This window comes from Pinus tabuliformis, chromosome 1_2 (genome assembly GCF_031772625.1).
Source record: "Pinus tabuliformis cultivar Carrire ecotype Pingquan chromosome 1_2, CPIR1, whole genome shotgun sequence".
Taxonomy (NCBI): Eukaryota; Viridiplantae; Streptophyta; class Pinopsida; order Pinales; family Pinaceae; genus Pinus; species Pinus tabuliformis.
This window is the reverse complement of record NC_142298.1, coordinates 120572362-120716540: the sequence shown is the minus strand read 5'-3', so window position 1 is coordinate 120716540 and position 144179 is coordinate 120572362.

Below are 144179 nucleotides of genomic sequence, written 5' to 3'. Positions count from 1 at the left end.
TTTTCTTTCATACTCCAGCTCCCACTCAGTCTGCAATTATCCGCATTTTGGGATTCTCCTCAGCCAAACTTCCCTCCACCTACCTTCGTGCTCCCCTGATTGCCTCGGATCTTAAGCACTCTTCGTGGAAAATCCTTCTAGAGAACCTGGAAGCTCGACTATCCTCCTAGACTCATAGATCTCTCAATATGGCAAGCAGGCTTGTTCTAATAAAAGTTGTTCTTTAAGCCATGCCGTTATACCTATTCTCCATTTTAGTTGCCCCCAAATGGGTTCTCAAAGAACTCATCCTCCTTCAAAGATCTTTTCTCTGGGGCAGTAATGGCAATAAGCGAAAGTGGGCTCTGGTCAAATGGGATATTGCCTGCCTACCAAAGAAAGGAGGCGGAATAGGTCTAAGGGACCCCTCTCATAGCAATAAAGTTATGGGAGCTTGAATTTGGTGGCAATGGCTAGCTGAGCCATATACTCCATGGGTTTCTCTTTGGACAACGAAATATTCCAGGAATTGTCCAATAGAGGAATGGATAAGACTATCAGAGGTCACCCTGGGATCAATTATGTGGAACTCGGCCCAACAACACAAGACCCTCTTTCAGCAGCACAACTTCTGGGAGGTGAAAAATGGTAGCACAACAAGATTTTGGGGAGACTCATGGCAGCAGTTACCTAAACTAAAAGATCAAATCTCGCCTCATCCTCATTTGGTGGAGGAAATGCAATCACAAGATGTAGTCAAAAACTTCTCGAGAAATTCTTTGAACCATGATTACAGGGAATGGTTAGAAGCGGATCAAATTTTAAGGCATCAACAAGCCCATATTCAACAAACCCTGGACACAAAATTAACAAAAAGAAGAATTCAATACTCTAAGGATAAAGATATTCTAAGGTGGGGTTATGAAGAAAAAGGCTCTTTTTCTATAAGAGAGGCCTACAACATCATAATCAAAGAGCATATGCTGATAGATACTCTTTGGAACAAAGTATGGGACCCATCATTATGGCCGAAAATCTCCACATTTCTTTGGATCCTATGTCGTAACAAAATTTTAACATGGGATAACATAAGGAAAAGACGCTTTCAAGGCCCTTCCATATGTCTGAACTGCAAACAAGAGGAGGAAGCTACAAAGCATCGCATGCACTCCTGTCCGCTGGCACGAATGCTCTGGGAGAAAGCCAATTTTCACTGTCAAAAGGAAGGAAGAATCAATGGAGACATTATTGCTACTATCTGCAACTGGACCCATAACCCTTACCAAAGTAAAACCTTAAATTTCCTTTGCAAGTTTATTCCAGGATTCATCATGTGTGCCATTTGGAAAGAATGAAACAACAGAATATTCAAGGACCATCACCGACAGCTGGAAGACATATGGAACATAATCTATCAAAACATTGAAGAAACCATCTCTCTCAAAACCTGGTACAAGGAGGATTTCCCATCAAACCCCCAAGAACAATCTATATGGGCTAACTGGAATTTTAAATGGAAGCTCGGTCAATTGCACAAAGAAACAAAATTGCCAAGAAGCCAATCTCCTCAGAAATGGCTATCTCCTCCCATCCATATATACAAGCTAAATTTTGACGGAGCTTCAAAAGGGAACCCAGGGAAATCTAGCTTTGGAGGGCTATTCAGAAATCACAAGGGAGATCCTCTATTAACCTTCCTAGGTTCTAAAGGATGGGACACCAACAACTCAGCAGAACTGGAGGGTCTCTGGCAAGGGTTACAAATAGCTCAAGGCAGAGGTTTCTTTCCTCTAATAGTAGAGAGTGATTCCCAAATTATAATCAATATGGTTACAAGAATCCTTCAGGTTTCCCCCTCATGCAAAGTTTGTAACAGTTGGAGACTAGCCAACAGACTTCACTATATTGAAAGCTGGCTTTCAACCAACAGAGCATTCACCCTGTTGCACACTCGCAGGGAAGGAAACAAAGTAGCGGACTTTCTAGCTAATATAGGAGTGGAATACGGATTACAAATTCATGTTGGACCAATTTCTATCCTAGCCATTGATTCTCAACTCCTGGAGCTCGACAATCTCATATAGAGAGACAAGCATCAGGAGGAAGGGAAGCCCACAGATGCGGGTGTTACTGCGGTCATAAATGGCTTTGACGCCAATTGTTACTACCGTGTACTGCATGCTGCAGAGCAGCGGGGCTCCCTAGACCTTCACCTCAGGTAAAATCGATGATCAGTAGTTCGACGGCAACGGTGGTGTCTGCGCAATCTGGTTTACCTGGTTCGAAGCATGGTGAGGATGGTTATATTCATTACCACCCGGCTCTTCCCTTTCATGGTGTGTTTCAATTACTCTGGTTCTGCGTTCTGGTTCGCGAATTCTCCTGGAAGCAAGAGAGTCCTCCTTCTCAAAGGTGCGCCTTGCAGGTTTCAAGCACATCTCAGGGGTAAGCAGCTCACTCATCCATCTCTGGCTCACGCATTTTGCTTTTCAATTGCGCTCTCTGCTGTTTCTGTGGTTTTCATCGCCCTTCTCTTGCTATTCAACATGGTTCACAAGGGGGCAGGAAGAGACCCAGAGGTAATCTTGGTGATGGCTCTCGACTTTCTCCCAGTAGCAGTAATAACCCTAATCACTCACCTTCTAATCTCCCTCCACCTCAGGCGAATGTGCAGCCCTCTAGCTCTGTTCGTCGGCCTCTCCCAAACAATGCCTTTCAAACTGCCCATTTTAAATTCCAGAGTAACCTCAATCGACCTCTGATCTTTGCCCACATCACCTTAATTATCTCTGAGGAAGAAAGCCAAATCCATCCTTTGGCATGCATTGCTCTGGAACCCTCTCAGAGCAGTGAGCAGTATCTGTCCTTGGACAGCTTGGAGAAAGCTATGGTGGAACAGACAGGCCATATTGATAGCCCGAGAATTACTCTGCCCCATGTCGATATTCTCCCTGCTGAGGGGGATGAAGCTCTGAATAATTCCAATCACCCAATTTTAATCCTTGAGGACGATAAGGTCGGCGATGAAGTTCTGGGGGTGGCTAGTGACCATCCAGCAGATGAGAAGACCTCTGGCGGGGGCAAGGAAGACTAAGGCCATGCGACACTGTTCGGTTTCTTTTTGCTTTTTGTCTGTCAAGCAGATGACTTTTTTCAAGTTTCCTTGATAAAACACATGGCTTATCTCCGTCAGCTTGAAGTTTTTGCTCAGTTCCAAGGCAGAAGCAATGTTTTATAGGCAGACTTGCAATGGCTTCTCGCTTCTATGCTCTCGTGCACAATCTCTCTCATCTTCTGGTTCTTATCTGACATGTTTTTCTGTTATGAAGTTTTTTGTAGCACCTATGCTCAGAATCCTTACATTCTGAGGTGAACTTGTTGTGTATAGAGGCCTCATGACACTTCTGAGGTCTCGCTTACATGCAAAAATATTTTTATTTTAAGTTAATAGATAATAGTCTTTGCCGAGAGAAAAAAAAATAATTGAGCTACTTGGATTAGTTTTCTTACTCCCAAATCTAGATTTCTGGAACTCCTTTGTGGCAAAGAACAATACATTTGTGCTATTTTTTAGAGCATTCCAGTGAGCTTCAATCAAGTTGGTTCCACTTGCATTAGGTCAAAAAATCATTCTATTTAATAACAAAAACTACACCATTTCATTTTCACTTGATTAAGTTAGGCATTTTATAGATTTACTAGCTCACTAGTTCTCGAATTTCTAGATTTTAGACTAGTAATTTTCCGCTATTTTTTTAGCATGGGCTAATTGTCTTTAAATTTCTTAGAATAAGTTGCAATTGTCATTTCTGATCTCTTAGACTTCATACTAGTTTCAAAACACTCTTGTATTTATTTCAAGCACTTCCATTCATGCACCTAGCCATTAGATGGCAACGGTTCTCTTTTCTTCCATTTAATAAATCTTTCCCATGTATAGATGAATTTGTGTATAGATGCAGAAAATAATGTTTGTTGTTGCAAGAACTTCTACATTGCAGGGAGACCTCATCTCATTTTCTTCATCCAAGCCTTATCCACCCATGTCGTCAAAATTCACTAAGATCTCCATCTGAATTCTTGTTTTATAAACAAAAATTTCCATTTCCATTGAGAAAGTCCAAACATATGGAAGCCCTTCCTTGAGTTCTAGATAGTGTCCACCACATCCATGCCTTATTTTCCCATTATCCACCTTTCCCAAGATTCAGTCCACCTTCCAAATAACTTCCTAAGCTTTCGGCCTAATCCTGTAGTAAAACAGGAGATCCTGTAGACATCCTGTAGTTTTCCTGTAGGAAATCTTGTAGTAGCCTGTTGACGGTGCTGGTCCTGCCAACATATCAAGGGGATCTCCCTGGTAAGAAGTCCCAATTAGACCTCAAACCATTTGGTGTAGGATTCCTAACAGTGTGTCATAAGGTAATGCCTTGACTGTGATGTTGCACATAGGCAAGTAAGATAACTCTATCAATATCAAGGGTATGACTGATGCAGAGAGTCAAGGAATGTGTACGAGAGGTTCCAACACATTGAAGGGAGAGGAAGGTGAAGGTGAGTTCCAGGTTGAAAGGGAATAGTCCCAACTTATCTAGGAACACACCACACAAAGGAAATTCACAACTTCTGGCGGAGTAGTCCACTCGGATGCAGCAGTCAAAACAACAAGGTAAGATAACATGAATTGTACTCACAGATCAATCCGAGACAAGTGTGACGGTTAATATAGAAAGGTTCATGAGAAAGGTCTATCTGATGTACGACAGAGCAGTCGACATGGATGGTGATAGCATTAACAACATATGCAACATATTAACAAAAAGATTTATATAATTGCATACAAATTAGTTCATATACAAGTACATAAGTTAAACAACATATATCATTAAGGGAACTGGAACAATCCAACTACAATAACAACATATGAATGAAAATGTGTTTTCTCTTATTATTAAAGAAGTGTAAGTCACAATCATAAAATACACCATGTAAACCTGCTAGCCCTAACAGTGGAACCTTACAAGCCAGGGCGCATTACAATACTATCCAAGTCTTCTTCAAGATAGTCTTAGTAGAAGATTGGTTGAACAAAAGCCCTTAAAATGAGTTATGAGGGACTATTTATAGCAAAGGATGAGGTGACCATTGACATTCCCCTTTGTTACAGTTCAACTACCCTCATGACTCTTCACCTACTCTATGATTGTTACATACAACCATTGAAACTTGACTTACACTTGACATGACTCAACATTACCATGCACATGTACTCATGTGAGACAACATGGCTTGGGCAAGCCTTGCAAGACATCACTGAAACTCGGTCCGCTGTGATGAGACCAACTCTTTGACATGCTTGTCATGGTGAAGGTGGTGAGATGATGCCAAGCTTCTTCATCCATGATGGTGTGCATGCACATCATGGTGACATCTTGCTGAAGCGAACTCTTACCTCCATTACAGATGGTGGATTGGTTCAGCCGCTTCATCGAAACCATCTGCTAACATGCACATGGTCTTCTTGGGTATTGTTGAACCGAAAAAAAACTGATGCATAGTGTCTATGTTGATCTTCAAGTGTGTGCTGGTGGTCGTGCGCATCAACTTGTCGAAGTACATGTTTAGCCCCAGTTGGACTTGCTTATTTTCTTCGCCTTGGTTTGTGTGTTGAATGGGTTGGATTGCATGCATCCACTCAATGACATGCATGTTGTTGAATCCCTTCCATGTGATCCACAACACTGCTCACCATGTATGCTTTGTGTCAGCTGCTGGGATGGATCCTTAACTTGTATGGGTGCAGTTTCATCCGTGAGTGCATGTTGCGCCCACTTTTGTTCCTGTTCCTACTGCAACTCATTCATTTGTCTATGCAGCTTCATCTTCTTCCTGATTTGTTGCTTTAGCACATGCAACTCCTTCTTTGTTCCATATTCTGCTTTGCACAATCTTTATGTCACGCCGTCACTTCATAGCCTGAGTCTACAAAGTTTCTTTCATTATCAGTGGATTTGCTTGATCTTGCAACTTTGCTTCGCCTGTATGTTCCCAATAACCCTCCTCTTGCATTCGTTGCATTTGGTGTGTTGTCTTCAACTGTTGTTCATGATTTTTCTCGTTGTGTGTTGCTTCTTGATGTCCTTGTCCACGAACAACTTGATGTCTTCATGAGTAGGCAAGCTCATAGACACTTGATCGACTACATCCCCAAGAATGCTTTAAAGAGTGTCTTTGTCTCCGCTCTCCTAGAATCCATTGCACCTGTACTGCAGAGAGCAAGATGAACACTTGTGATACCTGGAGACATGGAAACACTCATAGAAAGCAATATGTCAGTCAAAAACCAAAATGAACATGAGAACTGTCTTGCAACATACCTAGGTGAATGATCATTAAGGTTGCACAATTTCGGCCAAGAGGTTGGGAGACCGGATGCCAAGACTGCACAAGGCATAGTCGAGGCTATTGAGAGACTGATTGACAACTAGAACTGCAGAATGCATAGTCCATTCTGGCTGCTGACTGCTGCGATTGCACATTGCGCAATTCCACCTGAGAAGGACTGTTGGCCCAGGGATAGATTTGTGCAATTTCTTGAGCCAAGAAGCCACTGTCCTCTACAAATGCACAAAACAGTCCTAGAGACCAATGTTAGGTAGGGATGGGAAAATATGGAGAGGAAGGTGAGCCTTCCTTTCCCATATTGCACAATGCAGCCTTGGTGAAAGCAGATCCCGGTCCAAGGTTGGCCCTACTCACCGATGGGCAACTGAAAGAAAGTAAGTCAGTGAATGCCTGGCAACACTAAGTGATAGAAGAAGTGATCAATAGTGTATGAAAAAAATGAATGAAATATTTAGAAAACAGTTCAATCATGCATGTGGGTGAGGCAGTTCGTCGGTTGGGTGAACGTCCATGCAAAACAGTTTCATGCATGTGACAACAGTGAGATAGCAACGAAAATTGAAATAGAGATAGGACAAGCTAGTATACATGTAAATGACAACAAGAGTTCAAATAAATCAAGAAAACAATGCTCCCACAAGAGAAAAAACAAAAAGCGATAGAAATGCAGCACAAGGCATGGGAAGCAAGCTTACCCCAAAAAAAATTAGTTGAATGTGCCGACTACTCTTAGATGTGATGTGGGATGTCAGAGCTACAAGGTTGATGTGAGGAAGGACCTCTGCAGTGTCTGGTTGATGAGTTTTGATAACATCGATGTTGTGACGCGCATGCCACAAATCTACGGGAAGCGACACTTGGAGGGAGGTTTCTGAATTGTTCCTTGCATGTAACCTCCAATTACTAAACATAGGTCCCTAAAACAAGGGATGTCTTTGCATGCTACCTTGGGAGAAACAACCCATGCATGCAAGTCTATTTTTCTCAGTCTCCGAGGGAACCGTGAACTCAGCTTCACATGAAAGAGACTGCTTGACTACTGGAGAAAAATACAAATTTCTGGCTGGGAGCTAGGCTGGCTACCTAGGAAATTTGCACAATTTATGGGCTGCGCTGCTGACTGTTGCCCAGATTTGTGCAAATCCTAGGCTGAATAGCCTGCTTCTAGGAAAATTTGTGCAAATCCTGCTGGGAGGGTTGGCTAAAAGGATTACACAATCATGGAGACCAGCAGACTGTCAGAGAGGATTGCGGAATTCCTGGAGGGAAGGATGGTTTCCCTCTAGAAATGCGTAATTTTCAAGGGGAAGTTGCTCAGCCTGTAGTTGTACCAAGTCCAGGTAATCATCTTGTGAGGGGAATAGATCAATTATGATCGATAGACTGCCCTTGTGTGATTAAAACACTAAATCTTGAGTAGTTAACGAAACAAAACAAAATGTTTTGTAAGGATGGTATGAGACGCTCAAAAACAGGCTATGGAAAAATTTTGGAGGGTAGTTGTAGTCGCTACAACACTTTGCGACACACTGGTAGAAATCTAGCTCTCTAAATGGACCTTGTTCGTCAAAACGAGTTTAACACCTCCAGAATTATTGTTCAATTCTTAGCTCATATTGGCTTCACACTAGCTTGATGTAAGATGTATCATCTACCAAACTGACACACATTCCAAGCCAAGCCAACAAATTTGTTTCGATTGGGGTTGAGGGGTATATAGGTTCACAATTAGTATAGTCATAAGAGTCTTAGTTTCATCTCTGTTGTTGCTCCACTACTAGCAGGCCTGGATAGTACCCCGGTGGAGTCACATAGGAAGATAAGCATGGCTCCACTGCCAATGAGCCTGGTCACTACCCTGGCGGAGTTACTTCCATCACCTCCCTACACAGGAAGCCTTTCTCTTCTTTCGCCTTACTCATTTTTCATTTTCAATTTTTTGACTTTTCATTTTTTTTTAATTCATTTTTCATTTTCACTGTGCATTCCACTTATTCATTTCAGATGCCGAAGTGGGATCTTGACTTATTGAGAGCAGAGGAGGTTGTTCCTGGAGAGAAGTAGTTTATTATATCTCTGACATGCCTGTTAAGGTTTTCCCCCTTACCTTACTCTACTTTATTGATCTGAAAGGGGTTAACCCAAAAACAATCGACTAGAGAAGGTGACACTGGTTAGTGTGTGAGTGTTGTGTTTACACCAAGGTTCACTTCGAGGAGTATGTATTTTCCTTTGACATATCATCGACTAAGAGTAACAGGTTCATCCTACAGAGGCAAGATGACAGATAACCAAGTAGCGATAGCTGTACAAACCCTCTTGTACTTTACCCAGCTCATTTCTTGAGTCATACATGGTTTCATGTGAACAAACCTATGAACGAAACAAACGAACAAACTAAAACCAAAGCCAAGAAAAATAAGAAGAAAAAATGAGAAAAAATCAAGCAAAAAAACAAGCAAGCAAAGAAACAAGCAAACAAAGCATGAAAGAAAACAAGCATGCAAGAAAACAACTGAAAGAAAACACTACTCCTACACTAACCGTGCATGGTCGTCATCACGTGAAGTGATACTTCCAATGTAGCCACCAACACATTGGTAGACCCATGTGGACGAAGGCTTGGTCCGCAAGTAACCCAGTTGTGAAAACCAGCATAGAAGAAAGATATAACAGTGAAGATAGCCACACTTTGTGTTTCAAAGTGCGCACGAGACATAAGTGAGTGCATGTGTATGACGGATAGTCCGTGGAATTATCATGGTGCTGTGTGACACTACATGAAACTTTGAAGCAAAAGCACACTCTTGACTGAGACATGCAAGCAAATGAAAGAAGAAAGATAACTTGCATCGCGGATGAGTGCTTGCAATGTAAGACTCCCCAAATGCATGAGAAATGGGATCGTGCAATTCAAGTGGAGGAAGTGTGATCTGTGTGTGAGATGGATCTTCAATGCATACAGACGAGTGATGAAGAACCTTGGGTGATGAATAGTTTCATGATCGGAAGTGAGACTGACCCCAAGAGAGCGAGGTCCTCACATAACCATCAGCTTGGGCTGAAGTGCCTTGACAGTCTTGGGTGTCTCAACTTCATCATCAAGTAGATCATCATAAACCAGTGGCTTTGAAATATCAACTGCGATGGATTCATGATCGTGATAAAAAATGAAATAAAATGGATCAAAACCGCCACGATCAGAAAAATCAATGAATTCTTTGGCATCCTCATGATCAGATGAATTAAATAGAGGGGTAGATGAAAAGCGAATGAACTCATCCTCTGTATTTCTGGAAAAGACAGATGAAGGATCAAGTGGATCTTCAATGAATAACTTATCCTCTCCATTTTCAAATGATGGACTAGAATCCGGTGAGTCATGTGAGTGATCAACAATGTGTGCATCCGTGGATGAAGACACACATGCAAAATCTTTGATGGCAAGTTCACCAAACAAGCTAGGAAAGAACGGAGGGGGCTCAGACGGAATGGAGTCATCCTTTGCCGAGTATTGATGTTCAAGCTCCCACTCATACTCTTCATGATTGACATCGCATATTGGTTTTGCAACACCAACTCCGTCAAAGGGTTGTTCCTCATTCACAACAAGTGAAGTGTTCGGAATGGACGAACACAAGACAACATAATCCAGAGGAACACCTGAGTGCAAAGGTGTAGGTCAAAGAAAAGAATGCATATGGGAACTCGAAGGACTCACAACGAACTCTCTGGGAAAATTGAGCATAGTGATATTGGGAGGGTGTTAAGGATGATCAAATGTGTGAACATGATCCTTAGCATCACTAGACGATGGTGGAACTGTTGAATGAGAGGCAACTACACAGTCTGTTAAGATAGTGCGTGCTCCCACATGGGATTGTGTAGTTCCATCAATGAAGAAGCTTGAGTGAGGCTTGACATCAAGCTTCCTCTTGGGATGGGAATATTTCTTAGGACAGTACTCGAACTAGTCGTAGAGATAATAAAACTTCATCTGGCTCCTCGAAGCTTGAAACTGTAAGTCACGGAAGTGCTGCCAAAAATCAATAACAAATTCATGTGGAGCACTTTGTTGCTGTAACAGTTTCTGGTCAAGATGGTCTGGATCAAAATGATAGAATGTGTCTTCAATAAGATCACATAAGTGCTCACACGAGTGGACGGTGTCAGCCAGTAGGCTGAGCACCCAACAAAATGGAGATTCACGAAGTGTGTATGTGAGCAGCAACCCGGCACGTTCGTCAGTAAACTCATCTTCCTCATAAATAATGGAAAGAAGGTTATGTAAGTGCTCAGGCTAGGCCACTTTGCCTTCACCCTCATATGTGTGAGTGCGCAAGAGATTTAAAAGCTTCCCCAAGATGGAGACATTTTCACGATTCAAGAAATACCTCGGGGGAAGAAGAATGTAAGAAACCATGAAAGATATGAAAAGGTTCAAAACTAGATGAGAGGACACTGCTTGTTAGTAGGTCCTCCTTCTAGCGCTAGAAATTTTTACGGTGTCGGACCCGCCAACAAGTCAAGGGGATCTCCCTGGTAATATGTCCCAATTAGACCTCAGACATTTTAGTGTAGGAGTCCCAATAGTGGGTCATAAGGTACTTCCTTGACCACGATGTCACACAGAGGCAAGTAGGATAACTATGTCCGTAGCAAGGGTGTGACTAATGTAGAGAGTCAAGGAATGTGTACGAGAGGTTCCAACACTTCGAAGGGAGAGGAAGGTGAAGGTGAGTTCCAGGTTTAAAGGGATCAATCCCAACTCGGTTAGGAACATACCACACAAAGGACATGCACACCTTCCGGCTAAGCAGTCCACTCAGATTTGACAGTCACAACAACAAGGTAGGATAACACGAACAACACTCATGGATCATTCCAAGATGAGTGTGATAGTTGATATAGAAAGGTTCATGAGAAAGATCTGTTTGATGTTTGGCAGAGCGGTCGACACAGACGGTGACAATATTAACAACATATGAAACACATTAACAACAAGATTCATATAATTTCATACAAATCAGTTCATATACAAGTATGTAAGTTAAGCAACATATATCATTAAGAAAATTGGAACAATCCAACTACAATAACAACATATGCATGAAAATGTGTTGGCTCTTATTATTAAAGAAGTGTAAGTCACAATCATAAAATACACCATGTAAGCCTACTAGACCCAACAGTGGAACATTACAGCCACATCCGCATGCTCCTCCAAAGAGATGTACTAGCTCCGTGCAATGGAGAAGCCAAGGCACATTACAATACTATCCAAGTCTTCTTCAAGATAGTCTTACTAGATGCTTGGCTGACCAAAAGACCTTACAATGAGTTATGAGGTACTATTTATAGCAAAGGGTGGGGTGACCCTTGACATATCCCTTTGTGACAGTTCAACTACCTTCATGACTCTTCACCTACTCTATGATTATTACATCCAACCATTGCCACTTGACCTACACTTTACATGACTCAACATTACAATTCACATGTACTCATGTGAGACAACATGGCTTAAGCAAGCCTTGCAAGACATCCCTAGCAATTGGTCTATTGTGATGGGACCAACTCTTTGACATGCTTGCGATGGTGAAGTTGGTGAGATAATGCCAAGCTTGGTTGTTTGTGATGGTGTGCATGCACCTCATGTTCACATCTTGCTGAAGTGAACTCTTACCTCTGTTGCGACTGGTGCATTGGTTCGGCCCCTTCATCCAACTCATCTGCTAACGTGCGTATGGTCTTCTTGGGTACGGTTGAATTGGAAACACACTAATGCATAGTGCCCACACTGGTCTTCAAGTGTGTGCTGGTGGTCATGCACATCAACTTGTTAAAGTACATGTTCAACCACAATTGGACTTGCTTCTTGTCTTCTCACCATGTCTGCTCTGTGTCAGTTGTTGGGATGGATTCTTAACTTGTACGAGCACAATTTCATCTGTGAGTGCATGTTGCACCAACTGTTGTTCCTGTTCCTGCTACAACTCATTCTCCTGCCTATGCAGCTTCATGTTCTTCCTGATTTTCTGCTTCAGCACATGCAACTCCTTCATGTCATCACTTCATATCCTCAGTCTATAAAGTTGCTTTCAGTTTCAGTGGATCTACTTGATCTTGCAATATTTCTTTTCCTGATGTTGTCAACAACCCTCCTCTTGCATTCGTTGCATTTGTTGTGTTGTCTTCAACTGCTGTTCATGACGCTGCTCATTGTGATGTTGCTACTTGATGTCCTTGTCCACGAACAACTTGATGTCTTCGTGAGTATGCAAGCTCATAGACACTTGATCAACTAAATCCCCAAGCGTGCTCTGAACGGTGTCTTCATCTTTGCTGTCCTAGAATCCATTGTACCTGTACTTGCTAAGACGCATATGAACACTTGCGATACCTGGAGACATGGAAACACTAATAACAAGCAATATGACAATTGAAAACCAAATTGAACATGAGAAATGACTTGCAACATACATGGGTTAATGATCATGAAGGTTGCGTAATTTCGACTGAGAAGTCGGGAGACCAACTGCCAAGACTGCACAAGGCACAGTCTGGGCTGCTAAGAGACCGACTGACTACTGGAGCTGCACAATTTATAGTCCAGTCTAGCTGCTGACTGCTACGATTACGCATTTCACAATTCCAGTTGGGAAGGACTGTTGACTGAGGGACATATTTGCACAATTTCTTGAGGAAAGCAACCATTGTCCTCTAGAAATGCGCAAAATAGTCCTGGAGGCCATTGCTGGCTCAGAATGTGCAAAATAGTCCTAGAGGCTAGTGTTGGGCAGGAATGCATAAATTTGGAGAGGAAGGTGAGCCTTCCTTTGGGAGATTGCGCAATGCAGCCTAGGTGAGAGCAGAAGTAATCAATAATGTATACAAAACATGAATGAAAGATTCAACAAACAAATCAATAATGCATGTGGGTGAGGGAGTTTGTCGGATGGGCAAACGTCTGTGCAAATTAGTTTCATGCATGCGACAGTAGTGAAATAGCAAGGTAAATTGAAACTGAGCTATGACAAGCTAGTATACATGTAAATGACAACAAGCATTCAAATAAATCCAGAAAATAGTACTCCCACAAGCGAAAACACAAAAAGCGACAGAAATGCAGCACAAGGCATGGGAAACGAGCTTACCCCAAAACAACTGAGTAGAATGTGCCGACTTCTCCTAAATGTGATGTGGGATGTTCTAGCTACAAGGTTGATGTGACGGATGAGTTCTGCAGTGTGCGGTTGAAGTGTTTTGATAACATCGAGGTTTTGATGTTCATGCCACAAATATAGGGAAAGCGACACTTAGAGGGAGATTTTTGAATTGTTCCTTGCATGTAACCTCCAAATTCTAAACATAGATCCCTGAAACAGGGGATTCCTTTTCATGATGCCTTGGGAGAAACAACCCATGCATGCAAGTTTGTTTTTTTTAGTCCCAGAGGGAACTAATCAACTCAGCTGCACATGCAAGAGACTGCTTGACTGCTAGAGAAAAATGCACATTTTTGCCTAGGAGTTGGAATAAGTTCCCACAAGATTTGCATAATTTCTGGGCTGAGCAGCTGACTCTTGCCGAGATTTGCGCAAATATTGGGCTGAATAGCCTTCTGGTGGGAAAATTTGTGTAAATCCTGCTGGGAGGGTTGGCTGGTAGGATTGCGTAATCCTGGCGACCAGTAGGCTATCAGAGAGGACAAGACAATTATTGTAGGAAAGGCTGGTTGCCCTCTAGAAACACGCAATTTTCAAGGGGAAGCTGGTCAGCATGCAGCTGGACCAAGTTCGGGTAAGCAGCTTGTGAGGGGAATGGATCCACTATGATTCACAAGCTGCCCTTGTGTGAGGAAAACACTGAAGCTTGAGTACTTGACGAAGCAATACAAAGTGTTATGTCAGGTTGGTAGGGGAGGCTCCAAAACAGGCCAAGGAAAAATTTTGGAGGGCGGTTGTAGCCGCTACACCACAACCTATTTTGAGCCCGAATTGAGAAAAATCATCACTGAAGCTAGGATTAAGCCCATACTTGACCTCCATGCCATCAAGACCATTGTAACTGTCTTCCTCCATAGCTGTCTCCCCTGCCAAAGAACAAGGAAAGATTAGCATTTGCATTTACAAAACAAGAAGATGAAAATAAAAGAGTTCTTTTTTATTCACACATGCACATAGTAGTTAATACTCCCTAGATCAGACTCCATGCTCAGTTAGTTTAAATCATCACATGTGATAAATAGGGTTAAGCTAGGTTTCTTTTCCATTTAGTTCATGATCTTGATGCAATTAGAATAGGTTTCTTCCTTGTACTTTATTTCCTGCAATGGGTTAAGGTTTCCATTTTGAGCATTTCATTTTCTGCAATTAGTTTAGGATTTGATTTCAGTAGATCCACTCAATTACATCATGAAAGCAAAGGAAGGACACATTCTTTGTTGCACATATAGTTTCGGTACCTCTTAAGTTTGTACGAATCCCGGGTTGATAATTAAAGTCAGTAGCCTTGGGAGTTGCAACATTCTTGTTGCAATACTGAGGCTCATCACAAGTATTTGGAAGTCAAAATTTAGAGAAGAAGTTAACATCAGGATACTCTATCAAGCAATTGGAGGAAATCAAGCAACAACTCTTGAGGATGATGTTTTGATTTAGATCAACTCGTTACTTTGAAGGCCAGAAGTATCGAATAGTTAGAAGGTGAAAGGTTGTTTGAATACTGTGCTTCATTAGAGGGCTATGATTTGGATTGACATGATATAGTTAGATCATCTCATGGGTATCATAATTAAACTATGCTACATATTGCATCATTTGTTAGAATCATGAGACATGTTCATGTTGTTCACAAGGATGTTAGCATCATAGTTTTTGCATTTACCTATGTAAATGAAGTATTGCAATCATTTAAGGTTGATGGAGAGAGACACATTTATTCACTTGAACATAAATTCCAGCATAAAATAGTAAGTACCAAAAATATTCAACAACATGGTGATCAACCACATAAATGAAACTTAAATTAAAGACTAGCCTTTTAAAGCATAATTTTCAAATCTTGTGAAAGGTAACAAGGTAACATTTTATTTGTTTATTTGTAGTAAACTACCGGAAATAGAATATATAAGCATTAATAATAAGTCCCACTCACATTGTATTATATTCAAATCTATCATATCCCATTAAAACCTCCTATATCTCATGATATCCAATTTTGTATAGTCTATAAGGTTGAATAATTCACTTGTTTTGTCAACTTTTTTACTTAGTATTGATCATTTTTTTACATTAGAAAGCCAGTCCATCCATCCTTTCATATAATAAATATTGTCATTTATGTATGCATGTGTTACATGAGAAACAAGGTTACAAGAGCTAGACTTCTAAGGTAAACATCGATATTTTTATCGTTTTTGTGTGTTTCTTCTTATAACAAGTTAAAATGTGTTAATTGCTCAATTTGACTTTTTCTATAGCTTCCACAATATTTTTTAGTGAAATAATAGGTTGTTTAACTTCAAGTAGTGGCTTAGAAAAACTAGAAGATGTGGAATGTAACAAAAACATTGCGTAAGGATATCCACCCATTTAGCATAGTAAAGGAGAACTTGTGTCACTCTAACAACTTGGTCAATGTCTTGGTGAATGGGGTGAGATAGTGGCATAATACACAAAATATTTCAGTGATAGAGAATACTAGATAATTGTTCAAGTTTGCTAAGAAATGGGACAAGAAAGATAACTCATTCCCAAAGAAAGAAGGATACATTCTGGAGTAAATATGTTGATCAATTTTTTTATTTTCCTTCATTTGAATGAGGACACAACAAGATCTCAATGTGGGGGACATGTTGGGTTGTCGATTTGCCATCATTTTATCATTATTTACAGTCATCTTTTTAACTATTTGTGTCATTCCCTCCTCCATTGATTACATGATTTTCTTCAATTTCAGGCAAAGGCATCACGATCATTTCCAATGCTAAAAGTGGTTAATTATCATATATTTCCTTTATTTTTAATGAACTGATAAGAATTATGCTTGGTTTTACTAATGACAATTTGTTAGCTTGACTTCAATAGCTTACTGTAAGTTTCATTAGTCATCTCTGTGCTCGAGTTATTAAAACCACTCTAGAAGGAAATCAAGCACATGGGCTTTATTTCTAAGAACCCCAATATGGAATTTTCTTGTTCAAATATCACCCAGCTCACATGTGTGAACCTCCAAAATTTCATGATAGGAAATAAGCAACAATTTTCACTAGTCAACTTCAGATGCGTTTTCTAAGCAAATGGAAAAGACTTTTGAAAATGAGAACATGATTTCTTTTTGTATAATGAGCCTATTTAAGCTCTACACAGATGGTGTCCTCCAAATCCAAACCATTGAAGACATTTGTTTGGTTCTTTGAACCCTATTTTTCTAAATTGCATGAATGAATGCTTTGTCAATGTGTCATTCAACACCAAGTAAGCAAAGAGATTTGAATGAGACTTTCTTTACCAAATTCATGGCACGAAGATAATTTTAAATATATATAGGCTCATCTTTGATCCAAATATCAATCAATTTTTATATTTTTTATTCTCTGACTGATCTATTAATATCTCAAGACTAGAATTCAAGAAACAAAAATTTGAGTTCGTTGTTGTTTCAAAGCTCTATAAAATATTCTAATCTCTTTTATGAGAGGGGACATATATGTTATGTAACTTTGAACAAGTTATGTACACACAGTTTCCTGTTTAATATCATATCTTGTCTTTTGTTGTCATTGCATTTTAATGAATAGATTGTAATAGTCGTAGTAATGTTTGTTTTCTTTTACATACCCTGTTTTCTTTTACTTTTTTTTCTTTCACATTCAAATCCTTAAGAAGTATTTATTTTGATTCACTGTGTTTCTTCCTTTACATGATAGATCAATCACTTAAATTATATGTAAAAAGACCAAAAACATTTTGATTCTAGGGTTATACATTTGCATTTATTTCCAGCTCTTTGATTTCATATTCATTTCTAGTCTTGTAGTCATAATATAAGGTTTAATAGCACATCGTTTTATTCACATAACTACTTACATAATATAAACTTGCATCTTTGGTTTTTCATATAAGAATTCTAAATCATTGGTCACATGCCTTCTGAAGATTTTCAATTCATATTACATAAGACAAATTTATTTCCTATATAGATAATTTCTATTGTTTCCTTGAATACCCATTACTACTTTCATAAGTAATATTTTTTTTTCTTTTATGAAAATAGATTACTGCCTTCTAACATAAGTTGTGTTTACTTTGATGAGAATAAAAGTCGTCTTGCATTACTCCTCTCTTAGTATAACTTCCTTTACTTCTATTAGATTAAAATTTCTCTTTCTTTGATTCTATAATTGTCTATGCTTTGAATATGTAGAATACATTTTATATTGCTTTTAAAGAAAATTTTCTTACTTCACTAAAATGAGAATTTCATAGGAATTTAATATGTGTGCTTTTCCCAATAGAGTTTCATTGAAGAATACACTCATGTTTGCATCTCACGACATTTTAGATTACGATTTCAATTCATAACACTTTCACTTTGTCCATTTTATATGCTTTCATAGAATCATTTTCATTTACCTTCATAGTTTAAAAATTTATTTCTCATTCATATATTAAAACAATTCTATAATTGAAGAGAAATATGCTAGCACATATAGTGAAGTGTACTTTGCAAGTTTACTTATGCAGATTGACAATTTAATGTAAAGTAATTTGAAGCACAATTAAATTACCCAAGAGGAAGGACCCTGCATTTGTCTTCACCACCAAAAAGTGAAATACTTCCATGATTTAAGTAGTATAAAAAAGTAAAAATTAATCTAAACTTCCATCTCATCCTTTCCAAAAAAATATACTCTTCTTTTCTTTATATATATTATTTCTTTTTTTTTTATAAATAAAACAAATCATATATATACATATGATATGTAATGAAGTACATAAAACAAAATAAAATACTTTGATTTATATAATTATATTAATTATCATGTTGATTTGATTGTTGAATTTTTAAATATATTACTTGTATGTTCAAGATTAAATAAAAAAAATATTCTTCATTATTACAGTTTAATTAAAAATTGTGATTTAATTTATTAAATTACTTGCATTTTATAAATGAAGTACATAAAAAAATACAATAATTTGATTTATATAATTATGTTAATTATCAAATTATGTTAATTATCATGTTTATTAGATTGTAGGCTTTTTAATGTACTACTTGTATGTTGACGATTAAATAAAAAAAATATTCTTCATTATCAATGTTTAATTAAAGATTATGATTTAATTTATCAAGTTGCTTACATTTTCTGAATGAAGTACATAAAACAAAATACAATAATTTGATTTATATGATTATGTTAATTGTCATGTTTATTAGATTGTAGAGTTTTTAAACATATTACTAGTATGTTGAAGATTAAAGAAATAAAAAATTTATTCTTTATTATCACCTTTTAATTAAATATTGTCATTTAATTTATTAAGTTACGTTCATTTTATGAATGGGGATTTGTGATTATTTATATTATTGAAAAGTATTTTAACCGCTTAACTAACTTCAAACTCTAAAATTTGAATTCTTTCTAATTATAACAACTTTCTTTCTTATGGAAATTCAAGAACCATTTAATTTATATAATTAAACTAACAAATGAAAATATCTTCATAAATCCTCTTTTATATTCTTAAAATATCTTGTAAAAATTTCATAAATATTACATAAAAATATAGATTTCAGGTTTATGGACAAGCCATTAACAGATCCCAATGTCATTCCTAATAAAAGCATGTATACTCTTTGAAATTATGTGATGTTTTCATTAATAACTATTATGATGAATTACTAGCGAGATACGTACATGCAAAATAATAAAAAATCAAGATAAAAATAAAAGAGTTATTTTTTATTCACACATGCACATAGTAGTTAATACTCCCTAGATCAGACTCCATGCTCAGTTAGTTTAAATCATCACATGTGATAAATAGGGTTAAGCTAGGTTTCTTTTACATTTAGTTCATGATCTTGATGCAATTAGAATAGGTTTCTTCCTTGTACTTTATTTCCTGCAATAGGTTAAGGTTTCCATTTCGAGCATTTCATTTTCTGCAATTAGTTTAGGATTTGATTTCAGTAGATCTACTCAATTACATCATGAAAGCAAAGGAAGGACACATTGTTTGTTGCACATATAATTCTGGTACCTCTTAAGTTTGTATGAATCCCGGGTTGATAATTAAAGTCAGTAGCCTTGGGAGTTGCAACATTCTTGTTGCAATACTGAGGCTCATCACAAGTATTTGGAAGTCAAAATTTAGAGAAGAAGTTAACATCAGAATACTATATCAAGAAATTGGAGGAAATCAAGCAACAACTCTTGAGGATGAAGTTTTGATTTAGATCAACTCGTTACTTTGAAGGCTAGAAGTATCGAATAGTTAGAAGGTGAAAGGCTATTTGAATACTGTGCTTCATTAGAGGGCTATGATTTGGATTGGCATGATATAGTTAGATCATCTCATAGGTATCATAATTAAACTATACTACATATTGCATCATTTGTTAGAATCATGAAACATGTTCATGTTGTTCACAAGGATGTTACCATCATAGTTTTTGCATTTACCTATGTAAATTAAGTATTGCAATCATTTAAGGTTCATGGAGAGAGACACATTTATTCACTTGCACATAAATTCCAGCATCAAATAGTAAGTACCAAAAATATTCAACAACATTGTGATCAACCACATAAAGGAAACTTAAATTAAAGACTAGCTTTTTAAAGCATAATTTTCAAATCTTGTGAAAGGTAACAAGGTAACATTTTATTTGTTATTTGTAGTAAACTACTGGAAATAGAATATATAAGCATTAATAATACGTCCCACTCACATTGTATTATATTCAAATCTATCATATCCCATTAAAACCTCCTATATCTCATGATATCCCATTTTGTATAGTCTATAAGGTTGAATAATTCACTTGTTTTGTCAACTTTTTTACTTAGTCTTGATCATTTTTGTACATTAGAAAGCCATTCCATCCATCCTTTCATATAATAAATATTGTCATTTATGTATGCATGTGTTACATGAGAAACCAGGTTACAAGAGCTAGACTTCTAAGGTAAACATCCATATTTTTATCATTTTTGTGTGTTTCTTCTTATAACAAGTTAAAATGTGTTAATTGCTCAATTTGACTTTTTCTATAGCTTCCACCATATTTTTTAGTGAAATCATAGGTTGTTTAACTTCAAGTAGTGGCTTAGAAAAACTAGAAGATGGGGAATGTAACAAAAACATTGGGTAAGGATATCCACCCATTTAGCATAGTAAAGGACCACTTGTGTCACTCTAACAACTTAGTCAATGTCTTGGTGAACGGGGTGAGATAGTGGCATAATACACAAAATATTTCAGTGATAGAGCATACTAGATAATTGTTCAAGTTTGCTAAGAAATGGGACAAGAAGGATAACTCATTCCCAAAGAAAGAAGGATAAATTTTAGAGTAAATATGTTGATCAATTATTTTATTTTCCTTCATTTGAATGAGGAGACAACATGACCTCAATGTGAGGGACATGTTGGGTTGTTGATTTTCCATCATTTTATCATTATTTACAGTCATCTTTTTAACTATTTGTGTCATTCCCTCATCCATTGATTACCTGATTTTCTTCAATTTTAGGCAAAGGCATCACGATCATTTCCAATGCTGAAAGTGGTTAATTATCATATATTTCTTTTATTTTTAATGAACTGATAAGAATTATGCTTGGTTTTACTAATGACAATTTGTTAGCTTGACTTCAATAGCTTACTGTAAGTTTCATTAGCCATCTCTATGCTCGAGTTATTAAAACCACTCTAGAAGGAAATCAAGCACATGGGTTTTATTTCTAAGAACCCCAATATGGAATTTTCTTGTTCAAATATCACCCAGCTCACATGTGTGAACCTCCAAAATTTCATCAAAGGAAATAAGCAACAATTTTCACTAGTCAACTTCAGATGCGTTTTCTAAGCAAATGGAAAAGACTTTTGAAAATGAGAACATGATTTCTTTTTGTATAATGAGCCTATTTAAGCTCTACACAAATGGTGTCCTCCAAATACAAACCATTGAAGACATTTGTTTGGTTCTTTGAACCCTATTTTTCTAAATTGCATGAATGAATTCTTTGTCAATGTGTCATTCAACACCAAGTAAGAAAAGAGATTTGAATGAGACTTTCTTTACCAAATTCATGTCACGAAGATAATTTTAAATAGATATAGGCTCATCTTTGATCCAAATATCAATCAATTTTTATATTTTTTATTCTCTGACTGATCTATTAATATCTCAAGACTAGAATTCAAGAAACAAAAATTTGAGTTCGTTGTTGTTTCAAAGCTCTATAAAATATTGTAATCTCTTTTATGAGAGGGGACATATATGTTATGTAACTTTGAACAAATTATGTACACATAGTTTCCCGTTTAATATCATATCTTGTCTTTTGTTGTCATTGCATTTTGATGAATAGATTGTAATAGTCGTAGTAATGTTTGTTTTCTTTTACATACCCTGTTTTCTTTTACTTCGTTTTCTTTCACATTCAAATCCTTAAGAAGTATTTATTTTGATTCACTGTGTTTCTTCTTTTACATGATAGATCAAGCACTTAAATTATATGTAAAAAGACCAAAAACATTTTGATTCTAGGGTTATACATTCGCATTTATTTCCAGCTCTTTGATTTCATATTCATTTCTAGTCTTGTAGTCATAATATAAGGTTTATGAACACATTGTTTTATTCACATAACTACTTACATAATATAAAATTGCATCTTTGGTTTTTCATATAAGAATTCTAAATCAATGGTCACATGCCTTCTGAAGATTTTCAATTCATATTACATAAGACAAATTTATTTCCTTTATAGATAATTTCTATTGTTTCCTTGAATACCCATTACTACTTTCATAGGTAATATTTTTTTTTCTTTTATGAAAATAGATTACTGAATTCTAACTTAAATTGTGTTTACTTTGATGAGAATAAAAATCGTCTTGCATTACTCCTCTCTTAGTATAACTTCCTTTACTTCTATTAGATTAAAATTTCTCTTTCTTTGATTGTATAGTTGTCTATGCTTTGAATATATAGAATACATTTTATATTGCTTTTAAAGAAAATTGTCTTACTTCACTAAAATGAGAATTTCATAGGAATTTAATATGTGTGCTTTTCCCAAGAGAGTTTCATTGAAGAATACACTCATGTTTGCATCTCACGACATTTTAGATTAGGATTTCAATTCATAACACTTTCACTTGGTCCATTTTATATGCTTTCATAGAATCATTTTTATTTACATTGATAGATTAAAAATTTATTTCCCATTCATATATTAAAACAATTCTATAATTGAAGAGAAATATGCTAGCACATATAGTGAAGTGTACTTTGCAAGACAATTTAATGTAAAGTAATTTGAAGCACAATTAAATTACCCAAGAAAAAGGACACTGCATTTGTCTTCACCACCAAAAAGTGAAATACTTCCCTGATTTATGTAGTATAAAAAAGTAAAAATTAATCTAAACTTCCATCTCCTCCTTTCCAAAAAAATATACTCTTCTTTTCTTTATATATATTATTTATTTTTTTATAAATAAAACAAATCATATATACATATGATATGTAATGAAGTACGTAAAACAAAATACAATACTTTGATTTATATAATTATATTTGATTGTTGAGTTTTTAAATATATTACTTGTATGTTCAAGATTAAATAAAAAAAATATTCTTCATTATTACCGTTTAATTAAAAATTGTGATTTAATTTATTAAATTACTTGCATTTTATAAATAAAGTACATAAAACAAAATACAATACTTTGATTTATATAATTATGTTAATTATCATGTTTATTAGATTGTAGGCTTTTTAATGTATTACTTGTATGTTGACGATTAAATAAAAAAAATATTCTTCATTATCAATGTTTAAAAATATTCTTCATTATCAATGTTTAGTTAAATATTATGATTTAATTGATCAAGTTGCTTACATTTTTTGAATGAAGTACATAAAACGAAATACAATAATTTGATTTATATGATTATGTTAATTGTCATGTTTATTAGATTGTAGAGTTTTTAAACATATCACTGGTATGTTTGAAGATTAAAGAAATAAAAAATTTATTTTTTATTATCACTTTTTAATCAAATATTGTGATTTAATTTATTAAGTTACGTTCATTTTATGAATGGGGATTTGTGATTGTTTATATTTTTGAAAAGTATTTTAACCATCTAACTAACTTCTAACTTTAAAATTTGAATTTTTTTTAATTATAATAACTTTCTTTCTTATAGAAATTCAAGAACCATTTAATTTATATAATTAAACTAACAAATGAAAATATCTTCATAAATCCTTTTTTATATTCTTAAAATATCTTGTAAAAATTTCATAAATATTACATAAAAATATAGATTTCAGGTTTATGGACAAGCCATTAACAGATCCCAATGTCATTCCTAATAAAAGCATGTATACTCTTTGAAATTATGTGATGTTTTCATTAATAACTATTATGACGAATTACTAGCGAGATACGTACATTCAAAATCCCATGGCTAAATTTGCTCAGTGTAAAGGCTGTGCATTTTATATCTGAAAATACCATGGTTAAATTTGCTCGGTCATTTTGTACAAAAAAATATTTATATTTAGAGAGCAACACAATTATAGCATTGCTCTATTTTATCAAAGTGGAATGACTTATAATGATGGTGAGTGAGTGATGGAGATGGAATACCAAACACTAAGCAATGCTTTAATCTTGATGAAGCGAGCGAATAACATTTTTGGGAAAGTTCATCGGACGGCATTTCTGCAATTTTTGCTTCCCCTGAAATCGAAGTAGATGGAAGAAAGTGAAAACAGATAGAACACCAGCCATTCAAAAAGCATACAATCAATGAAACTGACAACATAAAATTAAAAATTAGCCGAATGACTTCCGCTAATTGGCAGCAGGTAGCGATGCAAATTTGACTCTCATGGCACTTATAAATTCCAGCAGTTTGAGCGGATCCGCCATAACTTTTTTCACAACATCGGCCTCACAGAATCGATCCATCCATGCGCTTAACAGCGGCATCTTCTCCAACTGAATCAGTACCCTTCTCCGCGTCTATTATAATATGGCATTTATATTATAATTTTAAATCTTTCAATTCTTTTATAATAATAAAGTTTTCAAAATTATAAGTAAAATAATATTTTTTTTTTTAATTTGATAAAATTTTAATATATATAGAAACGGTTAGATTATATTAATTTAGTTTGGATTATGGGTCAAAACCTTCACATATAGAGGTAGTTCTTCTATAGTTGACGATTAATACTAATTACCAAGCAATCTATGTCCACGTGATCTTTTACATCCAAAAATTCTTACATAATTTATTTTCTATATTAGCAAATAGACGTAACATTCAAAGCATAACTAAATTGTTTAACCACATGCTTCCATTTCTTGTTGTTCACCAGATGCTTGCATAGTCACCGCTGCATCTACATAGAAAGGACTTCCATAGGCAGGGCCTTGAGGCTACTGAGATGTTTATATTCAGAGGTGCTTGCAAGGAGGGGGCCTGAGAGGCAATAACCTTCTTTTAAAACTCCAACGATCGTTGTTTACACTATGACTTCAATACCATCCACCTTAAGATGCAATTTTTTAGCTTTCTTTGCCAGGCTCTCCATCATGAGTTGATGACACTCTATTACTTTTCCCAAATCATTCATTTCTTATTTGAGCAGCGTGAAGTGAGAACTCGTTTCTAGAGTAATATCTTCCCCATGTTTCGACACGATGGCCAGGATTGCATCCAACATCGACATCAAATGAGTCTTGCTGCCATTACCACTGGTGTCTTGACTCGAAGGGCCATGATATGAGCAAGAGTGACTTTAACAAGTAACATTGTGTATTTCAAAGATGAAACCCATCTTTTAAAATGTTGAGTGCCTTCTTCCATCACACTTACTTCCATTGCTTCAAATTTAATGCCTCTGTCGAGCGTCTCCATCATCAATCCACTATATCTCTGCACAAGATCCTTGATCCAACTTCTAGTTATGATAGTACTGGAGTGGGTTAATACTAATGGGGTTTTGGATTGCCTATCCATCATAGTCAATTTAATGTTTCTTTGCCCTAACCTCCATATGTCAATTGGCATGACATTGCTTGTCCTACTTCCCCTCTTACCAGACTCTTCCCAATTAGAATTCTTGCTCAACACTTGATCCATCTATCGTATTAATAATACGGGATTAGTGCCTTCCATTATTGTGTTGACGATCTAGGTGATGCACTTGGGTAGGCTTTTAATAAGCCTTACATTTTTAATGAACGACGCTTTCATATTGATGGAATATGGATGATGGAAGTAACATTATGTTCTTGGGCAAGGACTCCTTCTGCTAGTGCTCCTTTATTGGCCTGCTCATCGACTATTGAATTTTTTTCTCTTTTTATACGATAAAAGGTGATAGAATCATTTTTTTGGACCTGCAACCATAATGTTGCAATTAGTGGAGCCCGATCATCGTGTGAGATCTTTTGGGTTGATGAAATCTTTGTATTGTTATCGTAGAGTCTCCAAAAACAAGATCTGTCACATCCCTTTTGTCATAGCTATCCTCGGCCCTTTCCATAATGCTAAGGCTTCTGCTTGGTTATTTGTTGAAGATAGAGTTACAGGAACTACTAGATAAGGGCTATATTAGACCAAGTGTTTCACCGTCCGGGCTTCTCTGTTATTTGTCAAGAAAAAAGATGGCACATTTAGAATATGCATAGATTATCGACAATTAAACAAGTTAACCATTAAATGTAAATACTTGTTGTACCATATTAATGAAATGTTCGATTAAATAAGGGGGGAAACCATATTCTCAAATATTAAATGAAGGACTAGATATCACCAACTTAGAATAAAAAGATGAGGAAATTTATAAGACAACCTTTTGAACCCGATATGGTCACTACAAATTTGTAATGTTACCAATTGGCCTAACTAATGCACAGGCACCATTTATGTGCTTGATGAACAGTGTACTCAAGAAGCATCTGGATAAATTCATGTCATTATTTATAGATGGCATTCTGGTATATTCCAAGAATGAAAAAGAACACAAGGAAGATTTGAGATTAGTACTACAAACTTTAAGAGAACATAAATTATATGCTAAGTTTAGTAAATGTGAGTTTTACATGGACAAAATATAGTACCTTAACCATGTTATTTCGAAAGAGGTATTTTTTGTTAATCTTGAGAATCCCAGGGCTATTTTGAATTGGATTGCACCTAAGGATGTGTCAATTGTCTAGTCATGCATGGGAATCATAAGGTATTACCAAATATTCAAATAAGGGTTCTCCAAACTAGCCTATCCTATCATATCATTACAAAACAAAGGAACAAAGTTTGAATGGACAACAAAATGTATAAATTAAAACATTTCCTTATAGTGGCCCATATTTTAAAAATTGTAGAACCGGAAAAAGAATTTGTTATATACACGTATGATTGCTTGAAGGTTTATATAGGTTTTGATGAAGGAAAATTTAGTAGTGGCTTGTGAGTTGAGGAAACTAAAAGCACATGAAAAGAATTATGCAGTAAATGATTTACAGCTATATGTTGTAATACATGCCCTAAAAGTGTGGAGACACTACCTACTGGGGAAGAAATTCACCTTAGTAACATATCATATTAGCTTGAAATTTTCTTTCAGCCAACCAAATCCTAATGCTAGATAAGCGCGATGGATGCCTTTTCTTAGTGAATTCGAATTTGATATTAAACATATAAAAGGAAAAGAAGATAAAATAGCAGATGCTTTAAGTAGACATGCACATATTATAATGAGAATATATGTTAGCAGTGTTAGCACAGATTTCATGGAATAGATCATAAATTTAATACAGGAATATTTCAACTATATGGGAATTCAACAAAAAATGCAACAAACTGAAATTCGAGGTTCTGCTAAAAACTCACAAAAATTGCTAACTTACATAAATAGATTGTATGTTCCAAATCTATGTTCTCTAAAGCATATAATATTATATGAATATCATAAGAAACCATACGTTCAACACCCATGATATCAAAAGATGATAACTACACTAAGGAAGGAATACTACTGGCGTGGTATGCAGAAAGAAGTAACATAATACTTGTCGAAATGCTTAGAATGCCAGCAACTGATGGTAGAACAACAACATCCAACAAGACCGTTAAATCCACTACCCATTCCTAATTTGAAATGGGAAGTGGTCTTGCTCGATTTTATCACAGGAATACCAAAGAATAGGTGACAACATGATTTCACTAAGGTGGTAGTAGAAACCCTAAGTAAGGAAACACACTTTATACCAGTACAATCTACCTTTGGAACTGCTAGATTGGAAGCATTTTTATGAAGGAGATTTTCTAGCTACGTGGAATTGTTGGCATTATGGCTAATGTGTTCTCCTTTATGGAAACCTACTTGTTATCGATGTCAACAGGATGAACATAGACATGAAAAATCAAAGAAAAATGGATGTTGAATATGATGTTTGGGAAAGCATATGTAGATACTATGCATAAGGGTTGTGCATATACATGGGTATTGTGATGTAAGGTCACATACAAAATCTGCACCATGGTAACTTGAATACTAGAGGCCTTTACCATGGTATTTTCCCATAGTAATTATTGCATCAATAATTATTTGATCCTCTCAATAATTACTAAGGGATTGACCTAAGGTATTGGCTAAGGCTCAAGATATATAAGGAGATTGAGATCGAGGTGTTATGTGTACAAGGATTTTGTTGTCTATGAATGATTTGGTATGAAACAGGTGTGCACCATAGAACAAGCAGAAGGCTCAGATCTGAAATATATTGACATGTATGCTTAGCTTATTTACATTCTAAAAATGTTTAATATTGATGAAACTATGATGTTATGATTAAACAACTTATTCATAATTTTGTAGCATTAATAGTGAAGGTTGCAGAAAGCGAAACTTTGTTTGGAGCAAAAAATTTCAAATCTATACGCAAGCATGTTTGGGCATAATCATGTACATATGTGGATCCACCTTTGAAGGGTTGCACATATATTCTGCGAAATAATTTTTCAGTATGTGTAGATCTTTACGCTGGTGTTGTGCATGGTAAGCATGTACATAAGTTGATATTCCTTATCAAGGTTGTGTACATAAAATAGGTTTTGATATGTGAATAGATGTTTATAGATTTGATGATTGATGTTTACAGTTGATGATTCATTTACTTTCTATTGTTTGTCGATGATGCATTTATTATGATTGAAGTGACCTGGTTGAATTGTTCAAGTTTAACGGGACAAAAATGTATGATTTGTAATTGGTTCAGAAATCTATGATTTATTTTATGATTAACAGCTGGTGAAATGGTCTATGAATGTTTTGGTGATTTATGATTTGAGTGTTCATTATTCTGATAAATGTACAAAAGTATTATATAGAGAAAGCATGTATATACGGGGACTTTATTTAGTACAATCATGTATAAAATATGATATTTATTGTTTGTAATTGGGTTCTGCATTTAGTGTCTTAATAATTCATAATTTTAGTTGATCTACAGTGTGACAATGTCTCATATTCAGTGCTTCAGTTTAAAAATTTGATGAAAGGTGGCCTACAGGTTGGTTTGATGATCATTTGATAGATGGATCTAGTTTGAAACATTATGAAAAGTGGTCCACACAGAGCTAAGGGTAGCGTCCTTCAGAAAGCGTTTAGGAGCCACCTTACAATAAGAGTTCAGAGTGTTGTAGCTCCCTTCTAGTAGGTGTTGGAGAATGAGAGAAGGTTGTAGCCTTCTACAAGTGGGTGCCTACATACTGGTTAGAGTTTTCACTAGTACAAGATTGTAAAAAGTTTTCTTTTATAATAAAAGGAAAAGACAAAGATGACGACAATGGTGCTTTTCTCCCACATTGGATTTCCACTTAAAATCATGGTGTTCATGTGTGTTGATATGTTTCTTATTTTTTAATGATCAATATGATATTTATTATTTTTTAATGAATGAATAATGAATTAATGATGCACTAATTAAAGATGAGGAGTTAAAGAAATTAATGATAACTTAGTTATTTGTGTAGAAATTCTGCAAATTCTATACAAATCTACTTCTAACACCATGTAGAAAATATAACTGTAGATTAACCCGATAATGCAATATACCAAAGAAAAATACTATAACCTACTTCTACTATCAATTTGCTTTGTGGGAGGTTAAATATTGAGCAAGATTGAGCTGAACACATATAACCATAAGAAGAAGAATCAATGCACATGAAACATAGAAAATACTCAGGGGAAAGCCTCAGCTAAAAACACCACTATCTGTATTATCATGGAAGGTGGAAATACATCATAATTATACAAAGCCTTAGCTCTCAAAACTACCCAGCTCTCAGTACAATCCTCCTGGATGCTCACAGGAAAACTTTGCTTCTCACAAGCCTTCTCCTCTGCCCTCCAAGATCCTATTTCCTTGCGCATTTCCTATGGGATGATCTCCTTCACCTAGTGAAACACTACTCTCACACACTGCTCTAACACAATGTCAGAACTGTGCAATCCTGAAGGAACCTTACCTTGATTGCATGCATGAGTTTCCTTTATAGGAAAGCACATGCAACTGATATTACATTGTCCATAACATTCAACTCAACTGGGTCTTTCTCAAAATAGACATGTATGAGTTTCTGATGAGGGAATCTTAAGTTATCTGGAGTACACTTGTTGAGTGCACGCATGCATCAACTTACTGATAACTCACAATTAGTTCCTCAAATAGTTTGGAACTAATTTAGCTCAACTTAACTCAGTAAACTGATCTAACTAGTTACAACTCAAATATAACTCAATCTTATCTCCTTAATTAAGGGATAATCTCCTTAATTTAAGGGATAAATCTTGCATGACTTCAGAAAGACTTCTAACTTGAATTTCTCCAACTAATTAATCAATAATGAATTAACTAATTATTTTCAAGCAGTTGGTGAGACTAAATTTTATTTTAATTCACAATTTTAATTCAATGATAAATTAAAATTGGAATTTCTAGATTCTATTTTTATCATTTCTTGTTGCTATTTTGAACACTCCCTCTCAACAAGAAAGGAATTCAAATTGATCCTGATCCTGAAACTTTGGAATGTTCTGCATGCAACACTTCTCTTGAGTGTTGTATCTCCAACAACTCTAAAAACAAAAAAAAACATCCAACCTAAGTCAGTATGATGCATCTGTCATCAAAGACTCTGACTGCTATTGCCTCTACCAACTAAAAACATTGCGCTTCTGCTGACTCTCCCTTTCTGTACTATTGTTAATCCTTCTCTACGCTATTCAATATCTAACTGCTCTAGCCTCTGTCACTTTGATTTCTGACTGCATCAATCCCACTGATCCCTCCTGCTACTGTGTACTTTGGCCTCCCGTAGCAAAGTACACTCCATGAGATAAAACCTCTCAATGGACCCTGCCCAATTTTAGCCTTCTTAAGACTATCACTTCGCATCACCCCACCTCACACCTGAAGGTATGGCTTCGTGCGATCCCTCTACCCACTTCTCCACTTGTGGCTCCTCCACAATTTTCTAAGACTTCTTCTGGGGCTACATGTAGAGAGGTAATTTACTCTCCCTCTCAACCACCAAGTCTCTAACATTTTCCTTGCTCCTCAAGGCTTTACATGCATCTTGAACCCCAAGAGCATACAGGTTCTTGACTTGTGACCCTATCTGTTTCACTTGTCTTGTGGTGATGTGTCTAAGGAATGCCCTTCCTTTACTGAAGACAACATCATAGCATTTGTCCTCCAACATCGCAACTGATACCAAGTTATTCTTTAGTCCAAGCACATACTTCACATCTGTCAAGGTGATATGAGGTCCATGCCGCCTCTGAAAAGCAATTGTGCTCACTTCTAAAACACTATACCTTTCGTCATCACCCATCTTTATGCACATTTTGAGGTCTTTCTCCTCCAAGGCATTGAATAAACTCGTATCGCCGGAAATGTGGACTGAGGCTCCACTGTCAAGATTCCAAACACAACCCATAATTGATGACACCATGCATGCGATGAGGGTAAAGTCCATTTCGAACTGAGAGGCTAATGCCTCAACTTCAAATCCTTCCAAGGATCCCTTCTTGGACTTCGTCAACAGGAAATTAGTCACATAATGTCCCATCTCAACTGAAGTATGATATGAATTCGATTTGCACCAACAATCCCAAACTTCAAACTTCAAATTCTCTTCTTCGTATACTATTCACAGCTCTGATAAACTTAGCTCTAATACCATGTAGAAATTCTGCAAATTCTATACAAATCTACCTCTAAGACCATGTAGAAAATTTGATTGTAGATTAACCAAATAATGCAATATAACAAAGCAAAATAATATAACCTACTTCTACTATCAATTTTCTTTGCGGAAGCTTATAGATTGAGCAAGATCGAGCTGAACACATATAACCAGAAGAAGAAGAATCAATGCACATGAAACACAGAAAATACTCAGGGGAAATCGTCAGCGAAAAACCCCACTATATGTATTATCATACAAGGTGGGAATACGTTAGAATTATACAAAGCCTTAGGTCTCACAACTAGCCAGCTCTCAGTAGAAGCCTCCTCGATGCTCACAGGAAAACTTAGCTTCTCACAAGCCTTCTCGTCTACCCTCCAAGCTCCTATTTCCTTGCGCAGTTCGTCTGGGATGATCGCCTTCACCCAGTGGAGCACTACTCTCACACACTGATCTAACACACTGTCAGAATTGCGCAATCCTCAAGGAACCTTACCTTCACTGCATGCATGAGTTTCCTTTATAGGAAAACAAATACAACTGATAGTACACTCTCCCTCACATTTAGCTCAACTGGGTCTTTCTAAGAATAGACATGCATGAGTTTTTGATGAGGGAATCAACAGTTATCTGGACTACAATGGTTGAGTGCATGCATGCATCAACTTACTGATAACTCAAAATTAGTTCCTCAAACAGTTTGGAACTAATTTAACTGGCCTTAACTCAGTAAACTCAGCTAACTAATTACAATTCAATTATACTCAATCTTGTCTCCTTAATTAAGGGATAATCTCCGTAACTTAAGGGATAAGTCTTTCATGACTTCAAAAGGACTTCTAACTTGAATTTCTCTAACTAATTAATCCGTAATGAATTAATTAATTATTTCCAAGTAGTTGGTGAGACTAAATTCAATTTTAATTCACAATTTTAATTCGAGGACAAATTAAAATTGGAATTTCTGGATTCTATTTTTATCATTTCTTTTTGCTATTTTGAAGATTCCAGATATACATGGGTTGCATTAATCATAGTCATATAAATACACTTGTTTCCTTAATGACAATAGAATACATAAATTATAATGAGAAATTGAAAAACTAAAGTGTGTAAAATGTTGATTCACCCCCCATGTATTTTTCCTATTAATTGGTTTCAGATTTGGTCCCTCACAGGAAGCTTGATCCCTTAAAGGGAGATACATCAAGATGAGGAATGAAGAGGGATTATATTCTATCCATCCACCCTTATGTAATGGAACTAACTTGGTTTTCTGGAATGTTAGAATGAGAGCATATTTGCAGTCACTTTGATCCAGACTTATGCAGGAATGCAACAAAATACATAAATACATATATGCATAGAGATGCAACACAAATAAAACTTCATTTCATTAATATCAAAGAAATGAAATATGCTTACATATAAAAATGGAAATAAACTGACACGAATGATGGTAGCTCATATCTGGGAAGAGATGTGACTACTACATGCCTCTGAACTATGTTACAATGAGGCTCGAAGGCCCATTTATATTTAGAAAGAACTGAAAACCCCTAAACATCCAAAACCCTAACCGTAGGAGATGAAGCACCAAAACTATGGGCCCCATTTGGGTAAATTGGTACATCAACTTCATGGGCTCATCACTTTGGCATATGATCTATGTTTGACGCACACAATACCTCACTAGGAGGATCTATCCGAGGACTACAACTTTTGACTGAAAACATAAGTCAACATGAATCAATGACTCATATATTCTCACTTTCCAAAAAAAACATTGTTTAGGGCCTTAAAACGTCTCTCGAAGTTCAACAACCGAAAAACTACCAAAATTAGTAAATTGTGCTACAATTAGGGAAACTAAAAGACAAAAAGAAACAATGGTGGTGATCGAAATGGAATAGGAGGGTAACCACCAATTTCCACTCGGATCAGTCCTCCCCCCCAGGGAGCAAGTTTCCCCATTGTGTTGAGTGCCTCCATGAGATAGGGAAACTTTTTTTGAACTTGGTCCCTAGTGAGTGACTTGCCTTGGTGTAGGAGTTGGTCAGCCTTGAAAATCCGATACAGTTGTATATTCTGTTAGTGAAAATTTTAGATCTATGTGTCCATGATCTGATGAGTTGTGTCCAGTTCCATGTAGTATGGGTTTAACTCTGTTGGTGTGAGTTGTTCTACAATGTCTGATGTGTCCAGTAATGGTGGAAAGTATGGTCGAAGGCAGTCGACATTGAACAGTGGGTGAAGGCCAAGGATTGGTGGAATTTTGAGATTGAAATAATTGTCCCATACAACCTTAGTGATGATGTAAGGCACATATCAAAGCGGGTGAAGCTTGTGGCGGGGCCCAACGAGGTGCTCCTTCTACAAATGTAACCAAAATTGTCACCCACCTAGAACTTGTGTGGCACCCGATCCTGATCATGACATTGCTTGTACTTAGAATTGAATTTGTAAAATATGTTGTGGACCTACTAGCAGATGTGTTGAATGCGGTCAATGAAGTTGTTAGCCCTGCCAACTTTAGATTGGATATGGGCCGAATTTGTCGAAGTAGCTACAAATGATAGAGATGGGAGAAAGGCATGGAAGACATGTTGAGAGCCTACCATAGGCTCAGATTTTCATTTATGCTCAAAAAAGGTTTCATGTACCTTTAAGAGGGTTTCTTCTAGGTTTCCTATAGTTTTGACAGGAATTACTACAGGATGTACTAGTTCTCATCTAAAGGCATTTTGAAGGTTTTAGAGGTGTCCAAATGGTGGAACAAGGTAGCGGAAGTTTAGAAAATGACGCAGAAGACCTTTCGAAACTGAAAAATATTTAAGAACCTGTCTTGAATAAGGGGAAGAAGGCAAGCTAATGTTCTGAAGAAAGAACGATTTTTCTATGTACAAATAGATTTTTGTGCTCGTCCTTCCAGAACTTACAGCCAAGATTAAGAGAAAGGACTCAGGAATGCACAAGGGAGAGGCCACCAGGGCCACGAATGAGGTACATTTAGGTCACTAAGGTAGGGGAGTATCATGGGCCTCTAAATTAGACGTAAATTAAGGGCCATGCCTATGAATTAAACATAAATTAAGGCCCATATCACCATCCTCTAACACATTAAACCTCTATTTTTACATTAGATAATGTATTTTTAGCTTTGATATGTTCATTAGGAAGGTTTATGAATAATTTCATATTTGTGCCTAATATTATTTATTTATGTGGAATATTATGAGAATATTGGGTAGATTATGAAGATTTGGAGGAGGAGATAATTTAAGGACTTTCTTCCTACTACAAGAGTCAATATTAGATAATAAATCAACATTATATGATGGAATTATGGAACATATTATGGAAATCCAGTGATTCAAAAAATCTAGGAATGTGTTCCCTGGCATTTAATGCAGATTCCTAGTATTGGGAACCAGATCCACTAATAAAGGGATTTTGGTGGGGAAAGCTTCCTCCTTTCATGGGGAATGACTCCTAATCCTTTTGTATAAGTACCAAGTAAAATTTTCCTCTAGGGAGAGATTTTGATTAGACTTATTGTCGAGATAGCTTGTAGTTTTGCAGCTCCATTGTATTTGCTTGCAAGGATGTAATTGTATTGATGGAAATAATGAATACTGGTGTCATTTTCAACTTCTAAGTCTTGGTCTCGTCCATAGGAGTCTAAGTTTCCTTGGGCTTAGCTATCCCAGGAGCCTCAGATCCCTTTTGTATCATTTGCTTTTCTTCTTGTTACTTCTTATTCACATGCATCTCGTGTTCTTGTTTCTTTCTATTTCTCCATTTAGTATTGATGATTTCTTGTTGTAGGATTGGGTTTAAATGGTTGACGTAAGTTCTTGTATAGGATCACAAGAATCACTTCATACTTATAAGATATTTGGAAGTTCATAGTAATAATTGAGATACTTGGATTAGCTTTCTTATTCCCAAGTCTATATTTCTGGAATTCCTTTGTGGCAAAGAACAATAAATTTCTGTTATTTTTTAGAGCATGCCAATGAGCTTCAATCAAGTTGGTTCCACTTACATTAGATCAAAAAAACATTCTATTTAATAAAAAAAATTACCCCATTTCATTTTCACTTGATTAAGTTAGGCATTTTATAGATTTACTAACTCACTAGGTCTCGAATTTCTGGATTTTAGACTAGTAATTTTCCGCTCTTTTTTTAGCATGGGTTAATTGCCTTTATGTTTCTTAGGATAAGTTGCAGTTGTAATTTATGATCTCTCATAATTTGTACTTGTTTCAAAACACTCTTGTATTGGTTTCAAGCACTTCCATTCATGCCCCTAGCCATTAGATGGTAACAATTCTCTTTTCTTCCATTTAACAAATCTTTCCCACGTATAGATGAATTTGTGTATAGATGCAAAAAATGATGTGTGTTGTTGCAGGAATTGCTACATTGTAGGGATACCTCATATCATTTTCCTCATCCAAGCCTTATCCACAGATGTTTTCAAAACTCACTAAGATCTCCATCTGAATTCTTGGTATATAAGAAAAAATTTCCATTTCCATTGAGAAAATCCAACCATGTGTAAGCCCTTGCTTGAGTTTTGGGTAGTGTGCACCACCTCCATGCCTTATTTTCCCATTATCCACCTTTCCCAAGATTTAGTCCACCTTCTAGACAACTTCCTAAGATTTCGGCCTGATCCTGTAGTGAAAGAAGAGATCCTTTAGACATCTTGTAGTTTTCCTATAGGAAAATCTGGAGAAGCCTATTGATGGTGCTCGACCCGCCAACATGTCAAGGGGATATCCTTGGTAAGAAGTGCCAATTATACCTCAGAACATTTGGTGTAGGATTTCTAGTAGTGGGTCATAAGGTAATTCCTTGACCGCGATGTCGCATAGAGGCAAGTAAGATAACTCTGTTAGTAGCAAGGGTGTGACTGATGCAGAGAGTCAAGGAATGTGTACGAGAGGTTCCAACACTTCAAAGGGATTAGTACCAACTCAGGTAGGAACACACCACACAAAGTAAATTCCCACCTTCCGGCAGAGCAGTCCGCTCGGATGCGGTAGTCACAACAACAATGTAAGATAACACGAACAACACTCACGGATCAATTTGAGACGAGTGTGATGGCTGATATAGCAAAGTTCATGACAAAGGTCTATCTGATGTCCGACAGAGTAGTTGACACCGACAGTGACAACGTTAACAACATACGCAACACATTAAGAACACGATTCATATAATTGTATACAAATTAGTTCATATACAATTACATAAGTTAAACAACATACATCATTAAGGAAACCAAAACTGTCAAACTAAAATAACAACATATGAATGAAAATGTGTTGGCTCTTATTATTAAACAATTGTAAGTCATAATCAGACAATACAACATGTAAACCAGATAGCCCCAACAGTGGAACGTTACATCCACATCCACCTACTCGTCCAAAGATATGTACTAGCTCTGTGTAGTGGAGAAGCCAGGGCGCATTACAATACTGTCCAAGTGTGCTTCAAGATAGTCTTAGTAGAATCTTGGCTAACCAAAAGCACTTAAAATGAGTTATGATGGACTATTTATAGCAAAGGGCTGGGTGACCCTTGGCATTTCCCTTTGTTACAATTCAACTACCCTCGTGACTCTTCACCTACTCTATGATTGTTACATCCAACCATTGACACTTGAATTACAGTTGACATGTCTCAACATCACAATGCACATGTACTCATGTGAGACAACATGGATTGAGCAAGCCTTGCAAGACATCACTGACACTTGATCCGCTACGATGAGACCAACTCTTTGACATGCTTGTGATGGTGAAGGTGGTGAGCTGATGCCAAGCTTGGTCATCCATGATGGTGTGTATGCACCTAGTGGTGACATCTTGCTAAAGCGAACTCTTGCCTCTGTTGCAACCGGTGCATTGGTTCGACCCATTCATCTAAATAATCTGCTAACGTGCACATGGTCTTCTTGGGTATGGTTGAACCAGAAACAAACTGATGCATAGTGTCCGTGTTGATCTTCAAGTGTGTGGTCGTGATTGTGCACATCAACTTGCTCAAGTACATGTTCAAGCCAAGTTGGACTTGCTTCTCGTCTTCGCCTTGGTCAGTGTGTTGAATGGGCTAGATTGCACGTGTGTGCTCAGCGACATACATGTTGTGGAATCCCTTGAATGCAATCAACAACACTACTCATCATGTCTACTTTGTGTCAGCTACTGGGATGGATCCTTAACTTGTATGGGTGCAGTTTCATCCTTGAGTGCATGTTGCACCCACTTTTGTTCTTGTTCCTACTACAACTCATTCGTTTTTATATGAAACTTCATGTTCTTCCTGAGTTGTTGCTTTAGCACATGCAACTCCTTCTTTTTTCCATATTCTACCTTCACCCGATCTCCATGTCACGTCGTCACTTCATAGCTTGAGTCTCCAAAGTTGCTTTAATTATCAATGGATCTGCTTGATCTTGCAACTTTTCTTCGCATGTATGTTGTTAATAACCCTCCTCTTGGATTCGTTACATTTGGTGTGTTGTCTTCAATTTTTGTTCATGATATTGCTCGTTGTGATGCTGCTACTTGATTTCCTTGTCCATGATCAATGTGATGTCTTCATGAGTAGGCAAGCTCATAGACACTTGAATGCCTACATCCCCAAGCATATTCTAACTAGTGTCTTCATCTCTTCTCTCCTAGAATCCATTGTACCTATACTGCTGGGAGGAAGATGAACAACTGTGATACCTGGAGACATGGAAACACTCATAGCAAGCAATATGTAAGTCAAAAACAAAAATGAACATGATAACTAACTTGCAACATACCTGAGTGAATGATCATGAAGGTTGTGCAATTTCGGCTAGGAGGTCCAAAGACTGACTGCCAAGACTATGCAAGGCATAGTCTGGGCTACTAAGAGATTGACTGACTACTGGAACTAGATAATGCACAGTCCATTCTAGCTTCTGACTGTTGGGATTGCGCATTGCGCAACTCCACCTGGGAAGGAATGCTGGCCCACGGACATATTTGCACAATTTCTTGAGCCAAGAAGCCATTGCCCTCCATAAATGCATAAAACAGTCCTGGAGGCCAGTGTTAGGTAGGAATGCACAAATATTGAGAGGATGGTGAGCCTTCCTTTCTCAGATTATGCAATGCAGCCTTGGTGAAAGGAGAGGCTGGGCCAAGGTTGGCCCCATTCGCTGACGGGTAACTGAAAGAAAGTAAGTCAGTGAATGCATAGTGACACTAAGTGATAGAGCAAGTGACCAATAGTGTATGAAAAACATGAACGAAAGATTCAACAAACAAATCAATCATGCATGTGAGGGCAGTGAGATAGAAATTAAAAATAAAATAGAGCTAGGACAAGCTTGTATACATGAAAATGACAAAAATCGTTCAAATAAATCAAGCAAACAATTCTCCCATGAGAGAAAACACAAAAATCGACAGAAATGCAACACGAGGCATGGGGAGCGAGCTTACCCCAAAAAAGTTGAGTCGAATGTGCCGACTACTCCTAGATTTGATGTGCGATGTCAGAGCTACAAGGTCAATGTGAGGAAGGAGCTCTACAGTGTCTGGTTGATGAGTTTTCATAACATCAAAGTTGGGATGTGCATGCCACAAATCTAGGGGAAGCGACAGTTAGAGGGAGATTTCTGAAGTGTTCCTTGCATGTAACCTCCAATTGCTAAGCATAGATCCCTAAAACAAGGGATGCCTTTGCATTTTTCCATGGAAGAAACAACCATGAATGCAAGTCTTTTTTTCTTAGTCCTGGAGGGAACCTGTCAACTCAACTACACATGCAAGAGACAACCTGACTGCTGGAGAAAAATGTGCATTTCTGGCTAGGAGTTGGGTTGGCTACCTAGGATATTTGCTCAATTTTTGGGCTGAGCAGCTGGCTACTACCCAAATTTGCGCAAATCCTGGGCTGAACAACCTACTACTGGAAAAATTTTCACAAATCCTAATTGGAGGGTTGGCTGGAAAGATTGCGCAATCCTGGAGACCAACAGGCTATTAGAGAGGATTGTGTAATTCCTAGAGGGAAGGTTGGTTTCCTTCGAGAAATGCACAATTTTCAAGGGAAAGATACTCAGCCTGTAGTTACACCAAGTCTAGGTAAGGAGCCTGTGATGGGAATGAATCGACTGTGATCGACACTCTGCCCTTGTGCGAGGAAAACACTAAATCTTAAGTACTTGATGATGCAAGACAAAGTATTGTGTAAGGTTGTTAGGGGAGGCTCAGAAACAAGCTAAGGAAAAAGTTTGGAGGGTGGTGGTAGCTGCTACAACACTTGGCAACATAGTGGTAGAGCTCCAACTCTCTAAATGGACCTTGTTCATGAAAACAAGTCAAACACCTCTAGAAGTATTGTTCAATTCCTAGCTCGTCTTGGCTTCACACTAGCTTGATGTAAGATGTATCATCTGCCAGAGTCTTGGTTGATTGACACACATTCCAAGCCAAGCCAACATAGTTGTTTCGATTGGGGTTGAGGGGTATATAGGTACACAAGCATTACAGTTGTAAGAGTCTTAGTTTCATCTCTGTTGTTGCTCCACTGCTAGCAAGCCTGGATAGTACCCCAGTGGAGTCACATAGGAACACAGGCATGGCACCACTACCAACGAGCTTGGTCAGTACCTCGACGGAGTTACTTCCATCACCTTCCTACACATGAAGCCTTTCTCTTATTTCGCCTTATCCATTTTTCTTTTCGAACTTTTTAACTCTTCATTTTTATTTTTTTTTCATTTTTCATTTTTGTTGTGCATACCAATAATTCATTCCAGATGCGGAATACGGATCCCGACTTATTGAGAGCAGAGGAGGTTGTTCCTATAGAGAATTAGTTTATTATATCTCTGATGTGCATGTTAAGGTTTTCCCCCTCACCTTACTGTACTTTACTAAGCAGACAATGGTTAACCCAAAAACAATGGACTAGAGAAGGTGACAATGGTTAGTGTGCGAGCGTTGTGTTTACACCAAGGTTCACTTCGAAGAGTACATATTTTCCTTCAGCGTATCATCGACTAACAGTAACAAGTTCAACATACAAAGGAAAGATGATAAATAGAAAAGTAGCGATAGCTGTACAAACCCTCTTGTACTTTACCCAACTCGTTTCATGAGTCACACATGGTTTCATGCGAACAAACCTATGAATGAAACAAACGAATGAAAAAGCAAAAAAGCCAAGAAAAAATGAGGGTAAAGTAAGCAAACAAACAAGCAAGTAAACAAGCAAGCAAACAAAGAAGAAAACAAAGCGTGAAATCAAATAAGCATGCAATTAAACAACTGAAAGAAAACACTACTCCTACTCCTACACTAACGATACATGGGCCTGATCACGTGAAGTGATCCTTCCAATGCAGCCACCAATGCATTGGTAGACCCATGTGTATGAAGGCTTGGTCCACGAGTAACCCAGTTGTGCAAACAAGCATACAAGAAATATATACAAGTGAAGGTAGCCACATGTTGTGTTTCAAAGTGCCCACAAGACATAAGTAAGTGCGTGTGTATGACAGGCTAAGTGCGTGTGTATGACAGGCAGTCTATGGACTTGTCATGGTGCTGTGTGACACTACGTGCAACTTTGAAGAAAAAGAAAATATTTTACTGAGACATGCAAGGAAACGAAAGAAGCAAAGGTAACTTGCGTCGCGAATGAGTGCTTGCAATGTAAGACTCCTCCAATGCACGAGAAATGGGATCACGCAATTCAAGTGGAGGAAGTGTAATATCTGCATGAGATGGATCTTCAATCCATATAGATGAGTGATGAGGATCCTTGGGTGATTGAACAATTTCATCATCGAAAGTGCGACTAACCCCAAGAGAGTGAGGGCCTGACATAACCATTAGCTCACGGTGAAGTGCCTCGACAGTCTTGGGTGTCTTAACTTCATCGTCATGTAGATCATCATAAACGATGGCTTCAAAAGTTCAACTACGATAGATTCATGATCGTGATAAAAAATGAAAGCAAATGGATCATGACCACCATGATCAAAAAAATAAATGAATTCTTTAGCATCCTCATGATCAGATGAATCAAATAGTGGGGTAGATGAAAAGTGAACAAACTCATCCTGTGTATTTCTGAAAAAGACAGATGAAGGATTAAGTGGATCTTCAGTGAATAACTTATCCTCTCCATTTTCAAATGATGGACTACCATCCGGTGAGTCCTATGGGTGATCAACAATGGGTCCATCTGTGGATGAAGACACACATGAAAGATTATGGATGGCAGGTTCACCAAACAAGATAGGAAAGAATGGAGGGGGCTTGGACAAATGGCAGTCATCCTTCACCGAGTGTTGATGTTCAAGCTCCCACTCACACTCTTCATGAATGACATGACATGTTGGTTGAAAAAAACCAACTCTGTCAATGGGTTGTTCCTCGTTCACAACAAGTCAAGAGTCCGGAATGGACAAACACAAGACAACATCATCCGGAGGAACACCTTAGTGAAAAGACGGAGGTCAAAGAAAAGAATGCATACGGGAACTCAAACGACTCACAACCAGCTCTTCGGGAAAATTGAGTGGAGTGATATTCAGACGGTGTGATGGGTGATCAAATGTGTGAACATGATCCTTAACATCACAGGACAATGGTGGAACTGTTGAAGGGTGGACAGTCCATTGAGATAGTGCCTGCTCCCACATGGGATTGCACAGTTCCATCAACAAAATAAGTTGAGTGAGGCTTCACATCAAGCTTCCTCTTGGTATGGGAAAATTTCTTAAGACAGTACTCGAACTGGTCCTAGAGATAAGCGGACATCATCTGGCTCCTCGAAGCTTGAAAATGCAAGTCACGGAAGCACTACCAAAAATCAATAACGAATTCATGCGGAGCCCTCCGTTTCTCTAACAGTTTCTGATCAAGATGGTCTGGATCAAAATGATAGAATGTGTCTTCAATAATATAACAGAAGTGCTCACATGAGTGCACGGTGTGAGCCGACAGGGTGATCACCCACCAAAATGGAGATTTGCGAAGTGTGTATGTGAGTAGCAACCCGACCTATTCATTAGTAAACTCATCTTCCTCATAAACCATGGAAACAATGTTATGTAAGTGCTCTAGCCAAGCCACTTCCCCTTCACCATCATACGTGTGAGTGGGAAAGAGATTGAAAAGCTTCCCTGAGATGGAGACATATTCATGATTCAAAAAACACCTCGAGGGAAGAAGAATGAAAGACTCCAAATATATGAAAATGTTCAAAATTGGATGACAGAACACTTCTTGTGCTCAGCCCCTCCTTCTAGCGCGAGAAATTTTAACTTTGTTAGACCTCAGACCGCTTGGTGCAGGAGTCCTAGCAGTGGGTCATTAGGTAATTCCTTGACTGTGATGTCACACAAAGGCAAGTAATATAACTCTGTTAGTAGCAAGGGTGTGACTGATGGAGAAAGTCAAGGAATGTGTACGAGAGGTTCCAACACTTCGAAGGGAGAGGAAGGTGAAGATGAGTTCATGGGTTAAAGGGATCAGTCCCAACTCAGCTAGGAACACACCACACAAAGGACATGCACAACTTCCGGTGGAGCAGTCATCTCGGATGCGACAGTCACAACAACAAGGTAAGATAACAAGAACAACAACCATGGATCAGTCCGAGACGAGTACGACAGTTGATATAGAAAGGTTCATGAGAAAGGTATGTTTGATGTCTGGAAGAGCAGTCGACACAGACGGTGATAGCATTAAAAAAATATGCAACACATTAACAACAAGATTCATATAATAACATACATATCAGTTCATATACAAGTACATAAGTTAAGCAACATATATCATTAAGGAAACAAGAACTTTCCAACTACAATAACAACATATGCAAGAAAATATGTTATCTCTTATTATTAAAGAAGTGTAAGTCACAATCATAAAATACACAATGTAAACCTGCTAGGCCCAATAGTGGAACATTACAACCACATCTTCATACTCCTCCAAAGAGATGTACTAGCTCCGTGCAGTGGAGAAACCAAGGCACGTTACTATACTGTCCAAGTCTTCTTCAAGATATTCTTAGTAGATGCTTGGCTGACCAAAAGCCCTTACAATGATTTATGAGGGACTATTTGTAGAAAAAGGTGGGGTGACCCTTGACATTCCCCTTTGTGATAGTTCAACTACCCTCATGTCTCTTCACCTACTCTATGATTGTTACATCCAACCATTTAGACTTGACTTACACTTGACATGACTCAACATTACAATGCACATGTACTCATGTGAGACAGCATGGCTTGAGCAAGCCTTGCAGGACATCACTAACACTCAGTCCACTGTGATGAGACCAACTCTTTGACATGCTTGTGATGGTGAAGGTGGTGAGCTAATGCCAAGCTTGGTTGTCCATGATGGTGTGCATACACCTCATGCTGAAATCTTGCTGAAGCAAACTCGGTCCTCCATTGCAACCCATGCATTGGTTTGGACCCTTAATACAACTCATCTGCTAACATGCATATGGTCTTCTTAGGTACGGTTGAACTGGAAGCACACTGATGCATAGTGTCTGTGGTGATATTCAAGTTTGTGCTGGTGCTCTTGCGCATCGACTTGCCGAAGTACATATTCAGCCACAGTTGGACTTATTTCTTGTCTTCATCTTGGTGACTATGTTGAATGGGTTGGATTACAAGCATGCACTCAACAACATGCATGTTATTGAATCCCTTGCATGCAATCTCAAAACTGCTCACCATGTCTGCTCTGTGTCAGTTGTTGGGATGGATCCTTAACTTGTACGGGCACAATTTCTTCTGTGAGTGCATGTTGTGCCCATTTATATTCTGGTTCCTGTTGCAACTCATTCGTCTTATTATGCAGCTTCATGTTCATCCTGAGTTCCTACTTCAACACGTGCAACTCCTTCTTTGTTCCATCTTCTACCTTCGCGTGATCTTCATGTCGTGTCATCACTTCATAGACTGAGTCTCCAAAGTTGCCTTCATTATCAGTGGATATGCTTGATCTTGCAACTTTCTTCACTTGTATGTTGTTAATAACCCTCCTCTTGCATTCGTTGCATTTGGTGTGTTGGATTCAACTGTTATTCATGATGTTGGTCATTGTGATGTTGCTGCTTGATGTCCTTTTCCAAGAAAAGCTTGATGTCTTCGTGAGTAGGAAATCTCATAGACACTTGATAGACTACACCTGCAAGCATGCTCTGAACGGTGTCTTCGTCTCTCCTCTCCTGGAAGCCATTGTACCTATACTTTCTGAGAGGCATATGAAAATGAACATGATAACTGACTTGCAATATACCTCGGTAAATGATCATGAATGTTGCACAATTTCAGCCGAGAGGTTGGGAGACCGACTACCAAGACTGCAAAAGGCACAATCCGGGTTGTTGAGAGACTGGCTGACTACAGGAATTGTGCAATTTATAGTCTAGTTTGGCTACTGAATACTGGGATTTCACATTGCTCAATTCCAACTGGGAAGGACTACTGGCCCAGGGACATATTTGTGCAATTTCTTCAGGCAAGAAGCCACTGTCCAGTAGAAATTCACAAAATAGTCCAGGAGGTGAGTGTTGGATAGGAATGCACAAACAATCCTGGAGGCTAGTGTTGGGTAGGAATGCGCAAATCCAGAGAGGAAGGTGAGCCTTCCTTTCCCAGATTTCGCAATGCGACCTTAGTGAGAGCAGAGCCCGGGCCAAGGTTGGCTCGACTCGCCGATGGCCAAATGAAAGTAGGTAAGTCAATGAATGCATGGAGACACTAAGTGATAGAAGAAGTGATCAATAGTGTAAGAAAAACATGAATGAAAGATTCAACAAACAGATCAATCATGCATGTGGGTGAGGCATTTCGCCGGTTGGGAAAATGTCCATGCAAAACAGTTTTAGTCATGCGACAGCAGTGAAATAGCAAAGAAAAATGAAATGGAGCTAGGAGAAGCTAGTATACATGTAAACTAAAACAAGCCTTCAAACAAATTAAGCAAATACTACTCCCACAAGTGAAAACACAAAAGTGTTAAAAATGTAGCACAAGGCATGGGAAGCGAGCTTACCCCAAAATAGTTGAGCTGAATGTGTGACTACTCCTAGATGTGATGTGGGATGTCAGAGATAAGGTTGATGCGAGGAATTAGCTCTGCAGCGTCCGATTAGTGAGTTTTAATAACATTGAGGTTCTGACGCGCGTGCCACAAATATAGGGGAAGCAACACTTGGAGGGAGGTTTATGAATTGTTCCTTGCATGTAACCTCCAACTGCTAAACATAGATCCCTAAAACAAGGGATGCCTTTTCATGCTGCCTTGGGAGAAACAAACCATGCATGCAAGTCTATTTTTCTCAATCCCAGAGGGAGCTGGTCAACTCAGCTACATATGCAAGAGACTGCTTGATGTTGAGTCATGGGAAAGGTATGAATACATTATTTATTTTATTATCTTTTTCCTTAGTTATATCCATTCTACACCCTAAAGTGTTAGTATATCAAGGGATTATGATAAAAATAAGGAAATTATATACCATCACGATTTAGCTCACTATTATCACTCTTCGTGCAAGAAAAAGACAAAATGAAACAACTGTTGTTCGCTAGCCAGGAAACAGCGTACAGGAAGCAAGCCAAGGATGGAGCATGCAATTATGGATAAGAACAAAGAAGATCACAACGGTGCAAAGACAGAGAGTTAACTGAATATGGAAGATTGCACGAATCCCTCAGGATCTCTTGATCCTGAGGGGTCGTTGTTATTATTTTACCCTTCTTATCGCTTGGCCATTATAAAAGGTAGCAATTGTAAAGAGAACGGGGATTGGAGTTTATTAACAAGTTACTATTGTATTGTTACTTTGATCATCGACTCTCGTTGTTAAAACAGAGAATGAACTAGTTGTAACTATTTTACTAATGATTAATATATAATACAGTTGCTATTCCTTCCCTCATATTGAATTAATCCGGTAGTGTTCATTGGCGGCTAAGGGCCTGGCCTTTGTGGATTCACTTGTTGTTCCTATATCAGTATTTTACAATTTCTTCCGTGTGATGGTTTGGTTTGATTTCCATTTATTGTAATCGCATCGCTTTACTATTTCGTATTCTCATAATTACTCTGTTTTACATGCTGTAGAAGTATTGGTTCAAGTCGTTATTCAATTACCTGTTTCAATATTTCTTTATTATTATTTTAGATTTAGTCATTTGAGTTCAACATTCTATTTCCAATCTAATAATTTAGTTCAGCGTGTTACCTTGAGATTCTCCACTGTAAAGAGCATCGACTACTATTGTCTACACTCTCAGACTAAGATCCCTGCTGTTCAGATTAGAAAATACGTTTGGAACATTGATCAATTAAAATAGAAATGACTTATTTTTACTGTATTCTTAACTGATACTTGAATGAACGTTGGATTTGGTTTCATTAGCAAGTTAAGCTTTCTTTTAATTTCAATTTGAGTTTGCCAGCAACATCCATTTACTCTTATGTTTGAAAGCATTGTACTGCAATTTAGAAACATTGCTCTTGAATAAATAGCCGCCACAAACTGTGTACACTCTTGAAATAGAAAATCTTGCCCGGATTGATAACTAATGTGAAGATAATTAGGAGTTAAAAAGACACCTTTTATACCTCAACATTTTGGTGCCATTGCTGGGAGAGTGTAGCCATTTCTAAGGAGTAGTGTGCATCTGATGAGTGCCTGTTAGGAGATAATTGGGTATTGAAAACGGAAGGTAAGAACCTGCGTACAGAGCATGTAAACGCCCTGCTCCCTCGCCCGATTTCCAGTAGAATTGTTAAGAACTTAGGGTAGAAATAGATATTTGAGTTGTGTGTATGACTAAGAAGAAAAAACTTGAAAATAATCCAAAACCACTACCCAAACCCGACAAAGCTAAGGGACCAGTGACCCTTGGTTGATAAACCTTCATAGACGATATCCTTAAGAAAGCCGAATATCTGCCATTAGTAGGCCCTAGGAAAGTTGCTTCTAGATAGCCTACTAACTCTCTTCGAGCCACAGACTCACCATTTGTAGCCTTTACTGAGGTGCACAAAAAAATAGAAGAAACTGAGCAACATTTTCAAGAAATTGAAAATTCTTGCCCAATTTCTTTACAAGAAGGGAATTCTAGTAATCTCCGTGAAGGGGGAGGAGAAACAGGGGAAATAGAGGAGTCAAGATCCCCTCTCGAAATAATTCAAACACTCAGCAGCCCAGATAACGGGAGTGCTACTAAGTTTATCCAAAAGGAAGCAGGGGAAACTGAGGAGCCAAGATCCCCCCAGGTCATCGTTCAGCAAGGAACACTCATTGTCCCAGACCAGGAACGTGTTGTTAAGCTCATTCTGATTCCTTCTAGTTATCTTAGAAATAACTCTCTCGAAATCTCGGAAGGGTATTAGCACATATTTGATCAAATGGCCTAGAACCAACAAACACCTCAAACCTCCACACTGCAGTATCCCATCGTGGACACAATAGTTAGTGCACCGATGAAAGCCATTCCCCTCCAGAATATTCCAACCTTCCATGGGATAACATCAGAGGATCCAAATGCATTTCTGTTTGAGTTTGATGTATTATGTCGGGGGTATGACTATAACACCGACCCCCAAAAGCTAAAGTTATTCCCCTCCACATTAAAATGAGCAGCTTTACGATGCTTTGTGGGGTTAGGTGGGGGCGTTATAAATGACTGGGATCAAATGCAAACTACTTTTCTAAAAAAATATCAGGACTATTATAGATCCAGGGAATTGAAGGATGAGATATTTCAAATGGTAGCAAGACCTAGTGAAACACTGGAGTAATATGTAGAGCGCTTTCAATACAACCTCCAGAGATCTCCTTATGCATCTTATCCCTTGCCTGATAATGTGTTGAAAACTACACTAATTAAAGGTATGAAAGAACAATGGGTTGAAACATTAAACATTATTGGAAAAGGTGACATATATCAGGAAAAGTTTTCTGACATCATTAATTTGTGTATCAGGTGTTCAAGAGGCAACACAAGCCTAAAGCCAGAAGAATGTGACATGATCACAAAGGATAACAAAATCTCCGGTGGAGGTATAACCCACGCAGAAATCGGAAATCTACTAGAATATTTCAAAACTGATATTCTAGGGACTCTGACAATGCAGTTGGATGTTATGCAATCCAAACAAAAGCAAGCAGATGCAGAACAAAACTTGGTGATATTCTGTCCTAAATGCATAAAGAAGCATAGCCATAAAGAGTGCCTGTTGGATATGGTCAAGATATATGCCATCTGTACGAGAGATCATGCCACAGAAAGTTTCTTGTCACTCCCAGGACTGAAAGAAGTCTACAAAGAAGCAAAGGAAGGAACATAACTGGTTTACCTACTAAATCAGTTCCGCCAGTGGTAGTTGTGACAAACAGGTATGCCCATTGATCCATCCTGTTCTTTTCAGCCTCCTCAGTATAATGCTTAGTAATATAATGGAATGTGGCAGAATCAACCACCTTTCTCTAGCTGGTCACAAAATCCATTTCCCATGTCACCATGGCCAAATCAAACAAATCAAACCAATTGGCCGAATTTTCCTTATTGTCCACCACTTTGGCAAAATTACACATATTCAACATAATGGCCACCCTCCACCTCGCAGAGTCAAAACTGGCAGTCAAACTGGGAAAGACCCGTAAATCAACCAGCAGGAACAATCCGTCTCCCTCAACCCACATTTCCAGCACCTTATACATTGTAACAAAATCCCCAGACCAACTTAAGACCGCAGCTCCCAGCCCAACCCAACCCGAACCCCAACAACAGGCCAGTTCAATCTCTGCAAATTATTGAAGGACCAGAACCAGAAACCAAGTTAAGGGAGTGCAATGACCTTCAATTAAGATATGGGCGTATAATAGAATGAGAGGGAGATAAAAATTCTCAAATTGAAAATTTGTTACCTATAGAACAAACACCACAATAAGAGAATCTGGTTAGACAGAAAACTCATGAACAAGCATCCACCTCTTGTCCACCTTTCCCAGAATGACTAATCATACCTCGCCAAATAGAACACCCTGATTTTGATCTTCTGGGAGAATTGAAATTTTTTTGTATAAGTATACCACTCCTCCAGGCTATTCAAGATATCCCAATTTATGCAAAAACGATCAAGGAATTATGTATAAAAAAGCCAAAGAGGAAAATAACAACAAATCCAATTGTCCATGTAGTTGGTACCTTATCTGACTTGCTATCAGGAAGAGAAACACTTGTAAAATATGAGGACCCAAGAAATCCTATGGTCACGGTGCAAATAAATCAATGCTCCTTCCCCAATGCCTTAGTTGATTTAGGAGCAGCAATCAATATTATTACAACCACCACTTGTCAAAAGCTTGGCATTACATCATTAGACCCGACCACAACCTTATTGGAGTTGGCTGACAGATCGGTAGTAAGAGCAGAAGGCACATTGCATGATGTAATGGTGTCTGTAGACTCCTGGGAATACCCTGCAGACTTTCTGATTATCAATCCTAGAAACCAACTTGATGGAAACCCATTAATTCTAGGTACACCTTGCCTAGCAACTGTGGATGCTTACATTAGCTGTCGAACAGGTAGCATGACTATAGAAAGAGGAAGAAGTGTAAATAATTTAGCCTTATATCCTCCAACTCAGCCAAGTTTAACAATAATCAAGACCAGAAAAAAACTTTTATCATATTTCACTGAAAAAATTAGATCACCACTAACCATAGAAGATCTTCTCGAATTTAAAGATCAAACAAAAGATGGCATCATTAACAACTTCATTAACGAACCGGAAAACGGATCCCATTTAAAATGTCACATGATTGAAGCAGAATTCAATAGTGAAGTAGAAGAAGATCCCCTAAAAGATACTAATGACCAATCAATACCAACCACCTCTGTTTATAACAACAACAAAAATAGAAATTGAGCCAGGAAAAACTTTGAATATTAACAAAAAACTAACTACTGACCAAGAGGAAAAGCTAGTTCAGCTCCTGAGAAAATACAAAGAAGCCTTTACATGGGATTACCTGGATATGAAAGGAATTGATCCCTAGTTGTGTACGCACCACATCTATACAGAAAAGGATGCTGGACTCGTTCGCCAATCCCAATGGAGATTAAATCCTCATCTTAAGGATATTGTGAATGCTGAATTGCAAAAACTTTTATATGTAAAATTTATCTACCCAATATCTGACAGCAAGTGGATCTCTTCATTAGTAGTGGTGCTGAAAAAGAATGGAAAGTGGTGGATATGTTTTGACTATAGAGAACTGAATAAAGCAACCCAGAAAGACCACTTCCCCCTGCCATTCATTGATCAGGTCTTGGACACTTTAGCATGAAAGAAATTCTTTTCTTTTCTAGATGGCTTCAGTGGATACAATCAGATTCAGATTTCCCTTGAAGTTCACGATAAAACTACCTTTACCTACCCTTGGGGAACATTTTCTTACACGGTCTTACCCTTTGGGCTGTGCAATGCATGCCACATTTCAGAGAGCCATACTCAGCATGTTTTTAGATTTGATAAATGAAGGGCTCGAAGTATATATGGGTCACTTCACACCTTATGGGGATGACTTTGAGCCAACATTACAAACATTAGAAAAAGTGTTGCAAAGATGCATTGCCACCAGACTCTGTTTAAGCCATGAAAAGTGTCATATGATGATGACTGAGGGACTCATTTTAAGTCATTATATCTCAACAGCTGGAATACAGATAGATATAGCTAAAATTCAAATAATTGTGCTAATACCTACCCCTACCACACAAACAGAGGTACGCAATTTTTTGGGATTTTCTCGTTATTACAGAAGATTTATAAAGAATTTTTCTCAGATTTCTGCATCGTTATATGCACTAATAGGAAATATTGATTTCATTTGGACAGATAAATGTGACGGTGTTTTTGAGGATCTAAAAAGGCTTGCGTCAACAACCCAGTGCTAAAGGGCCCGAACTGGGATTTTCCATTCCAAATTGCATATGATGCTTCAAACACAGCAATCAGAGCAGTTCTTGGACATGAAGAAGATAAAAAGCCATATGCAATATATTATATTAGAAAAAATCTATCTCCTGCTGAATTAAGCTATACTGTGACTGAAAATGAATTTTTAGTTGTAATATATGCTGTAAATAAATTTAGACATTATATAACTAGATATCCTGTAGTTTTATATATAGATAACTCTGTCGTTAAGTATTTAGCAAATAAACTTGTTACAAATTGAAGAGTGACAAGATGGTTGATTCTCTTGCAGGAATTTGACATCACAATTAAGGATCGACCTAGAAAAGAGAACTCTGTAGCTGATTTTCTCTCACGAATGCCAAAGCCAGCTGACACAGTAGCAGTTGAGGATCAATTTCCTGATGAACATTTATTTTTTGTTACCTTAAAAACACCATGGTATGTGGGCGTTTCAAATTAATTGGCAGTAGGAAAATTACCCAAGCACCTAACACGTAATGAAAGAAAACAAATAGTGCAACACACTACCCGATTCTCTTGGATCAGGGGCTACCTATTCCACACAGGGGCAGATATGCACATTAGAAGATGGGTCCAGGAAGATGAAGTGTTTGACATCCTAAAATCATGCCACGATGGGCCGTGTGGCGGATATTTTGTAGACCGGTCACAAAGTCTTACAAATAGGCTATCACTAGCCCACTATCTTTAAAGATGCTAAAAAGTTTGTTCAAGCCTGTGATAGTTGCTAGAGGGTGGGACGCCCTGGACAATATGAAGAGATTCCTCTAAACCCGCAATTAGTAATCGAGCTGTTTGAGCTTTGGGTGCTAGATTTTATTGGTCCTATTAACGAATCATCCAATTAAAAAACATACATACTGGTTGCGACAAAATATGTTACTAAATGGATTGAGGCATAGGCGCTACCAAGAGCTACTCAGGATTCAATGATACATTTTCTTTTCCAATTATTTTTGTGATATGGCCTGTCGAGAGACATAATTACAGATGGAGGAACGCAATTCGTAGGTAACAAGATTGCTGCAACATTGAGAAATTACCATATTCTCCACAACATTACAACTCCATACCACCCACAAGAAAATGGCCAAGTAGAAAGTACTAATAAGGTAATTGAGACAATACTTACAAAAATAGTTGCATCACACAGATGTGATTGGGCTTCCAGATTGCCAGAAGCCTTGTGGGAATACTGCACAACATGGGGAAATACCACAATATATTCACCATATCAGTTAGTATTTGGTAAAGAACCCATCTTCCCAATCGAATTCGAGATTCAAACATTAAGAACAACCCAGGAGGTGGGTTTGAATTTAAATGAAGCTCAAATCAATAGATTACAACAAATCGAGGAATTAGATGAAATTAGGTTATCTTTTCTTCAACACATTGCATTAATCCAACAGCAAAGAGTGAAATGGCATGATGCCCTCATTAAAAATAAGATCTTCCACGAAGGAGATTGGGCACTCCTATACAATTCTAGGTTCCAAGATTTCCCTGAAAACTCCAAACCAGATGGTTAGGACCTTATGAGATACAAAAAGTGCACGATAATTGCACCATTACATTGGCAACCATTGTTGGATCTGGCTAATATTTTAAAGCGAGTGGTCATTGAGTGTGACTTTATCATAAACCGCTTTCCAGGGACTTCTTTTGCCAACAATTACGGGAAGATTCCACCATGCAAATTCTTGCTGAAGAGGATAACCCATCCTCAGCATCAATCCAGTAAACAACTCACTGCTTTTTTTAATTTTGTATATAGACTTTTCTTTCTATTTTTCTTGTATAAACTACATTTTTCTTTTTTTTTCTTTTTTTTTGTATAGATTTTTGTGTTGTTCCATTTAAGGAACAACTATTGTTCCACTTAAGGAACAACAACCGTTCCATTTAAGGAACAACAGTTTTCTCTTTATTTAATTTTTGTGTTGTTCCATTTAAGGAATAGTTGTTTTTCCTTCTAAGGAACAGTTGTTGTCCCTCTTAAGGAACAACAACCATTCCATTTAAGGAATAGAAGTTTTGCATGTGTTTTCTTTTTGTTGTTCCTCTTAAGGAACAACAACCGTTCCATTTAAGGAACAACTGTTCCATGTGTTTTTTCTTCGTGTTGTTCCATTTAAGGAACAGTTGTTGTTCCTCTTAAGGAATAACAGTCGTTCCATTTAAGGAACATCAGTTCCGTGTGTGTTTTCTTCGTGCTGTTCCATTTAAGGAACAGTCGTTATTCCTCTTAAGGAGCATCAATCGTTCCATTTAAGGAACAATAGTTTCGCGTGTGTTTCTTTTTGCTCTTCCATTTAAGGAACAACTATTTTCCCTCTTAAGGAACAACAACCATTCCATTTAAGGAACAACAAATTTGCATGTGCTATTCCTCTTAAGGGACAAAAATATCGAGTGTTTGTATTTTTGTTGTTCCATTTAAGGAACAGTTGTTGTTCCTCCTAAGGAACAACAACAGTTCCATTTAAGGAACATTAGATTTGCGTGTGTTGTTCCTCTTAAGGAACAACAATCTTGAGTGTTTGTATTTTGGTTGTTCCATTTAAGGAACATTTGTTGTCCCTCTTAAGCAACAACAGCCATTCCATTTAAGGAACAACAATCTTGTGTGTTTATATCTCTGCTATTCCATTTAAGGAACAACTGTTGTTCCTCTTAAGGAACAATAGTTTCGTGTGCGTTTCTTTTTGCTGTTCCATTTAAGAACAACAGTCGTTCCATTTAAGGAACAATAGTTCTGTTTACATTTCTTTTCGTTGTTCCATTTAAGAAACAGTTGTTGTTCCCTTTAAAGGAACAATAGCTGTTCCATCTAAGGAATAGCAATTTGATATCTGAGCACTTTACACTATTCCATTTAAGGAACATTTGTTGTTCCTCCTAAGGAACAACTGTCGTCCCTTCTAAGGAACAATAGTTTCATCATGATTTCCTTGTTGTTCTTCTTTCTAAGGAACAACAATGTCACTTTACTTTGTTTTAATGTTGTTCCCCCGAAGGATCAACACTTCCGCTTGCATCCATTTTCCCGTTGTTCCCCTTAAGGAACAGCTGTTGTTCCTCTTAAGGAATAGTAATTTTGTGTGCCATTTTCCTTTTTTCTGTTCCTCCTAAGGAACAGCGACAGTTCCTTTTAAGGAACAACAATTTTTTTTTTGTGCATTTTTTTGTTGTTCCTCCTAAAGAACAACACACTTTTCAAGAAGTTTTTAATGTGAATGATCCTTTGAAGGCAAGAATACAAACATATATGCAAGGATACATAATTTAAAAGTTACTGGAATAAGCAAATCAAAGAGAAATTATCATCTTTAATCAGATTGCTTTGTATTGATTAGAAATGGGGAGGACACAACTATCCATATCACTTTGCTGTCCTTATTTTCACTATAACTCAAATTGATTGATTACTTGTACCATGTTGGTTCTTCCCTAATTCTCATAATTCTCTTTGCTTATTATTATTGAATAAGAATAAAGGCATATTTTCTTCTATTGAGATGTTCAGATTTCTTCCACCATCCCTACTCTTAGGGAGTGATGAGCCATCCTTTATATATAAATAGGAAGTGCTATATAAAAGAAAAGAAAAAAGCAAGGAAACAAATACCTACCTATATATATATATATATATATATATATATATATATATATATATATATATATATATATATATATATATATATATATATATGTATATATGTATATATGTATATATGTATATATGTATATGTATGTATGTATGTATGTATGTATATGTATATGTATATGTATATGTATATATTTATGTTTACTAACAATTCTATGATTTTTCAGATGGAGGATAGGGGGTCTCATTATGAGCCAGCCTATCATGATCATAAGGAAGCAGTGAAGTGGCATTCCCACTATGGCCACCACACCAGGGATATGATCCAATGGACACATTAGAAAAAAACAAAGTCCTTGGAACATGAGGTCTCATCACGAGCCGACCTGCCCACCTTTCACTCCTTCCCAGTGAATGGCATTGTGATCCATCTGGTTACCAAGCCAGCACAATGGCCTCCATTCTGACATCACAAGGCACTTTCCTAAGTATACATAAAGGATCATGGTTCCAAAGGGTGAAAAAGCAACTCTGTCAAGGTTATAAACACCTGTGGGCAACAGAGCTCTGCTAATGGTATTGGAGTCATATTTTTCAACATCAATAGTAATTATAACCCCTTTTCTTATTTCTTTATCTTTATTTCAAAAGATATTATGTTCCCAATTCCTTTTGAACCTTTATGCATGAAATATCATTTAAAAGTCAATCATAATAGTTTAAGTGGAATAATGACCACATAGCATCTTACCTACATCAAATGTCCTTTCCCCTTTTAAAATCGCTCCATGGCATCTCTACATTTATTCATAATTCTCATGATATGCATTGATTTCAGCAACTCGATATTTTTGTGCTTATGTCATAAATATACAACTTGCCATTTTTACCACTGCACAATTGATGTCAAAATGTCATTGCTCCATTTAACCATTCGAAGGAAACCTATCATTTTTAAGGGGGCGCAGGTGACTTCCAAAGCACTTTTGCATAGGTGTTAGTCTTTTATTTGGCTATACTGGGTTACATGATATCCCATAATAGCAAGTTTTTAACGGTATCTATGTTAAAAAAAGTATTATCCAAATTTAACAACTTGTTGTTCCATTGTTGGATCTGTGCATTGCTGTGTTACCTATGTAAAGCTAACAATGTGCAGGATTCAGACAAAATGGGAGGATGATCAATACGCAGTGAGACACAGACACTAGCTGTTTCCGATGCCGCCCGAGAAATTCTAGTACGAGCCAGATGGGTCACATATTTTACACGACTGCAGCAACCCAATGCAACCGTGGCTATCAAATTTTTAGAGAATTTGAAAGAAGATCATTCTATAATAAGAGGAAGGCAAATAACAGTAACAGATGCAATAATAGTTGAGGTATCTAGATTACCAGCAGTCAGACCCATATGGACGCATAAAAAATTGATGCTATAGGACGCCATTACCACCTTTCGAGATGAAGGACAGAACCTGATTGTAAAAGGAAAAGGAGTTCAACCCTCATCTCTGGGAGAACCATGGACAGAGCTGGCTAGAATCGTTCAGAGCTATATCACATGCAATGAAAGAAAAGATATGGTAAGACCATGCTACTTGAAATTATTAGCAGTTTTAAAACAGAAATGTTCTATAAACTTGCCTGCATATTTGAAATTCTTGTTGCATGATGTTGCTCAAAGCACAAAGAAATCTCAGCATATAGAGACTGTTGTAAGTCATCATTGTTTAATTAGGTTGATAGTAAGCTACAACCTAGCCCAGCAACAAAGCCATTGGGAAGAATTAGTGTTTACTATAGAAGGGGGGTTAGCCTTACCTGCCCCAAAAAGGAAAATGACTTCCAACACAACAAATAAACCACAAAAATGCAGACGATATGCCGAGACAAGTCAAGGAACAGCTGAAAACCTTCTGGGTAGAAGCAACAAACACTTAGAATTATCTAGCCCTGAAAATGAGCAACCTTTACAGCTAGAAGGAAGAGATAACCTAGAGTCAGAAATTGAGGAGGAAGCAGAGCATAGTAGTGAAGAGGAGAAGGATGAAACAGAACTTCCCTTAACTCCCAGCACAAGTCCACCACAAGATTTACTTCATGATGTAGAATTGGCCTAGTTTTTGACTAATATGAGTGAGTATATACAACCCGAAAGTCCGCTCAACCTCAATGTTGAAGCAGCACAATCAGAAGGAAACTCTGCTCACAATAGGAGTATATCAAAAGAAATAATTGGTGAAGCAGAAATAGGGGTAGAAGCCACTCAGGAAGAGGTGGACCAAACTAGGGATACCCCTCCAGAAGAAACTAGTGAAGTCAATTTAAACGCAAAAGATGTGGGCCAAATGGAGGAAATAGAAAACAGTCAGGGGAGAAACATAGCCCTTGAAGAGAAACCTAAATGAGAAACCAAGCTCAGTAAGAGCAGAAACGGTTATAGTTGTTCCTCCCAGAAAGAAGAAAAGCAAAATTAAGAGGTTGAGAAAGCAAAAACAGAAGCTACAAGACTTAGTGAAAAGACCCAGACAAAAGATAAGGACATTAAAAAGGGGAAAATTTTCAAGCAGAACCCTGAAAATGGTGAATGCAGCCATTCAGATTGAATTGCCTAATACAAAGTTTACTAGGACTCAAACCAATCCCATATTCATTCAAACTGATAAGGAATAGCATGCAACCGTTATAGAAGCAACTTCCCAAATAGATAATGCACATTTTTGTAATGTAGTTGTTCAAACGGAGGCAATATCCTCCAACAGTGTGGACACCCAGATAGATATCCAAGCCAAAGATATTTTGATAAGTAGCGATCATGGTATATCAAATCTTCAAGAGAATCTGACACAGGCTCGATTGACCATAGAAAGGCTTGAGGAAGAGATTGTTCCCCAACAAAGGTATCAGGAATTACATAGGCAATTTTGGGATATCAACGCGTTGGAAAGCGAGGCCTTTGAGAAATGTCGGAGGGTAGAAGAAAGAACTGAGAAAATGAAGATCAGACTGGAGGCAGTCATGCATCAAAGGGATACTCTCTGTTCCCTATACATAGATGTTTTAGCTTGTAGGTCCCCTACCAAGAACTATGCTTTATTTTTGTTAGAAACGTATTTACAATTAAAAATTAAGGCTGTCAAGGCAGGGAAATCCATAGAATTGAACACTGTGGAATATTTCATAAACTGCTGTAAACACCATGGAGTGAAAGTTCAACGATTACTCTGTGAGTTTTATTTGCAAAATTTTATTTTGGAAGAAGAAATGGAGAAGAATCTCAACCCTTTTGTGGGGAATATACAATTTCAAGCTTTCATTTAATTTGTTGTTAACCAATTGAAGTGGTTCAAAGCCCATAATAATTTCCAGAGTTTGGAAAATGGGTTGGAGCTTTGGGTCAGAGGTGAACCGAAAAACCCGCTACAAATTCTGGTCAAACACAAAAGTTTGATGCAAAAAGGAGTAATTCAGGTATTGGGGCCCATTCACAAATAAATTGTCCAGCAGGGAGTAGAGTGTTTTATCTATATCAAGGATAACTCCTTGGCAGTAGCTAAATTTAGATGGAAAGTTTCCAATCGTAACATACAAGACAGAGAACCTTTCAATTATAAAAACTTTAAGTTGGCCGGAGATCGCTTTGTTACATATAACAACCTCATCTTGAGGGAAGGACCATATTGGCTAGGCTTTTGATTTCCTAGTCCTATTGTCTGGTATCCTACAGAAGACTATAAAGCTATATATGAATTACATGAAGGATAGTCAAGACACATTTTTGAAACTTTGGCCAAGAATCATGGGTTCGGGCCAATTCATGGCAATCCTTCTCCAGCATATTCTTTGACATCTTTGCACACAAACTACATGGTTTTCATGAGGGCATTAAAAAGGGTAAGCAAGAGAGTGTGTTGAGTCATCGGAAAGGTATGCATATATTATTTATTTTAGTATCCTTTTTCTTAGTTATATCCCTTCTATGCCCTAAAGTGTTATTATATCAAGGGATTATGATAAAAATAAGGAAATTATCTATAATCACATTTTAGCTAAGTATTATCACTCTTCATGCAGGAAAAAGACAAAATGAAACAATTGTTGTTCCCTCGCCAGGAAACAACATATAGGCATCAAGCCAAGGATGGACCGCGTAGTTATGGATAAGAACAAAGAAGATCACAGCATCATCACAAAGATAGAGAGTTAACTAAAGATGGAATATTGTACGAATCCCTTAGGATCTCTTGATCCTGAGGGATCTTTGTTATTATTTTACCCTTCTTATCACTTGGCCATTATAAAAGGCAATGATTGTAAAGATAATGGGGGTTGGAGTTTATTCAGAAGTTACTATTGTATTTTTACTTTGATCACCGATTCTCATTGTTAAAACAGAGTACGAACTCGCTGTAACTATTTTAAAAATGATTAATATATAATACAGTTGTTGTTACTTCCCTCATACTCAAGTAATCCGGTGGTGTTCACTGGTAGCTAAGGGTCCGGCCCTGGTGGATTCACTTGCTGTTCCTGTATCATTATTTTACAATTCCTGTCATGTGATGGTTTGGCTTGACTTCCATTTATTGTAATCGCATCACTTTACTATTTTGTATCCTCGAAATTACTCTGTTTTACATGCTACAGAAGTATTGGTTCAAGTCGTTATTGGATTACCTATTTCAGTATTTCTTTATTATTATTTCAGATTTAGTCATTTGAGTTCAGCATTCTATTTCCAATCTAGTAAAGTTCAGCGTGTTATCTTGAGATTCCTCACTGTAAAGAGCATTGACTACTGCTGTCTACGCTCTCAGACTGAGATCCCTGATGTTCAGATTAGAAAATATGTTTGGAACATTGATCAGTTAAACGAGAAATGAGTTATTATTACTGTATTCTTGATTGATACTTGAATGAATGTTGGATTTGGTTTCATTAGCATGTTAAGCTTTCTTTTAATTGCAATTTGAGTTCGCTAGTAGCATCCATTTACTCTTATGTTTGAAAGCAACGTACTGCACTTTAGAAACATTACTCTTGAGTAAATACTCGCCACAAACTGTGTACACTCTTGAAATAGAAAATCCTGCCCTAATTGATAACTAATGTGAAGATAATTAGGAGTTAAAAAGACACCTTTTATACCTCAACGCTTGACTGCTGGAGAAAATGTGCTTTTGCCTCGGAGCTGGGATAGCTAGCCATGAGATTTATGCAATTTTTGGGCTGAGCAGCTGACTGCTACCCAGATTTTTACAAATATTGGGCTGAACAACTTATTGCTGAGAAAATCTGCGCAAATCCTGTTGGGAGGGTTGGCTGGTAGGATTGCGCAATCCTGGCAACCATTTGGTTGTTAGAGAGGATTGCTTAATTCTTGGAGGAAAGGTTGGTTTCCCTCTAGAAATGCTTAATTTTCAAGTGGAAGCTACTCAACCTGCAGCTGGACCAAGTTCAGGTAAGCAGCTAGTGAGGGGAATGGATCCACTATGATCGACAAGCTGCCCTTTTGTGAGGAAAACACTGAAGCTTGAGTACTTGACAAAGTGAGACGAAGTGCTATGTGAGGGTTGTAGGGGAGGCTCCAAAATAGGCTAAGGAAAAATTTTGGAGGGTGGTTCTAGCCGCTACAACACAACCTATTTGAGTCCAAATTGAGAAAAATCATCAATGATGCAAGGATTAGGCCCCTACTTGCCATCCATGAAATCAAGACCATTGTAACCCTATGCCTCCATACGTGTCTCCCCTCCCAAAGAACAAGAAAAGTTTAGCATTTTCATTTATAAAGAAAAAAGATAAAAATAAAAGAGTTCTTTTTTATTCACACATGCACATAGTAGTTAATACTCCCTAGATCAAACTCCATGCTCAGTTAGTTTAAATCATCACATGTGATAAATAGGGTTAATTTAGGTTTCTTTTACGTTTAGTTCATCATCTTTATGTGATTAGAATTGGTTTCTTTCCTTGTACTTCATTTCTTGCAATAGGTTAAGGTTTCGATTTTGAGCATTTCATTTTCTGCAATTAGTTTAGGATTTGATTTCAGTACATGCACTCCATTACATCATGACAACAAAGGAAGGACACATTGTATGTTGCACATATATTTCGATACCTCTTAAGTTTGTATGAACCACGTGTTGATAATTAAAGTCGGTAGCCTTGGGAGTTTCAGGATTCTTGTTGCAATACTAAGGCTCATCACAAGTACTTGGAAGTCAAAATTTAGAGAAGAAGTCAACACCAGATACTCTATGAAGCAATCGAAGGCAATCAAGCAATAACTCTTAAGGATGATGTTTTGATATAGATCAACTTGTTACTTTGAAGGCTCGAAATATCGAATAGTTAGAAGGTGAAAGGGTGTTTGAATATTGTGCTTCATTAGAGGGCTATGATTTGGATTGGCATGATATAGTTAGATCATATCATGGGTATCATAATTCAACTATACTACATATTCCATCATTTGTTAGAATCATGAAATATGTTCATGTTGTTCACAAGGATGTTAGCATCATAGTTTTTGCATTTACCTATGTGAATGATGTATTGCAATCGTTTAAGGTTGATGGAAAGAGACACATTTATTCACTTGAACATAAATTCCAGCGTCAAATAGTAAGTAACAAAAATATTCAACAACATGGTGATCAACCATATCAAGGAAACTTAAATCAAAGACCAGTATTTTAAAGCATAATTTTCAAATTTTGTGAAAGGTAACAAGGTAACATTGTATTTGTTTATTTGTAGTAAACTACAGGAAATATAATATATACACATTAATAATACATCTCACTCACATTGTATTATATTCAAATCGATCATATCCCACTAAAACCTCTTATATCTCATGATATCCCATTTTGTATAGTCTATAAGGTTGAATAATTCACTTGTTTTGTCAACTTCTTAACGTAGTCTTGATCATTTTTTTACATTAGAAATTCATTCCATCCATCCTTTCACATAATAAACAGTGTCATTTATATATGCATGTGTTGCATGAGAAACAAGGCTACAAGAGCTAGATTTGTAAGGTTAACGTCCATATTTCTATCATTTTTGTGTGTTTCTTGTTTGAACAAGTTAAAATGTGTTAATTGCTCAATTTTAATTTTTCTATAGATTCCACCATATTTCTTAGTGAAATCATAGGTTGTTCAACTTCAACTAGTGGCTTAGAAAAACCAAAAGATGGGGAATGTAAAAAAAACATTGGGTAAGGATATCCACCAATTTAGCATAGTAAAGGACTACTTGTGTCACTCTAATAACTTGGTCAATGTCTTGGTGAATGGGGTGAGATAGTGGCATAATACACAAAATATTTCAGTGATAGATATACTAGATAATTGTTCAAGTTTGCTAAGAAATGGGAGAAGAAAGGCAACTCATTCCCAAAGAAAGAAGGATACATTCTGGAGTAAATATGTTGATTAATTTTGCTATTTTCCTTCATTTGAATGAGGACACAACAAGATCTCAATGTGGGGGACAGGTTGGGTTGTTGATTTGTCATCATTTTATCATTCTTTATAGTCATCCTTTTATCATTACCCTATTTTCTTCAATTTCACGCAAAAAAATCATGACCATTTCCAATTCTAAAAGTGGTCAATTATCATATATTTCCTTTATTTTTAATCAATTGAGAAGTATTATGCTTGGTTTTACTAACGAAAATTTGTTAGCTTGACTTCAATAACTTACTATAAGTTTCATTAGCCATCTCTATCCTCGAGGTATTAACACCACTCTAGAAGGAAATCAAGCACATGGGTTTTGTTTCTAAGAACCCCAATATGGAATCCTGTTGTTCAAATATCACCCAGCTCACATGTGTGAACCTCCAAAATTTCGTCAAAGGAAATAAGCAACAATTTTCACTAGGCAACTTCAGATGTGTTTTCTATGCAAATGAAAATGACTTTTGAAAATCATAACATAGTTTTTTTTGTAGAATGAGCCTATTTAATTTCTACACAAATGGTGTCCTCCAAATCCAAACCATTAAAGACATTTGTTTGGTGCTTTGAACCCTATTTTTCTAAATTGCGTGAATGAATGGTTTGTCAATGTGTCATTCAACAACAAGTAAGCAAAGAGATTTGAATGAGATTTTCTTTACCAAATTCATGGCATGAAGATAATTTTAAATTGATATAGGATCATCTTTGATCCAAATATCAATCAATTTTTAATTTTTTTATTCTCTAACTGATCTATTAATATATCAAGACCAGAATTCAAGAAACAAAAATTTGAGTTCATTGTTGTTTCAAAGCTCTATAAAATATTGTAATCTCTGTTATGAGAGGGAACATAGATGTTATGTAACTTTGAACAAGTTATGTACACACATTTTCCAGTTTAATATCATATTTTGTCTTTTGTTGTCATTGCATTTTGATGAGTAGATTGTAATAGTATTAGTAATGTTTGTTGTCTTTTCCATACTCTGTTTTCTTTTGCTTGTTTTCTTTCACATGCAAATCCTTAAAAAGTATTTATTTTGATTCACTGTGTTTCTTCTTTTACATGGTAGATCAAGCGCTTAAATTATATGTAAAAAGACCAAAAACATTTTGATTCCAGGGTTATACATTTGCATTTATTTCCAACTCTTTGATTTCATATTCATTTTTAGTCCTGTAGTCATAATCTAAGGTTTATGAGCACATTGTTTTATTCACATAACTACTTACATAATATAAACTTGAATATTTGGTTTTTCATATAGGAATTCTAAATCATTGGTCACATGCCTTCTGAAGATTTTCAATTTGTGGTTCTTAAGAAAAATCTATTTCCTTTATAGATAATTTCTATTGTTTCCTTGAATAGTCATTACTACGTTCATAAGTAAAAAAAAATTCTTTTATCAAAATAGATTACTTCCTTCTAACATAAGTTATGTTTACTTTCATGAGAATAGAAGTTGTCTTGCATTACTCCTCTCTTAGTATAACTTCCTTTACTTCTATTAGATTAAAATTGCTCTTTCTTTGATTGTATAGTTGTCTATGCTTTGAATATATAGAATACATTTTATATTGTTTTTAGAGAAAATTGACTTACTTTCCTAAAATGAGAATTTCATAGGAATTTAATGTGCATGCTTTGCCCAAGAAAGTTTCATTGAAGAATACACTCATGTTTGCATCTTACGACATTCTAGATTAGGATTTCAATTCATAAAACTTTCACTTGGTCCATTTTATATTCTTTCATAGAATCATTTTCATTTACCTTCATAGTTTAAAAAATTATTTCTCATTCATAGATTAAAAAACTTCTATAAAATATGCTAGCAGATACATTGAAGTGTACTTTGCAAGTTTACTTACCTAGACTGACAATTTAATGTAAAGTAATTTGAAACACAATTAAATTACCCAAGAGGAAGGACCCTAAATTTGTCTTCACCACCAAAAAGTGAAATCCTTCCATGATTTAAGTAGTATAAAGAAGTAAAAATGAATCTAAACTTCCATCTCCTCCTTTCTAAAAAAAATCTACTGTTTATATATATATATATATATATATATATATATATATATATATATATATATATATATATATATATAGATATATTTTATAAATAAAATAAATAATATACATATGATATATAATGAAGTACATAAAACAAAATACAATACTTTGATTTATATAATTATGTTAATTATCACATTTATTAGATTGTAGAGTTTTTTTAAATATTACTTGTATGTTGAAGATTAAATATAAAAAAATATCCTTCATTATTATAGTTTAATTAAAAATTGTGATTTAATTTATTAAATTACTTGCATTTTATGAATGAAGTACATAAAACAAAATATAATAATTTGATTTATATAATTATGTTAATTATCATGTTTATTAGATTATAGTCTTTTTAATATATTACTTGTATAAAAAGAATATTCTTCATTATCACTGTTTAATTAAAATTGTGATTTAATTTATTAAGTTGCTTGCATTTTCTGAATGAAGTACATAAAACAAAATACAATAATTTGATTTATATAATTATGTTAATTGTCATGTTTATTAGATTGTAGAGTATTTAAATATATTAAGAAATAAAAAAGTATTCTTTATTATCACATTTTAATTAAAAATTGTGATTTGATTTATTAAATTACTTTCATTTTATGAATAGGAATTTGTGATTTTTGTATTATTGAAAAGTATTTTAACCAATTAACTAACTTCCAACCCTCAAATTTGAATTCTTTCCAACTATGTTGTGGCAACTTGCTTTCTTTTAAACATTCAACAACCATTTAATTTATATAAATAAACTAACAAATGAAAATATCTTTCTATATCTCCTTTTATATTCTGAAAACATCTTGTAAAAATCTCATAAATATTACATAAAATATTTTATATATTTCAGGTTTATGCGCAAGCCATTAAGAAATTCCAATGTTATTCCTAATAAAAGCATGTATACTCTTTCAAATTATGTGATGTTTTCATTAATAACTATTATGAGGAATTACTAACGAGATACGTACATGCAAAATAATAAAAAATCAAGATCCCAGGTGTAAAGGCTATGCATTTTATATCTGAAAATCCCATTGTTAAATTTGCTCACTCCTTTTGTACAAAAATTATTTATATCTAGAAAGGAACACAATTATAGTATTGCTCTATTTTAACAAAGTGGAATGACTTATAATGATGATGAGTGAGTGACGGAGATGGAATACCAAACACTAAGCAACACTTTAATCTTGAATGAGCGAGCGAACACTATTTTTGGGAAAGTACCCTGAAATCGAAGTAGATGGAAGAAAGTGAAAACTGATAGAACACTAGCCATTCAAAAAGCATACAGTCAATCAAATTGACAACATAAAATTAAAGACAATGTGGAGGATAACATACAACTGTGTACAATCTTCTCTTGAGCATCTGCCTTAATTTAATGGCTGAATGACCTCTGCTAATTGGCAGCAGGTAGCGACGCAAATTTGAATCTCATGGCACATATAAAATCTAGTAGCTTGACCAGATTCATCATAACTTTTTTCACTCAATCACCCTCACAGAATCGATCCATCCATGCACTTAACAATGACATCTTCTCTGAGTCTATCAGAACTCAATCAGTACCCTTCTCCAGTGCTCTAACAAATGCTAACGTACCACCCAATGCGATGTCAACAAGGTCGATCTCATCTCCTCTGGAATACGCTTTTCCGGAGAAGCAATGGTTCGTCCGCAGAGCTTCCTCCAGTAAAAGAAAGTTCGCCACTGATTCTTCCACCGCTTTCTAGTCCTTCTCTCCCTGGTCCCTGAAAACTCGTCGAATGCATGTTACCAACTGAAGCCACACACACACAAAGGGCCTCACGGTGTTAGATACTGAGTACCAAAAAGTGCAATTAAAACTATCGAGAAGGAAAAAAGGTGGGCAGCAGGATAGGAAGAAGAGGTGATTATAGAGGGAAGTTATTACCTTATCATCTACGAAGGCAGCCCATAAGTGAACAATGGCTCGGTCATATGGTGGGAATCATAAATGGTGCCTTGGAATCCCACGTCTCATCTATGTACTACCCAAGATTGAAATAAGGGTTCTCCAAACTAGCCTATCTTATCAAATCATTACAAAACAAAGGAACAAAGTTTGAATGGACAACAAAATGTATAAACTAAAACATTTTCTTATAGTGGCCCATATTATAAAAATTGCAGAACCAGATAAAGAATTTGTTATATACACATATGATTGCTTGAATGTTTATAGGGGTTTTGATGCAGGAAAATTTAGTAGTGGCTTGTGAGTCAGGGAAACTAAAAGCACTTGAGAATAATTATGTAGTAAATGATTTACAACTATATGTTGTAATACATGGTCTAAAAGTGTGGAGACACTACCTACTGGGGAAGAAATTCACCTTAGTAACATATCATATTAGCTTGAAATGTTCTTTTAGCCAACCAAATCCTAATGCTAGACATGCGAGATGGATGCCTTTTCTTAGTGAATTCGAATTTGATATTAAAGACATAAAATGAAAAGAAAATAAAATAGCAGATGCTTTAAGTAGACATGCACATATTCTAATGATAATATATGTTAGCACTGTTAGCATTGGTTTCATGGAATAGATCATAAATTTAATATTGGATGATTTTAACTATCTGGGAATTCAACAAACTAAATTCTAGGTTATGCTAAAAGCTCATAAAAATTACTAACTTACATAAATAGATTGTGTGTTCCAAATATATGTTCTCTAAAGCAGATAATATTATATGAATATCATAAGAAACCGTACGTTCGACACCCATGATATCAAAAGATGATAACTACACTAAGGAAGGAATACTACTGGCATGGTATAAAGAAAGAAGTAACATAATATTTGTCTAAATGCTTAGAATGTCAGCGAGTGATGGTAGAACACCAACATCCAACAAAACTGTTAAATCCACTACCCATGCTTAATTTGAAATGGGAAGTGGTCTCGCTTGATTTTATCACAGGATTACCAAAAAATAAGTGACAACATGATTTCATTAAGGTGGTAGTAGAAACCCTAAGTAAGGAGACACAGTTTATACCAGTACAATCTACCTTTGGAACTGCTCAGATTGGAAGCATTTTTATGAAGGAGGTGTTCTAACTAGTGGAATTGTAGGCATTATGGATAATGTGTTGTCCTTGATGGAAACCTACTTGATATCGATGTCAACATGATGAAAATGCAATATGAAACTAATGCTACAGAAATGATGAACATAGACATGAAAAATCAAAGAAAAATGGAAGTTGAATATGAAGTTTGGAAAGCATATGTAGATACTATGCATAAGGGTTGCGTACATACGTGGGTATTATGATGAAAAGTGACGTAGAAAATATGTACCATGGTAACTTGAATGCTAGGGGTCTTTACCATGGTATTGGCCCATAATAATGATTGCATGAATAATTATTTGATCCTATCAAAGAATACCGACATAATTACTAAGGGATTGACCTAAGGTGTTGACTAAGGCTAAAGATATATAAGGAGATGGAGATCGAGGTGTTATGTGTGCAAGTATTTTTCTCTCTATAAATGATTTGGTATGAAACAGGTGTGCACCATAGAATAACGAGAAGGCTCAGATCTGAAATATATTGACATGTATGCTTAGTTTCTTTACTTTCTACAAATTTTTAATATTGGTGAAACTATTATGTTATGATTAAACAACTTATTGATTATTTTGTAGCATTAATAGTCAAGGTTGTGGAAACCCCAACTGTGTTTGGAGAAAAAGTTTTCAGATCTATACGAAGGCATGTTTGGACATAATCGCGTACATATGTGGATCAACCTTTAAAGGGTTGCGTATATATTTTGCGAAATAATTTTTTAGTATGTGTAGATCTTTACGCTGGTGTTGTGCATGGTAAGCATGTACATATGCTGATATTCCTTATGAAGGTTGTGTACATAAAATAGGTTTTGATCTGCTAATAGATGTTTATAGATTTGATGATTGATGTTTACAGTTGATGATTCGTTTACTTGCTACTGTTTGTCAATGATGTATTTATTATGATTGAAGTGAGTTGGTTGAATTGTTCAAGTTTAATGGGAGGAAAATGTATGATTTGTAATTGGTTCAGAAATCTATGATTTATTCTATGATTAGTAGCTGGTGAAATGGTCTATGAATGTTTTGGTGATTTATGATTTGAGTGTTCAGAATTCTAAGAAACGTACAAATGTATTATATAGAGGAAGCATGTATATACGTAGGTTTTATTTAGTACAATCACGTATAAAATATGATATTTATTGTTTGTAATTGGGTTCTACATTTAGTGTCTTAATAGTTCATAATTTCAGTTGATTTACAATGTGACAATGTCTCAGATTCAATGCTTCAGTTTGAAAATTTGATGAAATGTGGCCTACAGGTTCATTTGATGATCGTTTGATAGGTGGATCTAGTTTGAAACATTATGGAAAGTGGTCCACAAGTAGCTAAGGGTAGCATCCTTCAAAACACGGTTAGGAGCCACCTTACGATAACAGTTCAGGGCATTGTAGTTCCCTTCCAGTAGGTGTTGGAGAATGAGAGAAGGTTGTAGCCTTCTCCAGGTGGGTGCATGCGTACTGGTTAGAGTTTGCACTAGTACAAGATTGTAAAAAGTTTTCTTTTATAATAAATGGAAAAGACAAAGATGACGACAACAGTGCTTTTCTCCCACATTGGTTTTCCACTTAAAATCATGGTGTTCATGTGTGATGATATGTTTCTTGTTTTTTATTGATCAATATGATATTTATTTTTTCTTAATTAATGAATAATGAAGTAATGATGCACTTATTAAATATGAGGAGTTAAAGAAATTAATGATAAATTAGTTATCTATGTATAAATTATGCAAATTATTTGTAAATCTACCTCTCAGACCATGTAGAAAATCTAACTGTAGACTAACCCGATAATGCAATATACCACAAAAAAATACTATAACCTACTTCTACTATCAATTTTCTTTGTAGAAGCTTAAAGATTGAGCATGATCGAGCTGAACACATATAACCAGAAGAAGAAGAATCAATGCACATGAAACACAAAAAATACTCAGGGGAAAGCCTGAGCTAAAAACGCCACTATCTATATTATCATACAAGGTGGAAATACATTAGAAATATACAAAGCCTTAGCTCTCACAGCTAGCCAGCTCGCAGTACAATCCTCCTAGATGCTCATAGGAAAACTTGGCTTCTCACAAGCCTTCTTCTCTACCCTCCAAGATCTTATTTCCTTACACAGTTCCTCTGGGATGATCTCCTTCACGTAGTGGAACACTGCTCTCACACACTTCTCTAACACATTGTCAGAACTACGCAATCCTCAAGGAACCTTAGCTTGATTGTTTGCATGAGTTCCCTTTATAGCAAAACACATGCAATTGATAGTACATCGTCCTTGACATTTAGCTCAAGTGGGTCTTTCTCATAATAGACATGTATGATTTATTGATGAGAGAATCTTTAGTTATCTGGAGTACACTGGTTGAGTGCATGCATGTATCAAATTACTGATAACTCACAATTAGTTCTTCAAACAGTTTGGAACTAATTTAACTGGACTTAACTTAGTAAACTGAGCTAACTAATTACAACTCAAATATAACTCAAACTTATCTCCTTAATTAAGGGATAATCTCCTTAATTTAAGGGATAACTCTTGCATGACTTTAGAAAGACTTCTAAGTTGAATTTATGCAACTAATTAATCCATAATGAATTAATTAATTATTTCCAAGCGGCTGGTGAGACTAAATTTGATTTTAATTCACAAATTTAATTTAAGGACAAATTAAAATTGGAATTTCTGAATTCTATTTTTATCATTTCTTATTGCTATCTTCAACACTTCCTCTCAAAAATAAAGGAATTCAACTCGATCCTAATCCAGAACCTTTGGAATGCTCTTCATGCAACACTTCTATCGAGTGTTGTAGCTCCAACATCTCTAGAAAACAAAAAACACCCAACCTGAATCAACATGATGCATATGTCATCAAAGTCTCTGACTGTTATTGCCTCTGTCAACTGAAAACTTTGCGCTTCTGCTAACTCCGCCTTTCTGCACTATTGTCAATCCTCCTCTGCACTCTTCAGTATTTGACTACTCTAGCCTCTGTCACTTTGATCTCTGACTTCTCTAGCCTCTATCACTTTGGGCTCCCGTAGCAAAGGTACGATCCATGAGATAAAACCTCTCAATGTACACTGCCTAATTTCAGCCTTCTTGAGACTATCACTTCACATCGCCCCACCTCACAGCTGGAGGTATGGCTCCATGTGATCCCTCTACCCACTTCTCTAATTGTCGCTCCTCCACAATTGTCTGAGAATTCTTCTCGGAATACATGTTGAGAGGTAATTTAGTTTCCCTATCAACCACCAAGTCTTTAACATTTGCCTTGTTCCTCAAGGCTTTACATGCATCTTGAACCTCAAGAGCCTATAGGTTCTTAACTTGTGAACCAGTCTGTTTCACCTATCTCATGGTGATGTGTCTAAAGAACGCCTTTTCTTTACTAAAGAAAAGATCATAGCCTTTGTCCTCGAACATCGTGACCGATACCAAGTTCTTCTTCAGTCGAGGCACATACTTCACATCTGTCAAGGTGTTAGGAGGTCCATGCTCCCTTTGAAAAGCAGCCGTGCCCACTCCTGAATCACTATAACTTTCGTCGTCACCCAACTCTATGCGCATCTTGAGGTCTTTGTTCTCCAAGGCACTGAATAAACTTTTATCGCTGGTTATGTGGACTGAGGCTCCACTGTCAAGATACCAAACACAACCCATCATCGATGACGCCATGGATGTGATGAGGGTAAAGTCCATTTCGAACTGAGAGGCTAATGCCTCACCCTATGATACTTCTGAGGATACCTTCTTGGACTTCTTTCATGGGAAATTAGTCGCATAATGTCCCATCTCAATCGAAGTAAGATATGAATTCAATTTGCACCTGCAATCCCGAACTTCAAAATTTGAATTCTCTTCTTCGTATATTGTTCACAACTCCAATAAACTTAGCTCTAATACCATTTAGAAATTCTACAAACTCTCTACAAATCTACCTCTAAGGCCATGTATAAAATTTGGCTGTAGATTAACCCGATAATGCAATATACGAAAGCAAAATACTATAACCTACTTCTACTATCAATTTGCTTTGTGGAAGCTTAAAGATTGAGCAAGATCGAGCTGAACACATATAACCAGAAGAAGAAGAGGCAATGCACATGAAACACAGAAAATACTCAGGGGAAATCCTCAGCTAAAAACCCCACTATCTGTATTATCATACAAGGTGGAACTACATTAGAATTATAGAAATCCTTAGGTCTCATAGCTAGCCAGCACTCAGTACAATCCTCCTGGATGCTCACAGAAAAACTTGGCTTCTCACAAGCCTTCTCCTCTACCCTCCAAGCTCCTATTTCCTTGCCTAGTTCCTCTGGGATGATCTCCTTCACCCAGTGGAACACTTCTCTCACGCACTGCTCTAACACACTGTGAGAACTGCGCAATCCTAAAGGAATCTTACCTTCACTACATGCATGAGTTTCCTTTATAGGAAAACACATGCAACTGATAGTACATTTTCCTTGACATTTAGCTCAACTGGGTCCTTCTCAGAATAGACATGCATGAGTTTTTTATGAGGGAATCTTCAGTTATCTTGACTACATTGGTTGAGTGCATGCATTCATCAACTAACTGATAACTCACAATTAGTTCCTCAAATAATTTGAAACTAATTTAACTGAACTTAAATCAATAAACTGAGCTAGCTAATTACAACTAAAATATAACTCAATCTTATCTCCTTATTTAAGGGATAAATCTTGCATGACTTCAAAAAGACTTCTAAATTTAATTTATCCAACTAATTAATCTATAATGAATTAATTAATTATTTCCAAGTAGCTGGTGAGAGTAAATTTAATTTTAATCACAATTTCAATTCAAGGACAAATTAAAATTGGAATTTCTGGATTCTATTTTTATCATTTCCTGTTGCTATTTTGAATAATTTGGATATACGTTGGTTGCATTAATCATAGTCATATAAATACACTTGTTTCCTTAATGAAAATAGCATACATAAATTATAATGAGAAATTGAGAAACTAAAGTGTGTAAGATATTGATTCACCCCCCCCATGTATTTTTCCTAATAATTGGTTTCATATTAGGTCCCTCAAAAGAATTTTGATCCCGTAAAGGGAGATACATCAAGATGAGGAATGAAGAGGGAGTATATTCTATCCATCCACCCTTATTTAATGGAACTAACTTGGTTTTTTGGAAAGTCAGAATGAGAGCATATTTGCAGTCACTTTGATCCAAACTTATGTAGGAATGCAACAAAATATAGAAATACATATATGCATAGAGATGCAACACAAATAAAACTTCATTTCATTAATATCAAAGAAATGAAATATGCTTACATATAAAAATGGAAATAATCTAGCACGAATGATGGTAGCTTATATCGGGAAGAGATGTGACTGCTACATGCCTCTGAACTATGTTATAATGAGGCTCGAAGGCCCATTTATTATTTAGAAAGAACTGAAAAACCATAATCATCCAAAACCCTAACCCTAGCAGATGAAGCACCAAACCTATGGGCCCCATTTGGGTGAATTGGTACATCAACTTCACAGGGTCGTAACTTTGGCATACGATCTATGTTTGACACGCACAATACCTCACTAGGAAGATCTATCTGAGGACTACATCTTTCGACTGAAAACATGAGTCAACATGAGTTAATGACTCATATATTCGTATTTTCCAAAAGAACGTCGTTTAGGGCATCAAAACGGCTCTCCAAGTTCAAGAGCCAAAAAACTGCTAAAATTAGTAAATTGTGCTACAATTAGGGAAACTGAAAAATTGAAAGAAACAATGGTGGTGATCCAATTGGAATAGGAAGGTAACCACCAATGTCCACTTGGATCAATCCTCCTGCCTTAGGGAGCAAGTTTCCCCATTGTGTTTGGTGCCTCCATGAGATAGTGAAACTTTTGTTGAACTTGGTCCCTAGTGAGCGACTTGCCTTGGTGTACGAGTTGGACAACCTTGACAACCCGATACAGTTGTGTCTATTGTTAGTGAACATCCTTGATCTATTTGTCCATGATCTAATGAGTTGTGTCCAATTCCATGCAGTATGGGTTTAACTCTATTGGTGTGATTTGTTCTGCAATGTTTGATGTGTCCAATAATGGTGGAAAGTATGGTCAAAGGGAGTCGAGATTGAAAACTGGGTGCATGCGAAGGATTGGTGGAATTTTGAGATTGAAATCATTTTCCCATACAACCTTAGTGATGGCGTTAGCTTGATATCAAAGTGGGTGAAGCTTGTGGTGGGGCCCAATGTGGTGCTCCATGTACAAATGTAACCAAAATTGTCGCCCACCTAGAACTTGTGTGGCACCTGATGCTGATTAGGACATTGCTTGTGCTTAAAATTGAATTTGTCAAATATGTCATGGACCTACTAATGGGTGTGATGAATGTGCTCAATGAAGTTGTTAGCCCTGTCAACTTCAGATTGGACATGAGTTGAATTTGTCAAAGTAGCTAAAATTGATATGGCCACATCAATGGGACATAGTGACTAGAATGCCAATCCCACCAGAAAAGGGTTGTGTCTAGTTGAGCTATGGAGGGTTGTATTGTTTCTCTGCCAGACATAGGAGAGCCATTCATCCCATATGTGTGGATGCTTCGAGTTGTAAATGTGCAAACGACATAGATCATCATGTTGACGATGTCTATTTGACCATCAGTTTGGGGGTGGAACGTTGTGGACTTAGTGATCTTGGTATCCAGCATCGACTAGAGACTTGAAAAAAATGTACTTAGGAACTTTTTGTTCCAATCTAAGATAATAAAATGTGGGATCCCAAAGTGTACCCACACCCATTCGAAGAAGAGCTTAGCAATGGCTTCTATTATGATATTCTTCTTACAAGGAACCATAATGACCATCTTAGAGAATATGTTAACGACCATGAAAAGACAGTCATTGCCATGCTTAGTAGAAGGAAAGCTTGATATGTAAACCATGGAAATGGATTCCCAAGGTTGAATAGGATTAGGCATAGGAGTATATAGGTGTTGCTTCTTGATGGTCAAATTGGAAATAACGTAGGAAGTGTAGGACCTAATGTGCTTCCCAACATCATGTTGGAGGTTTAGCCAACAAAATACTTCTGCAACACTGCCACTATTTTCTCTACCCCAAAATGTGCGACGACCCGACTGTACTGCACCTCCCAAATCATCTTGGCATGCCTGCTTGAAGGAACACAAATATGTCCTAGGTGGCATAACAATGCATCCCGAAGGTGAAAATTTGGAACTTTCTTGCCTTATAGGGGTGTTTGATGTGTGTTGCCAAATTCTAGACCGCTCTTGTAAAGATGCGGCCACCTCGCAGTCTTGTGCCCACAAGAGTCGAGCAAAGTGGTCAGTGCCATGATCGGAAGTCATCTGAGGTAGTCTATAATTTCATTGGTGCTTCCCTTCTTGTACTTAATCTTCAAATGGAATTGTTGCAGGTATGTGGACCATTTCTGATGGTGATCATTCTGTGACTTCCCTTGTGGCTATGTGAACTATAGGGGTCGGTGGTCTGTGTGGATGACCGCTTCCTCCCTTAAAATGTAATGATTCCATTGTTGGAAGGTCTGGACAATGGAATACATCTCTTTATCATAGGTGGGATATTTTTGGATTGTGTCTAAAAGTGTCTCATTGTGACATGCCACCGGATGCCCTTACTGAGTAAGAACGACACCAATAGCATAGTCAGAGGCATTTGTCTCAATCTCAAATGGTTTTCGCAGGTTCGGTAATGTGAGTAGTGGTGCAGAGTAGAGTCAATGTTTCAATTCAGGAAAATCCTTCTACTGGGATTCAAACTAAAATAACTTTTCTTTCTCTCCTCCCTTGGTGAGTTGACTCAAGGGCCAAGTGATATGAGAGAATCCCAACATGAGCATGTGGTAAACATTGGCAAGGCCCAAAGAGATGTGCAGCTCTATTATAGTGGTTGGGGCTGGCCAATCCTGAATGTCTTGTATCTTGGCTGGGTCTAGATGCACATTGTGTTCATCAATAATGTACCCTAAGTATTGAACCTGGGTCATACCAAAAGTGCATTTCTCAAAATTGGCACACAACTTGTGTTTCCATAGGGTTTGGAGGATCTGTCAAATATGGTGGAGGTGCTCTTCCCAACTCTGGTTGAAGATCAGAATGTCATCCAAATAAACAACCACGAATGACTTTGTGAATGGTCACAAGATGTCGTCCATCAACTTCATGAAGGTTGTGGGGGAATTTGTCAACCCGAATGAGATGACCAACCATTTGAAAAGGTCGTCCTTCGATTTGAAGTCAATCTTCCACACATCGGAGGGTTCAATCGATACCTTTTGATAACTAGACATCAAGTCAATCTTGTTGAAATATTTGGCCCCCTTAAGCTGGTCTAGAAGGTCATCAATCCATGGGATTGGATACCTATTTTGAGAAGTGATCCTTTTGAGTGCCTGATAGTTAATACAGATTCTCCAGGTCCCATCCTTCTTCTGTACCAACATGATTGGGCTCCCATAGGGTGATGAGCTTGTTATGATTTTCCCTTTCTTCAAGGACTCCTAAATCTACCTCTTGACTTCATTGTTCTCCAAAAGAGAGCGTCAATAGAGTGATCCATTAGGTAATGGTGTGCCCGCAGCCAGATCGATGGAGTGCTTGACCTTATAGTGTAGAGGTACACTTATAGGTGAGGTGAAGATATCCCTATACTCCTCCACAACCTTGCACATCTGTTGTGGTCGTGTGGAAGATCCATGTCTGGAGGCCATGGCCACAATCTGATTTTTTCCCCGAGGGCGAATCATAATGAAAACAAATTTCCTATTTTTGGAAATGATCTTACTACATTGCTTCATAGTGATCAAAGAAATTGAGGTAGGAGGTGCTACCCTCGGTATCCTGTACAACTTATCACCCACAGTAATAATAAAAGCGTGAGGCCTAGGCTGATACATCATGTCACTCCGAAAAGTATGGTTGGCCTAATATTACATCACAAACTTTAAGAGAAGAAATATCACATAGTACCTCTTCCATGAAGGGATGGATGCTATAGAGAAGGTGAAACTAATGGTTGACACAAAGACCCTTCACTTGGTGAAGCCACCTGATTGTTTACAGATGTGGGTGTGGTGTGCTCGGTAGGCCCAACTGCTTCATGACCTCGGATGAAATGATGTTCTTTTGGCTCTTGCTGTAGATAATAAACAACAACATGGGACCCTTCACCCACATTTGTGAGTGGAAGAGCCTCTCCCCTTCCTCTAGATCTTTGAACTCATCCTTTTGGATCTTGGTGGTGGAAATGGTGACACTAAGCTTTGCTTCGGTAATATACTTCCCTTTTTCATTCCCCTTATTAGTTTATGGCTTAGAGTTAGAACGTGCATCTGATTTGGAAGCCTTTAGCTCGGCCACCAATGACTACTTAGCTTGGCACTCACCTGTGTTGTGAGTGGGGCTCTTATGGAAATCACACTATTTCCTTATGTCCTTATTTATCTTCGTGGCATTGTTCTTCGCTTGCGGCTTCGGAAGGTTGTCCTGGGCCTTACCACCTTGGCTTTGTGCTTTTTTTGTGGCTTGGGGAACCTTTCCCTTGCTCTGGATTCTTAGATCCAAAGTCTCGCTTCTTTTGTTTAAATGTTCGCTTAACCTTGACAAAGTATCGATAGGTGATGCCAAGAGAGGATAGTTCCAAGAACTCCATCTCATCCTTGATGTTCTTGTGTAGACATCAGTAGTACTTGAGTACTCATTTTTCAGGATGTTTGATAGGGTTTTGATAACAAAATCCACCTCTGACTCAATTATTATGTTATTTAATTTTTCACTATCGAGGCCATGGATTAGGGTTTCGATGGTTTCTTCGGGTTGCACACTTTTCATCTGGTTTCAACCTTTCGCTAAATCTTGAACCTTTGGGAGTTTGGAAATGGCATGGGTTACTTAAATTGAAGCCATTAGTACATATATTCTTGAGGTTTATGATGAATGTGTGGAATTTTTTTGCAGTGTCAGCTAGTTTTAGTTTTTGCAATTCTTTCAAGAGCATAAGGAAGATGTGGCCAAGGATTTTGATGCTTCATTTTATGGCCATAAGGACAATGTAATAGAATTCAATATGAATATAGATGTTTATTTCATAGTTAAGGCGGCGGGCCTCCCTATTGATGGTGAAATTTGGTCGAAGAATTGTAGGGTTCATGACATTCCTTAGAGGAAGTTGTTGCTGAAGAAAGAGTAAGCATATGATATTATTGGTATTCCAATAACCTATTTAAAACTTAAATGGTAGAATCTAGATTTGTTTTTCCGAAGATATATTACTTGCGAGGGACATTATTGTCTTGTTTTGTTGGTATCACATAAGGCTACTAATGGTATTTTTAGGTTATAAATTGAATTTGTCTTACATCCTGCATAGGAATTTGGCCAAAATGTCCTCTATATACCAAAAGAAATGCCAAAATGTGAAGCATTATCTTATCCACCATAGTCTTATTTCCATCCTGGGAAAATGTCAACTGGTTGAGCTAGGAGAGAATTGGGATTTGTTTTTAACATGAAATCATTTTGATAAAACTATGCTTTTCTGCAAAAACTTATTCTCAAATTCCCTTAGAGATTGACTTTGTTCAAGATAAGCCTCCATGATTCCCTGTATGTGATGTCATGCACTCAGACAATCTTGATTTTAGGCATGAAACCCATTTTTTTTTTCAGAAGAGGCTAGGGATTTAAAGTTCAAAGTTGTTCCTCTTCGCCAAAGACCTCAAAATACTCCTATTGGGTAGGATATGGTGTAACATAAATCTAAAAGAATGGGAAGATCAAACGTTTCCAAGGTGAAACCCTATTCTGAACTTCCCCGAAACTTGCATGTGAAAATACAGAGAATCATCAAAAACAATATGATTCTCATATCAAAGTTAAGTTAATTAACATCAAAATATCTAGGATATGGTGCAATAAATACAAGGTTTCTTCCGAGGGTAATTGTCTCGATCTTGAGACTACTATAGAACCCCAATCTAAAATGCCTAAACCAGAATCTTCAATAAATTGTCATATCCTTGACAATGTGAATACCACTCCAAAAATGGAAAATAAAATTGATAAAACTACCTTAGAGGCTTTCCTCAATCTTTATTGGTGCGAGCAATTTCTTTTTACCTTCTCAAATCTTAATTGCCAAATTGATTTCATCACCAAGGAAAATGAGATACTCAAGGCTTCCGGTAGGCTTAATGAAAACCCCTATTATTTTGTTTTCTTTCCAGTTTTTACATTAAGGAACTAAAAAAGAAACAATTATATATACTAATACTTTCTATCTCTTGCTTTGCCAAGACTTAAAGAAAGAAAGGAACAACAATAAGTGATATTTCTTTAAATGATTGTATATCTTCCTCAATGACCAAATAATAAAACAAATTAGTGACCAGAACATAATCAATAATTAAAAAAAAAATTATCGCTTGTTGTAAGAACACTTTAACACACTTATAATCATCGAGGTAAATGAATATCATAAAGTTGATATATTCATCTTAGAACACTAGTTAATAAATATAAACAGGTGGAAATAATCAACAAAGAAATGCAATTGAAGGAATTGCTTGCCATAGAATGAAACCATCTAACAAACAACTCATAGATTTCGTAAATCAAAATATTCCAGAAAATAGCTACATGTGCATGGAAAGGAAACCGATCAAGAAATAAAGTGATTGAAAACGAAACTATAAGCTTGCATTGATATTATCCAATAGTCATAATTAAAAGGGAACTTCTTTGTTCAGAGAAAGGGAACTTCTTTGTTCAGAGATACATTAGTTCCCCTCTAATTCTATAGGTATCCCTCCTCAAAATGATCATGTTTCTAACCAACTAAGAACATAAATCTATTTGTTTACAAAAATAATAATTGCTCATTGTTCTCAGGTCTCTCAGCCATATTACCAAGTAATAAGAACTCAACAAGATAAACTAATTGGAGATCCTTTTCTGTCATCTGCATAAAAAGTGGAGGTAACCAACAGTAATTCTAGCCAACACAATCACCTGAAAGAAATTAAAAGAAATAAGTTATAAAGATAGAAATAACGACCTTTTCTTTTAGCTTTAGAAAATGAAAGTCAAAATAATCCTGCCTTGGCATTTTTAACAACTGCAAGACATTAACAAAAGACCCTTATATAGAATCATCAAAATCTAGAGAGATTATGGCTTTGACTATGATCTAAGCATCAAAGACTTGTGACGTATTAACTGAAGTGCTGGAATTCTGTTGTTTGGGGTTTTCATTAAGCCTACAGGAAGCCTTGAGTTTTTGTCATCTTCATAAAACTAATAGGAGATCCTTTTTTTTCTTCATGAAAAGTGGAGGTAACCAACAATAATTCTAGCCAACACAATAACTTGAAAGAAATTAAAAGAAATAAGCTATAAAGATAGAAATAATGTGAATAGGTTCGTTACAAAATATAAGATTCTATAATGACCTTTTCTTTTAACGTTAGAAAATGAAAATCAAAACAATCATACCTTACCGTTTTCAACAACTGCAAGACATTAACAAAAGACCCAGAGAGATTATGACGTCGACCTTGGAGGAGTTGACTATGATCTGAGCATCAAAGACTTGTGACGTATTCACTGAACTGCTGGAATTCTGTTGTTTTGGGTTTTCATTAAGCCTATAGGAAGCCTTTCTGTGTTTAACTTCCAAAATAATTTTCTTGTATTGTGGCAATTACTTGTTCTAATCTTAATTATATTAAGAAGTGATTTTTTTCAAATTAGGAACAAAATTTAGTTTTCACGCCTAACTGTACTTTGCAATTGATTTTGAATATTATCATTCTTTCTTTTGAGCTACTTACAGTATGTTCTGGCATTATTCTATTAATATACCATAATGTTGTAAATATTGTATGATATCCTCACCTTGTAAGATTAGTTATTGGATTAATTATTTTAATTTTAATTTATATATAAAATATATAAATTAGAATTATTTATACGTTATAGCTCACTTATAGTGTTTGATCGTTCTTGTTGTTTTTTATATTGAATTAATGTTGTTATGCTTCACTTAGTAAAAAAAAGATAACTTTAGTTTAGTCAAAACATAACTTAGGATAGATATATTTTAGGTTACTGTAGGATAATTGTAATTTAGATTAGGATTAGTTTTTGTATTCAATCCTTCATCAAAAGAAAGGATCCATGGCTAATGAATTAATTAAACCCATAGAGGCTAGCTATCACAAATGTCTTGGGATATTAAAAAGCCTCAATTTATGCTACACCTCTTTTGTTGACTTAGGCGTGCAAATTCCCACATCAACAAGCCCTTCAACTACTCAATTATAACTTCTTGTTCCTAAAATTTTCCAAACATTGTGCTCGTGAGAATTTAGAAGTGGAGTAATTGAGTGTTATATTTAGTTAGAGTGAGTGAATGTGGATCTAATGTAAATTGTGTCTATGTAATATTGACCACCATATCATATTACTTTAATACGTTATCATAGAAATCTTGTGAGAATTTGTGATGAAATTGTCATTTCATTAATTATGCTACCAAAAAGAAATGCTTTTTTACATAAGATATGTGTACTACATTGATTTTAGTATTTACCAATTAAAAAAAAAACTTGGGTGCAAGACACTAGAAAAAGGTCTTAGAGTAATGATTATTCAAAAGTGATTCCCATTGGCACTCAGTAATGATCAAATTTGTGAGAGAAATTTGGGAAATTTTATCTATCGCAAATTAATAATGGACATCCTTCATGTCATTATAACTTTGCACTTATATATTTATTTAAAGAAATTATAGATAAAGGATGACCATCGTAATTGATGTATTTCTTGCAACAACTATTATCATTCCTATAGTAGCACAAGCATGTCATTAACATATTAGCTTCAAAAGGCTTGATAGAAATGGTTATTTAATGGAATAGAGTAATGACTCTTAATATGCCAATAAATAACATGATAGGCATAACAAATCTCATCGCATATGTAATGTACCCGACTCCCTAATCCCTCGTTAGGGTTTTGGGATCTATCTAATGCCAAGTTTGAAGGGTAAATATCAATATTGGTTTATTAAAATTCTCCTTCCTTTAAGTTTTTCAAATCTCATTTCCATGGTTTTCATCCTCTTCTACTCATCTGGATATTTCTAGTGATATAAATCTAATCTATTTTGAGTTCGATATGGAAAATTATACCCATTTGAACATTTTTCCTTCAAGGTCACATCAACGTCCATACTAAACCACTTGTTACAAATGTGGTATTCATTTTCTCACACATTACAATCATGCCTTGTTCTACAAAATTCCACGATGGATTATCCATAGCATTATCTATTCTATCATCTCTTAGGCACCTCAAAAACATTACTCAGTTTATAATTATTTATATGATTTCTCTCCGACGTAATAATGAGACATTATTTAATGGATCTCAACCTCTTCGTCAACTTCTACCACCTAATGGACTTAGTTATGTTACTATTGGCCCATAAACCTGACATTTTCTTTAGTTTTAGCAGATGTCTGATTCTGAACATGCCAATACGTTAGCATGCTTCAACCCTATGATGAACCATGATCTCTATCAATTAACAGGGGTTTAGATTTTTAAGTATCAAGGGTTTAACACAAATATAGTGGCCCAAACCTCTTGGTAGCTTGACACCTGATAGACAACCTCTAGGAATCTAATAACCATGTTTATTAGTGCCTTTGTTTCCATGTGGCCACAACCTTAATGTTTTTTTGCACTCTAATACACATAATCTTGCCACAACAATTGGTATTTTTACACCATACCACCTCCATCTCGCTTCGCATCATCTCCATTTTATCCCCACGTTATCTCCACATCATATTTATGCCAACACTACATCAATGCCGCATCAACATATGGCACGTCATGACCCTTATCTCAGATTGAATTATATAGAGGAAATTCATTGTAGGAGGGTATAAATGTCATAATGTATGAATATCCAACACCATAATTCCTTGACATCCATCATTTAAAAACTAAAACTATCCATCAATAGTAATTAACGATCAATGCTAGATTTTATTATTATTGGAGAATTTTGCTCATTATTGCCTAGAAAATTCCAAACACCCTATCTCTTAATATCCCAATTGGTAACTTGATGGGTCCTCAATGCTTCTCATCTCCTTTAACTATGATATAATGCAAGATTCTCCAATATTGGAGATTCTAAAGCGATGGTCAAATGCATGACCCCCAAAGGTGAATAACCTGATACATTGATAGTATTACATCATATGTCCAAAAATTCATTTGGATAGCTCTTAGTCATGGCCCCTGTGTCATTCTTACTACTATGAGTTTATCCCATGGCCTTCTCATCCCCAAATTTAGTACAACACTAAGGGACTCCAACCTCATATTTCTCTCCAATTGTACTGTCCCTTCTTGCTGAGAAACATTTGATGACACTTGGAGAGGGTGATTTTGACACAGTGCTATAAAGATTATGCATGTTAGGCTTATGTATATGCTTGTATGTTATAGACTTAGATTAGGTCACATGATTTCTATGTTCTTATGATAAAGACTAATTTTAGTAGGACTTATTTTGGTTTTCTCTTTTGGTATCCTAGTTCTGACATAGGTGTATGAGATGGATGGTGATCCAGGATTCATACACATAGATCCATGGATGATCATGGTTATGTGGAACATATGGTTAATGATGATTTATCGATGATACATGATTTATATGATTATATATGCTTAACCGTGTACTCAGCAGAATGTGGTAGGGTACTTAGCCATTGCCAACAAGAATGCTCAAGATATCAATGACTACGGGAGGTCAGCCCAACTTATAGTCAAGAATTCACATTATTCCCAAGCAGTTGAGAACTAGCATGCATGGACAGTCTGGTTGACCAGTGACACCCGGGACCGAGGAAACTTGACTTACATGCATGCATGAATTAATCTTCCTGGAATAGCAAGAGGTAGCATGAAAAAGGCATACCATGATTCAAGGAGCTATTTTTAGTAGTTGGGGGTTACATGCAAAGTTGTTTTAGAAGTTTCGCTCCAAGTGTCGCTTTTTCCTAAATTTATGGCATGCGTGTCTTGAGACAAAAATTAGTTATTCGATGCATTAGATCTCATTCAATCACATCAATATTGGAGCTCTTACATTCCACATCACATCCAGGACTCTTCAACACATCTGTCTCAGCTATTCACGGGTAAGTGGCCTCAACTTGTGTTTTTCAGCATTTTTGTCGCCTTTTGTGTATTCACTTGTGTGAATGTTGTTCACTTGATTTATTTGAATGCCTACTGTCATTTACATATATTCTAGCTTGTCCTAGCTCTATTTTAGTTTTTGTTTCTATCTCACTTTCATCACATAAATGAAACTATTTTGCACGGCCGTTCGCCCAACCTATGAATGACCTCACCCACATGCATGTTGACCTATTTTCTCAATCATGTATTCATGTTTTGCATGCATTGTCTATCACTTCTTCTATCACTTAGTGTCGCCATGCATTTCATCAACTTACTTGCTTTCATTTTCCTGTCGATGAGTCGGGCCAACCTCGGCCTGGTCTCTGCCTTCACCAAGGCTGCATTACACAATCTAAAGAAGGAAGGCTCACCTTCATCTCTATATTTGTGCATTTCGGCCCAACACTGGCCTCGTGGACTGAATTGCACATTTTTGGAGGTCAGTGGTTGCCTGGCCCATAAAATTGCACAAATTTTCCCCTGGGCCAGTAGTCCTTCCCAGCTGGGATTTCTCATTGCGCAATCCGAACAAGCAACTGCCTGACTGGACTGTGCATTGCATAGTTTCACCAGTAAGTGAGTCTCTCAGTAGCCCAGACTGTTCCTTGTGCAGTCTTGGTAGTGAGTCTCCTGACCTCCCGGTCGAAATTGTGCAACCTTCATGATCATTCACCCAGGTATGTTTCAAGTCAATTCTCATGTTCATTTTGGTTTTCGACTGACAGATTGCTTGCTATGAGTGTTTCCATGTCACCAAGTATCACAGGTGTTCATCTGCCTCTCAGCAATACAGGTACAATGGTTTCCAAGAGAGAAGAGATGAAGGCACCATTCAGAGCACGCTTGGGGTTACAGTCGATTAAGTTTCCATGGGCTTACCTACTCACGAAGACATCAAGTTGTTTGTGGGCAAGGACATCAAGCAACATCATCACAGTGAGCAACATCATGAACAATAGTTGAAGGAAACATACCGAATGCAACGAACGTAGCAAATGAAGCAAACACAATGAATGCAAGAGGAAGGTTGTTGACAACATAAAGGCAGAGCAAAGTTTCAAGATCAAGTAGATCCATTGATAATGAAAAAATCTTTTGAGAATCAGGCTATGAAGTGACAATGCAACATGAAGATCGCGTGAAGGCAGAAGATGGAACAAAGAAGGAGTTTCATCTGCCGAAGCAGCAACTCAGGAAGAACATGAAGCTGCATGGAAAATCCAATGAGGTGCAGCAGGAACACCAATAGCAGTGGATTCAAAATGCACTCACATATGTAACCATACCAGTACAAGTTAAGGATTCATCCCAGCAGCCAACACAAAGCAAACATGGTGAGAATTTTTGTTGATTGCATGCAAAGGATCCAGCAACATGCATGTCATTGATCACACATATGAAATCCAACCCATTCGACACACTCACCAAGGCAAGGAAAAGAAGAAAGTCCAACTAGGGCTAAACGTACACTTCGGCAAGTTGATGCGCATGACCACCAAAACACACTTGAACATCATCATAGAAACCATGTATTAGTGTGTTTCCAGTTCAACTGTACCTAAGAATACCATGCGCATATTGGAAGACAAGTTAAATGAAGTGGTTCAACCAATGCACCAGTTGCAACGAAGGCAAGAGTTCACTTCAGCAAGATGTCACCTTGAGGTGCACGCACACCATCATGGACAGCGAAGATTGGAATCAGCTCACTAGCTTCACCATAACATGCATGTCAAGTTGGTCTCACCATAGCAGATCGAGTGTCAATGATGGCTTCCAAGGCTTGCTGAAGCCATGTTGTCTCACATGAGTACATGTGCACTGTAATGTTGAGTGATGTCAAGTGTAAGTCGAGTGTCAATAGTAGTATGTCACAGTCATAGAGTAGGTGAAGATTCATGAGGGTAGTTGAACTGTCAAAAAGGGAATGTCAACGGTCACTCCACCCTTTGCTATAAATAGTTCCTCATAACTCATTGTATAGGCTTTTTGTCAGCCAAGCTTCTACTAAGACTTTCTTCAAGAAGGCTTGGACAATATTGTAACGTGCCTTGGCTTCTCCACTGCACGGAGCTAGTACATCTCTTTGGAGGAGCAAGCGGATGTGGTTGTAACGTTCTACTGATAGGGCCAACATGTTTACATGGTGTATTGTATGATTGTAACTTACAATTCTTTATATAATAAAAGCTAGCACATTTTCGTGCATATGTTGTTATTGTAGTTAGACAGATCTGGTTGCCTTAATGATATATGTTGTTTAACTTACGTGCTTTTGTATGAACTGATTCACAAGCAATTACATGAATTTTGTTGTTAATGTGTTTCATATGTTGTTAATGATGTCATCGCCCGTGTCAACTATTCTATCGAACACTAGATAGACCATTCTTTGGACCTTGTTATATCGACCATCACACTCGTCTGATACTAATCCATGATTGTTGTTCAGGTTATCTTATCTTGTATGTTGGGACCGCAACATCTGTGTCGGCTTCTCTGCCGGAAGTTGTGCATGTCCTTTGTGTTGTGTGTTCCTAGAAAACTTGGGACTAATCCCTTTCAACTTGGAACTCACCTTCACCTTCCTCTCCCTTTGAAGTTTTTGAACCTCTCATACTCATTCCTTAACTCAATTGATCAGTCACAACCTTGCTACTGACAAAGTTATCTTACTTGCCTCTGTGTGACGTCATGGTCAATGCATTACCTTACGACCCACTACTCGTACTCGACCAAATAGTCTGAGGTCTAATTGGGAATTCTTACCAAGGAGATCCCCTTAACATGTTGGTGAGTCCAACACCATCAACATTGTGGTCCTAGAAGGAGGACTTGATGGAAAGTAGTGTCCTCTCATCTAGTTTTAAGCCTTTTCATATCTTTCATGAAATATTGCATTCTTGTTCCCCTGAGGTGTTTCTCGAATTGTGAAGATGTCTCCATTTCGGGGAAGCTTTTCAATCTCTTGCCCACTCACATGTATGATGGTGAAGGCGAAGTGGCCTAGCATGAGCATGTGCATAACATCCTTTCCATGATTTTTGAGGAAGATGAGTTTACTGACGAACAAGAGACTTCGTGAATCCCCATTTTGTTGGGTGCTCAACCTACTGACTGACACCATGCAATCATGTGAGCACTTCTGTGATCTTATTGAAGACACCTTCTATCATTTTGATCCAAACAATATTGACCGGAAACTGTTACAGCAACGAAGGGCTCCACATGAATCTGTGATTGATTTTTGGCAGTGCTTCCGTGACTTACAGTTTCAAGCTCCAAAGAGCTAGATGAAGTTCGCTTATCTTTGGGACCAATTCAATTATTATCTTAAGAAATCTACCAATCCCGAGAGAAATCTTGATTTCAAGCCTCACTCAACCTTCTTCGTTGATGGAACTGCGCAATCCCATGTGGCAGTAGGCATTGTCTCAACAGACTGTCCGCCTCACTTTCATTCAATAGTTCCATCATCGCCTAGTGATGCTGAGGATCATGTTCACACATTTGTTCATTCTTCACACCCCCCCAACATCACTCCACTTAATTTTCACAGAGAGTTGGTTGTGAGTCCTTCGAGATCCCATATGCATTCTTTCTTTCGACCTCCTTCTTCGCACTCAGGTGTTCCTTTAGATGATGTTGCCTTGTATTCGTCCATTCCAGACTCTTAACTTATTATGAATGAGGAAAAAACCACTGACAGAGTTGGTGTTGCACAACCAACATGCGTTGTCATTCATGAAGAGTATGAGTGGGAGCTTGAACATCAACAATCGGTGAAGGATGACTCCCTTCCATCTGAGCCCCCTCTTTTCCTTCCTACCTTCTTTGGTGAACCTGCCATCCATGATTTTGTATGTGTGCCTTCATCTACGGATGCACCCATTATTGATCACTCGTAGGACTCACCGGATGCTAGTCCATCATTCGACAATGGAGAGGATAAGTTATTCATTGAAGGTCCACTTGATCCTTCATCTTCCTTTTCCAGAAACACAGAGGATGAGTTCGTTTGCTTTTCATGTACCCTCTCCTTGATTCATTTAATCATGACGATGCCAAAGAATTCATTGGTTTTTCTAATTGTGGCGGTCATGGTCCATTTTCTTCCATTTTTTATCATGATCACGAACCTATCAAGTTGATCTTTCAAAGCCACTGATTTATGATGATCTACCTAATGATGAAGTTGATACACCCAAGACTATCGAGGCACTTCAGGCGAGCTGATGTTATGTCAGGTCCTCACTCTCTTTGGGTTAGCCTCACTTCCGATCATGAAACTGTTCAATCACCCAAGGCTCCTCATCACTCATCTGTATGCATTGAATATCCATCTCACACGCATATCACACTTCCTCCACTCGAACTACACAATCCCATTGCTCATGCATTGGAGGAGTCTTACATTGTAAGAACTCGTGCACAACGCAAGTTATCTCTATTTCTTTAGTTTGCTTGCATGTCTGATTCAAGAGTGTTCTTTTGCTTCAAAGTTGCACGTAGTGTCACACAGAACCATGATAAGTCAACAGACTGTCTGTCATGCACATTCAGTCACTTATATCCCATGGGCACATTGAAACATGAACTGTGGTTGTCTTCACTGTGATATATTTCTTGTATGCTGGTTTGCACAACTGGATTACTCATGCACCAAGCTTGCACCCACATGGGTCTACCAATGCACCAATGGCTGCATTGGAAGTGTCGCTTCACGTGATCATTTTCATGCACTATTAGTATAGGAGTAGGAGTAGTTTTTTCTTTCAGTTGTTTTCTTGCATGCCTGTTTTCTTATATGCTTTACTTGCTTATTTGTGTGCTTTCTTGTTTTCTTACTTGTTTTGATTTCAGTGTTACTTCTGCTCTTGCTTTGCTTTGTTGTTTGTTTCGTTCGTTCGTAGGTTAGTTTGCATGAAACCATGTTTGTCTCATGAAACAAGATGGGTAAAGTACAAGAGGGTTTGTACAACTATCGCTACTTGGTTACCTGTCATGTTTCCTTTGTATGATGAACTTGTTACTATTAGTCCATGATACATTGAAGGAAAATATGTACTCTTTGAAGTGAACCTTGGTGTAAACACAAAATTTGTGTCCTAACCAGTGTCACCTTCTCTAGTCGATTTGTTTTGGGTTAACCCTTTTCAGCTCAATCAAGTAGAGTAAGGTGAGGGAAAAAACCTTAACAAGAACATCAGAGATATAATAAACTACTTGTTTTCTAGCACAACCTCCTCTGCTCTCAATAAGTAGGGATCCCTCTTCCGCCTCTGAAATGAATAAGTGCTATGCACGATGAAAATGAAAAATGAAAAAAAAATGAAAAGTAAAAAAAAAAACAAAACGTTAAGGTGAAAGAAGAGAAAGGCTTCATGCATATGGAGGTGATGCAAGTAACTCCACCGAGGTACTGATCAGGCTCGCTTGCAGCGGAGCCATGCTTTTGTTCCTATGTGACTTCACCGGGGTACTGTCCAGGCCTGCTGATAGTGGAGCAACACCAGAGATGAAACTGAGACTCTAACAACTATACTACTTATGCACCTATATACCCCTCGACCCCAGTCGAAACAATTGTGTTTCCTTTTCTTGGAATTTGTGTCAATCGACCAAGGGCTCGGCACATCTTACAATCAAGTTAGTGTGAAAACAAGATGAACTAAGAATTGAAAAATACATCCAGAGGTGTTAGACTTTCTTTTCACAAACAAGGTATATACAGAGAGCTGGAGTTCTAACAGTGTGTCGCTAAGTGTTGTAGCAGCTACAACCACCCTCCAAAATGTTTCCTTAGCTGTTTTTGGAGCATTCCTACAAACCTTACACAAAAATTTGCCTTTCTTCATGAAGTCCTCAAGCTTTAGTGTCTTTCTTGCTTAAAGGCAGCCTATCGATCATAGTTTGATCTTTTCCCTTCATAGGCTACTCACCTGGGTTTGGTCCAGTTGTAATCTGAGAAGCTTCCCAGTGAAATTTGTACATTTCTAGAGGGAAACCAACCTTTCCCTCCAGGAATTGCACAATTCCCTCTGACAGCCTGCTGGGTTCCACAATTGCGCAATTCTGTTAGCCAGCCCTCCCTGCAGGAATTGTGCAATTTTCCCCATTAATAGGTGGTTTAGACTAGCATTTGTGCAAATATATGCAGCATTCAGCTATTGGGCCCAGAAATTACATAATCCCCATGGGAAATCAGCCTAACTTACAGTCAAGAATGAAAATTTTTCCCAAGCAGTTGAGCACTAACATGTCTAGACAGTCTGGTTGACAAGTTCCACCCGGGACCGAGGAAACTTGACTTGAAATGTATGCATGACTTGATCTTCCCTGAATAGCAAGAGGTAGCATGCAAAATGCATCCCATGATTCAGGGAGCTATTTTTAGCAGTTGGGGTTTACATGCAAATTTGTTTTAGAAGTTTCCCTCCAAGTGTAGTTTTTTCCTAGATTTGTGGCATGCACATCTTGAGACCATACTTAGTTATTTGACGCATCAGAGATCATTCAATCACATTTATCTTGGAGCTCTGACATCCCACAACACATCCAAGACTCTTTGACACATCTTGCTCAACTATTCAAGGGTAAGTGGCCTCAACTTTTCTTTTTCAGCATTTCTATCGCTTTTTGTGTATTCATTTGTGTGGTTGTTCTTTGCTTTATTTCTTTGAATGCATGTTGTCTCTTACATATATTCTAGCCTTTCCTAGCTTTGTTTCAATGTCCATTGGTATCTCACTGCTGTCGCATGCATGAAACTGTTCTACACAGATGTTCGCCCACGACCTCACCCACATCCATGTTGATCTGTTTGATCAATCCTCCATTCAGGTTTCTCATGTGCTATCTATCACTTCTTCTATCACTTAGTGTCGCCATGCATTTCATCAACTTACTTGCTTTCAGTTGCCCGTCGGCAAGTCGGGCCAACCTCGGCCCGATCTTTGCCTTCACCAAGGCTGCATTAAATAATCTGGAGAAGGAAGGCTCATCTTCCTACCTTCCTTCTCTAAATTTTCATATTCTCTCCCAGCACTGGGCTCCTATACTAAATTGCACTTTTCTGGAGGTCAATGGTTTCTTGGCCCAAAAATTTGCGCAAATATCACCCTGGGCCAACAGTCCTTCCCAGCTGGGATTGCTCATTGTGCAATCCCAAGAGCCAACTACTCGACTGGACTGTGCATTGTGTAGTTCTAGCATTCAGTGAGTCTCTTAGCAACCCAAACTATGCCTTGTGCAGTCTTGGTAGTCAATCTCCCAACCTCCCAGCCAAAATTGCGCAACCTTCATGATCATTCACCCAGGTATGCTGCAACTTAGTTCTCATGTTCATTTTGGTTTTCATCTAACAGATTGATTTCTATGAGTGTTTCCATGTCTGCAAGTATCACAGGTGTTCATCTCCCTCTCAACAGTACATGTACAATGGTTTCCAAGAGAGTAGAGATGAAGATACTGTTCAAAGCACACTTGGGGATGCAGTGGATCAAGTGTCCATGGAGTTACCTACTCATGAAGACATGAATTTTTTTGTGGTGAAGGACATCAATAAGCATCATCATAGCGAGCAGTGTCATGAACAACAGCTAAAAGCACGTACCAAATGTAGTAAACATAGAAAATGAAGTTAACACAGCGAATGCAAGAGGTAGGTTTTTGACAACATAGAGGTAGAGCAAATTTTCATGATCAAGTAGATCCACTGATAATGAAAGAAAATTTGGAGACTCAGGCTATGAAGTGACGACGTGACATGAAGATCATCTGAAGGAAGAAGATGGAACAAAGAAGGAGTTGCATTTGCCGAAGCAGCAACTCAGGAAGAACATGAAGCTGGACAGATAGACTAATGAGTTGCAACATGAACATGCATAGCAGTGGGCGCAACATGCAATGATGGATGTAACCACGCCAATACAAGTTAAGGATTCATCCTAGCAGCTTACACAGAGCAAGCATGGTGAGTATTTTTGTTGATCGCATGCAAAGGATCCAACAGCATGCATGTCATTGAGCTGCATGCAATCCAACCCATTGAACACACTCACCAAGTCAAAGACAAGAAGAAAGTTCAATTGGGGCTAAAAATGCACTTTGGCAAGTTGATGCACATGACCACCAACACACACTTGAAGTTGCATGGGCTCTATGCATCATTGTGTTGTCGGTTCAACCATACACAGGAGGACCATGCACATGTTGGCAGGCGAGTTGGATGAAGGGGCCGAACCAATGGACTAGTTGCAACGAAGGCAAGAGTTCGCTTAAGCAAGATGTCACCATGAGGTGCATGCAAACCATCACAGATGACCAAGCTTGGCACTAGCTCACCAGCTTCACCATCACAAGCATGTCAAGTTGGTCTCACCATAGCGGAGCGAGTGTCAGTGATGGCTTGCAAGGATTGCTCAAGCCATGTTGTCTCACATGAGTACATGTGCATTGTAATGTTGAGTCATTTCAACTGTAAGTCGAGTGTCAACAGTTGGATGTAACAGTCATAGAGTAGGTGAAGAGTCATGAGGATAGTTGAACTGTCACAAAGGGGAATGTCAAGGGTCACCGCACCCTTTGCTATAAATAGGCCTCATAAATCATTCTATAGGATTTTGGTCAGCCAAGCTTCTACTAAGACTATCTTGGAGAAGGCTTGGACAGTATCGTAACGTGCCTTGGCTTCTCCACTACACAGAGCTAGTAGATCTCTTTGGAGGAGCATGCGGATGTGGCTATAACATTCTACTGATAGGGCCGACAGGTTTACATGGTGTATTATATGATTGTGACTTACAGTTCTTTATGTAATAAAAGCCAGCACATTTTCATGCATATGTTGTTCTGCTCCGGTTACCTTAATGATATATGTTTCTTTAACTTACGTACTTGTGTATGAACTAATTCACATGCAATTATATGAATCTTGTTGTTAATGTGTTGCATATGTTGTTAATGTTTTCATCGTCCGTGTCGACTGCTCTGTCGGACACCAGACAGACCTTTCTTCGAACCTTGTTATATGAACCGTGACAGTCATCTCAGACTGAATTTTGATTGTTGTTCAGGCTATCTTATCGTTTATGTTGGGACTACTGCATCCATGTCAACTTCTTTGCTAGAAGTTGTGCATGTCCTTTGTGTTGTGTCTTCCTAGCCAAGATTGGAGTGATCCCTTTCAACTTGGAACTCACCTTCACCTTCCTCTCCCTTTGAAGTGTTGCAACCTCTCATACTCATTCCTTGACTCATTGCATCGGTCGCACCCTTGCTACTGACAGAGTTATCTTACTTTCCTCTGTGCGATATCTCGGTCAACGCATTACCTTATGACCCACTGTTGGGACTCATACATCAAATGGTATGAGGTCTAATTGGGACTTCTTATCGGAGAGATCCCCTTGACATGTTGGCGGGTCCAACATCATCAACAATTTGATAACATGGTTTCTTCTTACTATGAATTGGTTTGTTAATTGAAACTTAGTTTTATATAAAATGTTGCACACAAAATGTTTGAAGAAACTCTGCAATAACTATAGTTCATTTTATATAAGTTTCTTTTGCACATTTTTGTTGCAAAATAATTGATAGAAAGTCTTACATGCTTAACCATTCAGGCTGCCATGAGTTTCATGAAAATACATTATTAGCATAAATTTTAGTTTTCTTTATCCATGTACAAATGTATATGAAATTTACATTCTTAGAGATTGAAATTTTTTTTAAATGAGATAATAGGAATTTATTTTTGTTGTTGTTTTAATGAGTCACATCCTTGGGTATTGTGGATATGATTCAGCCCGACATCAGGGGGTATCTATTCTAATTGGACCTGTAACCCCACATTTGATTCAAAAACAAATTTACTTTTCCGAACCAAGACCATGGTTAGCAAGTGTTTGATAAAATGCCTCAATGGTTGTATATTGTATGCTTGCAAACTATTTGTCAAAAGGCCTCAATGGCTATAGATTTTATGCACATAAATTCTTAGACTAAATATCTCATTGACTATAGCTTTTATGTACCAGAAACTTATCAATAGATTATTCTATGGATGTAGCTTCCTAAGTCTGCAAGGTTTTTTGTATAAACATGAAGATGGATTTTAGTAAATTTTTTCAAGTGTCAATATATCACGATGACAATGTCAGTTTTATCATGTAAATCTATCATTAAAAAAGGGTGTTGTTGGAAACAATTTCATAATCACAAATTTTGTAGGATTTAATTACTCGTTAAAATGAGAATAATAAGTTCATCTGAGCTTCATGTATTCAAGGGTTTAGGCTTATGCTTTAGTGATTGTAGAAAATAACTATTTTTGCTTACTTTTGGCATGACCATTGTTTTACTTGGTAGTTTTTGAAGAATAATATGCTTTTGAATTGGTTATAGTAGTTTATCTTGCTGCAGCATTCATTATAAAATTCTCATGATTGAAGCATTTCCTTAATAATTGAGATTGAGAATTTTTAATCGATGAATTTGAAAATGTTGTTGGGTCAATATATTTTGTGATTCTATTTCATTAAAATATCATGTTTATTAGATTTACTGACGAGGAGAGGCATATTCTTCCCTTAGTTACCTTGTTATAGGTAGGTTAATATTCATACCCTTATATGTTATTTGGGTGATAACAGCATAACATTTTAGGTTCTTCTGGCATACTTTGGTGGTTATGATATCAAGAGTCAGTAAATGGATATTATTTAGCATAATCTAGGAAATCAAATAGGTTGATCTAGCTTAATGCTCACACATGGAATTATGGTGGAATTTATTTCCAGTCTTACTTAGAGCTCATGTATAAGTATGAAAAGGGAAAATGTTAAAATTTAAAATTGATAGGAAATGTGTGTGGAATTGTTTTTAAGGTAAGTTTATCCCTGACTTCTTATGTTATATCCTTCTATTGAAATCAATGAAGGAACGCGATTAAATGAAAACTAACTGATATTATGAAAATATAAAAAAGCAAAAAAAATAATTAAGCAATAATGTTCAATGTGACCTTCACTTCTCTATAGTATTGATGGTTGGTAAGGTGGGACCTTACATACGGTATCACAGTGAGCTACAACACTAGGGCCTAATGGGCCAACATGCTTACTTATAGGTTGATGATGTACAGATGTTGAATTATTGTGTATGTTGACTTGGAAGAAAATTGGTTTCATAAGGGATGTTATTATTATTGTGTCATTTTTAAACTCATGGAAGAAAAAAATTTCTTTCTTATATTCCTTTATATTTTTCTTAAGATAAATTATTGGAAATATGTTAAAGGAATTAAAGGCATTGGGAAAGGATGTGCTTGAGAAGTTGGGGTTAAACCTAAGCATGTGAATGCGTTGATTTTCAATGGGTGAGTGAGATATGTGGAGTGCATGCATGGTTTCATATATGTTTATTACATCACTATCAATGTGATATGGACCTACTGGCCATCTTTACTAGCCGAAATTGTAGCTACCAAGAAAAATATTGGCCTAATCTAAACTATAGTATGATGACCTTGTTGTGTATTCTTTGGGAATGTTTAAAAAGTGTAGGGGTGAGATTCAATTAAAATTATGATTGAACTCATCATGTTAAATTTTAGTCTTTCTTGTCTACACTAATGGAAACTTAACAAAAGCTACCTTGAAGGATGTCACTTTTAACTGTGAATGTAGATTCGTAAGTAATGTATGTGCATTAGTTTGATGTGTTAAAATATGATTTGGGAATACATTATTAACGATTAAGAATGGAATTCCTACGATTTCATTGACATGATTTTTTATAGTTTGGGTTGACATTATGCATCAAATAACTTGAAATTACTCGAATACTAGGTTGTGTTATGACCTTCCTAATAAACAAGAGGCTTAAATGACTTGTGCATGAATGGTTGTGGAAGCCATTTTAAGTAAGACTTGAAGGTTATGCTTTCGTCAAGGTATTTATGGGTGTGGAATCCATACTAGAATATATCTATGAGCTAATGTACGGGTGTGAAATCCATACTGACATATATCTATGAGCTAAGTAATGAGGTAAGGTATCAGTGTGGAATCCATACTAACATATATCTATGAGCTAAGTAATTCATCTGGTTAGAATGAACAAATTATTTTGATGGAATCTAATATACACGATTAAGAAGGACTGATTATGTGTAATTAAATTTAAATGTATAAATATTCGTAACAAAAATTTGCTACAAATGAAGATACTAAGATTGATATAGTGAACACCATTAGGTTTTTTACAATGTTTGGAATAATTGATTTTGATATATGGAGTCAAGTGTGAACTAGGTATCTATCCTCTACTATTGTAATTATTTTGTATGTGTTGGATTTAGGTAGGAATAAATTGATTTTCAAATTCTTGAAATGTAGAAAAATATTATTTTGATAAGTTGATGAAATATATTTTCTATTGGCTTATGACAAATTAGGTCTAGGAAATGCCAAAATAGTTTCCTTAATGATTTTATCAATTGCATATTGGTTGAATTCTATTTAACTAAATTAATTAGAGAAATTATGGGGATTGAAATCATGAACTGCTCTAAATTATTGTTAGTTAGGTGATCAAGCCAAAATTAATATTTTTTATTAACTTGACAAACTCCTTTCTTGAAATTGGATTAACTTATAAATTATTAAGAGAATAATATGGTTGGAGATAAACATTTTATGTGGTGAGAACTTTGTATGATATTAATCAAAATCTTATTTTAGTTCTCATTTTACAATAATATGTTCTTGTGATATTTTTTTAAGGGAGAAATTGAAGGAGAGTGAGATCACATTTTGATGAATTGGAGTTATTGCATGATTTAGAAGCCTAAGATAATTGGATTGTATGTGGAATGGAATATATTGTTTCATTTAGGAATTTTGTGCTTGGATGTATAGCCGTATGAAGAGTTGTTAGTCCTACAAAAGGTTGTAATATTTTGAGAAGGTGGTAATCGTCTTTAAAAAAGAATGGTTTAGCTTTAGGCTAGCAATTCCCTTGTGGTAGTCTAAATGTTATTTAAATTCAACAAGATTCTTCATAGTTTGAGAAGGTATGTTTTTATTTTTGTATAAGTAGTAAGGAATAAGACCTAAAACTAAATTAATTGATTAAATATTGAATATAAAGCATGAACGATTTTATAGTTAGAAAACATGTTGACTTAGAGTTATCAAGACCTATTCAATAATATATATATCATATTTGCATAATCATCAAAGTTCTTTATTACAAGTCGTTTTCCAAAATATATCATTAATTTGTTTTTGGAATGAAGATCTTTTAACAAAGCCATTCATAAGAGAAGTGAATAATAATTAATATTATGGGAATTGAAGAAATGGTCTATTTTACAAAAGTGGGTCAATGAGCACTATATGGAACCTTAGTTTGATAGCATAAAACCAAATGGTGCCTTTAAACTCAAATTGTGAGTTTTTCCCCTAAAGAGTAAACATTAGTAAAAACTATAGGTAGATCCTAAAGATTTTGATTAAAAGGATGTATTATGGAATGAAAAGGGGAAAGTTGGATTGAGAAGACATAAATCAAATAGGATGTAATAGTGGGTTTTATATATGACATCATGTTTTGTTGCAAAGTTTCATTGGCAATTGTATGTGGATGATTTTATAGTTTTTGTAGGAAAATTTGAATTTGAGATGGGATGGACCATCATTTCTATTTATACAACCAATGTGTGAGCTATTTATAGATTAGTAAGCTCAAAATACTATAGAACCAAGTAGATGACACATGTATGGTTCATGTAGACTATGAGAGACATAGACATGTAGAATATCAAGTTATTAAAGATAACCTAAGTAGATGTCATATAAATTATATAAAATAATATTTGGATATGGCGTTATAAATGATATGGATGGTTTTGATATAGAAATGTTTCTTATTTTATATCAAAACATGTCTAATATGGCATGGATATATTTTCTACTTCATTAAGATTGATATTTTTTCATTTGCATCGACTTGCTTCCAATTTAGCAAACATTAAACTATAAATTGGCATGAAGAAAAAGATATCAAATACATAAACTAAACACCTTCTTGATAGGATAATTGAAAATAAATAAGTATCTTATGATTGGAGGAAAACTTTGGGCCAAGTTTATCCCAAGAGGGGGAGTATGTAGTGTCACTTCTTCATGAGGTAACTTTGATGATACTTGGAGAGGGTGATTTTAATGAAGTGATATAGAGATTATGCATGTTAGAATTATGTATATTATTGTATGTAGATATGGTTTAGCTCACACAATTTCTACGTGCTTATGATAAAGACTAATTTTAGTAAGACTAATTTTTATTTTATCTTTTGGTATCCTAGTTTTGACATATGTGTATGACATGGATGGTGATCCAGGATTGAGACACATAGATCCATGGATGATCATGGTTATGTGGAGCATATGGTTAATTATGATTTATGGATGATACATTATTTGTATGACAATATATGCTTAATCTTGGACTAATAAATATGTGGCAAGGGACTTGGAAATTGCCAACAAGAATGCTAAAGTTATAAATGACTACAAAATTCATTTCTCCAAAACCAAAATGACTATGGAAGTCATGCACAATCCTTGGTAAAATGTGAATAAGTTAATTATGAAATTCGTTTGATTCCTTTGATCTGTGAGATTGTGATGTGTGCAGGTCTTGGAACAAGACCTTACCAACAAACCATCAGATGGCTATGAGCTCAGAATCAGTACCTTAAGGTGAAGCATGGAGTTTCAAAGTAGAGTAGATGAGAGGCCATGAAAATTAGGGTGCGGGGTCCTAAATCGATGAAATATAAAGACTTGGAGTCTTATATCTATAACCAAATGTTTAGGGCAAAAGTCCTGAATATTTAAAAATATCAAGGTGTGGAATATAGGATCTTTAGAGTAGATCAGGGTGTGGAGTCCTCACTCTACAAAGGCGCAAAGCTGCATTTAATAGGGGTGTAGAATCCCTATTATCCTGAAAGAAAATACCACTCATAGGAAGCTAAGGGATAAATTTCCTTAATAAAACCTCTTTTTTAGAAATCCCAGAGTGACTTTCTAAAATAGAAAATCATGTCTTCCAAAATTAGTAAATGGCCTTGCATAAATTGGTAATCAAACACAGTTCAAGGAAAATCACTTAACATATCATTAATAAAAACTAACAGTTTAATCTTGACTTAATCCTAATTATTATTAATATTATTATTATTATTATTATTATTATTATTATTATAAGAATTTGTTATTATTATCAATAGGTAATTATAAGTCACGTTCACACCTCTCTCCTCGATGACTCTCATGGATCTATGTAACTCTCTCTCTCTTTTAATAATACATTACACTCTATTTATGCACTCATCAAAGAATGGAATATTCCCCTTACAGTCATTAAAGACGTGTCATAAAAGATTCCTCTTATAGTCTCTTTAATGCATATGTTACACTCTCCTTAACTAAGTTATGCATACCTCCACTTAATGGCATGAGTTACACTCTAAATCAAATACAAGGCATGCATATTACTCCTCCCTTATGACAAAATTTTGTTTCTCCTCCTATATATATGTCCCATGTCTTCTCACTCGAGGGAGAAGGAGGTGCATTGTGATACCAAGCAATGGAGAGATTTATTTAAAAAAAAATTATGAGAGGGAGAGACTTGGAAGGTAGTGAATTTATTTCATAATGAATTTGAAATTCATAAATTAAATTACTAAATAACTCTACCTCGTGGAGCTAACCATGAGTGGTATTCTTCCTCGACTTGCCTTGGATATCTCTCTACTGTTGTATTGTGGTATTGTTTATGAGCTCTTACAGCTCGAGGGTTCCAGGGGGAGAAGTTCTCCTTGGATATGGTTGTTGGGTTGTGTTATATTCTTTCCATGACTAGCCCACGTAGTTAACCAGGGGGTTATAGGGGGGGCTGGAGTCCCCCCTTCGCTACGCTAATTGCATAGCAAGGGGCTCACAGGGTGTTTGAGGGGTGCAGGTAACCACACTCTATGGGGTCCGGGGCATCGCCCCGAAAAATTTTGGTTTTGGAACCAATGTTAGGTTGGGCGGACCCACCTATGGTTTTGTGCATGTTTTTCGCACATGTTTTTGGATGCGATGATTTTTGGTCCATGGTTTTGGACACGATGGTTTTTGGTCCATGGTATTGGATGCTTTGGCATGTATAAATATGTATTATAACATTGAAAGGAACATAATGAAAAATCAAGCTGGTAGTCCCGGTTTTGGGATCCACGCGAAAATCTCTATGTATATGTGTTTTATGTGTTATGCTCTTGCATTTTTTATTTTATGTGTTATAGAATTCGTATGCAGGTAATTTATATACGGGGTTAAAACCTACAATGTTTGGGTGGAAAACTGGATGGTTCATAAATAATTTGGTAAGGATATTGGAGTTGGAGCATACTCTCATCTTTGGAGTTGTATGTGTAGACTGTCAAGTATATTCATAAACATTGTTGAAATGTTAGTTCATTATTAGAAATTTCAATTTATGAGAAATTTCTACTTCTGAATGTTTATGTTATGAGCTAACCAATAATGAATGGCAGTTGTAGCTGAGAATGTGCATGCAGGGTGGTTAAAACAAGAATGTGTTGAAAAGTTTTCCAGTTAAGTTTATGATGAATCTTTGTCCATAGCAAGTCATATCTATTATCCAAATTCAATATTCTACGTTTGATAGCATGGTTTTTTCTTACTGTGAATAGCATTGTTAGTTGAAGCTTAGTTGTATATAAAATGTTGCACAAAAAATGTTTGAAGAAATTCTACAATAATTGTAGTTTATTTTATATAAAATTTTTTTTTGTAAATGTTCTTGCAAACTAATTGACATAAAGTCTTACATTCTGAAGCATTCAAGCTGCCATGATTTTGATGAAAACATAAGAATAGTATAAATTTGAGATTCCTTTGTCCATGTACAACTATATATGAAGCTTGCACTCTTAGTGTTTGACAAAAGTTTTAAATGAGATAGTAAGATTTTTTTTTTTGTTTTTTAAAGAATCACATCCCTGGGAATTTTGGATGTGACTCAACCCAATATCAGGGGGTATATGGACCTTATTGACCTGGAGATCCCCATTTGATTAAAAAAAAACGAATTTTTCAAACCTAGATCATAAATCTGGGCGATTTTGCAGATTACTTCTCCCAAATTTGTGTGCTTGTTGTCAAGATTTTGGTGAAGGATTAATATTATTTAGTTTCTGTATTAATATGCCAATATTTGAAGTTTTAACTTATGAATTTTATGAGTTAAAGAGTTTGAGTAAAAATCTTATATTCATGTTGCTAATGGTTGTCAAAATTGTCTTAAGAGATGATGGTCGCTAAGTGTTTGAGAAAATGCCTCAATGGTTGTATATTGAATGCTTGAAAACTATTTGTCAAATGGCCTCAATGTATATAGCTTTTATGCACATAAGTTCCTAGAGTAAATGTCTCATTGACTATAGTTTTTATGTACCAAAAACTTATGAATAGATTATTCAATGGATGTAGCTTCCTATGTCTATACGTTGTTTTGCATAAATGTGAAAATGAATTTTAGTAAAGTTGTTGGAGTGTGAATTTTATGAAACCAACTCAAAAACGATAGGAAAGATAGATGAACACCTTAGAAATAAGCCTCTTCAAGGGGCCAACCTCCTTTAAATTACACAAATGAACAGTTCTTAGATGATTCAAATGACTAAACCTCCCTTCTAGATGTAGGAGTCTAAGGGGTGATAATATAATCAAGCCGACATAACAGTAATAACATAAGGGTACAAAAATAACAATAGTGGGTTTTTGTGGGGCATACTATTAATAATATGCGGACAATAGGGGCACAATAATATCAATAAGGGATACAATGACAATAGTAATGGGGGAATCACTAGTATTATAAGGGCCTAACATGCCCCTACCTTCCAGAAAGTGTTGTCCTCAATGGTTGAGTAGTTATGGATGCCTATATAGAAAATTCTCATCCTCCCATGTGGAATCTTCAGCAGATAAGTTCTTCCAATGGATGAGATACTCCGAAATTGGTCGATTTCGTAATTGTCGAGTTCTTGTTTATGTGACTGCTTCCGATTCCAATATGATTTTTCCTTCCTTGTCAAGTACTAGAAATATTGTTTGAGCTGGGAGGTTGTCACCTATAACGTTCTTTAAGCATGAAACATGAAAAACTTGGTGCACTGGGGAAGCTGCAGGAAGCTCCAATTTATATGCCATAGTACCAATCTTGTGTAACACCTTGTACGAGCCATAATATTTTGGTGATAATTTATTATCCTTCTTAGCTTGCTTGAGGGACATTTTTTTATATGGTTGTAGCTGTAAGAATACCCAATCACCTACATCAAAACTTCTTTCGTTGCGATGTTGATCTGCTTGCTGTTTCATTCTATTCTGCGCCAAGGTGAGGTTATCCTTTAAGAGTTGGAGAACTTTTTGTTGATGCTCAATGTGATCTTCCACTGCTTGAACCTTAGAATTTTCTCTTAAATATGATGTGATGGATGGTGGATGATATCCATAAAGTGCCATAAATGGGGTCATTTTTGCTGCAGTATGGAAGGAAGTGTTATACCACCATTTAGCCAAAGGCAACCATTTGACCCATTGTGTATGTTTATCAAATACAAAGCAGATAAGATATCCTTCCAAACATTTGTTTACTATCTCAGTTTTCCCATCTAATTGAGGATGATAATATGAGCTATGAGCTAACTGAGTATCGAGATAAGAAAATAATTATGTCCAAAAATTTCCAGTGAAAATGGGATCTCTGTCGCTTACAATAATCTTTGGGTTTCCATGTAGCTTTTGAATTGTTTCCATAAATGTAGTAGAAACTATATTGGCTTTAAATGGATGTGATAATGCACAAAAGTCTGCATACTTCGTAAGTCTATCAACTACCACCGCGATGACACTCTTTCCATCGGGCTTGGGTAAACTTGTGATAAAGCCCATTGAAACCTCCTCCCAACATTGGATTTGAATGGATAAAGGTTGTAATAAACCTCGGGTCTTAATTGTTTCAACTTTATTTTGTTGGAAAACCAAACATTCTGCCACAAACTTTTGAATATCTGATTTAATGCCATCCCCAAAAAATTCCTTCTTAACCCTGCGGTAAGTTTTTAAAAATCCTGAGTGCCCTCCTAAGGGAGAAGTGTGAAATTCCATAAGAATATTTTGTTTGAGTTGGGAATTCTTACATAGGTATAAGTGATCTTTGTACCATAACGAATCATTTTTCCAGCTAAATGTATCAGATGTACTGGGATCTTGTTGTGTCTTTCGAATGAGTGCCCACGCTTCTTCGTCATTCTTCCATTCCTCCAATGCTTCGTTTATCCAATCTGGTTAGATAATAGAAATGGCGCACAACAATGCTTCCACATCCTCATCTTTTCTTGAGAGTGCATCAGCCACAACATTTTGCTTCCCTTTTTTGTAGATGATTTCAAAGTCATAACTCAAAATCGTTGTGACCCACTTTTTTGGCCCTTCAGAGGATAAACTTTTTTCTAAAAAGTATTTAAGGCTATCATGATCCATTTTTACCTTCAAGTTCCTTCCCATTAGGTAGGGTCGCCATTTCTTAAGTGCATGTAGTATTGCCAACATTTCCTTCTCATAAATAGCTTTTTGTAAATAATTTCCTCAGATTGGATGACTTTTGAAAGAAATTGGTCTTTAATCTTGAATTAAAACCGCACCAATTCCATTTCCTGAAGCATCACATTCCACAATAAAGGTTTTTGTGAAGTCCGGTGTAGCTAAGACCAGTTCTTGGTAAATTGCCTCTTTAGGATGTTCGAAGGGCTTTGTTGCTTCTGGAGTCCATGAAAATGCATCTTTCTTCAATAATGTTGTTAGAGGTGCAGCTATTCTCCCATAATTCTTAACAAACTTGCGATAATACCCTGTCAACCTGAGAAATCCTCGCAGATGCTTTATGGATGTGGGCATTTTCCATTCCTTAATGGCTTTAATTTTGCTAGGGTCTACCTTAACACCTTCATGAGATACAATATGACCCAGATATTCCACCTCTTGTACTCCAAAGAAATATTTGGATATTTTTGCATATAATTGTTTCTCCTCCAATAGTTTGAGCACCCTGTCAACATGTTCAACATGATCCTTCCAAGACTTGTTGTAGATTAGTATATCATCAAAAAATACTAACACAAATTTTCTAACGAAGGGTTTGAAAATGGAATTCATCAAACCTTGAAATGTATAAGGTGCATTGGTAAGGCCAAATGGCATGACCAAAAATTCATAATGACCCTCATGAGTTCTAAATGTTGTTTTCGGAATGTCTTCAGTCCTCATTGTGATTTGATGATATCCGTAACGAAGATCCAACTTGCTGAAGTAAATTGATCCATGCAATTCATCCAATAATTCATCAATGAAAGAATGAGAAATTTATCTTTAATAGTGAGCTTGTTGAGCTCCCTATAATCCCGACACATGTGCCATGATCCATCCTTCTTGTGCACCAATACTACTGGAGCAGAGAAAGAACTTTGACTAGGTTGAATTATACCAGCCCCTATCATTTCTGCACCCATACGTTCAATTTCATTATTTTGGGCGTAGGGATATTTTTACGGCCTGATGTTTGGAGGAACACTTCTTGGAATCAAATGAATAGCATGATCATGATCACGAATAGATGGGAGACCTTTGGGAGTCTCAAATACCATGGAATGATTGTCCAAGACATTTTGGAGATCTGGAGAAATAGATGATTTCAATGTGGGAACCTCTAGTGAACATAATTGTGCAATTACACCTCGTTGTTCCTTCTTTAGAAGTTGTTTCATACCGTTAGAGCTGATTATCATTCTTGGTTTCCCTGTAATACCCCGTAATTCAACTTCCTTTCCTTCTGCACAAAATTTCATGAAAAGTTCTTGAAAATTAAAAGCTATTGTACCCAAGGATTGTAGCCATTGGACTCCTAATACAACATCAACACCACCCATTGAAATGGAAAGAATTGGGCTATTCAATACATATTCTCCCATGGATAGCTTGATATTATGGCACTTTCTAGAGAAATTTATGGTTCCTCCACTTGCCACCATCACTTTACACTATTGTGCTGGATATAAGAAACAATTCAATTCCTTTGCTATCTTATAATGAATAAAATTATGGGTACTTCTGGAATCAATCAACACTATTACCTTTTTCTCCTTGATATGTCCTTCTATCTTGATAGTTTGAGGATTGGTAATTCCAGCCAATGCATTACAAGATATGGTTCGATTCATTTCTTCTTTATCTAGGTTTTGTTCCTGCAGTATATTGTCTTCTTCTGACATTTCATGTTCCTTTTCTTCCTCCTCTTCACAATCTATGTAGAATAATTTCTTCTTAGCACACTTATGACCTTTAGTGTATTTGCTATCACAACTGTAACAAAGCCCTTTTTATATATTTTCTTCAAATTGTTGTGGCGTCCACCTTGTAGGTTGTGGAAGGCTAGGAGCAACAACATTTACATCTTTATATTTGTGAGTGGTAGGCTTCCTGGTTGTCATAATTTTGCTTTCCATTTTTCTTGCTAACCTGAATGCCTTCTCCAATGAATCAGGTTCCCAAGGGCGAAAATCATGTTGGATATTATCCTTTAAAGTCCTTATGAACACATCAATCCTATGCTCCTCTGGAATATCTTTTACCCTTATGTTGAATTTTTGGAAGTCCTCAATGTGCTCCATCATTGAACCCTTTTGTTTGAGATTTATCAATTGGCTAAAAAATGTGTTGCTTTTTGTATCCTCATAATGTGTTATCATTTCTTCCATAAAAATTTCCCAAGTGATAGTTTGTTTACGAGAGCAAAGCCATCGATACCATAAAAGCTGATTTGGTTCCAAATATAAAGTTGCAATACGTACCTTTTGTGTGTTTTGCACATTATGGAGATCAAAAAATTTCTCCATCTGTAGTATCCATGTTCCGAGATCATTGCCATCAAACTTCCTCATATCAATTTTTAGAACACAGTGCGCATTCAATCCAACATTAGAGTCTATGAGATCATGATTAACATTTCTTGTATTCTCATCATGAGTTTCCTTTACTACCCTTTCACCATTAGTGACTATTTCTTGTAACAACTTATTCAAATTTATGTTCAATTCATCCATCTTAACATCCATGCCATTCATCTTAGCTTCCATGCCATCCATCTTAGCTTCCATCTTAACATGCATGCCATTCATATTAGCTTCCATGCCATTCATCTTGGCTTCATTTAACTTTAGTTAGAATGAAATTTTTTGTACTTGGTCTTGTAATTTTGATATATCATGTTGCATTCTTCCTGTTTTTCACAAGTCATGCTAGAGCTTTCAGATTGCTTACTATGTGTTTCCATTTTATTTCTTCGGGGCATTAATTAATTCTATTAATTCTTCACTATTCCCTTTGAATTCCTTGAAACTAATTTTTCAAACCAATCTTATGCAAAAATTAAAGAAAACTACACACCCTTTTTTTCACTTTGTAAGAGCTCGATATTGAATTTGTTGTATCCCTCTAACTGCAAATCTTGAATATCTGAATTTTCTTCTTGGAGCAGCCTCTAAGTCCTCTTTCTATGTCCACAAGTATGATCAAAATTGGATTCTCGAAGGAAGAGTTATGCCAAATCTCCCATGGTGGCCTGATTGTAAACTAGTCCAGTAGAGCGACCTTGTACAACGTGTCACATGTCATTGTTTCGACCTTAGTACCTGAAACTAATACACAAAACACTACAGGGCGTCCTATTCTAAAACTTCTTACGAAATTTAAATATGATTCTCAAAACAAAAGTTATGGTGATTTTCCCTAGGTCACATGTTTGAATGTAATTCGGGAGTCTGCAAAAACCCTAACTTCCTTAGATCATATATCCGTAAATATAGTGAGACAAGCTCTGAAATTTGGACGTGAAGTTCAAAACTATTTCGGTGCAAATGGGTTTGGTTTGTAGCTTCTAAAACATCCCAGAAAAAAAGTTGTAGTGAAAATTCCACGATTACCTGTTTGGAGCAGTGAAACCCTAGAATCCAAAGCTCTAATACCAAATGTTATGAAACCAGCTCACAAAAAGATAGAAACTATAGATGAACGGCTTAGAAATAAGCCTCTTTGAGGGGGCAACCTCCTTTACATTACAAAAATGAACAATTCTTAGATGATTCAAATGACTAAACCTCCCTTTTATATATAGGAGTCTAAGGGGTCATAACATAATCAATCTGACATAACAGTAATAACATAAGGGCACACAAATAACAATAGTGGGTTTCTATGGGGCATACTATTAATAATATGGGGACAATAGGGGCAGAATAATAACAATAAGGGGTACAATGACAATAGTAATGGGGGAATCACTAGCATTATAGGGGCCTAACACTGAATAGATCATCAGGATAGTGTCACTTTTATCATATAAAGATATCATAAAAAAACAGTGTAGGTTGGAAATAATTTTATAATGACATATTTTGTAGGACTTAATTACTTGTGCAAATGAGAATAATAAGTTCATCCAAGCTACAGGTATTTAAGGGTGCAACCTTATGCTTTAGTGACTGTAGAAAACAACTATTTCTTCCCAGTTTTGCGAGGTTCATTATTTTACTTGGCACTTTTTGAAGAATAATATGCTTCTGAATTGGTTATAGTAGTTTCTCTTGTTGCAACATTGATTATACGATTCTCATGATTGAAGCATTGCCTTAATAATTGACATTGAGAATTTTTAATTGATGAATTTGGAAATGTTGTTGGGTCAATATATTTTGTGATTCTATTTCATAATCATATCATATTTATTATATTTAATGATGAGGAGAGTCATACTCTTCCCTCAGCTACCTTTCTATAGGTAGGTTAATACTCATACCCTTATATGTGATTTTGGTGATAGAAGCATAACATTTTAGGTTATTGTTGCATACTTTCATGGTTATGATATCGAGAGTCAATAAGTGGAGCTTATTTAGCATAACCTAGGAAATCAAATAGATTGATATAGGTTAATGCTCGCACATGGCATTATGGTGGAATTTATTTCCAGTCTTACTTAGAGCTTATGTATAAGTATGAAAAGAAAACATGTTAGGATTTTTCAAAATTGAGAGGAAATGTGTGTGGAATTCATTTTAAGGGAAAGTTATCCCTAACTTCTTATGTTATATCCTTATATTCAAATAAATTAAGGAACAAGATTAATTGAAAACTAAGTGATATTATGAAAATATAAAATAACAAAAAAAACTATGAAGAAATAATTTTCAATGTGACCTTTACTTATCTATAGTATTGATGGTTGGTAAGGTGGGACCTTACACCAACCCAAAACAAAAGGGTTAATCCTATATTGTTTTCAATGCAAGATGAAAGGGACAATACCCACACATTTTGTTGGTAAGCCGTGTTGATAGAGAGGATACTTAGCCTCTCATGTGAGATTTTAAGGAAATAGACATTGCATTAAGGTTTCCTACAATACTTCTAAACTAAAGGTACTCCCCAAACATAAAGGCACTACAACACTTCATCCTCATTACTAGAAACTAGACATCTTCTCAAATAATATTAGAGGGGGAAACTATAGACAACTACCTCTTTTGAGGTGCACATACTTATTCGTTTCCTAACCAAGATAACCTTATCACTAATAAACAGTCCAAATAGGTATACTTCATGGCTGTTAATCCTCTAGTTGGCTTAATAGAAGCTAAATTTTTTAACTTCAAGGCCATTTAACGTTCTTAACATTGCAATTCATTAAAATTATAAAAACAAGTTTTTGTTAAATGTTTTTAAATATATTAATAAATTTTTTAAACAAATCACTTAATTAATTATCCTTTCATTATTATCAATAATTATATATAAATAACTATTGAAGTCTGATTTTAAAAAAGATTAACTTTACCTTTTAGAGAAAATAATAATGTTTCATTAAAAAAAGAAAAATTAACTTGTCTATCGAACCTTTATAAATAAAAGTGGAATATATATATATATATCTATCTATATATATATATATATATATATATATATATATATATATATATATATATATATATATATATATATATATATATATATATATATATATATATATATAGTTATAGTTATAGTTTCACATAGTTTTTTCATTGATGACAACAAGAGTCATTGATGTCAAAGGGGATGTTTGAAGTAGCAACAATTTCATTGATAAGTGAGAGGAAATAGTATGACAACTATATTTCTTGCATGCCCTCATCAAGAAAAGTAAAAGAGGTGTGAAGTTTAATCATTGTTTTCAAAATTTACAATGTCCTAATGACTCAATGGATGCTATGGTTGGATATTCCTCCCTAAGACCTTTCCAATAGTACATCGCTCTTTAAAAAATTGCTCTCAGAGAAGAATTCACGACCAGTTGAAGATTGACATTAGTAAAGGACCTAAAATATGGGGCCAAACCCAAAATCAACAAATTTATTGAACAATTTGCATCTTCTAGGTGGATCAATGTTATAGTGATTCAATATGTAGTGGCTAGTAGTCCAACTTAAACAAACTTGAATAAAATTAAACTTTGGGTATGCTTTTTTAGATCGAATGGACCTAACAACCGCATAAGAAATTAAATGAAATATAAAAGATCAAGTTACACAAAGTTTAACCAAGTTAATTGGTCTATCTTGCAGTGAAACATTGCAACTCATTATAGGCTAAGACGAATGATGTCATCAACTGAGTAGTGCCTATAGGGCCTGTTGGCATTTTGGCACAAGTGTGGCGCTACGGTACAGGTGTTGTCCTTGATGGCAACTCTCTTTAATGACAGATCTCAGTCCAGACTACAAGAATGAAGAGAAATTTCATATACGCAGGTTCATTAAGCCCAAGTTGCATATACACGCAGGTACGCTATATACTAAGTCGCGGATACGCAGTCTCGCTATATACGAAGTCGCGTATACACGCAGTTTCAGGAACAGAAAAGAGCGTACATGTCGAGAAGCTTCCCTTTGGTCCATGGTAGTTAGTCCTCGGTACTTGAGTCTATGTTTTTGGACCAAGGTATCTCGACAGTCGTGTTGATCCCGAGTTTTGAAGTTGATGGTATTGTATTACTATGGTTTTGGACCGTGGTATTGAGAAGGGCCTAAGACTATATAAGGAGAAGAAGATCATTAGGCAATTGTATTGAAAAAGTCCTTAATATATAATGAAGAAAGAGATCTAGTATGCAGGTTCTGGGTTGATGATACATTGCTTGATCTGAGCTAAGGCGAGATCACACCGGTTGATGGAAGACTAGATCTAAGGATAGATCGGGATCAAATTGTTTGAAATGAGCTATCTTTATATGGTTGATTATGCGTATTTTTAGATCTGCATACTGACGCAATGTTATTTTCTAGGTATGACTGATGTCTGGTACAGCTGCAAGTTATGAGAAATTATTTTTATATCTGTACGCAGGTTGTCTTTGGTAAAAGCGCGTGTATACGAGGGTTGGTTTCATTGAAGTAGCGTATATATTTTGAAGCTTAATTTTTGGGGTTGCAGTTGGGTCTGACTATTATTGCAGAGTTTTGTAGTCTGCTCTGTGTTCTGGTGACTGGGTGTTGACAGGGTTTCAGTGGTTTAGTGATTCAAAGATTGATGATGCTAGTATTGGTTGTTTTGTGCTTCAATGATTTGTTATGAAATGTGAATGAATCCTGGTCTTCAGATTGTAATGTTGTGCTTCAGGAGTATCCAGTCTGAAAATTGATGAAAAGTGGTACCTGAAGGAAAGAAGATTGTAGGCCAGCACCTACGTACTAGTATCTTAGCTAGTACAAGAGCAAAGGGGGTTGGAGCTCCCTTCCAGGAGAATTTGGAAAACGAGAGAAGGTTGTAGCCTTCTGCAGGTTGTAGCCTGCGTACTGGTATAAGGCTGCACCAGTACAAAAGATTGTAAACTGAAGTTTCTTATTAAAGAAAGATAGAGACGACTTGCAGCAGGTGGTTTCACCCACATTGGGTTTCCAGCTTATATCATGGTGTTCATGTGTGTGGCTTTTGTGTGATGATCTGTTCTGTTATACTACACCTGTTTACTTTTAATATGGTTAATAATCTCCTGATGCATTTACTGAAGATAAACTAACTGAATCATAAGATTTCTGGTTATACGCTGGTTGCTTTAGACACAGTAGCGTGTACACGCTGGTTCACTTAACTAAAGTAGCGTATATGTTTCTGAGTATTGAAAAAGTTTTATTGATCTGATAATATTGATTCACCCCCCCCCCCCCCCCCCTCTCAGTATTATTTCCAACAATTGGTATCAGAGCAGGTCCTTTAGAGAAGCTTGATCGCTTGAAGGTAGATCATTCATCATGAGAAACTACGAGAGAGAAGCATCAATGAGGCCACGGTTTTTGATGGGACAAACTTCAATTATTGGAAGGTAAGAGTTACTGCCTATCTTCAATCTCTGGGTATAGAAGTTTGGGACATCGTAGAGACAGGCTACACTTTTCCTTCAGCTACTCCTACAGATCCAGCCGAGAAAAAGAAGTATGAAACAAATGTGAAAGCAATCAGTACTCTATTAGGATGTATATCCCAATTGGAATTCATGAAGGTAATGCACTATAAATCTGCAAAAGAAATATGGGACAAAATTGTCACGAGCTATGAAGGAGACGAACAGGTAAAGCGTGCTAAACTTCAAACTCTCAGGATTAAGTATGAGACTCTCAGAATGTGTAATGATGAAAGTGTGGCTAACTATTTCCTTAGGGTAGATGAGATTGTTAATTGCATGAAAAAATTGGGTGAAGAAATAAAAGAGGCTATTGTGGTTGAAAAGGTTCTAAGATCATTGTCCCCCAAATTTGAATCTAAAGTGTCTGCAATAGAAGAAAAAGAAAATCTACGAATTCTTACTATGTCTCAGCTTCACGGAATTCTAACTGCTTATGAAATGAGAAAAGGAGGTCCATCAGACAGAAGAGAAGCTGCTTTCAAGGCTTCAGGCAAAGAAGATTATTATGAAGCAAGTCACGTGCCAGAAGATGAAGAAGAAGAATCAAATTTTGTCAGAAATCTTCAAAGGGGTTCTGGAAGGTTCAGAGGTAAGTTACCTTTTAAATGCTTTGCTTGTGGAAGAGTAGGTCATTATGCTGCCAAATGTCCTCACAAAGATAAGAATGACAAGGTAAAGGAACCTGTTAAATGGAACAAGAAACAGAATGAAAAGAAGAAAAGCTATTACACTCATGAAGATAGTGATGGTCTTTCAAATAGTGACGAAGATGAACAGGGTTATAGATATAAACTTTTAATGGCTTTTGAAGATGATGACTACATGGATGCTATAGATGTAGAAGGCTTTTATGAAGAAATGAATAATCTCAAAGTTTGCTTAGAAGAGAAAAATGCTATTATTGATTCTCTACAATGTCAACTAGCAGAAAAGGAAAAACATCTTGAAAAATTGGAATGTGAGATTGTTTGTCTTAGAAAGGAGATTGAGAAAATGAAAGCGATTAATCTTAAATTTTTTAAAGGATCTGAAACCTTGGATGAGATTATCAATGTGCAACATTCTCCTCTGATCAAGACAGGTCTGGGATATAACGGAGAAACATCTCAAGCTTCTACCTCTAAAAGTTATCTTGATGCAGCAAGGAGGAGCGAGCAAAGACCAAATAAAAGTCATCAGGTGAATCAACGACAGTTTACCTCAAGAACAAATAAAGACTATCAAGAAATTCGGGGACAAGCTGCCTTAAGGACAAACAGAAGCTACAATCAGCCACAGGTAAAATCTTCCCAATTTGCCCCAAGGATGGATGTCAATAGAAGCTACAATCGGTTGGATGATAGATCTGATTATCAAAGAAATTTCTTTAATGGCCAATGTTTTTCTTGCCATAACTTTGGTCACAAAGCAGCTCAATGTGTTGCCTACAAGACAATCATGACTAGAGAAGCTCAAAAGTAAAGAAGTATGACTGGAACCATGAAAAGGACTTATAACAACTTTTCGGTTCTTGAAAATGAAGTTGAATGCTCTATTTGTAATAACTTTGGTCATGAAGACTCTGAATGCAGGAGCAGGTTCTGGAAGACAACTCAGAAGGAACAAACCTCAAATGTCAGAACATGGAGAATAAAGGAACCGAAACCAAAAGATGTGGGATAGCCTTTTATGCAGAAGGTCAAGAAATTCAATGGTACATTGACAGCGGATGTTCGAAGCATATGACAGGGGACAAAGAAAAACTTGAATCATATACCACATTAGAAAAGGGAAAGAAAGTTTCGTTTGGAAACAATATCTCTGCAGCCATAAGAGGAAAAGGCGTTGCTCCGTTGAAAGAGAAGGTCAAAGCTGGAAATGTTTTGTATGTTGATGGATTGAAGCATAATCTTCTGAGTGTCAGTCAGATGTGTGATCAAGGAACAAAGGTAATATTTAGATCAAATGGATGTTGTGTTCGTGATCTTGATACAGGTGAAACAGTGATCAAAGGAAGAAGGACTCCAAATAATCTATACATATTTGAAGAAAGACGACAACAATGCTATTTGAGAAAGAATGATGAACACTGGCTATGGCATCGGAGGTTGGGGCATCTAAGCTTTCCACAAATAAGGAAAGCATGCAAATATCAGGCAGTTCGTGATCTTCCAAATATCAAAATTCCAGACAACACCATATGCAAATCATGTCAGTTTGGAAAGCAAACCAGAACTAATTTTCCTGAGAAGGAAGGATCAGCTAGCATGCCTCTTGAGCTAGTTCATACAGATACATGTGGTCCATTCAGAAAAAGAATACCTCGAGGAGAAGAATATTTGATATTATTCATTGACGATTTCTCCAGGTTTGTCTGGTTAGGACTTATGAAGCACAAAGATGAAGCATTCGAAAAATTCAAATCCTTCAAAGCCTTGGCTGAAAATGAATTAGGACACAAAATCAAGTGCCTCAGATCTGACAGAGGTGGGGAGTTTACCTCGAATGAATTTTTTGATTTCTGTGAAGAACATGGGATAAGAAGAGAATTCTCTACAGCCAGAACTCCTCAGCAAAATGGAGTTGTGGAAAGAATGAACAGAACAATCCAACAAATGGCTCGTGCGATGCTTGATGAATCAAGTACTCCCGCAACTTTCTGGGGTGAAGCTGCACATGCTACGGTTATTATTCTCAACAAAGAAAATGTCCGAGTAAACAACACTCAAACTCCTCATGAGATCTGGTGTGGTAAGACTCCTTTGGTGAAGCACTTCAAAATCTTTGGGAGCAAATGTTATATTAAGAATACTGATGAGCAACTTGGCAAACTTGAACCAAGAGCAGATGAAGGCATTCTTCATGGTTATTCTCCACATAGCAAAGCATACAAGTGCTACAATAAAAGACTTGGCAGAATTATTGATAACATTGATGTTGTGGTTGATGAGAAGGGATACATTCCTAGGCAAGTTCATCATGAAGACATCGAAGAAGATGAAGGCTACCCTCAAAGACAAAATGATGAAGAGGAACCTCAAGAAGAAGAAGAACCTCAAGAAGAACCAGAGGAGCAGACAAGAATAGAAGAGAAGACTCCATCCAGATATGTTGAAAAGAATCATCCAGAATCTAAGATTGTGGGGCAGAAAGAAGCAGGAGTACAAACAAGAAGAACAATTGCAGAAGCTTCAAGCTATTTGGCATTACTCTCTTCCACTAAACCACAAAATGTGAAAGAGGCATGCAAATATGAATGTTGGGTCAAAGCAATGGATGAAGAACTTGAGCAGATCGAAAAGAACAACACTTGGGAATTGGTTCCTAGGCCAAAAGATAAGAATGTCATAGGGACAAAATGGGTCTTCAAAAATAAATTGAATGAAAATGGAGAAGTAATTAGAAACAAGGCTAGACTTGTTTGTAAAGGGTATGTGCAGCAAGAAGGAATAGATTTGGAAGAGACCTTTGCTCCTGTTGCAAGACTTGAGGCCATCCGAATGTTCCTTGCTCTCTCAAGCTTTCAAAACTTCAAGGTATTTCAAATGGACGTGAAATCAGCCTTTCTGAATAGAGACCTAGAAGAAGAAGTATATATTGAGCAGCCAGATGGTTTCATTCTTGGGAATGATCCAAACCTTGTATGTAGATTGAAAAAGGCTCTCTATGGTCTCAAACAAGCTCCAAGGGCTTGGTACTATCGGCTGGACAAATATCTTCACCAACAAGGTTTTTCAAAAGGATCAGCAGATAGCAATCTCTATATGAAAGTTGAAAATAACAAATTGCTAATACTTGTTGTGTATGTAGATGATATTATCTTTGGCAGCAATGAAGAGGCTATGAGTCAAAACTTTGCCTTGGTTATGCAGAAAGAATTTGAAATGTCATTACTTGGAGAATTGACATACTTTCTTGGATTGCAAATCCAACAAAATGAAGGAGGTATTTTCTTGTCTCAAACCAAGTACCTCAAGCAGATCTTGAAGAAGTATGGCATGGAAGATTCAAAGCCAGTATGTACCCCCATGGTTACAGGATGCAGCCTCAGCACAAATGATGAATCAGTAGCAGTTCATCAACCAACTTATAGATCCATGATTGGGAGTTTGCTTTATTTGACAGGTACCCGACCAGACATTATGCATGCAGTAGGAATTGTTGGAAGATTTCAAGCCAACCCAAAGGAAACTCATCTTCAGGCAGTCAAAAGAATCTTCAAGTATCTTCAAGGGACTCAAAACTATGGCCTATGGTATCTTAGAGATACAGATCTCACTCTTCATGTTTACACAGATGCAGATTGGGCCGGAAGTGTGGATGACAGGAAAAGCACAAGTGGTGGTGCATTCTTCATGGGTTCCAGATTAGTATCTTGGTTCAGCAAGAAACAGAGTTCGATTGCTTTATCTACAGCTGAAGCAGAATATGTGGCTGCGGCATCTTGTTGCACACAACTTCTTTGGATGATGCAGACCTTGCAGGATTTTCAAATCACTTGCACTCCACCTGTCTCTATCTTATGTGATAATACAAGTGCCATCAGCATTTCAAAGAATCCAGTCATGCATTCAAAGACTAACCACATACCAATCAAGTATCACTTCCTCCGAGAACAAGTGCTTGAACAAAAGGTCAAGTTGGAGTATGTTTCTTCTAAAGAACAAGTTGTTGATATTCTCACAAAACCACTGCCCAGGGAGACTTTTGAATATCTCAGACAAAAGCTGGGAGTAGTTGATGCTTCATCCTGCTGTTGAAGCTTGTCTGTTCTAAAGAAAAGTTGGTATACGCGTGTTGTGTAAGGGATATCCGCGTACATACGCTGATTTATGCAGGTGAAGTAGCGTATATGGAGTTCTGAACAGCAAGGGCAGATTCTGGTTGGAGAAGGTTTGAGATGGGTATGCCAGAGTCCTTCAGGCACAGTTTCAGGGGGAGCAGCAGGCACAGTTTCAGGGGAGCAGCTTAAAGCATTGTTGGCATTTAGATGCTTTTGGTTCTAGTTCTCAACTGTTGGTGGTTTCAGGAGAAGGAAATCTTGGTTGCTGATCTAAAAGATGATTATCAGATGCTGCTAGTGACTTTCATAAGTCTTGGTCTAGATTTTTTTTCGTCTCTATGTCATGTATCTCTTTTGTGATATCTCTTCTATGGTGTCAAGGTCATGTAACGGCCTATATTGGTTTCCCCACTATGCCTGGGATGAATGATGTAATGTAATTGGTTGTTATATGTAAATTTCTGATGTATCCCCTCTTGGTTGGGAGTATGCATGTATGTATTGAGTCTTTTGGTGATAGGAAGGTCCTTTATGATGTATAAGTCTTGGTTCTTTTTGAAGAAAATCTTTTGCAGATCTTGCCTATAGTTAGGGGGAGCATGTTCAGCACAGCAGAGCAGAGATATCAGCATGTTCACAGGGGTAGCACAGCCCTTTGCCTTTGATGACAAAGGGGGAGAATGATTCTAAGGATCTTGGGGTTGCCATCAAGTCCAAAGGGGGAGATTGTTGGCATTTTGGCACAGGTGTGGCGCTACGGTACAGGTGTTGTCCTTGATGGCAACTCTCTTTGATGACAGATCTCAGTCCAGACTACAAGAATGAAGAGAAATTTCATATACGCAGGTTCATTAAGCCCAAGTTATGTATACACGCAGGTACGCTATATACTAAGTCGCGGATACGCAGTCTTGCTATATACAAAGTCGCGTATACACGCAGTTTCAGGAACAGAAAAGAGCGTACATGTCGAGAAGCTTCCCTTTGGTCCATGGTAGTTAGTCCTCGGTACTTGAGCCTATGTTTTTGGACCAAGCTATCTCGACAGTCGTGTTGATCCCGAGTTTTGAAGTTGATGGTATTGTATTACTATGGTTTTGGACCGTGGTATTGAGAAGGGCCTAAGACTTTATAAGGAGAAGAAGATCATTAGGCAATTATATTGAAAAAGTCCTTAATATCTAATGAAGAAAGAGATCTAGTATGCAGGTTCTGGGTTGATGATACATTGCTTGATCTGAGCTAAGGCGAGATCACACCGGTTGATGGAAGACTAGATCTAAGGATAGATCGGGATCAAATTGTTTGAAATGAACTATCTTTATATGGTTTATTATGCGTATTTTTAGATCTGCATACTGACGCAATGTTATGTTCTGGGTATGACTGATGTTTGGTACAGCTGCAAGTTATGAGAAATTATTTTTAGATCTGTGCGCAGGTTGTCTTTGGTAAAAGCGCATGTATATGCGGGTTGGTTTCATTGAAGTAGCGTATATATTTTGAAGCTTAATTTTTGGGGTTGCAGTTGGGTCTGACTGTTATTGCAGAGTTCTATAGTCTGCTCTCTGTTCTGGTGACTGGGTGTTGACAGGGTTTCAGTGGTTCAGTGATTCAAAGATTGATGATGCTATTATTGGTTGTTTTGTGCTTCAATGATTTGTTATGAAAAGTGAATGAATCGTGGTCTTCAGATTGTAATGTTGTGCTTCAGGATTATCCAGTCTGAAAATTGATGAAAAGTGGTACCTGAAGGAAAGAAGATTGTAGGCCAGCTCCTACGTACTAGTATCTTAGCTAGTACAAGAGCAAAGGGGGTTGGAGCTACCTTCCAGGAGAATTTGGAAAACGAGAGAAGGTTGTAGCCTTCTACAGGTTGTAACCTGCGTACTGGTATAAGGCTGCACCAGTACAAAAGATTGTAAACAGAAGTTTCTTATTAAAGAAATATAGAGACGACTTGCAGCAGGTGGTTTTCACCCACATTGGGTTTCCACCTTATATCATTGTGTTCATGTGTGTGGCTTTTGTGTGATGATCTGTTCTGTTATACTGCACCTGTTTACTTTTAATATGGTTAATAATGTCCTGATGCATTTACTGAAGATAAACTAACTGAATCATAAGATTTCTGGTTATACGCTGGTTGCTTTAGACATAGTAGCGTGTACACGCTGGTTCATTTAACTGAAGTAGCATATATGTTTCTGAGTATTGAAAACGTTTTATTGATCTGGTAATACTGATTCACCCCCCCCCTCTCAGTATTATTTCCAACAGGGCCTACCAAGTAGCAAGTACGAATGACACCTTTTGGTTTGTCACAAAGTTAGAAATGGGCGACATCTGGAATCCTTCATATGATGATGTCATGTTGATGTCATCATGCAGTTAACAATGGACCCCTAGAGACAAAATCACATGGCATGGTCATATCATGGCTTGAGGGTAAGATTAAAAGGACCAAGGCTCAAAGGTTAAGGACAAGGTCATGTCAAATGATCACATGTCAGCATTGTATAGTTAATGATGCGGTCTACTAGAAAACCGATCAGGTTGGGTCGGATCAGATGTGTTTAGTACGAGGCATATCGTATAAATTTATATCACCATAATTCAATCGAACAAATAATTCAATTATATATATATATATATATATATATATATATATATATATATATATATATATATATATATATATATATATATATATATATATATATATATATATATGTATGTATGTATATAGGTCTGAAGGTTAAGCTATGCAATGGTAGTATATTTTTGAAGTTGCCTATGTATGATTAGTGGAAGGGTTGATCCCTTTTGTAGTTGTGCTTTTTATACATAGAAAATGGTAATTGTTTTGAACTCAAGAGATCCATCACAAGATAATACATGAACCTCTTATGGTTCTAAGCATGATTTTTTTTTTTTGAGAGGTAATGACTCATTGATCAGGTCAGTTAGATGTATGGCGTGATTTATTCCATGAACTTTATACATTCAAGTCTAGTCAAACTTAGTATCTTTTTTTTGCGATTATTGGTGTACTTGAGTTGACCATTTATTCAAACAATTAGAAATTTTCTAGATCCCGTAAAATGTTATTTAGTGTAATGTTCTGAAATTGTTCCATTCTATCGAATGATTGCATTTTGTATAGTTTTATATAGTTCTATATCGTTTTTGGAGGTTTTTAGACTTATTTTAAAGCAAAATTGGATTATATAAGAGACATAGTGATCATAGTTCAGTTGTGAATAGTTTTGAAGGCATGAAAAGCCTTAATCATGTATTGTAAATGTTCATAATCATTGTTATGTGTTTTATGGGTTCATGAGAAACATGTTGTAATATTCTGTATATGTCTAGAGCTCGTTCCAAGGAGTGTTTTATGTGACCAGATTGAATAACAAGTTGTAACAGGGTATGGACAGAACATAACATGTTGATGAAAATAGTATGAAAATAGTAGAATGATCAGTTCCAAAGACCTTCATTGAAGAAGCAAGTGGATGCAATATGAAATATTATGAAAAGTGGTCGATATAAGGTTGAAGTAGGAGGTGGTTGCCTCCACTGAGGTTTGTGCATTAATCAAGTTGAGGCCTAGAGTAGGTTGACTCTTGCTCTTCTCTGAGGATGGTACCTCAATCAGGTTGTAGTCTATTGCCAGTGAGTCGTTGCACATTTTTGAGGTTGGTGGCTCAATCAAGTTGTAACCTATTGCAAGTAGTTTCTTCCACAAATTTGGAGTGGGTGCCCCTAGTAGGTTGATACCTACAAATCTATGTAATAAATTGAATAATAAGAAGAATAATTTGTGCTTTTCTCCCGTAAGGGCTTCCATGTAAAAACAAAATTCTCTTATTTGATGCGATAATGGCTTCTTAATGCATAGTTTCACTAAATCATTATTGATGAAAATTGTTATGATACACTGCTACATGGTTAACTATTGATCAAATTTGTTAAAATTTTAGAAGTGTTGATACATTGGTTCACCCCACTCCCCCACCCCATGCCTCCCCCTCTTAGTGCAATATTAGGTTTGGCACAAACATACACATACACACACAAGTATGACATACATTTAATTATGAAGGATTTATACATAAATATAAAAACATTAAACAATGACCATATTATATTTAAGAGAAAATTCATTATATTCCAAAAACAAAAATCCAATTTATAATATGTTAAACATTATTTGTTTAATAATATATTGTGGGATAACTTATGAAAGATACTTTTGTAAAAAAAAATATTCAAAAGTTTGACTAACGGGTTTTGAACATTCAACAACATTCGCATCCATATCAAGAAGTATGTTTAAAAAAGATTTTCTTCTCCTTTCATTTTGTATTCAATCCGTACTTTATAAAACATATTGTCCAGCCTTCGAGTTCACAAAGATTTCTCAATGTGTGCTCGAGTACCCTTGTTAATTTGGAGATTGGATTACTACAAATATTTGCCACATTATTATGCTATTTGTAATACAGTTTTCTATTACACTAACCCCATTAATATAACTTGAAGATGACTAATATGAAACACAATGACATATAAATACTTAAGGAATTAACCAACTAACCCCTCAAGAAATAGATATAAAACATACCGAAACAAAACCATATCCAATGAAATATCCAATGAATTTTTTGTTACACTTTTTAACCAAACACGTAATACTCTTATTCATTAAAAAAAAAACTGATTATAAAAGAATTACATAGATAGTCTCATTTAAATTAATATATATGCATTTGATAATATAGATAATAAATTTTAAAAATAACAAAATAAAAAATTAATTTTTTTTTGTACCTTTAAAATAAATTTAAAAAGTATTATCTTAAGAATGCCAATAATACTTACATTTAAAATATAAAACGATATATAAATAACTTTGCTATTAATTTTTTTTTCAATAATAAAAGAATAATAATTACAAAAATATATAAAAAAAAATAAACTTATCTGAAATACGATTGAAATAATTAAAAAGAAAAAAATGTATTGTCTTACCTGATGTGGAATCATTATTACCAATTAACATTTTATTAAATTTCAATTATTATCCAACTTTTAAAATTTTGATAATTCATCCGTATAATCACACTAAACATTTAACAATTAATTTTCTCTCGTGACTATAAATTAAATTGGTTATCTTTTTATTATAGAAATTTAAAACATAAATTAATACTTTTTTAATATAAATAGAACATAGAATTTCGATTACAATATTACAAATTAATATCAAACTTCCTTAATCGCAGTAACATAAGAAACGCATCATAAAACCACCTATGTTAATAGGAAATGGAGATACCAAACGAGACATTAACCACCTTTGTTAATGGGCAATCAAGATAATAAATGAGACATCAACAATCCAATTGGTTTATGTTATCATCAAGGTCTATCTAATGCGAAGCGATGGTTTTTCACAATGGTTATATAGGGGTCTATAGAATTTGCATATTAGCATTATGTACAATTATTTCTAGTTGTTATAACTTTATTGTATGTGTTCCTTACAAGCACTTTCCTCCCTTTAAGTTTAATGGAATAACTACCCATAGCTTACAACACCTAGCCTAGTTGGAAGTCACGGAGCCAATTCTAAGTAATTTTGAAAGTTTTTTTTGAGATAAATTATTTGAATTTTAATTTGAAACTTTTTATACAGTGGTTTGTTTTAATTATCTTAGAAATCGTTTTCCTCAAAATCCACTATTTTATAAATTTTTGTGGAGGTTGTAGTTCAATTCATTTAGGAGATTTAAACACTTTATAATTAAGTTCAATATGATCTAATGTGTCTATTAGGTAAAAGTGTGACCTTTAAAATTTATGCATTAGATGGGGTATTATTTTCATTAATAGATCTATTAGGAGGGGAAGCAATGTCTTTACCAATCCGCTTTTACACAAAAGAGGAAACAATATCTTCTCATCTTTCCGTTCATCCATTACTGATAAATTTGTAATTTTTGGACCACACAGAGTATTATTTTCAATAATACATCTATTAGGAGGTGAAGTAATTCTCTTACGAATCCCCTTTAACACAAAATAGGAAATAATATCTCCTTATCCTTCATTTTTTTCATGAATGATACCTTTGCAAATTATGAACTAGAGGGGATATAAATTTTCATAAACTAGGGTTACTATGGATGGTTGGAACCATAAATGGTCTAAATTGTTTGAGGGAAAATGATAGATTCCATATAGTTCCATTATGTGAAAGTGACGTCAATAGCTAACCCAAGTTATTTAAAGTAGTGATTTTAATATTAGTATGTTTATTTATAATGTGTTACTTGAATTGTCATTTGAATATTATGATATGTTCTAGACATAGAGTGATCTGACAACTCATATTTTCCTCGATATAGATGGCAATTGATCCATGATTTAACACCTAATTGGTACATGATCTCTATTTAAAATTAACAGAGGGTCATGGTTGATGATCAATTGTGAGAACTATCTTATGTCAAATATTTTCTTTTGCATTAATAAAATTCCCTCCACTGGCCACATTGGCTAGGGTCGTGGACTATTTCCCGACCAAACGGTTTTAACCATGTAAAAATACTAGTGTTGTAATATTATGTCTGGTTGTGCAAATGGTTATTGAAGTTTTTGATCCTATATGGAATATCTTGTTTACCAAAACCTAGTACTAAAGCTTGATTGAAACATTTCTCCAATTTGTAATCAAGTACATAATGCTCAAACATTTCATTTCATCTAGGTGACAATTTTCCTAGGTTACAACATTTTTTTGTTAGATCCGAAGGTATATAGTCCAAATACGACTTTAAAAAAATAATAAAAGTTACAGTGCTCATGTTTCGGTTTTCTATTTATATCCTTGGTTTTCTACTATTTTTAGTCTATGCATAATATTTTCACTACTCCAATTGTGGTTTCAAGTAATCATAAATAGAGCAAAACTTATTTTATTCACTTTGTATGTTTTTTAGAATGCACTTTGCGTGAACTTTGAAAATAAAAAACGTTGAGAAAGAATGCATTTTCTAGGTAAGTTAACAAGGATATAACCCCATTGTTATTGAGCATTGGATTTTTTCTAGAATTTGGTTTGTTTTTGGATGAACATATATTTCTAGAAAGCATGTAATTAAAGGTAGATCTATGACAACAAAAAAACAAAACAACCACCCCACCCTTCTTCACTACTATTGTATGTCTTTTGCACTATCGCTTGGGTAAAATTTACTTTATTTTGTAAGAATTGTTTAGTTTGTTTTTTCTCAAGATTACTTATTGGAAAAATTCATACAAATTTAAGTTATTTCATAACTTTATTTTCAATTGTATTTAACTGGTCTTATAAAAATGAATCACTCTAAAATAAGTTTAATATTTTTTAAGTTATTTTTTTCAGGCAACTTTCATTTCAAATTAACTTCATTATATAAATTATTCACCCTTGTTTTAATAATACATTGTCACTTCATAAAGTAATTTATTTGTAAAATTGCGCTTATAGGCAAAGTTGGCGAGGGAAACTATTTTTCGTGTCCTTTTCTATAAACATCTATCACCACATGGGCCAACTTCAGGCTACCACATGGGTCTTTGATACCATTAATGTCTTTTTTTTAAAGGGTGTAACTTTCACATCTGAAGTCCATTTTCAGTGCCATTTTTTATTTAACAACTTAATTTTGTCTATAGCTTTCCATACAAATAGTTAGTTTCAACTTTTAAAGTAATTTTGTCTATGCATTCTAATATAGCCACTTCAAATGATTTTTTTCTTACCACTACCAACTACTTCTCATGGAAATCCGACATGGACGATGTACTAAGAGCTAAAGAATTTCTCCAAATTACCTTCGAACAAGAATAGGCACCCACTAATGATAATAGGGAAGCCATTAGAATGTCAAATCATGAGAAAGCATGTTGACTATTTCTAATACTAATAAAAATTACCAAGCGTGTTGATTAATTATAATGTCCATTTCTCCTTACTTGTGATTTCATATTTAAGAAATTGATGATCTAAATCAAGCCTAAGAAAAGTTATGAAGGATATTTGTGGAAGCTAATATTATTGGATCCTATCAAATTAAAAATTAGATCATGATTTTAAGTACTAATGATTTCTCTTACATTGGAGATTACTTATCTAATTTTCAAACAGTTAGGCATTTTATTAAAGATTGTCGTATTGATCTAAATGAGTAACATTGAATATATTGTATTCTTTCAAATCTTGGTTCTACATATTATATTTCCATATCTACATTTTATGCCACTAGATAAGCTCTGCAAGTTATTTATAAAAAGTGCTCTTGAATCTTTTTTTGATCATATGATTAGAGAATAATTAAGCTCTTGAATAATAGAATGATTACCACATTATATGTGTGTAACAAGAACCTAGTATCTCAAAATAAATATAAATACATGAACTCAAAGAAGAAAAATCCTCAGAATAATAAGAAAAATAATGGTTCTAAAGCCTCTCGGCTAGCATCTACACCTATTGGATAGAAGGGAATAAAATAAAAGAGTAAGAACACTGACATACATTGAAACTGTTGTGGGAAATATGGTCATCTATAGTCCCAATATTTTAAAACTATGGAGGCCTTCAAAGTAGCAATGAAGAAGCACAACGTCAGCCTTGACTCTTCTTCTAACACTTCTTCTTATGGACATGCACTTGCTCCTTATGGTTTCACCTTCAATGAAACCTTTACTTGTTCTTTTCATGAATGTGTTATTGACTTAGGATAACATTATCATATGGATAAGGATATAGCCATTTTTTCTTCTCTTAATGATTTCAACACCAAAAAAGTATTTTCCAATGATGATATATCTCTTAGCGTTGTATGGTATAAAAAAATTCCAGTACATAATGTACATTTCATTAAAACATTATGTGTTCCAAGTCTTTTGTGTAACCTTCTATCAATATACCAAATCACTCATTTGGGTGAAGCTAAAAATATAGAGTTTTTACCTCATCAAGTTTAAAATAATTATTTAAAATATCCTAAGCATGTGCTTGCACTAGAATAGTGGATGATATTACCAAATTAGACAAGCTTGACAACCCTAGGTTGTCATGTTTTCCATTAGTTTTTATTGGTCACAATGATAACTTAATCAAACTTTGGCATGACTAGTTTTGCCTTCTAAACAATTACTCACTATACTAACTACGTAAAAAAATATGGTGACTAACCTTTCTCTTTTTTTCCTGCAAATGTAGTGTTCTTTTCAACTTTTTTGTCAACAAAAATCTTTGAGATTGATTTGTGAAACATGTCCCTCAGCATGCCTCAGCCCCTTTGCACCTTGTTCATAGTGATTCATGTGGTCCATTTTATTCTCCTCCTTCTCTAGGTTCAAGCACTTCTTAAATTTCATTAATTACTTCTTCAAACACACTACGATTTATTTCTTAAAACTTAGGAGTGATTTTTTTGAATTTTTCTTTGCCTATAAGGGCCTTCTAGAAAAATAATCTAGACATCAACTACAAGGGTTAAGAATATAAAATGGAGGTGAATATGTCAACAATAAATTCACAACTTACTGTACTACGTAGGGTATTCAAATGCAACGTATTATTCCATATACCCAAAAAAAATTGGTGTTTTTGAAAGAAAGAACCATACATCAAAGTAAATGGCTAATTCTATGATTAAATCTAAGGGATTCAATATTCATTACTAGGTGAAATCCATCACTAAGGTTATTACATACAAAATCATATTCCCACATAGCCATTAAGCACCACAACAATGGAAGAATCATGGAGTTAAATTAATCCATATGTAAGTCACTTCCATATCTTTCATAGTGTAGCATGGGCTCACATTCTTGATGAAAAAAGAAAAAAGTTTACAACCTAAAATTAATAACTGTATTTTTGTTGGATATTTTTAAGATGTAGAAGATTATCGTCTTCTTGAACCTCACTCTAATGAAATTATCATAGGAAGAGATGTTAAATTTGATTAAAGTCTCTTGGCATGTGAGCCTAATTCAGCAATTATGCCCTCTCCGAACATTAAGCCATCTTTGGCATTTGTTCCACCTTCTATTCCTATTATGGTTTCTTCTCCAAATGATGACTCCAAGGCTAAAAATCCACCACCTCCTTCTCATAATCCTCTAGATGAATCAATAGACCATGAACCTACACCAGCACCATAGTTTCCCAAATGGGTTTGTGTAACACATGAAGTAGTTGGAGACATTGTTGGTGATCCTACAAGTCAATGACATACTCATTCATAGTCCTAGTGAGCCTCCTCCATTTTGGCTAAATTTGTATAGACCCGTGATATAAAACATTTTTTAGAACCTTCATGCCATCCATATTTCAAAATAGAAATGAATTAAGAATATTATTTCTTAATAGTGAAGGATACTTGGGAACTTTTACCTCTTTCAAAAGAAAGATAACTTTTCATATGTAAATGGGTACACAAAACTAGGTATCAATCATATTTAAGTGTTGAAGGACATAAGTCTTGGTTAGTTGAAAAAGGATTATCTCAGGTTGGAGGAATTGATTCCAATGAAACTTTTTCCCCTGTCACCAAAATGATTTTCATCCATATTATTCTAGCCCTTATTCTGTCACATGGATGGGAAGTCCATAAAATGGATAGTAAGCTGACCTTCTTATATAGGAATATAAAAGAGGAAATCTACATGGAACCGTTCTCCTTTCTATATTAAAAACGTCCCCAACCTTGCTTCCCACCTTAAGAAATATGTTTATGGTACTAAAAAATCTCCCAAAGCTTGGTATGAAAAAATGGATATCTTTCTTCATGACACCATCCTCTCTAGATGTCATTTTGAGCCCGCTATCTACACCAAGAAAGAAGGAATCCATGACCTTTTCCTTACATCTATTAACTGTAAACTTTTAACCCATATGAAGCAAATTGTTAAAAATAAGCTTAGAATGATAGGCTTAGAATAATTCCATTATTTACTTTATCTCGAGTTCTTGAAAACTAGGGAAGAGACTTCTCTTTCCCAATATAAGTATGTATGTGACCATGCTCACCATTTTCGCATGGAACATTTTAAACCATCCAATTCTTCCTTTTACTCTAGAGTTAAACTTACTACCCCATACACTACACTCAAATTTGATGCCACTTTGTATAATCCATTAGTTAGGATCCTCTTATATTTGACGCATAGCCATCATAATATTTTCTTCTCTCTTTGGTATTTTTTCTTAATATATGAAAACATCATATCAAAGTCATTGGGAAGTAGAAAAAGGGATACATTCATATATTCAAAGTAATGTTCAGTTTGGGATACATTACAGTTTAGGGGAGACTCCTTCATTTGTTGGTTTCATTAATTTAGATTAGATTATTGATTGTGATGATCATAAGTCTACTATAGGTTATGTTTTCAATATTCATCCCATACTTGCCACTTGGATGTGTAAAAAGAAATAGGATGTCACTCTTTCTTATGGAGAAACAAGGTACCAAGAAGTAGCTAATGCAGCTAAAGAAGTTTTGTAGCTTTGGCAGATACTTTTAGAGTATGGATTGTAGTAGCATCATTTGAGCACCATCTAGTGCGACAATAAAACTTTCATCAAGGTTTTCAAATATCCACTTTAGCATCACTGCAACAAACACATTGAACTACAAATGTGCTTCATAAAAAAACTCAATTATGATGGAGTTATTGAAGTGCAATTTTGGTCTAGTCGTGATTAAGTTGCATACATTTTTTTAGATGCAAATTTTTCTAAACTTCGACCTATGTTAGGATTTTAGGAAGCTAACATTAAGGGGGTTTATGCTCTATTTCATTATTTCATATCCTATTCTGTAATATTTGTAAATATTTCAACCTTATTCCAAGTTTTCTTAAAGGGGGATGTTACGATATTTAGACTCTTAGGATTTACTTAATTTTAACTTATTCTAATATGTCTATTAAGTAAAATTAATTTTCTTAAAGTGTTTCTTTAGCATACATTAGTTACATTGTAATCTTAAGGTTATGATATGTTCTAAACATATAGTGATTCGATGACTTATATTCTTCTTGATAATAACAACTATTTATTTGTGGCTTAACACAGGGTTGGTCCATGATATTTATTTAAAGGAATGGAGGGTCATGCATGGTGATCAATTTTGAAAACTCTATTATGCAAAAAAAATCTTTTGCCTTAATAAAATTGCCTCAAGTGGTTGTGTTGGTTGGGTCGTTGATGATTTGTCCCTCAGAGGGTTTTTATCCAAGTAAAAATATGATCATTGCAATCACGGGGGATTCACTTAGTGAATCTATGACATATCACGTGTGTTCGTGGCATATTAAACAATAAACTTAATTTCACTACATATTGGAAAATCCCTCTAAAAATCACATTATTTAACCCCCTACAAATATGAACCAAATGTAGCTTCCCAATTTATAAAACCCCTACTTTCACTAGATATTGTAGGTATCCATTTTTTCATTAACATTTTTTATACCCCTTTAAATTTTTCATTAACTTTAAGCTCCATTTTTTATATTTCCCAATATAAAAACCATTTACCCCCTATATATCCCTCAATATATTATATCATTTTTTCCTCAATATATATCCCCCGATATGAACCCACGTGCTATGGTATTTCTCCCCTAGTGAAGCCCCTGTGATTGTGATATTTAATCTATTTGTGTGAGTGGTTATTGAAGGTTTGCACCCTGTATGGAATGCCCTATTACCTGAACAGGTAATGCATCATATGTATAAAAATTTACAGATCAATCTTACATAATGTGATCTTTCTACATGAATGTCAAATATATGCCTATATTTACAAAATGTGGCTGCATTAAACAATATTTATATTGTTTTTCTTCATTCTAGGGGAATTCATAATATGGTTGTATATTCATATGACATGGTATAAATCTTGGTACAAGATGCGGCCCTTATAAATTAAAGTGCTAGTGATGATAGAAACAAAACATTTTCAATATTTCCTTAATAAATAGCCTTACTACCAATTACCCTATTCCTTGACACTAATAAGATTATCGTTCTTGATCCTATAATGCACTCAAATTATATTCCTTGACACTAATAAGATTATCGTTCTTGATCCTATAATGCACTCAAATTATATTTTAGCGTAATTGACAACTTGACACCGATTTCAACATTACAAACTCATATGAGTTTGTCATATAATTCTTAGCTATATTAATTTTAATATATCTACATATAAGTTGTTAATTCTCAATTGGTAAACGATTAAAAATATATCTAATTACATGAAGACTAATGAAACTCATAATTGACAACATAAAGAAAACCCATGAATAAACAAAATAACTCAAAAAATGCAATCCTTCATTAAATTATTTCCATTTTCCCTTACTCATCGAACTAAAGGCCTTTTAACTTGTTATAGGGATCTATTTCCTTAATTAACTCATCTCTTATCACTTAATAAATCAATTAAGAAAATACTTGCAAACGTATCAGGGCTTCGTACTTTATTTATTAAATATATCTCTAAGCTATTTAGAGTACTCATCGAACTAAAGGCCTTTTAACTTGTTATAGGATCTATTTCCTTAATTAACTCATCTCTTATCACTTAATAAATCAATTAAGAAAATACTTGCAAACGTCTCAGGGCTTAGTACTTTATTTATTAAATATATCTATAAGCTATTTAGAGAGGTGTTCCCTCATTGAGTGGTGTTTTAATGGAGAGTTGTACCCTTGTTTCAATTAACCATAGTTGAAATATGGATTAGAAAGATAATTTTTTTTGGTTTCCATTGTTATCAATGATGAATAAGATGGAAATAAATGAAGATACCAGGTTACTACCTTACTATATAACTCATATATTATCGAAGGTCTTAAATAGATAAAGTTCCATATATTAATATCAAATTAAATTTAACTTATAGATTTAATGTAGTATAGTTTACTAATTTAATACTATTGGGAATTGATTGATATCTTTGGAAATAAAGTTGGAACTTAAATTTTATAAGTAGCATATACATAATGGTTATCCCAAATGATATTGAATGGGGTTTTAACCATTTGTTTGAATGATAATTAGAGGGAAAGAATGTTGTTAACTCACAGGTCCAAAGGAAATAATATTTTGATTGTAATGATAGAGAGTTAAACAAGTATATGTGACATAAGATGATATGGAATGAAAAGAGTCATTTTTTAGTATTTTAAGATTGTTGACTAACTTCATTTGTATACCACTTTAAGAACAAAGAAATTGATACAAACTTTAAAGATACAAATAATTTAAGCATGATTTCATCAAAGATAAGATACTTCCTGCCTCACTTCGTTTTTAAGAATTTAACGGAAACAATTAGAGCTACAAACAATATGTATAGTATATTGGAGTGATCACAATTAAATAAAAATATAAGTTAATATCATAAGTGAAATTGTGCTCTTTATGAGTTACAGTATTTTATGATGAAATAAGACTCGACCAACTATGAAACTATAGTTAACAAAAAAAAACTACCATCATAGTAGAATATGAAAGGATTTGAATGAAAATCAGCCATGCTTATAACGTTACATAACATGGCACATGGAGTCACAAATTGGTAATCATAGAGCAATGAAAACTATAAGAAGGTTTTGTGTCCTATAATGGAAGAGAAACTCACATCCTTGAATAATGCAACATAAGAAATCATGGAGACAACATTCCCTTATATTTTCCTTACAAATTATATATGTCTGACTAAAAGGGCAATTATCATTTTCCTCCTTTCAATGTATTACTTTTCTTATCCACATAAAATCACTTGACATTATTGACAAATTCAATTTCTTTAGGCTTCTTCCACTTTCTTAATCCCTTGACAACATTCCTCTTTCATTCTTTTTCTAGGTCTACTATAATAGACTATATGGTTTTGTTTTCTAATAGCTGAGATTCTTATTTATTGGTTTTATGATCCACTAATCCTCTTGAATTTTAATGGAATATCATATTGTGCAACACTTCTCAACACTTACACCAACATACTAGTAAAACTTTTGTACACCTTTCGTCATGCTTCTACTCAATATCTCACTTTCTTATTTTTACTAACCTCTTGCACCTTATTGAGCCTCTTTTCTTTTCAATTACTTGAATACACATAACTAATATCTAGAATAATTCTCACTTATAATCACAAGAGAAAACAGTTTGATCCTTTTTTCTTCTCTTTCTTTTAATTTCAGCTTCTTTGTCCTTGACAATATATGCAGTGTCCACTCAAATCATTTAACAATTCAAAACAATACACATAAGTCACTCCACAAAAGTACAAACTCTATAAATAAAAAATGTTCAATTCCCCTACCTATTTTCTTATTCTATTATCTTCAATTTTAAATATCAAAATAAAAATAAACCTCAATTTTGTCTACTACTTTCATCTTTTAAATATTACATTATTATAATTTAATAAGACTTAAACAATTAATTATAAATAATAATTATGTTATATTTTATGTATGAAATCAGGATATATCCTTATCTGCTCGATAATAAATAATGACAAACAAAACCCTACATACGCCATATCCGTAGATGACGGAGTCAACACATGAAATTATAGCGACATTGATGTATGTAGCACATTTTTAATCATCGTCATGTTGTCACACCTTGTCTTCGAGTGTCACTAATAGTTGGTTTCCATCTTCGTAGATCTAATAATGAAATATATTCAAGTACACGACTAAATCATTTTTTAAATTATTTAATTTAATCTTTATTTTATTTATTTTAATATAAATAAATATTATGTAAGTTTACTAATTTAATCAAGTATTAGTTTCAATATGATTAATTTAAATGATTGACAAACTAATTTTAATTTTTAAAATCAACTAGAATAATTTATTTGATAGATTCTGTACCGTGCAAACAAAACAAAAAAATATTTAATCTAACGTAATTAATATAATAAACTTCGTTTTTAGAACCATTTAAAAAATCAAGTGTTAGGCCGTGAAATTCATGTATAATGGGTGACATCATTAATATAATAAACTTCGTTTTTAGAATCATTTAAAAAATCAAGTGCTAGGCCGTGCAATTCATGCGTAATGGGTGACATCATTAATATAATAAACTTCGTTTATAGAATCATTTAAAAAATCAAGTGTTAGGCCGTGAAATTCATGTATAATGGGTGACATCACTAATATAATAAACTTCGTTTTTAGAATCATTTAAAAAATCAAGTGCTAGGCCGTGCAATTCATGCATGATGGGTGACATCATTAATATAATAAACTTCGTTTTAGAATCATTTAAAAAATCAAGTGTTAGGCCATGGAATTCATGTATAATGGGTGACATCATTGATAGGTAAATGCTATAAGATTATGGAATCAATCGTTTGTCAATATAAAGCTTAGCTTGCATTTTTATGGCGAGTAGCAATTTTATGACCCTACCTAAGGGGCTGTACCGTGGCAAGAAGCTATTAAGATAAGGGGCAGTCCCGAACTAAAATAAAGAAAGTGATCTAATGAAATTCAAATCAACTAAAAAAATAGCATTAAGTTTTGCAAAGAAAAGGATTGCACTATTCATATCCTTTTCCACCACCATTTTCAAAATTTAACTACAATTTATTTATTTCTGCCGTCAAGAAACATTTAAAAAGTAAGTTAAGCCACGGGCTCACTAGAAAAGGGTACATAGACAACAGCCATATATCATGATTCCATAAGAAAATGTTTGGTTATAATTTTCTTTTTAATAATTTCGCACGTTGGATAATGATAAGGTGACCACGATTACATCTTTTTAGAAATAAATTTTGAATTTTTCACCACTAAATGTTAATTTTACATTCTCTTTTATTGTGAAAAATTCATAGTTTCTTGATTTATCAGAAGGTAAGAATCATACTATCATAAAGAAAGCTTTAGTTGTATTCTTATATGAATAGTAAACCCATAGTTATAATTTTATACTTAGTGATATTTTTATGTCAATAGTAAACCCTTAGTTATAATTTTATATCAATAATCTAATAGAATGGATGATTCATCTATCAAAGTGTTTATTAGTTATAATTCTATATTTATTGGTATTTTTATATAAATAGTAAACCTTAGTTATAATTTTATATCAATAATCTAATAAAATGGATGATTCATCTATCAAAGTTTTTATTTTTATTTATTTTCTATCAGACGTTGCATTTTCTAACTTAATGGTAGATGTAACTTAAGGGTAGTCAAGGACACATAATGAATTGGTCGTAGGAGAGAAAAAACCAATTTGAGTGAAAATTTGTGTAGTTTTAGATTAAAAAATTGTATTTGCAATTAGATAAAGTTGTCATGTCATCTCTAAGTTATTGGGGGTATAATTTTCAATATTTGATGCTACTGAAAATTTCATATTGTATCTAAGTAGGTAAACAAGAATTGAAGGTAGAGTAAAAAATACAAGAATGATGGTGTGATAGTCATGTTAGTATATAAGCTCCAGAGGTAATCCAAAGTCATTTATGGATCCATGGAAAATTAGTTAACAAAAAAAGAAGAAAAAGTAAATTGAGCAAAAAAAATTACATGTCATCATTTTTTAAAAGAGTGTTTGATAAACTTTGGGGTCATTATATTTTCATATAGATTCGGATTCACCATTTCAATTTTTTAACCCCTTTGAATGCAAGTTTTTCATTCCTTTTGGTTATGATAAATCTATTTTTAGGAATTATGAAATAGAAATTATTAGACCGTGTCACTCACATGTGAAGCATTCCATGTAATTAAATATAAAAATTTCAATGAAAATTTGAAATAATTATTAATCAATCTAAGGCTCGATGTCCATGTTATGGTAAATTCTAAGTGCCAAAGCCATTCAAGGACACATAGAAAATAGCTAAACATATAACAAGGAAATTGAACATAAAAATTAAATGGAATCATTACTGATAAGAAATTTTATGTGAGAAAAGGGCTTGTACACTATCCACACTCCTTAAATGCAAAATTATTCTCAAAGTTTTAAACCCAAATGTAAATTTTGCATTGTGACTCATTAGATAGAATCTAACTTTCAAGAATCATTAAACAAAATTATTGTTGTTAGACGTGACATAAGAGATCACCTAGTGGTACTTTGATGTTACATCTCCAATAAAATTGGTTATTTCCTTTCTTCAGGATTATTTTGTGTTTTATTATGAGTTCCGTCTCATGGAGAAATCTATTCAAGAATGAAGGGTAAATCGGTCAGTGTTCATGGGTATTAAAATACCAAAACAAGTATAAATCTTATGCATCATTTTTTCTAACAAGCATACTTTAGGCAGGTTAAAGAAACATATTTTTTTTTTCTGAATAAAGACTAATTCTATTAAGATAAGAAAAGTATAGTACAATCAAGCTTGCAAGCAAGCGAAGCAGAAAAGCAAGGGAGCCACAGGTGATAGGCTATCCACCTCGCGCCTTAGAGACATTCCATGAAAGGGCTAAGAAGACAAAGGAGAACAAAAAGAAAGAACTCAGCTAAGAGAACTACCCCGAGGGGTCATTTCCAGCCACATGACATGTTTGCCTTTTTTTTTGTTTACTTTGACCCACCCAGTGGAGGGTGGCTGAGCCATGACAAGCTATAGACTATTCTGCACTGGTGGCGTAATATCCTTATCAGAATCTGAGGAAGAAGAAAAATGAGAACGTTTCTGAGAAAACTGAGGGTCAGAGGAGACTGCTGGAGCACTCGAGGGAGTGTCCATCGGAATTAAATCATTCTACACCTCTGCTACAATAGCCTCATCATTCTGCAAAACAGCTTCAGTTTCCTCCTCATCCGAACTAGAGAAATCTAGGTCGTACATTGAGCGGGGAGGCTCAAAAGGATTCCAGCGCTTGGATTTGGGTTTGCGATTCAGATTCTTCTTTTTATCGAGGAACTGAGTACATGTACTCTGGAGGTGCCCCGTTTGATGGCAATGGTGGCATCGGAAGGATGTATTCTCGTAATCCAAGGTTTGAGTCCAATGGGAATCTCCAATCTTGAGATTAATCTGATCCGGTAGTCCTTTGCTGATATCTATTTCCGCACAAAGTCTGCCGTAGGTGTAAAGACCATTTTCCTTTCTTGAGGTGTCTGTAGCCAGGTAGCGTCCTAAAGTATCTCCAATGGCTATGAAAACAGATGCATGCCATAGATGAGCCGGAAGATTTGGGAGCCTGACCCAAATGGGAAGCTTGGTGATGACTGTTGTAGAAGGGTCAAAGTCTGGAAACTAGGGGTTGAAAAAAAGCCCAGCTACACCCCAGAACCAAGGGCCTCCCATTAAGGCCTTCTGGTAATCTTCATTTGAGTCAAAAACCACAATGAAGAATCCTTTTGAACATAAGTAAATCTTGATTTTTTTAGCCCAAGTGGAGTGGATCCATTGGTATAGATCTGTTTTGCGAGGCCAAAGGCCATTAAATCTACAAATGAGTGCTAATTCTTCAATAATCTGTGAGCGATTTTCAATCTCAGCATGAGAGAAATTGATGGAAGGAATTTCCTCTAATTTGTCTACTAGAAATAGCTTTGGAGCCCCATTTGGATGGGCTGCTTTCGGAGAGGATTGAGGTTGGGCAGCATCTTTGTGAGCTGCATCTTTATAAGAGAAAGAAGGGGCAGAGGAGGTCTGCCCAAAGGAACCACCTCTTAAACGAAAAGAAGCCCCGATAGGGGCATCCTTATGAATGTTGTAAAAAGAGATAGCAAGGGGATTCATTAGTTGCTTACCCTTATATAACAATCTGAGGAAGGAGGAGGGGATCCCCAACTGGCATTCAATTTTTTGCAGAAGATCCTGGACTAGATCTGTTGCTCAAACCCAATGCATCCTTGTCTTGCCCAATAGTTTGACTTGGATTTGAAATTCCTAAGATTCTTCCAACAGATCTGGCTGAATCAAAAGAGGAACCTCTGCAAGCAAATATGGCAAGAATGAGGAGCAGATTCGCTGCTTGCTTCTGGCAGAGAGGAGATCTGGGGCAATCTGGCCGCGAAAATGGAATGAGGATGAGACAGAGATCCCGAGATCCATCATAGGGGAGACCAATGCCTTGGGTTGTGCGTTCTCATTTGATTCCTCCTTCAAGTCATCCATTTTGTCGGGCAAATATCCGCGAGTTAGCTCCTTTCTGTCGACTCTTCCTTCAGGAGCAGGCTCGCCGTAGAGATTATTCTGTTGAACGGAAGGGTGATTCTGCGTGAAGTTCTGAATCCCGATTCTTCTCAGGGGCTCACTGACTTCATTAACTAGAGAGGGCTGGAAACACTGAGCAGGATTTACCAGGCAAATCATGTGATGCCCGCAGAGAATCACTGACATCAAAACTCCACCCTACCAGGTCCACGGCATGGGAAGAGGGGGAGATGGGCACGAGAGAACCTGCGTTGCAGTTCCCCTGCCTGAGAGCTGCGCAAAAAACCAAGCCAATCTGAACGCCGGTGGCGGCTTCCATGAGTGCGAGGGTTTCGAGCTCGGATTTGCGTTGCGTCTTCCTGCAACCCTGAATTTCCCGGGTTAAAGAAACATATTACCCACATGCTCATTTGGAATTTTTTTCAAATTTTATCCCTAAATGCAATTTTTCATTCTCTCACTAGAAAACCCCTAGTTATAAGAATGATAAAAGAGATAATCATTGAGCCACGATATTCCATGGATAATGGGAACCTTAATGGTACTAAAAAATATTGAGTGAAATGAAATCAAAAACTCATTAGTGAAACACATGGTTTTTATTTTATGGGAAGTTGTAACTTGTGGCTGAGATCCATCCAGGGGCACGTGGAAAATTGGTATAGAGGGAAGAAATACAAAAATTAGAAGAAAAAGTGCACATCATAAAGGCTAGACATTTTGAATGGGTAAGGATGAGCTAAGAATGATGTCTACATGGTCCCTGGGTAGCATTTTCACACACACAGATTAAAAGTTGGGCATCATGTTTTATCACTTTCCATCAAGAAAAATAGAGGATTGTTGGTATGATTACTCACCTACTCCAGGGGAGAGTAAATTAGTAGCATAATAGCATAAATTTTGTTTAGATGAACTATATGGACTTAATAATAAAACTAAAGATATAATAATCTCTAAAAAAATTTAAAGATTTATTAGTAAAATTAGGACCTATGCCTCTTATGGTTGCAACATTGTTGTCACTATTGTGGATAACAAAAAAAAAAGGTAATTTTATTAATTTATATTTCCAATCCACCTAGATAGTATTAGGGACTTTCCTGTCCTTGTTTGAGGCATAAAACTCTAAATTTGCAAGTTTTTTGGTCAACTTTGATACCATATTGAAGATCTAATTTGTTTTTACATTTCATCTATGAACAATAAAATTTCTTATTGGAGCTATAAAAATTCTACCAACACATTTCATATAATAGTTTTTATCTTCTAGTATAACTTGATGGTGTGAACATATCTGCATTTCCACATACTATTGTTTTAAGTGTCTAGAACCTAGCCTCCAGACTCCTCCTCAACCTTTGCACTAGATATCAACCATATTTTTTTGTGATCCTCTAATTGTGCATTATTGATATATCTTTTAATGTCTATATGGGTTCATTACATATAGATTACATCAAAACATTATGCAGAGTATTAGGTGCAAGAACTAGAATGATCGTTAAGGCTTCTTCTGCCCTATGATGCCCTAAGATAGTCAAGTGCACCATAATATCCAAATGGAGGAGAGGAATCGAAGGACCAAGAATAGATAAACTACATATAGAGGGACAAGCTAGATTATGGCTTAACCAAACCCAAGGATATGATAAAACCATAAATGATGCTTGAATAAAAGATAAAGTGCCTAGTCAATTGAGCAAAAAAATCAAGAGAGTGAAGGTGAGACAATCATGGTACAACCAAAAAGAAATTATGATTCTTCCCTTTGGAAATGAATAAATAGAAAAAATTGACATGTGGGTCCATTCCCTTTGGGGAAAGTACAAATAATATCCAATAATAAGGGTAACTGATAAATATAACCACAAAACCAAGATGGCATTCCATGAGAAATCATAAACATCAAAACTAAGATGTCGTGCCAAAGTAAAATAGGAATCCTACAATAGGAAAAACACCAAATGTGGACAAGTATATAAGAAGCTAAAAGAGAGGCTTCAAAAAAACTTGAATGGAACCCAACTTAAAACATGCTACCTATCTCCTAGTCCCAAAGTCTCCCTATGATCCCTCAAAGAAACCTACTTGATGTTGGATGAACCTTATGACCCTTCCTTCTCAAAATGAGGAAATTTTCATCAATAAGGGAGTTAATGTTATTCTAGGTTGTTCGAAAGCTCGTAATACATCAATATCAGTCAATACATGCTCAAAGTTTCATCTAATAAAGAAATATATATTTTCCTTACAACGTACCACTAGAAAATATGAATTCATGATAGTCACATTTATTGCGTCACCATGAACTATCTTTATCTTGATTACCTCCTATGCAATGATAATTCAAAAATGGAGGTCGTCCATCTATTTCTCCATGTAAAACCCAAATTTGTTATGTGATTTCCTTCATGTACATGAATCTGTGTTAATTGTGATTTCCAACTAGGAGGGGATCTAGTCCTCCACTTCCCATGACCATCATCTCTCATCATATCTGTGTCTCCCTTCATTAATGATACCTTGCAATGGGGAAATAATATATTCTTTTGATATTTATGAAAATGTCCATTTTAATTAATTTTTATAATTTATCATTGAATAAAATCATTTTTTTAAATAATATAAATTAAAAATAAGAAAATTAATTAATGTAGAATTTCTTATAATCACAATATAAGTGTATTGTAATGATAATAATAATAATTTAATAATTTTCTAAACCAACCTAGATCCATCTTAACTTGGAGAGGGATCATATCTCCTTTTACTTTTAAATAATGTTTCATCTCGAGAGATTGGATCCTTCTTAGCCATTTATAGATATGGAGTTTAGATGGATCTATGCAATATATGTGTGTGTCTTTTATTATATAAAAATATCATTATAAACATTATGGATTTTGATAATTGGACCCCTAGATATTGGGTTGAGTTCGATCTAGGCTAGTTATGTGTGTGTGTGTGTGAGTGTGTGTGTGTGTGTGTGTTCTTACATCAATTCATTATTGGAGAAACTATGAATTTTAATACCTGGAGCCCAAAAAACAACCAACGACAAATTGATTATTTTACCTATATTTTTTAAATCATTAATTTTTTTATTTTATTTTTTACTTTATTTTTGTAATTTGAACTAGTTTAAATTCTTACATTATATGATAAGATAGGATAGGACATTACAACATCTCCCATACACTGGGGTGGAGCGATGCAACAAATTTAATGAGCTAAATGAATCACCAACCTGAATCCATCTTAACTCCATATCTACCAAGTATTGGGGGTCAAATATTTCAATGTGAAAACCTATTTTAGAGTAGAAAGATATTAGATCCCTCATGGTGCTTGGTAGATCTAGAGTTAAGATGGATCTAGGTTGTTTTCCCTCATTTTAAATAGTGTATATTCCCCATGAATATTATGGGTCAATATTATTGGTGAATACCATCAGCCACTATGTTATTTTTATTTTAATGCATGGTTATTTTTTATTTTATTTTTGTTATTTTATTATTTTTGTTTACAAGACAAGAAATTAAAACATCTCTTCCATACTAGGTCGAAAGCGCTTCTCAGAATTAAGATGGATCTAGGTTGGTCTTTCCCCTTTTAGATTATTTTCCACATGAATATCATGGACCAATAGCATGAGTGAATACGATGGCTCAATAAATTATTTTTATTATTTGAAGTTTTATTATTTTATTATTTTTGTTCATTACTTCAAAAAAAACAAATAAACCGAAAACAAAACGCTTAAATTAATTTGTTTTAATGTTTAATATTTATTTTTAAAAGACATATTTAAACCCTTTTAAATATCTTAAATAATATAACCTCTCATCTTCCTTCTGTCCTTGTACTTAAAAAGAATGTTACCACTATATTTTTTTTCTTAAAATAATATGACTTCTAATATTTATTTTATTATATTTATACAAGCGTTCCATGGCTTCTTATAATTCATTTTATTATATTTATAGAAATAGTGTGTCATATTTGATGTCGAAAATCCCTAGATTGCATCTATAGGTTGGCATATTGTCTCCCCAAAATATAACGAAATTTAGGACGACTAAGTCACAAAATATTTTTAATTCGGTGGTGTGCACAAAATAAAAAAATAATAGCCTTTCTATCAATGGTCTTGCCACCTTGGTGCCTCTCCCTATATTTGGTTTCAACTCATCATATTCACTATATTACTAATGTATAGTAGAACCATTTCATTAAACATGTGTACCTCCTCGGAAGAAAACATATGTATTTGAACCTTGGTCAAGACGGTAAGAAGCGCCACAACCATATATTATAGATAGAACAATAGAGGTTGATTCATATAATTGATACATTTAAACGTAACGTTAAAACATTTGATATCAATGGAAATGGTGGAGGGGCAGCTGAAGAGTTTAGGCACACATTTCAGTCCATTTTTGGTGCGGGTGCTCAATGTTGTAATCCTTCGGGATTATGGTATATAGTTATTATTAGGAAAGAGATTAGGTATTTCAAGTATCTTTATCTATGGAGATACAACTATTTCCCTTTAAATCTGATTGTATATATATGTGCTTCCGTGTTTAAATAAAGCATCGCATAATACAATATTTTTCTCATGGAATTCTCTAGGCACTTGTAACGATGGCATCAGAGCAAGGTTCTGAAATAAAATTGAAGTGTCCAGATCGAACTCCATTATTGCAAGATGGCGGAAGGATTGGTGGTGGCGCGGTGCAGTGGAATTGTTTGATTTGGAGGAGTGTGATGTGGAGCGAAGTTGATTGAATGATGGTTGAGTTGGCGATTTTGGAAATCACCACCAGAGACCATTGCTTAGCAGTTTTTAAAACAAGGCTTGTGCCCCCATACTCAAATACAACCACTCATTTTCGTGTCGAACATTTTTTGAAAACCATCCTAGGGGGCCGCTGCCCATCTTAAATCTCGACGAGTGAAGTGACTCCATGGATCATTGGATCGGACGACTTTCGTGACAGATAGTCTCTGCAATCACACCGTTGGTGGATCGTTGGATATCGTGACGTGTACGTATTGTTGACCACACCTTTTGTTCTGTTGAGTTCGTTTTTCCATTTAAATGTGATTTCTTGTATTTTTTTAAATGTTGTTTGTTATCACCGGGACTTATGATTGGTTGCCAGGAATTCGTTGGTCGTGATTGCAAATTCGTCAGATATTCCGAACTTGTTTTAGTTGCAAGGTTGTGATTTTGCATCAGGGATTGTTTGTTTACATATCGAATTATTTTTACAGTTAATTGGTTGAAATAGAAAAAAAAAATAAAGGATTTATGTACAATTACAATTTTTTTCTGCTAATTTTGTTTGCAGAAGTTGAATTTTTTGGTATCTTTAGTTGGCATTGGTCTGTCTGGAAAGGAAAATTACCAAGAGTGGTATAGAAAAATAAAGAATATACTTATTTTTAATGATTTGTGGGATGGAGTCTATGAAGGAAAAAGAGGTAATGCACCAAAACCACTAGATGAAGTAAAATAGTTAGCAATCTAGGAGAGTAAGGATAATAAGGCCTATGCTTTAATTTAAATTTTAGTCTTAGAAGAGGTAAGAAGATACATAATTCAAACTAAAACAACATATGACCCAATAGCAAAATTGAAAGAGCTTTATGATTCAAATTTTAAATTGGAGATTATACTATTATTATTGAGGTTATTTAATCTAGAAATGAAAGATAATGATCCATTAAAACTTGCTTCTAAAATTAAATCCATGAATCATGAAATTGGATCTACTGCAGTCAAAGTTGATCTAAAACTTATTTTCTCTATAAAATCTCTTTACCCTTCTTACTCACACTACTTCGAATCTCTCCGAGCTAGTGGACAATTAAAATATTTAGATTTTGGAAAATTAGTAAGAAAACTTGGAGAAAGGGAAAAAGATTTTTGCAAGAAAGAAACATTACATAATTACTATATTGAAATATTTGGTCTTTCTCCAAAGGGACAAAAACCTCAAGAAAAATTTGTCAAAAATATTATGGGTAGCATAGGATGAGGTAGGAGGAATTATGGAGGTAGGGGGGAATAATCAGGGAGATAAACAATAGAATGATAAACAAATAATTTTTTCTGATAAAACAGTTGTAAAATGCTTTAGTTGTGGTAAAATTGGACACACTGCTACAAATTGTAGAATTCCCTCGGAGAAAATTAATGAAAGAAAATAACAAATTCTTGAAACAAAGATCAACTAATTCCATAAAAAGGATAGTCTTCTAAGAATGCACATTATGTTGTTTCAGATTGTAGTTTTAATATGGAAGATATATTTAGTACCTCTTTTTCTTCATGGCATGACAGTTGGATTTCAGACACAGGTGCCAATTGTCATATGACCTTCAGAAGATATTTGTTTGTAAATTTCAGTGATAATATTTATGGCGTAGTGTATTTTCTTGATAAGTCTCAGATAAAACTATCAAGGATTGGTTGGACTTCTAGATTGTACTTTAAATGATGTTATTTACATTCCATGGTCCCAAAGGAATTTATTATCTCTTGTACAAATAAGATAGCAAGGACATTCCATTCACGTATTTGATGGTAAAGTGAAAATTCGAAGATAAATTGACAACAAAAATGTAATGAATGGTATAGAAGAAGATAAATTGTTGAAGTTTAAAGGTATGTCATTTGCTGCATTAAATTCTAATCATTTGGTTGAGCAAAATGATACTTTGTCATCAAGTTTATTGTGGCATTCTCGCTTCAGTCATATTAATTATGACAGTATTAGAATTTTGAGACAATAAAGGATTAAGAGATTTCCAATAGTTCCAAGAAAATTGACTCCATGTAATTCTTGTATATTGGGGAAGCATCACAAATAATATTTTCAAAATTCCACT